Source organism: Prionailurus bengalensis, chromosome C1, assembly GCF_016509475.1.
Source record: "Prionailurus bengalensis isolate Pbe53 chromosome C1, Fcat_Pben_1.1_paternal_pri, whole genome shotgun sequence".
Lineage (NCBI taxonomy): Eukaryota > Metazoa > Chordata > Mammalia > Carnivora > Felidae > Prionailurus > Prionailurus bengalensis.
The window spans coordinates 220,087,628-220,227,604 of NC_057345.1; the positions used below are offsets into that span (position 1 = coordinate 220,087,628).

At 52.1% G+C, this 139,977-nt stretch overlaps 2 protein-coding genes across 8 annotated transcripts; both read left to right on the forward strand.

The window, feature by feature from the left end:
- The first annotated feature begins 20,896 nt into the window (after positions 1 to 20,896).
- On the forward strand, positions 20,897 to 81,782 carry TRAF3IP1 (TRAF3 interacting protein 1). 6 transcript variants are annotated; one of them, XM_043578340.1, is made up of 18 exons: positions 20,997 to 21,161; positions 23,916 to 23,984; positions 24,358 to 24,519; positions 26,258 to 26,401; positions 26,504 to 26,935; positions 29,347 to 29,418; positions 30,319 to 30,394; positions 32,755 to 32,856; positions 34,559 to 34,654; positions 37,177 to 37,278; positions 39,457 to 39,477; positions 40,360 to 40,423; positions 40,831 to 40,914; positions 42,007 to 42,130; positions 42,331 to 42,367; positions 47,034 to 47,110; positions 78,121 to 78,344; positions 80,156 to 81,782. In XM_043578340.1, exons 1-18 carry the CDS (start codon positions 21,039 to 21,041, stop codon positions 80,319 to 80,321), a joined length of 2,175 nt encoding a protein of 724 aa, XP_043434275.1. In that variant the 5' UTR covers positions 20,997 to 21,038; the 3' UTR covers positions 80,322 to 81,782. The 6 variants fall into 6 exon arrangements, with proteins under 6 accessions (XP_043434279.1, XP_043434275.1, XP_043434276.1 ...); XM_043578341.1 differs by having other exon boundaries at positions 40,363 to 40,423; XM_043578342.1 differs by lacking the exon at positions 32,755 to 32,856 and having other exon boundaries at positions 20,998 to 21,161.
- A 20,155-nt stretch (positions 81,783 to 101,937) lies between these two features.
- Positions 101,938 to 124,773, forward strand: ASB1 (ankyrin repeat and SOCS box containing 1). 2 transcript variants are annotated; one of them, XM_043578346.1, is made up of 5 exons: positions 101,938 to 102,749; positions 106,664 to 106,805; positions 109,036 to 109,338; positions 117,350 to 117,735; positions 118,989 to 124,773. In XM_043578346.1, the coding sequence occupies exons 1-5, from the start codon at positions 102,320 to 102,322 to the stop codon at positions 119,114 to 119,116; spliced, it is 1,389 nt and encodes a 462-aa protein (XP_043434281.1). In that variant the 5' UTR covers positions 101,938 to 102,319; the 3' UTR covers positions 119,117 to 124,773. The 2 variants fall into 2 exon arrangements, with proteins under 2 accessions (XP_043434281.1, XP_043434282.1); XM_043578347.1 differs by lacking the exon at positions 101,938 to 102,749 and adding an exon at positions 102,964 to 103,204.
- The last annotated feature ends 15,204 nt before the right edge of the window (positions 124,774 to 139,977 follow it).

Sequence of the window (139,977 nt, forward strand, 5' to 3'; positions counted from 1 at the left end):
CACCTGCGGCTACGGGCCAGAGGCGCGCCCCCGCGAGAAACTCCCTGCGGACATCTTTCATTCCCATTCATTCATTTACTCACTCCCATTCATCCTTCCCTAGGCGCTGAAACTGCGTGGGGGACCGAGCCAGGGCTGCCCAGCAGGAGCGCCGGGTGCACGCCCACCCCGGCCGCCGAGGTCCACACCTGCCAGGACGGTCAGCTTCTTATTTTTGAGCTCATGTGTTGCAAATTTTGGTTCAGCAAATAGGGACATTGTTACTAGGAGGGGGTACCAAATAAATGATGTCCCTGCTCCCAACCACGTCATTAGGGGAAAAAGACCATCTCATTCATAAAAAGGGAACTTAAATACTAAATGGGGCGGTGTGGGTGATAAATTCACCAAGGCCGGAGTTATCCGCAGAGGGTCCATGGAGGAAGCAGCACTTGAAGAGGGGAAAGGAAAAGCATGGAAAAGGGAGGTTTTCAGAAGGCGCAAGCCACAGAGACACGTGGGCCAGAGGTACAGGGTTCTGGGAGAGAGTAGGCCTGGAGCATCCTGGCTGCCACTTTTTCTTTCAGTAAGCGTTTTCTGGGGGCACGTTAAGCCGGAGTTTCTGTTTAAAGTGCCAGGAGAGAGTGGAGCTTACTCTCAGACCAGCTGGAGGGCTGAGGCTTGCTTGAAGGACATGGAAGCGCATGCAGGCTCCCAGGCAGTTCAGCTGCAGCAGGCTCTGTAACTACAGGGTCTCAGCAGGCAGGGGAGGCTGGCTGGGCTCTGAAGGGCTGAGGGGGCCCTAGCATCTCCCTCCACTGGTCCCGTTCTTCCTGCTCAATAGCCTGCAGGCAAACTGAGCTGCTAGTTCCCAAAGCCGAACCCACATCCAGGAATTCCTGTGTTGGAGCCACTTCTTCCCCTCCCCTTGACAAGGTGTGTATACAACTTTGTGAGACACAGATGTAAACTGGGCAATCACCAAGTTCATCAGCACAGCTCTTCCCACATCAGCCCTGGGATGCCTGCTCTGTGGCTCACACTCCAAGGTGAGAGCGGCCCCTCCTCCTGTTTCTCTAACACTGACACCTAGAAACCCTCCGTGCCTCCCTGCCTAACACACACACACACACACACACACACACCCACCAAGTAAATCCAGGCCCAGCTGCACCCTGCACACACCCAAAGGCCTTTTGTTTCTTCATGTACATTGACGTCAACGGGGAGCTCCATTGTTCTGGAAACAAGAATAAACAGCTCATCCACATCACAGAGCTCCTTCTGCTCAGCTTCTCCTTGGTCTCGCTCCATATTCAGCCTGTAGCCTAATGTCACATTTCCTCCCTAAATTTAGCTCTTTCTATTTCTACTGTCAATCTGGTAGAAAGATGTTGGAGTCCATTATTTTAAAAATTATCAAACATCGCGGACCCTTAGAACCCTTCAGAACCTAATCTATTTTCAGTGTCTTCCTGCAAGGTTGTTTTTTTCTTGTTGGAAACTTTCATTCGCTCCACAAATACTGTTGAGACCTAGGTGTTGGGGGTTATGCAAAAATGTATCTCACTGGATCTTTTGTTTGCAACATAGAAGAGGTGACGCCCCCAGGACCTGGCTTAGTCCGTGGATGCCATTCTCACTGGACCAAGAATCATGAGTGAGTGTGTGTGTGTGTGTGTGTGTGTGTGTGTGTGTGTGTTGCGGCATTAGGTGGGAGGGTGGAAAGAATCCTTTCTTGACCTAGAAACGTGTTGGGGTTGCTGTCACCTCTAGCACAGAACTCTTGGCCAAGCATATTGCTGTTAGCACTAGGGGAAGCAGGCTGGCAAGAAGGAAGTCGGGGGAAGGGGATGGTGAGACCTGGGGAATGCTGTCGGTGGAAGGAGCTGGCCTCCGGTGTCAGCCTTCACTCTGCCTCCCAGCCAAAGGCGGCTCTGCTCCAGCCCCCAGTCCATTTCTACCAACGGTTCCTCCGGTGGGCGTGGCTCAAGTCAGCCCCGCCCACCCATGCCCGCGCCCTGTCTGGAGGTCTGCACCTGGCCTTCCTGGCCCTTGCAGAGTCTCGTTCACGTTCATTGGGGTGCTCAGTTAGCCAGCGTTTCCTGGGCAACTACTCTGTGACACGCACCGTGTTGGCCAGACTTACCTGCCTTGGTTAGAGTGGACATTCCCACCCCGTTCCCCGTCTGAGGGAGAAAATGCTCAATGTTTCACCCTGAAGCGTGATGTTGGCCCCAGGTGTTTAGTTTTTTGTAGATGTTCCTTATCAGGTTGAGAAGTTCCCTTCTCTTACAGTTTGCTGAGAGGTTGGTTGTTTTTTAAAATCGTACCTAGGTGTAGGGGGCCTTTCATCCATGGCAGTATTGTTATTTTCCAATACCCCCTCCCAATCAGTCTATTTTTGCAGATCTGCAGATAATTTAAATCACCACAGCTTTGTCTCCACTCTACAACAATCTGTATACACTTGCTTTCTTCCTTATTGTAATTTACAACCAAAAATGTAAGTGAATGAAAATGTTCGTGCCCAAGATTCTGCTTTCCTTATGTTATTATTATCTGCTTTCTAAATAAAAGACGTGGTTTTAACGGAAGCCCAAAACCTGTTTGCTAGCATGTCACTTGAGAAAGGACTAAAACTTCGAATGTCCTGGCCATGAGGGCGTTAAAGCCCAAGGACAAAGTGAGGAGAAAACTGTCCCCTCTGGTGAGGAGGGTTGGGGAGGAAGGGGGCAGGTGGAGTTGCTGGCCAGACCTTTGCCTAGACCTTGAGGGCTGACTTCTGGGCCAGTTGGTCTCTGGCAGCTCAACTCCCTGCCTCCCACCCCCCAAGGTCCTGGGCCACCAGTATCCCTCGGTCTCCTGGAAAGACAGCAGGCCAACAAGCTGATCTGTGTACAAGGTGATGCCCGATGTCTGAGGCGACCCCCATGTCCGAGGTGCCTCTTTCTTCAGAGGGCGGAAGTCTCTCATTGGCTGGCATGCCACTCGGCTGGACAGTGCAGCTCCCTGCAACGGCGTCCCTTGTCCAGTCGCACTCTGCCCGTCGTGTGTCCTCAGCTTGGCTGTTTGTAGTGCTGGGGTGGGCCCAGCAGGCACCCCCCAACCACGACGTCCTGGGGCGGTGTCGGGAACTGGGGCTCTGCGTGTCCTGGGGGACAAATGAGGCCCCTCCCCATCAGGGCGTCCGGTCCTTCAGGAGGCTGGGGTCTGGGCTGCACATTCTTGGGTGGGCACGGACCTCAAGGTGCCCCTTGCCCTTGATGAGCTGTGATTCAGCACGTGCTTACTGTGTCAGGCACAAGCTCGGTGTTCCACACGCGGGCTCTTCCTCAACCCTCACACCTCTGTAGGGCACGTGTCCAGATCCCCACTGTCCCTTTGCAAAAGCACCCTTGATGTCATGATGCACCAAGGAATCGTGTGGGGCTAGGTCTTACGTCACCAAATGGGACAACCTTTGCCTACATAGAATGATCTCGCGGCCACCCTCGCCACCCTGTGCCTGTGGAGTCTGGGAACCAGGTGATGACAGAGTCCAAGCTCCGGTGTCCCTCTCGTCCCCTAAACATCCTCCCCACCCTAAATCTCCCTCTATGACGTGGCTGGCAGGTGCCCCCTGAATCCTCGTAACTCCTTTTCGGATCCATAGAGGCTCAGGGGTGTAGACAGCAGGAACACAGGTCCTCCACATGTCCCAACACATACTGTGTGTCTGTCCATGCAGCCATGCGGGCCCACAGTGCCTGTCCCGGCATGAAAGGGCCCTCTGAATTCTGCCTCGGTCTCTGCCTCCGGTTTTCCTCCGGTGAATTCTGCCCTGGGCCTCACAGCGCATCAGTCTCAGTGTTTGCCCTCCTTCACCGGCTTCTCCTTGCTGCCCAACATGGAAAAAATACACTTGTCCCCAGACCAGAGCTTCTTGGACCACTCTCAGAGTGGGAGCCACCCCCTCTAGGGGCGGTGGTGGGTCACCTGACTGAGCGCAGGTGACTGTGGACTGCAGTAGCCTTGGGGCACACAGCGGTCCCACGTGGAAGGGAGCTGGAGGAGAAAGGCTGCCGTGTGCCCATCTCCCGGCTCCTCCTCAACAGGTCGGGTCCCACGAGGGAGGAGGAGGGAAACAGGACACGCCCACCCCCTGGCACCATGGAAGCTGCTGGGCCCCAGGCTGCAGTGGGGAGACCTTACGGGTGGGAGTACACAGGTGCTCAGAGGAGAGCCGGGAGCTCCCAGAAAGCCCGCGGGGTCTGTCTGCACAATGAGAGGCGACATCAGTGCTGCTGAGCAAAGCAGATGGCAGGCGGTGGGGACCAGCCCAGGGCCCTGCTGCAGAGCCAGCAGTCCAGTCCACGGGGCATCCCTGCCTGAGTCTTGGAATGCGAGCTCGAGGGAATTTGGCAGACCTGTCGTGGGGGGGGGAGCTCCCTCAGACCCGGGGCGTAAACTAGGACACCCCACGGAGGCCAGAAGCCCCTGAGAGAACTGGTGGGAATCCAGAGAGCCCCCCTGACAACACTCTTTGGACTCAGAAGGCAGTGGGCAGTTTCATGTGGGCGGGCCCTCCAGAGAGGGGAGGTGGGGGCTTTGCCCCTTGGGAGGCAGGCTTAGGGATGGGACAGTGCTCCCAGATCCCTGTCTGGGGCAGGGAGGACCTGCCCTTCTCCCAAGCTGTGTAGCTATGGCTTGGGAACAAAGGACACCCAGAGGGAGAAGGATGGCCTGCCAAGCCCTGGACCACAGAGGGCTGGCCGACCGAGGGGGACGAAAGGGGGCCTGTGGCAACAGTAGGTAAGGGGCTGTGGGGCGGTGGTGAAGGAAGACAAAAGTGGAAGGCCGGGGCCCCTAGGAGATCAGAGCCTGTCATTCTCACCTGGCAGGGCCACCTTGCAGAGCTTCTAGCCCCCCTGAAGGAAGACTCAGCGGGTGAAACGGAAGAACGAACACACCACAGTCTGACAGTCTCAGCCCGGATTCCTGTGGGCAGAGCACGTGTGGCTCTAGGGCCCCCCGTGAGGCCATTCCTGGTCCGGCCTCCCTGCACCCTGTGTGAGTCCCTCAAAGCGAAAGAGAATGAGGGATGAGGCCAGGTCCTCTGTGCTCCCTTCTGGGAGATCGCGGACCGTGTGCTCCAGTCTGTACGTGCCAGAGATGGGCGGGGTCCCACATAATCTGGGGCTGGCTAGACCTCAGAGCCCAGGTAGCTGTCTCCGTCACCCAGAAAAGCCACCGTCATACATGCTATTGGGTTCTTCCCGTATATCCTCCATGGGCACCGCAGGGCAGGCCTTACACTTAACTAGTGAGAGGCAGGAAGGCATCAGCCCACCTGTTCCTCACCCGTTGCCCTCACGGGGGCAGAGACCCCAGGCGTGGCTTTTTGCTCAGCCAGTCCAGAGAAGCCCGTAGGCTGAGCACGGGCACCTGCTGAATGTCTGGTTTGTCCTGTGTGGCCATCAGCAAGCAGTGGCCGCGTGACAATGCCTCCTCTTGCCTCTCCCCTGTCCTTCACTCTTGCTTCCCTGGAATTGTACTTCTAGATTAAAGCATTCGTTCTTTCTTTTTAAAATTTTTTTTATTTAATTATTTTGAGAGAGAGAGAGAGAGCGCACACGCATGAATGAGCAGGGGAGGGGCAGAGAAAGGGAGAAAGAGAATCCCAAGCAGGGACTCTCCCGATACGGGGGTCGAACTCACAAACTTTGAGCCATAAACCAGGAGTTGGATGTGTAACCGACTGAGCCACCCAGGCACCCCTAAAGCGTTGGTTCTTATGCCTATCCCGAGGCTCTGTTTTCTAGGGAATCTACACTAAGACATTGGATACTGCAAAAGGTTCTAGAAAGCACACTCTTGGGGGTTCATTTTGGGATTGAACTGCCTACCTGTCTCAAAGCCATAGGGACCCCATTCCTAGTGGTGAGTGGGACAGTGGCCCTTGAGCTAAGAATGGCTTTTACATTATTTAAAGGAAAAGGGGAGAAAAGAAAGCCAAAGAATATGCTGCAGAGATCGGACAAGACCCACAAAACGGACATTATTTACTCTCTAGCCCTTTACAGAAAAAAATTTGCTGACCTGGGTAATAACCCATCATGCAGTGGCATTGCATTTCTGGAAGTTTCCACCAGCGATCCATTACGAAGGGGGACCACAGAGACCAAGGCCCTGAGGGAGCGAGCAGATGCGGGCCTTCATCAGCGAGGCCACCATGGGAATCATGCTGATGATGGAGAAGGGTGGTTCCCTATGTTGGTGTGGGAGACCTGGGCAAGCAAATGATAGGCTTAGGAGAGTTCACGGCCAACCTCAGACCAAGCGTGCAAGCCCAAAGGCCTCCATGGCAGCCCGGCAGATCCCCATCTTCCGCAGTCGCTGGGTAGACTGTCAGAACTCAGCCCTGGACTCTGATTATAAGGTTCACAGAGCTACAGAAGAGACCAAAGCCACAGCCTTGACGGTCCCCTGTACAAGGTCAGGAGTCAGACAGGGAATGATCTTGGGCCATGGATGTGGGCCGCCGGATAGATGAGCTGAGAATTTCAGAGCCCCAGGTTCCCAGGAGCCTCCCCATTGGCAGAGGTAGCGCCTCTGACCTTGCCAGAGAACAGACTGTCCTTGCTAGCTTCTCACCTGGAGCAGGTGCCTTGCATAATGATGCTTGTTCTCAAGGCCTGCCCTCAGCACCCTGCCCCCCTTTGATTCCAGGCCTGGAACGAAGGTCCCGTGTCAGCTGAACTGGAGGAGAAATCACTGACCCAGGGGCACTCATCTGTGATTTAGAACACAGCGTTTTGGCAAGTACCCCAGAACTCGTTCTAATCTTTTCCCGGGATGACTCCGGCAGCCTGCTAGTAAACGTTTAACAGCTGGCTCTCTGAAGGGGAAATTTTTGTAGCGTTTGCCAGTTTTTCTGGTGTAAATAACCACACTGTGGCCAATTTCAAGCGACCAGCGTGAGTCGGTTATGAAAGAGGCAATGCCTCCCAAGGCCAAATGCAGGAAGAGAAGGGGCCCACCTCTCCCCACCTAGGGCTGTCACCACGGCCCACCCAGCATTGCCTTAGAAATAGCCTGGGTTTGGGGTGCCCGGGTGGCTCAGTCAGTTGAGCATCCGACGTCGGCTCAGGTCATGATCTCGCAGTCCGTGAGTTCGAGCCCCGCGTCGGGCTCTGTGCTGACAGCTCGGAGCCTGGAGCCTGCTTTGGATTGTGTGTCTGCCTTTTGCTCTCTGCCCCTCCCCTGCTCATGCTCTGTCTCTCTCTCAAAGATAAATAAAGATTAAAAAAAAATTTTTTTGTGGAAATAGTCTGGGTTTGCTCAGTTACAAGGAGAAGCGGGTCTCCCAAAGTTCAGCACCTACAAGGCTATTTTTCCAAACGATTTAGGTGATTTTAAAAGGGGCTGTTGTCACAAAAGAATCTCATTCAGGTTTCCGTTGTAAAAACAGCTCTCAAAGTCGGTGAGACCCTTGGTTTCTGGCATGAGGAGTCTGCTGTGAGCCAGTTCGTGCTGGATTTATAACAGTGGCCCTCAGGACATTGTTTGTGGCAGGGACAGGCCAGGGCTCAGTCAAGCCACTCCTGCTCTTTGTGGCCATAATATGTACTGTCAGCAGAAAGGAGGCTACTCAGGCTTCTGGCCTCCGGGTGAGGGCCCCCGCTCCCTCAAGTGCTGGTGTTAAGTCATTAGGGTTCCGGGGAAGGAGAGATGACTGCCAGGCATCCCTGTTTCACCCTTCCGGAATGATCTGGCCCTCGAGACCTTTCCTGTCAGCCCACCTCTCACCATCTGAGCCTGGAGAGCCAGACGATTGGGCGGACCTTGGCCCGAACCGTTTCTAGCCCTCAGGGTCAAAGGCCAGGAAGAGGTCACTGAAAGTCTCAGCGCTGGACGGATTGTTCCAAAGTGATAGGGAGGGTGGGCTTGGCCTGTGGCTGTGCCTGAGTCCCCCTGCCCTTGATGTGGAACATTGGCTCGAGAGACCCAGACTTGCAGTTTAGGAAAAGAAAATGGACTTCCCTTGTACATGAGCGTGACAGTCTCTGTTTTTAGTGGAGTATGTTTGTATGCACGTGTACACAAAGAGGAATGTGAAAACTTCAGTGGGTTTTCTCTGGGTTGTGGAACATGAATGACATTAGTTTTATTCTTTGTATTTTTCAGTGCCCTTCATGTATTCCTTAATGGGTACTTCTTATGTTATATGTACTTGTACATGTAAATTGTAAGTTCTATCTACTCTGCATTTATAGATTATAAGCATTTCTTTTTTAATTGTTTTAATGTTTATTTATTTTTGAGAGAGAAAGACGGGGGGTGGGGGGAGGATCGGGGAAGAAGGAAAGGGAGACACAGAATCCGAAGCAGGCTCCAGGCTCTGAGCTGTCAGCACAGACCCTGATGTGGGGCTCGAACCCAGAAACCCTGAGATCATGACCTGAGCCGATGTAGCATGCTTAACCGACTGAGCCACCCAGACGCCCCTCTTATAAACATTTCATAATTACACAACTATGGTTTTAAATGTTATAAACTACTAAATATAAAGTAAAAAATTAATTTTGCACAGGATGTTTAGTATCCGATTAAGTGGCTTGTTCTGTGACCGGGGCTGTATTCACAGAGACAGAGAATAAGGACCAGCACAGAAAAACAGCCAGAGCCCTGGATTTTTTTTCTCATTGCACATTTACTATTTTTGTCTGGCTTCTATTCATTTCCCAGAGTTTGTCTTCAATAATCAGATAAATATTAGCTCCACGCTACTTTGAGCAGCCACGGCCGGAAATTCACCAACCTTACGTTTATCGTGCAAATCTGCCAACATGGTAAATAACGAAAACAGTCTACAGAGGTCAGGGAAACAATGAACAAACCGCAGAAAACAATCTGACGATGGAGACCGGGTGCAGGTGTGAGCCCAGCGAACCGCCAGCGGAGGCGAGCGCCGTGAGCTCTCAGGGATGGAGGACACACTGTGGTATTGGACATACGGAACACGCAGAGGCTTTTAAGCGTCACGGCAAGACACAGATGCCACAGAGAGGTAGAAGGATAAAGCGATGGGCGTGGGCGTACCCGCGAAGCCAAGGAAAGTCGACGCGGCGACATTGCCCAAAGGCGGCGCAGAATTCGTGTTTTTCGGAGGGTCTTGTGCGCGTGACGGAATAAAACATATGCTGATGGGGGGCCCTGGAGGGAATACGGAAGAGTGATCCCGTTCTGTTGGGTGGATGCAGTGAAAGGATCGTCCAAGCTCTGTGCGTGGCCTTCCTGTTTTGCTTGTACAAAGAATCCAGGGTTTGGGTTGCTAATTCCTGTGCTCTCTTTCCCGCGTGGATTTAAACACAAACAAACAGGGGCGCCTGGGTGGCGCAGTCGGTTAAGCGTCCGACTTCAGCCAGGTCACGATCTCGCGGTCCGTGAGTTCGAGCCCTGCGTCGGGCTCTGGGCTGATGGCTCAGAGCCTGGAGCCTGTTTCCGATTCTGTGTCTCCCTCTCTCTCTGCCCCTCCCCCGTTCATGCTCTGTCTCTCTCTGTCCCAAAAATAAATAAATGTTGAAAAAAAAATTTAAAAAACAACAACAAAACACAAACAAACAGCCTTCAAAGGGTGTTTGCTTAGAGGCCCTGCGTGTCTCGTGAGCGGGATTTCAGGCAGCCGAGGCAGAGACTTAGCGTGGGCAGCGGGGAGGAGGCCCTGGGGGGCCAGTGGGTTCACTCTGCCCTGCCTGGGCCTGGTCCCTCTGCAGACGCTTCCTCCTCTGATGCCCCACAGGCCCCGGGGCTGGAACGTGGGACTACCCATGCTCTTCCAACAGTGAGGACCCGGCAGATCCCTGCGTGTCATCTGGGTGAGGACACGGGGCCCCGGAACAGTGCTGCCGGTCAGCACTGGGTGGGAGCTGCTTGGGGTCCTGGCAGTCACCTGATGAAGAAAGTCTCCACCTGTCCCAGGTGCCTGGGATGGGGACACTGTGTACCCTGGCCCCCCACCTTGTCCCCAATTTCCATTCTCGCTCTCCCCTCTGTCCTCCACTCAGGACTCCGGACTTCTTCTAAAACTCAGAACTCATCAGCCAATGGCTCCTTTGAGGCAAATTTCGATGGCACCCATGCCAGGATAATGGAGGCTTTTTAATTCTTAGGGGCTAAACCTTGGGCTGGAGGTTGACGAGCGTTCTCCAAATCTGTCTGAAACGCACTCAAATAAGAATTATCTCCCGGGGCCCCCGGGTGGCTCAGTCGGTTGGGCGTCCGACTTTGGCTCAGGTCATGATCTCGCGGTCCGTGAGTTCAAGCCCTGCGTCGGGCTCTGCGCTGCTGACTCGGAGCATGGAGCCTGCTTTGGATTCTGTGTCTCCCTCTCTCTGCCCCTCCCCCCGTCAATGCTCTGTCTCTCTGTCTCAAAAATAAATAAACATTAAAAAAAAATCATTTCCCCCTTTTCCAAGGATGAGCTTTGCCTCATCCTCTCCAAGGGGTTTGTTGTTGTTGTCGTTGTTTTAACCCTTTTATCCCCACTTTTCCCTCTGCTCAGTATTCAGGTCATCGGGGTTTCAGGCCACATTTAGGTAACTCCAGGGATGAACTGCCCTCACGGACGCCCTTCGCCGGCAATAAAGGAAGTGACGCAGACTTGTGGGCGGAGTGTCTATGATGGAGAGTTGTCCTTCCAGGTCTTCGCAGGGTGCACAGGCCCAGGCTGCATGACCCCTGCCACAGCCCTGTCGTCCCCGGCGGCTCTGGGCCTCCAGCTCCACGGCACAGTGTGAGCGTGGTGTGTGTGTGTGTGCATGTGTGCCGTGGGTGTGTGTATGTGTGAGGGTGCCCGTCGCCGGGGACCTGCATCTTTCATCAGCCTCAAAAGACTGACCCATTTTCCGTCACCGCCTCCCCGTGGCCAGCGGAGCCTTTGTTGGGTTTGTATAGCAGACCCGAACTGGAGCCAGGTCGTGTTTAAGAGCAGGGGTGTGGGCCTCGAAGACGGCCGAGGAGGCGCAGGCCTGGCTCTCCTGTGAAAGTTCAGCTTCTTTCCTCCCGGAAAATTTCGAAGACTCTCGTTTCCTTTTCCTCGGTCGTAGCTGAAACCTGCCTTCAGACACGGAGCCGACGGTGGACAGTGGGAACACCCCGAAAACATAGCCCGCGGTTGGTAACTGGGACACAGAGCCAGCTGTCGGGCCCCCACCCCCGGGGCTCAGGTCTTGCACCCAGCCGACCTCGTGTTTGCAGAGAGAGGTCCGGGCTAAGACAACCCCTAGTGCGCTCAGCGTTTGTCCAGAGCCCTTTGGGTCCCAGCAAATTGAATTGTTTTTGGTTTGTTTGTAAAATGGCATTGCACTTAGAACAAAAACAATGGCTTTCATCTTAAAATACTCCATGCTCCTCTTGCCTGCGGACCCCTGAGTCGCCGGGTGGGGGGGGGGGGTCTGTCTCATCCAGTGGCTCCATTCAATGATGTAGCCCTCCTTTCTTCTAGATGCTGGAGTTGTGCCTAGTATTACCTGTCTGACACTTACAATCATCGTCGGGCACGTATCAAGCTTACCTATTCGGATTGAACAAAGTCACCCTGAGAGAACAAATGTCTAAATTGTTAGCTAGGGGCGCCTGGTGACTCAGTTGGTTAAGCGTTCCAGTCTTGATTTTGGCTCAGGTCATGATCTCATGGTTACTGAGATCAAGGTTCGTGTCCAGCTGTGTCCTGACAGCAGGAACCTGCTTGGAATTCTCTCTGCCCTTCTCCTGCACAGGCACACGTGCGTGCACTCTCTCTCTCTCTCTGTCCCTCAAATTAATAAACTTTAAAAATTAAAAAATTTTAGGGGCGCCTGGGTGGTGCAGTCGGTTAAGCGTCAGACTTCAGCCAGGTCACGATCTCGCGGTCCGGGAGTTCGAGCCCCGAGTCGGGCTCTGGGCTGATGGCTCAGAGCCTGGAGCCTGTTTCCGATTCTGTGTCTCCCTCTCTCTCTGCCCCTCCCCCGTTCATGCTCTGTCTCTCTCTGTCCCAAAAATAAATAAACGTTGAAAACAAAATTAAAAAAAAAATTAAAAAATTTTACTGCTCATTTATTTTTGAAGAGGTGAGAGAGAGAGGGGGGAGGGGGGAGTATGAGTGGGGGAGGGGCACAGAGAGAGCAAGACACAGAATCTGAAACAGGTTCCAGGCTCTGAGCTATCAGCACAGAGCCCGACGCGGGGCTCGAACTCACGGACCGCGAGATCATGACCTGAGCCGAAGTCGGAGGTTTAAGCGACTGAGCCACCCAGGTGCCCCAAAACTGTAGAAAATGTGAATTGTTAGCTAAATATTGCCATTCTGAAGAAGTACATCATGCCTGGGCTTTTGTGTCAGTAAGAAGCCAGCAATGGGACGTTCTCCCCCTTGCGGGGTCATCTAAGGGGAAACCTTCTCATCCATCAGGAGCCCTGTACGGTTGCCGAGAGCAGGCCCTGCAGGGAGTCCCAGTCCCCGTCCTGTCCTGCCGTCGACCCGGTGCACGATGCTGGATATATTCCTGAGCCTCGGGGTCTCTTCTGTAAAGTAGAGTGAACGGCGGGACCTATCCCGATTTTGTTTTAAAAATCGACGTTTAGGGGCGCCTGGGTGGCTCCGTCGGTTAAGCGTCCGACTTCGGCTCGGGTCACGATCTCACGGTCCGTGAGTTCGAGCCCCGCGTCGGGCTCTGGGCTGACGGCTCAGAGCCTGGAACCTGTTTCCGATTCTGTGTCTCGCTCTCTCTCTGCCCCTCCCCTGCTCATGCTCTGTCTCTCTCCCTCTCAAAAATAAATAAAACCTTAAAAAAAAGGTTACATTGTGGTGAAATACACGTAACATAAAGTTGCCATGCTCCTTCTTTTCAAGCGCAGCTCTGGGGTGCCAAGTGCATTCACCTTGCTGTGCAGCCAGTTTCCAGAACCGTTCTCATCCTGCAAAACCAAAACTCTCCTCGCCCTGCCCCACCTCCCCCCAGCTCCCCGGCAGCCGCCAGCCACCGTTGTTCCGTCATTGGGCTTCCACGACTCTAGGAACCTCACGTAAGTGGAATCTTACAGTTTTTGCCTTTTAGTGAGCGGCTCGTTGCGCTGGGCCTCACGTCCTGGAGGCTCATCCACGCTGTAGCACAAGGTGTGGGCTGGGCCTCCTCCCCACCGCAGCCCATAGGCTGCACCCCTGGCCCGCACTACCTGCCCCCTCCTTTTCCCTTCCCTTTGCCCATCGGGTTGGTCTCTGACCCTCTCGAACTCCCCGGACTTGAGAGTTAAACCTCCTTTGGAGCCCCACCACCCTCGTGATTCATGGTGGGCCTGATCCTCAGCCATTTCTGACCTGTGGGCTGCCAGGGAGCGGGCCCAACCCGGCTGCCTCTCCCGGGCCTCCCCTGTCTTCCTGCTCTCTCCAGGCAACCCCCATCCGAGTCCGGGTCCTCTCGCAGCCCTGCGGTGGCGCCCCCTGCCGGACGGCTGTGTGACTGCAGCACCAGGGACTCGGGTCTCCCTCTGACCCCCATCCTGGGGACTTCAGGTCAGGTGCCAGTGGGGGATGCCGCCCCAAATTCTCCCGTTAGGGGCTGCCTCCCCGGACTGCTCCCGAAAGCAGCGATCTCAGCTGGAGGTCCCTGGGAATGTGGGTTTGTGCCCCCAACTCGATCAGCCCTCTAATGGGGGCTGCCTCTGGGGAGCAGGAGGTGAGTAGACCCCTCTGGTGGTGTCCCAGAGAGGAGCTTAGCCGGGAGCTGACAAGGACCGATACTCCTCGTGGAGGGGCACCGGGGGGCACTGCGGTGGTGTAAGCCTTCTCCTTCGGGTTCAGGTGGCCGAGGTTCATGGTGTGCCCCGAGAGACCGTAGAATCGGTTCCCTCTCCTGGAGCCTACGTTCTCCCGGGGCGGGGACACTGTGCAGCCAGCCACACAATTCTTCAGTCGTGGCCCCGAGGCAGGGGCACCATGAGGCACAGGTCAGGTGGCCCCTGAGAAGGGGCCCACGTGTTGGTGGGAGTCCACTGCAGGGTGGCAGCTGGGGAGAGTTCAGGCGGGAGACTCCGTTTTTGGGTGATTCGAAAGGAAGCTGTGCTCTTGAACTCCAGCCTGTCTTGTGTGAGAAGGACGCACACACGGGAAGGGCTGGGCACAGGGAGGTGGAGGGAGTCCCCGGGTGGGGTCCCTCGATTCCCTGCCCTCTTGCTGACACCCACTCTGGCGGAAAGCTCCGGGTCCGCACACGTGCCTCGTCCTCATGTACTTCTGGAAGGAGCAAATAGTGACCGACTCTAGATACTAGTTAACCAGACCTTTGGGGAAGGGGCTTGCTTGGGACTCTGGCGGCAGAAGACTCTTGCCCTTTGTTGGAGAACCAGCCTCCTGTGCAAAGAACATGAGAGCCGTGGTCCCTGCTCCAGGACCCTTAAGCATTCATCTGCGTGTGTTGTCAGGGATCCAAGGGCCATCTGTCAGGCCCCCAGGCTCTAGGAGACCCGGTTTAAGGGAACATATGGGGGGGGGGCACCTGGGTGGCTCAGTCAGTGAAGCATCTGACTTTGGCTCAGGTCATGATCTCGCAGTCCGTGGGTTCGAGCCCCGCGTCGGGCTCTCTGCTGACAGCTCGGAGCCTGGAGCCTGCTTCGGATTCTGTGTCTCGCTCTCTCTCTACCCCTCCCCTGCTCCTGCTCTGTGTCTCTCTGTCTCTCTCTCAGAAACAAATGCACATTAAAACAATTTAAAGGGGCGCCTGGGTGGCGCAGTCGGTTAAGCGTCCAACTTCAGCCAGGTCACGATCTCGCGGTCCGTGAGTTCGAGCCCCGCGTCGGGCTCTGGGCTGATGGCTCAGAGCCTGGAGCCTGATTCCGATTCTGTGTCTCCCTCTCTCTCTGCCCCTCCCCCGTTCATGCTCTGTCTCTCTCTGTCCCAAAAATAAATAAACGTTGAAAAAAAAATTAAAAAAAAAAAACAATTAAAAAAAATAAATAAGGGACCGTGTGGGATGGGGGCTCTGCCCTGATGGTTCCGGGGCCACTGCTCTGAGTGCCTGCTGTCACAGATAGTTATTGGGGGAGATGTTTGAGCTTATGTACTTCACATCCTTCACTTTCCTGGTGAAATAACTGACGACTGACGAGTTTGGAACCCACCCCATTGGGACACCTGGTTACAGGTACAGGCCGCCCCAGGTGACAGCCACCCTCACCGCTAGTTCGGGATGCTTGCCACAGAATCTTCACAGGTCAACTTAAGTCTTGTAAATGACCCCGTTAGAAGCAGTTAGACATAAATGAGGCTACAAATGGGACCTGGGACTCAGTTTACCAACACAGTTTATCAATACCATGATTTCCTCCTCTGACAACTTTTAACTTGTGTTTTTGATCAAAAAGTTCTCACGTATTGAGAAATAAATCTAAATTACAAGGAGGTATAAAGAAGCAGAAGAAATGTCCCATTATTCCAACTCCCAGATAGTCTCTGAAACCTTGAAATCACTGGACGTATTTACACACACACATACTCCCATTCGCACACATAGATGTTCAACGTCACTGAGATCCCATTGTTTACATAACATGGCAGTTTAATTTTTTTATTTAAAATTGTGGTATAAACAAATCATAGTATTAGGAGCCCTTTGAAAGAGCAGTTTTAGTAAGAGCATAGTCTATTCAACATCCAGCAAACAGTTATCGAGCGTCTGACAATGTTAAAGGTATAGGGGGTTCAGGGGTAGGCAAATCAACCGGGCCCCTCTACTAATTGAACTCACTTTCTGGGGGGTGAATGGGGCGGGGGAAGAGATAGATAACAAAAGCGCAGATAGGAATAAAAAAAATACTTTCACAGAGTGATGAGTACTTTGAAGGAAATAAGGTAAAGTAACAGGCTGGAGAATTCAGATGTGATCTATTTTTGGTATCTCTGAGATGTCACATGTGAGCTGAGACCCAAATAATGGCAAGGATCCAGCTGTATGAAGATCTGGGGGAGGAGTGTTATTCAGTTAGCGGGACCAGCAAGTGCAAAGGTCCTGAGGCAGAAATGATCTTAGCCAGTGTAGGAAGAAGGTCTTGCCTTCTTTTTCTCGAGGCTCAGCTGGAGAGGACAGGACAAAGTCTTCTATGCAGGGCCCTCGGGATTCACAAAATGGTGTCCGTCGCCTCCCAGCTTAGATGGGGAGCACACAGCAAGGTGCTTGACTGGCCGCACAAGCTGATGCCTTCCTTTCTGAGCCTGCCAGGGAGTCCAGTCTCAGATCCAGGGCTTGTGAGGCTGTCTCCAGGCTCTGGGTCACTCCTCTTTCACCTGGGCTCACCTCCCCAGTCCTTCCCGCAGGCTGACCCACATCCTGGGCTCCTGGCCTCCCCTGGCCTTTGTCTCGGGGGAGGAGAGGCAGGGTCTGGATGCCCTTTGCTTTGCGGAGCTCTCTCTCCTGGGATGAGTCACGGCCACTGACATCTTCACTCATTCAGAAACTGCTTGTTGCAAAGCATCCTGCTGGCTCTTTATTCCTCGAACACTTCCTGTGCCGTGATTTCCTATGCTTCTTTAATCACTTGCCACTTTCCTGAATGGCTCTTTTTTACGTTCTCTTTTTCTCTAATCCTTACATGACTCTGAGGTGCTGAGGGGTAATTCAGGCTGCAGGGCCCCCATGACGCCGGCCCCCGGAACTGGCGGCCGCCCGCTGGTCTCTGGGCCCCTCTGCCTCCCCACTGTCCTCAGGTGGATCCGTGTCTCTTTCTCGGCGTCTGGGACCCTTCGCTGCATCTTGCCGGCCCCGCTTGCCCAGGGCCCAGCGCTCCTGCCCCGGGTCTCCATGTGGAGGCCTCAGGATGATGCAGCGGATGGCTGGAGCATGTTCCCACACTCTGTGGCCTGCTTCCCCCAGACAGACCCTCAGTGGGATCGGGTGGCTCAGCTTCCTTGTCCCAGATCCTCTCAGAGACCCTCTCTCGTGGCCCTGTGGTCCCAAAGAGAGCAGTGAGGCCTGTACCCACAGGCCTGCATGGGGCCTCCTCGGCCTAGATGGCTCCCCTGCTCTCCACAGGCTGTGGGAGAAACTGGAAGCAGGTTTGCCCCTCGTGTGGCTCTGGCTGGGCTCCTCAGTGGACCCTCAGGGGCCCTCCGTGGCCACGCCCCCTGGCCCCACTGCTCTGTCCGACCACTCACAGACCAGCCATTGTTGGCCATGGTGTCCCATGGCTCCGGGCCCAGATGATTCTGCCCAGCGTGAACTTCCAAGGAAAGGGTCCAGGCAGTGTCTTTGGGGAAGGGAGGGCACTTGGGGTCAGAGGCCAGGCAGTGACCTCCCTGAGTGCCCCCTCTACCCTTACTCAGGCCAACCCCAGCCGATGTTCAGAGTTCAGAGGTGGGCGTTCCTCACAGGAGCCTCTGGGCTCCCAGCTCGGCCACGGTGAGATCAGGGAAGACTCAGGACCTTCCAGCTCTCAGACGTTGTGACATCCTCTGTATCTGGTGCAGCCCCGAAGGGCTCCATGCGGCCATCCCGTGAGAATGACATACCACCCTTCTCTCCCCAGCACCTGGAGGGCAGGAAGCTGGTGCGTCTTTGTCTGAAGGCTTAATCGCTTCAGAGCTTTGGGCCGGCTTTCGGGAACGAAGGGCACAGCCGTGAGGAAGGACACAGTCTCACTATGGCCCACCCCGCCATTTAGAAGACTTTCAGCGCCGTCAGAGGGGGGGTGGCAGGGAAGGGGAAGACAGGGGCTAGCCTTGTTCTCCATTTGAATAAGAAGTGTTTCAACATGGGCGAGGACGTTCAGAAATGGTGAAGTGGTTGGGGAAATCTTTTCTTCTTCTTCTTCTTTATGGAGTTTGATTTAACGCTCGTTCTAGGGAGGCAGGACATGTGTGTGATAAAGACAAATATGTGGACAAACACGAGGACAGTGAAGATCTGGAACCCCGAAGGACCTGATTCACAGCGTCCACCATCACGCTGGACTGTTCCAAGGGACTGAACTGTTAGGCAGCCCTGCCCCTGCCTTGGGCTGAGTCTGGAATGGAGAACCCAGTGCTGAAAGAAAGGGGTGGATGAGAAGATACATATGTAGATGGTGGGGTTTCTAGAAAGTCAGGGCAATTTGACGAGGCAGGGGGCAGAGGACGGAAGTGCTCTGGCCAAGGGGGTAAGACCTGAAAGTTGGGGGGAGGGTTACTAACTGAGGGCCACCCGGGAGGCAACACCTCTGAGGGTGCAATTTGCTGCGTGCTTTTTCCCCACGGGGCACGGAATAGCCCTATATAACGAGGCTTGTCGAATTCCTTCCCTCCTAGGTTGTCATTCTCTTAGGTGGCCCCTGACTTCTCAGTGAAGCCTCAGACAGCCAGTCTGCCTGCCTGGTGGAGTGCAGAAAGAGGCGAGGTTGGCACTCTTGGAGGGAAATGAGCCCTGGTGGCTCACCTGGCCTCTGTGTGGGTGACCAAATGCTTCCCTGGGTGCCATTAGCAGCGGGGTGAGTGATGTGCGGATATCAGAGGATGGCAGGGATATTGCTTACTGGAAGGTACGTGGTTCTCCAAGAAGTCCCCAGCCCCTGTTGACCTTAAAAATAAGGCTGTCGGTTATTTTGCCAGCCAAAATGGGTTTATTCTGGAATAGGGGAGAATTGCAATCAGGGACAAGCAACCTACAGCAAAACCATAGGCAAGTCCCTAGGACAAAGGAGAGAAATTGTCTCCAATAGAGGAAAGGGTGAGTTCAGAGGGCTGTTCCAAACACTGCACGCAGGTGCCCCAGGAATGACTCAAGTTAAAAAGAGTGACCTAGGGGGTGCCTGGGGGGTTCAGTCAGTTGAGCGTCCAACTTCGGCTCAGGTCACGATCTCACGGTTCGTGGGTTTGAGCCCCGCGTCGGACTCTGTGCTGACAGCTCAGAGCCTGGAGCCTGCTTCGGATTCTGTGTCTCCCATCTCTCTGCCCCTCCCCCACTCGTGCTCTCTCAAAAATAAATAAATGTTAAAAAAAAAAAAAAAGAGTGACCTAAAAAAAGAAAAAAAGGACTGACCTGTCAGGTCTTGGCAAGGATATGGAGCAAGTGGAAATCACACACATGGCTGGTGGGAATGAGAAATGATGCCATCAGTTTGAAAACTTGGTGGCATCTTGTAAAGTTAAACATATTCTTACCATACAACCCCAGGAATTCCACTCCTAGGTATTTATTCAAGAGAAAGGAAAACTATGTTTGCCCCGACTTGTATGTAAATGTTCTTAGCAGCATTATTTTTTTTAAAAAGATTTTATAGCTTATTTACTTATTATGAAGAGAAGGGAGTGGGGACAGGAACAGACAGAGAGGGAGAGAAAGAGAGAGAATCCCAAGCAGGCTGCACGCTCAGCTCAGAGCCTGATGCAGGGCTTGATCCCATGACTGTGAGACCACAACCCAAGCTGAAATCAAGAGCCAGATGCTCAACCAACGGAGCCACCCAGGTGCCCCTAGCAGCATTACTTATAAATAATCAAAACCCAAAAGCAACCCAAATGTTGATAAACTGGTGAATGGATAAACAAAATGTACTATGGGATACTACTCAGCCACAAAAAGGAATGACGTATTAATGTATGTAGCAACACGGGTGGATTTCAAAATTGTAAAAGAAAGAATTAAACACAACAGACTATGTACCTTATGATTGCATTTATATGAAACTCTAGAAAAGGCATAATTATCATGACAGAAAGTGGATCAGTTGTTGCCTCCTGCTGGCAGAGAGAGGAGATAGACTGCATGTGAGCGAGAGGAAATGTCTTGATTGTGGTGGTGGTAACATAATTGTATATAGTGACCAAAATGCATTGACCAGTACGTATACTTAAAATAGGTAAAGCTTATTGCATATGAATAATAATCAAATATAAATTTTAAGTTAAAAAACTCCCACACCTAGAAACATCATGGGCAAATTTTTAAAAACCAATGATAAAAGAAAATCTTGAAGGCAGCCAGATACATAGAACAAAGGTCTACGGCAGACTTCTCTTCAGAAACTAAACAAGAGGCCAATGGAGTAAAATGTATAAAGTACTGAAAGAAAAAGAAATTGTTAACCCAGCTTTGCATGCTCTGTGAAACAAGCTTTCAAATGTGAAGGTGCAATAAACACTTTCAAATAAAGGAACCGTGGGAGCACTCTTTGCCTGCTGATATTTGCTAAAAGAAATAGTAAAGGAAGTTCTTTAGACAGGAGAAACATGATACCACATGGAAATTTGAATCTACCCAAAGAATGAAGAGCATTGAACATGGTAACAATAAATGTAAATAAAATTTTAAAAAGTACGATTAGAAGAGAGAAACAGATAAAGGGGGTCAAAGGTACAAATTTCCAGTTATAAAATAACTAAGTTATGGGGATATAATGGACGGCATGGTGACTTTAGTTTAATATTGTGTTACGTATTTGATTTGAAAGTGCTCATTACAATAAACAGCTTTTGAAACTATGGTGGTGGATGTGAACTAGACTTACTGTGGTGATTATTTTGCGACGTACACAAATACCAAATCATTATGTCCTACACTTGAAACTGATGCCATATATGTCAATTATATCTCAATAAAACAAAGGATTTAAAAATGGGGCTACAATCAGCATCTTTTAATAAAAAAGAACCAAAAACAGATCACAAAGCCTCCAAACTGCTGGAAGGACTTCTGCAGTGAACTTGTGCCGGCGGCCCGCAGACGGGTGGGACACAATCACCGACACCTGCTAGAACACCAAGGGCGTGGCTTCGTCCAAGTCGCGAAGCGCGGGCGCCACTTCTGGGGCGGACTTCTCCCAGCAGGCGCTGCGGGCGGGGCGGGGCGCCGCGGCGCGTCCGTTGCTAAGGCCGCGCCGCCCTGGCGACGGGCGCCTGCGGCTCCGCGCACGCGCCGTAGCCGACTCCGGTGCACTGTGGGATGGGAGCCCGGGCGCTGCGTCCAGGCCGGAGCGGACGGCGGCGGCGGCGGGGCCGGCGGCGGCCCGGGAGCGCGGCTTAGGCTCGGCGGGTTGGCGGGGGCGGCGGGGGCGCGGGCTCGGGCGGCGCCGCCATGAACGCGGCCGTGGTGAAGCGGACGCAGGAGGCCCTGGGGAAGGTGATCCGGAGGCCGCCGCTGACGGAGAAGCTGCTGAACAAGCCCCCGTTCCGCTACCTGCACGACATCATCACGGAGGTGCGGGCGGGGCCGGGGGCCGAGGGTCGGGGCCCTGGTGCGGGTCGGGACGCAGGTGGGGGTCAGGACCCAGGTGAGGGCCGGAGTCAGGGTCCCAGGTGGGGGCTGGGGCCCTGGTGCGGGTCGGGACCCGGGTGGGCGCCGGCGCTAGGAGTCAGGCCCCAGGTGCAGCCGGAGTTGGGGTGCCAGGTGCGGGCCGGGGCCCAGGTGCGGACGAGCCAGGGTCGGGACCCGGGTCAGGGTCAGTGCCGGGAGTCAGGGTCCCAGGTGCGGGGCCCGGGGGTGGGGGTGGGGGTGGTCAGGGCCCAGGTGCGGACGGGCCGGGGCGGAGCCGGTTATCGGGACCCAGGTAGGGGTCGAGGCCACAGTCAGGGTTGGCGTTAGAGTCGGCCTCGCCTAGCCGAGCACAGCCGCTGCCCGGGCCCGCTGGGCCCAATCCCGCGGTGCCTGTGCACCGAGTTCCTTGCCTTCACCCCTGCTCTGCCCTCTCATCCACCCCCACTGGGCTGCCTCCCTCCGCCCCTCAGGGAGCCTTATTTCTTTCCTATGTATCTGTTAGAGCTCATCTTCCATTTAGCTTGGCAGGGCCGTTTTTGTGACCCCCCCCCCCCCCCCTTCAGTGCCTGGCTGGTGAAAGGTGACCAGACATTGTGGGATATTGAAGTTATTCTTTTCTATCCTCATGTTTCCCGAGCATTCTCCACACTACTCTGCACCGTGGTCCCCATGTTTTGGATGTTCGATAAATACCTGGGGGTGAATTTGTTGAAGGTGGTTGTAGTGGGACCCCAAAGGGAAAACTCTAGAAGAGCAGGTTGATATTTGCTGCTGAAGGGCACAGCCTGGCCTCCATGGAGATTGTCTGTAACTTTTCCCCAGTGGATGGTGAATTACCGAACGGTGGAGACCGGGTGTGTTTGTTGCCATATCCTGGGTGAACTGAACTGAGTAAGGTACACAGAAGGTGCACAGCCAGCCTTTGTCGTTGAACGGGGCTGTCAGGGCTCCTGGTAACTCAGGCCAAGGCGCGTTCCGTGGTGCAGCTAAGAAGGGTATTGAACCCAGCAACTTGGGCGTGGCCTCTGGGAGTTAGGAATCAGGTTGAACTTGCAGGCTTCTGAGGGCTCCCCGAATTGGTGCTCGTCTTCACTTCTCTTTCCGACCGGTGGGTGCCTTCCTCTCCACAAACTGCTTTACCTATCCGCTCTCTCAACTTAGTTTATAATGTGCACCTCTGTGTTAAACACCCTAACTGTGCTTGAAACTCTGGAATCCCAGCCACATCCCAGGGCTGCCTTGCCTAGCCTCTACCTCCTTCCACCTGTCCCGGCCAGTGTTTGGGAGGGGACAGGGCCGTGTGGAGAGCCTGGTGGGAGCTGGGCTGTGTGCTGTGTTATCCTGCAAAGTAAGCAGGTAGTGACCTCTAAGCCAGGAGGTGAGGCTGCCTGACCGCAGTGCTTGCCACCATGGCCCGACATGACACCTTTATCTTCTGTGTTAGTCCTGTCTGGCCACCGAAGTGGGGAGGCAGGGGGCATATGCCTCATCCTGTGGGTCTTGGTGTGGTGCTGGGCTCCTGGAAGGCCAGAGCACATTGAAGTGGAGGAGGAGGAGGGACATTCTAGCAGGAATTGACTCGATTGACCAGGCAGCCAGGCTGTGTGGAAAGAGTTACACGTTCTCCACTGGGAACCAACGGTCTGCTTTTCTTTCATGGGTTTTCTTTCCTAATCTAATGCTGAAATTAATTTCTCTGCCCTGTGTAAAGGCAAATTCATTAATTGGCACCTACTTGTTAAGGATATTAGGATGATTGACCTATTGGAAAGCATTTTCAGGTAGGGGGTGAAGAGTCTCCTCTGAAAATTCTTCACTGCCTCTGAGTATTGTGTTCAAATCACCGTTGGTATCTTAGCTACGGCTCAACTAACTCAGCCTCTTTCATAAATCAAAGCATTGATCTTGTGAGGTTGATGTTTTGTGTCCCTTAAAATTATTATTCACAATTTTACTGCCTGCAAACTAGGAAAACGTCCAAAGAGACAAAATGAAAAGGTTCCAGGAATATTAAGGATTCTCTCTCTCTTTCTCTCTCTTTTTATGTTTATTTTTGAGAGAGAGAGAGAGAGAGAGAGAGAGAGAAACAGAGTGTGAGTGGGGCAGGGGCAGAGAGGAGACACAGAATCGGAAGCAGGCTCCAGGCTCTGAGCTGTCAGCACAGAGCCCGACGCGGGGCTCGAACCCATGAACTGTGAGATCATGACCTGAGCCGAAGTCGGTCACTAAACCGACTGAACCACCCAGGCACCCCTGTACTGAACCCTTTTGCTCCCTTGAACGGGACCCTCTTGGCCCCGGGACCTTGCAGGGACCGTTCAGCCTGACACGTGTTTCCTAAACACCCCCGCCCCCCCCTCTCGTTTCCTGGTAGCGGTGGCCTCAGTTTAGATCTGATTTCCTCTGGGAAGCTTTCCCTGACACCCTTGCCCCTCCTGCATTTGGGTTGGGGACCGATCTTGTGCTCCCTAGTGCCCCGCAAGTGTTTGTAACATTCACCCGTCCCCACTTCCAGACTGGTCTGCCTGGTAAAAGGCCGTGGCATGCGATAGATACTCAAAAGCTTGTTGAGCAAGTGAAGGAATTAAATCCTGGATGTGGACAGGCTCTGACGGCTCCTGACCGTGGGGCTCAGGGGGTGAGGCTGATGAAGGGGCTGTCCCGTGAGGTGCTGACCGTGGCCTCGATCTTTTGAAGGTGATCAGGGTGACTGGTTTCATGAAGGGCCTCTACACGGATGCCGAGATGAAGTCCGACAACGTTAAGGTAGGCTGGGGGCGTCACACCCTCACCTTAACAAATGGGTGTTTTGTCAGCGGCGTGCCGGGTGTGTGTCGGCTCGAGGGGTCGGTCACTCTGTGGGCTGCGGTTCGCCCTTCCCGTTCCGTTTCCTTTTTTCCACCAACTGCGCATCGTGCTGATTTTATCCGTTAACAAATGGAGTCAGCGTTTCAAGGTTTCTTCCGGCCTCTCCGCTAGAATTAAAAGCGTCAGCGAGTCGTTTTGTTTCGTGACAGAGGGTTCGTATTTCCAGATTTGACATCTACCAACAGTAAGCGTGCCTGTTGAACATACCGAAGAGGGTGCAGAGTTCTTTGGAAGTACTTTTTTGTTTGTGTTTTGAATGGAACTCTTTCAGGATAAAGATGCAAAAATTAGCTTCCTTCAGAAGGCCATAGACGTGGTGGTGATGGTTTCAGGAGAGCCGCTGTCGGCGAAACCGGTGCGGATCGTGGCCGGGCACGAGCCTGAGAGAACTAACGAGCTGCTGCAGAGAATTGGAAAGTGCTGCCTCAGCAAGGTAATGCTGGCGAACTGCAAAGTGCTGTCTCAGCAAGGTAGTGCAGGGGTGCAGAGCCGGCAGGACCAGAAAGCAAGATGGGGACGGCAGGGTCGGAAGCGTGGGGAGAGGGTCTGGTGGCGTCCGTCAAAGGCTATGCTTCGCAGCCTCCGAGTCGCAGGAGAAGCGATTTAAAACTGTACCGTGAGACGAGTAAGGGGATGCCACGCACACCTTCTCCAGGCTTCACTGTGAACCAGGGGACCTCACAGGCGCTTGCTCTCGGGGCGGGTGGCCGGAGGCTGCGTGCCCGTGCACCCAGCCCTACCTGCCTTCTCCTTTTGGGCCTCCTTCCAGCGCAGGGGTGGGGGCGGGGGCAGGGGGTGGGCAGGGCGGAGGACCTGCTTTCCTTCTTCTCTGGGGCTCATGGGATGTTCCTGTCCTCTGCCTACCTTTCTAGCCTCTGTTTTCTGCTTCTCTCCATCCCTCCCTTCCCTCCCCCTGCCCCGCACTGTCCCTCCGCGCCTCCTCTCCTCCTGGCTGTTGGCTGCAGAGCTGTGCTGCCTTCAGAGACACCTTGTGTCACTTGTGCAGGGGCCGCTTGGTTACTTCCTGGGATCCTCGCTGTGGGTTTGAAGCTGGGGTCCCTGCTTAGACCCAGCCCGGGTCATTCTTGCCAAGGACGTTAAGGACATCTCAGCTTGGTGATGGCAGCAGGTGTCTCTAAGGCCTGGGGAGAGGGCATAGCTGATACAGCCCTTCGTGGACCCTGTGGATCGTGGGCGGGGCTAACCTTCCATGTTGCCAAAGTGGGAAAGGGTGGCCTTCAGCCCACACAGCGGTGGTGGGGGTGGGGGTGGGGAGCAGGGCCCCGAGGAGGCCTCCAGAGAGTCTCGCCCTGGTCTGCATCCAACTCTCAGGCTTGGAAACGAGGAGCTCATTCCGCCAGGGCCCCGGCTCTGTCCCCAGTCCCCACCCCTGCATCCTTCATGTTCCTTCTCTTTCAAAACACATTTGACTCCTGCCTTCCCTGCTGAACCCATTGCCAGCTTCCTGTTGCGTCTGGGCACAGCCTCTCCATGGCCCGGCTCACAAAGCTTCTGGAGATCGGGTCTACTTCCTGTCCCCCGGCTCCCTCTCAGCTCTCACGCCCGTGCCTGAACCCTGAGGTCCTCTGCATGGTCATGCTTCCTGTTTCTTTGTCTGGCAGCAGGTGTGGGATCGGCTGTCCCAGAGCCCTGGCCTCTCCTCCCTCCCAGGCGTGTAATTGTTGCATTTGGTCTCTCCCCCAGTACGCACAAGCGTCCTTGACCTGTGGTCTAGCGCCTGGCGTGTGACAGTCGCTCAGGGCATCCTTGTGGAATGAACAGGCGGGATTCCTGAGCGGAGGTGTTCGAAGCCTCTGCGCGGTGGCAGGGACGCTGCAGGAGGGTTTTTGTGTTTCATAGAGCTCGAGTTAGATCATTCCGTGAGGCCCTTTCCATGCGGGGCCCCGTTGATCCTGGGCGGAGTTCAGGCACTTGTGGAACTGTGTGGGTCGCCTTTGTTGTCCGCGCTGACGCGCCGGAGGCGACAGTTACCAGGAGAGGCCGTGCTTTGTGCTAACAGCATTTCCTTCTAGTATTTTCTCCCGGGACCTTCCTGGGGGAGACGCAGGACGCGTTTAACGAGCTGTCCCTGAATGCCGACACTCGCATTTGTCACTTGTGCTGATGTCACTTTCACCTTGCCTTTCGTTTCCTCCCGCTCTGATGACAAGCTCTCCAGTGACGATGCGGTGAAGCGAGTGTTGGCTGGAGAGAGGGGGGACGCGAAGGCAAGGACCCCCCTGACGTCCAAGTCTCAGGGACTGGACAACAGGAACGCGCGAGAGGAAGGGCCCGGAGTTCGTGAAGATAAAGAGGTGAATTGCAAGTTGTGCATATCCGGCAGGGAGATAATGAGTCTTTTTGTAGCCCAGGTAAAGGTGTTTATAAGTGATGCTGTTATTTGACCTTTTCTTCAGGATAAAAGATATTCTGAGATAAACGAGGAAGGTGCAAGGAGAGACCAGAAACAGAGGGAAGAAGTGAAAGAAGAAAGCAAAGCACGAGACAAGGACAAGGACAAGGACAAGGACAAGACGACGGAGAACGACCGTGAGAGACACAAGGAGCCGGAGAGGGACAAGTGCCGAGAAGGAGAGAGAGAGCGAGCCAGGAACCGGGCCAAGCAGGACAGGGACAGAGGCACCCGAGAGCGGGACAAGGACGTGGAGCGCGCGAGAGAGCGCCGGAGTGAGGCCGGGAAGGAGGAGAGACGGCGGGAGCGGGAGCGGGAGCGGGAGCGAGACAAGGGCCGGGACAGGGACCGCGACAGGCGGCGGGGCAAGGACGGGGACCACTCCAGGAACCCCGACAGGGAGGAGAGCAGAGAGCACGACAAACCGGAGAGGAAGGTAAAGTCCTGGTCGCGGCCCTCTGCCTTTAGTCGTCCTGGCACGCACGATTAGGAAACCGCTTCTCTCCAGCACCCCCTACGGCAGGCTCGGGTTCCCAGGGGAACCCCAGACCGACCCCAGGCGTTGCCAGGCGTTTTACGAGGTGGGCGTGCACGTGGGCGTTTCGGAAGACGGAGCTTCACGCCGTCGCTGTGCGCGCAGTTCCTACGTGTGCCTCGGCCGTGTGCAGGCTCTTACGCACCGCCTGGCTTGTGGGCACGGCTGACTTCTGGCAGGATTAGGGCCACGCTCTAAGTCCTGTGCGCATTAGTGGAGGAGCACGAGACCTCTGATTGCTGTAATTCTCGTTTGATTAAGTTTTCAGCTACATTTACGACAGGCCAGAAAATTTGTTTGGTTTCAGATGGTGTTTTCTAAACGTGCAGGAGACTTTTGGGCTCATAGAGGTGGGGAGGCCTCTGCCAGGACTGGCTTTGCAGGTGCCTGTTCTCGCGGGGACACTTCGGCGTCCCAGAGGCGGAATGTGGAGATCTGCTGGTTTCCAGCTACTAGGAAGGAGGGGCCGAGGTCTGGAAAGGTTCAGGGTCTGCCCAGGTGAGGTGGTTGGGTAGTGAGGAGCAGGGCCAGTGCTGGCACTCGGGGTTGTGCCTCCCGGCCCTGTGGCATCTCTGGGATGTACTGTACTGGGCGATGATGGGCCCAGTGGGCATGACCCTGGGGGAGCCTCAGGGTCTCCCAGGAGCCCCCTGGAGTGATGGGCCCTGTGGTATGTGTCCTGAAAACCAGGCTTCCCTTAGAGAAAGGCTTTAGAAATAACAAAGGCATTCCGCACATTTTGCCTCTTTTTAGAGGTCTAAGAAAAAGTATTTTTCACTGACCTCATTTTTCTGAGGCACTAGCACGTTCTCTCGTTTTTTTTGTGCCCGAGTTGGGCAGCCCCCGGAACGGGATGACCTTCTCAGCTGTCCAGGTCTTATGAAGTTTCCCATACTGTACGTTCACTGAAACTGCTGATGCTGTGACCGGTGTTATAAATAGAAAGCTAATTCCAAAGACGAGTTTTTATAGGCGGGTCTGTGGGACACTGGAGCCTGGTGGGAGTGACGGCTTGACTTCGTGGGTGAGACCAGGGTGAGGGGCCTGTGCTGCTGCTGCCTTTTTTTTTTTTTTTTAATTTTTATTTACTTATTTGTTTTCTAATTTTAAGTAGGCTCCTTGCCCAACGTGGGGCTTGAACTCACAACCCTAAGATCAAGAGTCGCCTGCTCTACCGACTGAGCCAGCCGGGCGCCCTGGGCCTGTGCTTCTGCTCAGAGCTGGTCCTCCAGGCCCCCAAAGCCGGCCGTCGGGGTGGTTTTGCGGGGCCAGCTGCTCCCGTGTAGATCTGGGGTTCCTCTGCAGGGTCTGCAGGGCAGTGCTCGCTGGTGGTGAGGACACCCCGTGTGGACACCTCCCAGGGAACCAGGCTCCGGGACTTTGGTACCGGCGGCTCTGGGGAGGCTCCCGTCCTCACCCTCCATCAGCTCCCTTGACTCTCTTCCACTCGATTTCTGTCTGGAAGAGACGATGATTAGACCTTCTCAGTCCCCCCAGGCTTTTTGTGAAGATGAGGCAGGTGGTTGGTGTGTCTAGAGTGTGGGGGTGTGGGGGGGGGGAGGGCCAGGTGTCAGGGCTGGGGGTACGGTGACTCCTCACCCTCAGGGGACAGCGGGGCGGGCGAGGGGCTGCGCACAGAGCCTGATGCCTTCCGCAGGGAATTAGGAGGACAGCCTGGTGCCTTCCGCAGGGAGTTAGGAGGACACGTGGTCGTTGACTTGAACCGTTGTCCTTTGCTTTTCAGTCCTCGAGGAGGACGATCTCTGTGTAGTCTCTCCTGCTTTCTCCTCCTCGCATCAAGATGCGTCTGTTAGAGACCTGACTGTAGGACTAAGTTGGTGTGTGCAGTTTGCACGTAATTTGCTCTGGGAGAACTTTCCCGATGTACAGCCTGAAGCCTTCGCTTACAAAGAAGCGTCCATTTGGACGTTGCCCCACTCTCGGAAGCACGGACTGTGGCTGTGTGTCCGTTTCTGTTCACTCCTTACCCCGTTTCCAGATTCCTGCGTCTCGCTGAGGAGTTTGGCCTGGTGTGGGGATCCTGCATGTCTAGGAGATGCCGTTCCATAGTTTCCCAAGAGGCACCGCCCTGACCCCATGGCCCTGCCCGGTCTGCCCCATGGAGAAAGGTCCCGGAAGGCCCTTTGGAAACATGGGTGGCGTCAGGCCTGGAGTGTGACCGATGCTCTTAAGGGAAAGTGATCTTGCTGCTGGTCAGCAAGAAACGTCTTGCATCTTGATGTGTTTGTAGATGTCACAGATTTGAATACCAACAGAATATGATGAATTATTGCTGTTGTTTTTTTTAACAGTCCTCGAACTCCGGGGAGGTGTCTAAAAAGTTGTCAGATGGATCTGTGAAAGACTCCAAAGCTGAAACAGAGGTAAACTTTAAAAAATAATTTCAAGAGACATAAACGGGTAGCTGTGTTGATGTGGTGACCGCAGCACTGTGGCCTCTTCCAGCCCACGGAGACCCGGGCGCGGGACATGGCCCAGGCTCATGCAGGAGTCCAGATGTCCATGGTGGGCTGTGGGGCTTATTCGTTTATTTGACAAGTATGATGTATGGGGTACAAAGGGATGGGGGCGTCATCCGGGAGAGGGTCCAGTCTCCAGGCAGACAGGGAAAGCAGGGGCACTGGAGGGACCCCTCCAAGCTGTGCCCAGCCTATATGTGGGACCCTGCGGTGCGTATCCTATGGCTGGGGGACAGCCGAGGCTGGGCCATGTCATCTCTGCGCCTCTGGGCCCCAGAGGTTAGACTCATCCCGACTTTCACAGTCCAGTTTGCATTTCAGAAAGTGTATCCAGGCAGCTTCAGGGAAGATGGATGAGGTGTGGAGTGGAGGCTGGGGGCCAGTTAGGAGTCATCCTGGCAGGTGCAGCAAAACCACAGCGGCTGCTTTGTGCTGTCTTTAAACGTGAACGCTCGCACTGTGGATTGTTACGGGCGGACGCGTGTGAGTGAATAGCGTATAGCCACCAAGAGTGAGTCCTCGGGAGCACAGCTGCTAAGATAGTGTTTCTCAGTGTGGCTGGTGGACTGCTGGCCTTTTTAGGCCTTTGCAGAAGATTGGTTTCTGACTGTAGAGTGAAGGGGCCTCCGTGTGTTCGGTTCAGCCGCGGGTCTGGAGCAGCCCCGTTCCGCTCTCGAGCGTCTGGATGGTGGTGTTCTCTTTGCTCTTTGTTCTTCGTTAAGCAGAGCTTGAGTAGGAAGTCTGCTCAACGTGTTGCTGTGACACACGCACTGATTCATTCCTTCTCCTTCTCTTTTCTTTAAGACTGAGGTTTCCACTAGAGCGTCTGGGTCCGTGACAGCAAAGATGTCAAAACGGCGATCCAAAAATTCAATGGAAGGTACTGCAAATTTATCATTATAAGTAACTGAAAATATGGAAATCGGTCACCGTGTCTGGTAGAAAAAAGTCCTGTAGCTAGAAGGCAGATGTACCATTGGGAGAATGAACAAAGGCTATGTGAAAGGGGTGAAGATATGTCTGTCTGTCTGTCTGTCTGTCTCTTTCTCCCTCTCTCCCTCTCTCCCTCTCTCCCTTCCTCTTTTCCTTCCTCTCCCTCTTTCTCTCATGCATGTGTGTGTGTGAGCCCATGACACCACGGGCAGGGGAGCGCCTCTTTGCTGGAGATCTGTTGCAATCTGGGAGATGTGCTCAAATTTTAATCTTCCAGAAATGGTTGCCGGTCGCCCGTGTTTCCTTGACTCTGGTCGTGTGAATCGGTAGGCTCAATTTAATCCTGATGCAGAGTGGCCGACGAAAGCACCCTGCTCTTAGGTGATGTTTACCATTTAAAGATCAGAAATGGTCCCCAGGAATCATGCCAAAAGCTAGGGGCTGGAGCTCAAGTGGGCAGGCCCGGCCGGGGCTTAGCCCATGGGCAGTACCTGGTTCTGACGGAGCAGTAGGTGGGAGGGAGGGTCAGGCCGGTGCCGGCGAGCGCCCCTGCAGGCTTTCCAGGGAAGTGTCACGTTACTTTGAGCAGCGGTCGTGTCCGAGAAGGCATCCTTTTCCTATGTCGTAGAGGTCCAGGTAGCGTGGACCTAGTTGGACGTGAGAAGTGGCACGGAGATGAGGCAGAGTCCTCTCCTCATAATGGTATGCGGTGCCCTTGAGCATCTCTGTGCCGGCACCGGGCCTCTTGTGGGCGATCTCTGTGGGCGAGGCTCCCGGGAGGGGCCCCTGGTGCCCGGGGCAGGCAGGCGTTCGGGTGTCAGCCGAGGTGCACACCAGTTCCCCGCGCCCGATGCCTTTTCCAGTGTCTTTGAGGCTTGCCGACTTGGGGACGTGAAAAATGAACGGTGCTGGCTCTTTTTAATTGCTAGTGAAATTGTGCATTTTTAACGTGTGTTAATCATGTGTATTGACCTCTCGGGCCTGTCCTCTCCTTTGTGGGCTCGTCACCGCCGCGATGGAGTTTCTGTGTTGTCCTTAATTTGTGCAAGCTCGCTGTCTGTGAAGCATGTCTGCTGATTTTTAGATACGTGTTTGTTCTCCCCCCCCCCCCCCCCCAGTTCATCTCTACTCGCTGTGTTTCGTTCCTCACTTGCCTGAGTGCTTGATTTTTCTGCACTGGAAGCGGCCAGTCGTTTTTTTTTGTTTTTTTTTTTGTTTTTTTTTTTTTGGTAGTTTGTCTAGAGATTCGAGAGACGAGGATTTGTGCTTTATCCTGCATTTTTATATTTAATCTTTTTAGTGACGCTGTAAGGTGAGGCTCTCAGTTTATTTTTCTGGAACACCAGGTGTTCCAGAATTGTTGATATTAAGCCATTTTGTGCGCTTCTTCTTCCAGGTTATTTTACAACATTGCATCAAAGAGTCTCACGTCCCTCGAACGGAACTAATTGGTTTGTCAGGATTAGGTTGCCTGTGCCCTCACTGGGGAAGACTGGACACCTGTGGTTTCGAGTCAGGACGCGTGTCTCCGCCTCCCCCAAGAGGACGCGTGTGCCCGTGCTGGGCGGTGTCGGCAGTCAGGATCGCGCTCGTTTGTGGTCACTTTGTTCAGCGATGGTGTCTTCTCTCCCCCACCGTTACTAGCGATGAGTGTCAGAACGTGTGCGTGTCGCTGACTGTTGTCACTGCACCCCAAACCTGGCCTGTGTTCACCTCAGCCCATAGTTCTGTTGGTTTCGGGTTGTTTCAAGCTGACGGTCGTTACTGTCTGCTTTTCTAATAGCTCAGGGCGTGTGCGTCTGAGTTGACTGGGGAGCTTGTGCCTTAGGGCTCCTTTCCCGTGGTCTCACTGAGATCCGATCACCAGAGATTCCAGGCTTTGTGATGATGAGCTTTACCGAGGTGCCAGCAAGCTGGTGGGCTCTCCCCTGCCTGCCAGTCAGGCGCGGACCTCAGCGCCCAGCCTCCCCCACCAGAGCTGCCGTGCTCAAATGGGTACGGCACAGGGCACTTGGGCAGATGTCCAGCATCCGCAAGGTGCATGAGGCACGGGACATCTATGTTCTACTCAAGGAGATGAGCCTACATTTACTGGAGTGTGGGGTCCCAGGTTTGTTAGACACACAGACTCTTAAAGCTCTTCTAGAATCCCCACAGAACCCAAAAAACATTCTTCATAACAACACGATGATTTTTGCCTATGATTAAGTAGTGTCTTATAGCAGAAAAATATACTACGAGTGACTGTACAATGAAGCATTACAAGTTAAGTTTAACACATGCTTTCATTGTGCAATTTCACATCAGGAAGAAGGGACTCTAGAACCAGTGAAAATAGCGCCTCCCCTGAAAAACAACATAACCCTTCCTACAGTAAAGCTAAGAAGGAACATACCGTGAAACAGCTCGGTAAGACTAAGCAAGCCCTCGTGGGGGCTGTGAATGTTGGAGAGTGACACCGTTGCTTCTCTTTGACCAGGGGACAGGTGCAGCTCTGCGGGTGGAGCCCTGCTTGAGCCGGGCCGGGGCTGTGGAGGGGTGGCTCTGGCCAGGGTGGTGCAGGCTCGGGGCGTGAAGCCCTGCCCGCCAGAGCTGCCCCAACCGTGAGTGGGTCTCCTACCATAAGTCAGTGACGGGCTGAAATTGTCCATTTGAGTGTTCTGCAGATATTTCTGGAGTACCTGCCCCCCCCCGGGGAGTGTAACGTAGAGGGACAAGGCAGATAATAAAGAGAACGAGGGTGCTGCCTTCACGTTAATGACGAGACTTTTGATGGAAACTGTAGCCGAGAGGGGTGGGTGCGGTAGGGGCGGGGTGCGTAGGCAGAGAGGCTCCGAGGACGGGCCATCTGGACAGAGAGTTGACAAGGTGACGGGGGACGTGCGGACGTCCGGGAACAGGCAGAGGCCCTGGGCGGGGGGACAGCCTCGCCTGTGTGAGTGATGGGAGGCCCAGCAGCGAGGCGGGCAGGGAGGGGAAGGGGGGAGTGGCCCCTGAGGAGGGAGGCCCGAGGTGTGGGCCACGTTGGTCAAGTGTTTGTAGCGAGTGTGAGCAGAAGCCCTGGGAGGACATGAGGCCGGACAGAGGCCTGATCAGACTCAGGTTTTAGAAGCATCTCCTTTTGAAACTAGAGAGGTGCGGGCGCCTGGGTGGCGCAGTCGGTTGAGCGTCCGACTTCAGCCAGGTCACGATCTCGCGGTCCGTGAGTTCGAGCCCCGCGTCGGGCTCTGGGCTGATGGCTCGGAGCCTGGAGCCTGCTTCCGATTCTGTGTCTCCCTCTCTCTCTGCCCCTCCCCCGTTCATGCTCTGTCTCTCTCTGTCCCAAAAATAAATAAACGTTGAAAAAAAAAATTAAAAAAAAAAAGAAACTAGAGAGGTGCAATTATGGAGGCCGGACGGCAGGTAGGTGTCCGGGTGAGACCTGATGGCAGGGACCCGAGTGTCACTGGTGAGAGCAGACTGGGTGTAGGACACATTTATAGAAGGATGACAGATGTGCGGGGTGACCGCGGGGCACTTGCTAGAAAGGAGAGGGCACGGAGGTAAGGTCAGTGGGGAGGGGGCTGGGCACCTGTGTGGCCCGTTCACTGAAGCGACGGGGCTTTGGGAGGAAACGGTTGGTGGGATGGGCGGCAGCACGAGGAATTCTGCGTCCCGTGCACGAGGTTCAAGTGCCTGCGAACAGCCCGGTGGTGTGTGGAGACAGCAGTCGGAGGCGTAGGCCCGGGGTTCAGGGAGGGGCAGGAGCCACTGAAGGTGACGTCGAAGGAGGTGGGGGTCTTTTGCACGGTGGTCTTTCCCTGACACAGAAACTCGTGTGAAATTCAAGTAGGGGGCCGTGGAGATGGAGAGGGTGGGCTCCGGAGCCTGCCAGGACCTGCGGGGCGGAGGCAGTACTGCTGGGGGTCCCACAGTCCGGAGAGAGGGTGTCCTGAGAGCCGGGGGCCGGAGGGGCGGCGGGAGGACGGGGGGAGGCGTGTGTCCTGTGACTCTGGAGGGGATGAGCGAGCATGAGCCTCGCGTAAAGCCCTGTCCGTCCCAGCGGGAGGACCTGCCCCACACGCAGAGTCCTCTGCAATGTTTTAATCTGTTGTTAACTATTTTGTGTCAGGAAGAAAGGAAGATAGTATCTCAGCTAAAATTTTAGGCTCCATAGTGTCTGGATTAAATAATGAACCAGATCAGGAAACTACCACCTCGGATATAGGTAAGAAAAATATATTCTTTAGTTTAAATTCTTTACCACTTTGACGTAAAGTATTTATCTCGGTGTAGTTATATTTTTTATTATTCTAATCATGATATACTGAAGATCAGAAATGCTGCCAAATATTGATACAATATCAATGACATTGATATTCCACTTGCTTTAATTTGCTAAGTTATGATAAAGAATATTAACTCAGTTTTAGTTAACTTTTACGTGCCTTTTACACGTAACTCGTTTTCGCATCTGGATCAAGATGCTTTCTTCATCTTGCTGGTGGGATTTAGAAAAACGCTGTGGGCGGGTGGATAGAGAAATTATTCAGCTTTCCGGTCCTGCTCCGCTGTGTTGTATTAAGGGAATGCCCCCGATAAAGGTTTCAGGGTGCTTGCCGCGGCACAAGGGGACGTTGTTGCCCACAGCTTGCGCTCTTACCCTGAGGCGGCAGTGGGACAGGTGCGTCGTGTCCCCGCCCTGCTGCTGTGGGGCCATTAGGTGCATGAATTCGGGGTTTCAGATGGGGTGATCCTTGATGAGTGTCAGTATTTGTGACGTTAAATTCTTCAGAAATATTAAGAAGCTTGAGTGACATTTAAGAGAAAATATAGCGTAAGTCTTTTCTTTAATGTTTTTTTTTAATTTATTTTTGAGAGAGAGCGTGAGCACGAGTGGGGGTGGGGCAGAGGGGGTTCTCACCGACGAACTTGACGGCGGGGGGGTGTGCTGCCGTTCGGCCACATCCTCTCAAAGTATACGGATCTCCTTTCTGCGGAGGCTCAGCTGCGGGCAGCTCCGAGGAGGGGAGCCCCGGGCAGCCCCCGTAGCACGGGAGAGGGGTGGGTGGTGCCGGTCGTGTGAGCCGAGACCGCCACCTGGGGCAGCCGGCCGGGCGGTGACCGTCTGCCCGTGTCCCAGACCAGAGGGAAGACCCCATTCCTGCCGTTGCCACCTCTTGGCCTCGAGCAAGCTTCCTGGGTGCGTGGTCCGAGCCGCAGGCCCCTCTGCGCTCAGTGGGTGTAGAAGCACCTGCCTTGAGGCTAAATGAGCTCCGCCCAGAAAGTGGCCAGCTCGTCGCACGTGGGCCACACGGCACCTGCTTTGCAGATGCCCCGTTAGTTACTGTGGGTCTCGTGCTGAGATGGTCTGATGGGATGGAAGTACACCCGAGTGGCTGTTTAGACCTGTGCCCTCACTTGGTGGGTGTTCTCTCCGGAACCCTGTGGCACACGGTTCTCAGTTGAGAGCTTCGCAGAGATTGGAACGGAGCCCGGTGCCCCCTGGCGGCCACGAGTGGAGCCCTGCACCCGGTCCCTGGGCGGTCCCCTCCTCTGTCTGCTCCTCCCCTGCTTGCACTCTGTCTCTCTTTCTCTCTCTCAAAAGTAAACATTAAAAAGAAAGAAAGAATGCCACAAGACCTTGGAAGCGGTGAAACGGTGCAAAGTGTCATTGGTCCCCTTGAGATATAGGCAGAGGCGATGCATTTGGAAATCACTTACCGTGTGGTGGGTTTTGTATGGTGTAGGAAAGTTTTGACACTTTCAAATAAAGTGTAACAACCTATAGTTCTTGTGTTTTCTTTTAAAATTGATAATCTGCAGTTGCCAAGCTGATGTTTAAGTTTAGATTTATTTTTGAGGTTAGTATATCATATTCTTTGGTTGTCTTATAGATCATAAATCATTAACCATTGGAATCAGGCTGTTTAAAGCATTTTTATAGATCCAACAAAATTTCCTTAGAAAATTGCGTGTCTTCTATTGTATGTAGTTCTGTTACATAAAATCAGATCTTTGATAGTTAATGATAGTTTGATTCTGATATAAACTGTTTATTTGAATACTTGAAAGAAATTGTAAGGTTGTGTTTCAGGAAAGGGAACAATTTTTCTAATTTTATTTTTGCCTCCTGATTTCATTTTAGTGAGTGAGGTCCTGTGGTGATGGGTTAGCTTTCTACCCTGGGTCCTGCCACAGTTTAAAATCTGTTCCTCTAGCACCTCCCGCCCCTTATTTTTAGTATAAAAAATGTTTTATTAGGTGTTTGATATTTTTTCTATTTTCATAGACATTGGCACATTAGTCAGCCATCAGTACACAAGTTATTTGGGAACTTTCGATCTCTAGGACTGTGCACTGTGCTGGAAGGATTTTTCTCTTTGCCCTGCTTTCCTGACACGGCCACCTATTTGCGGCTTCTCAGTTGGGCCTGGCCGCAGTGGGGAGGCGGGTGGAGAAGGTTCTGGAAATGGCGGTGGAGGGGCTAGTTGGCTTCGGCCGTGGGGACTCCACGCCTCCCCGCCTGGGCTGAGTGGGCCTGGGGTCTGCTCACAGTCCGGGCACCCCTTCCCTCTCCTGATCCCACAGCCACGCTGAGAGGAACGTTCTGGGTGTGAGTTCTCCAAAGCTGCCTTCGGTGGGTGTTCTGGGAGCTTGTGGGATGGGAGAGCGGGGTAAGTACTGGAGCCGGAGGGGACCCGCCCGTGTGTGCGTCTTCGTGACCCATTTTAAACTGTTTTATGTCAGGCACAAAAGAAGCTAATACTAACTCAGCTAGCGTTTCAGACGATAATTCAGCTAGTCTGAGGCGTGAGCACGTCGAGCCAGGACCAGCAGTGAAGCGGAAAGGTAAGCGGGACACCCGTCTCCTCACTCCTTTCTCGGTGAGGGAGAGGGGTCCCCCCAGATGTAACCCCGGGGGGCTCCTCTCTCCCCAGAGGGCGGCGGCCAGGTCCCCTTGGCTTTCTGACCCACACGGAGTCCAGTCCCTGGTTCTTCGTCGGGACTGGATGTGGTGGGTGGCCCACTGTCGCCTTTTCACATCAGCTGGGCTAGGGCAGGCTGGTCACTGCGTGGTGACCCCAGTGTCCTTTCTGGGGTGGCGGGCGGAGCCCAGGCGGAGTCGGGAACGACCCGAACCGAGCTTCAGAGTCACTGCTGGAGTCCCGTCGGCCCAGCCGTACACCTCCCACGTTTCGCGTTCAGAGAGGACTTTTAAACAGCTCGGGACACTGCCCTGACCCGACGTTTCTGTCATGTCCTCGGGGTGTCCTAAGTCGCACCTTGGTGAGATTCTGCTCTGGGCCTGGTTTTTCTCTGCATCGAGAAAACGTTGTGGTGAAAGATGCGTCCGGCGTTTGTCGGGCACGTGTCGGGCTCGGAGGGGATGTCCCGCGGCCAGCGTCCGCGGGCCGGGTGACACTCGTCGGCTCGTGCACGCCGCAGGCCGGGTGCGTGGCAGGCCCGAGGCGGTGGGCGCGGGGACCCGGCCTGGGGGGCGCCGTGTGGTGAGGGGTGCTGGCCGGGAGCGTGGGGGCCACGGGGCTGCATGGGGCCGGGTGCGTGCTGGCTGAGCGGCTGAATCGCACGTGGGTCGCGTCAGTTTGGTCCAGGCGGGGGCGGCCTGGGCCGTGTGGGCGGTGGGGGGACAGGCAGGTTCCGGGGTGCTCCGGGCAGGGTCTGCCCAGGGAGGGGGTGTGCGTGGGCGGGGAAAGAGGCAGAGCTGATGAAGGGTCCGGACGAGACCTGCGCCCCTGAGGCTGGAGCCCTCGCCCAAGGGCGGGGGACCCCGCCTGCGAAGGGGTGAGGCCGCTGTGAGCTCACCATCCGGGTGTCGGCCTTGAGCTCCAGCAGCCGCGGTGTGTCCCCAACCCGATGGCGTGAGTTTCGACGAGAGCTTAGGAGTCTGGGGTCCAGGGCCAGGCAGCACGGTGTCGAGGAGAGGGTCTGCTGCTACCTGCTCTGGCCCCAGGGCAGGCCCGTCCCGGGGGTGAGCCCAAGCCCCCCGTTGCCATCACCCCGTCCTTCCGGTGGCGCTGTCTGGAAGCGCCATTTCCGGGTGCTTCCTAACCACCAACCCACAGTTGCACTGGGCCTGGCCCCTGCCCTGTCACTCTGTGCAGCGTGACCTCCGGGAGGCTCCTGTGTTCCCTACGTATGGGCCCTGTAGGGCCTCCCGGTTCCTGTCGCCCTGGAGGCGTGGCCTCTCCTGTCCCGAGAGCCACCTTCTTTGGGGCACCATTCACGTGGCTCTATGACCGGTGACCAGAACGTTCTCAAGTGCGCCTCAGCGGGCAGGCTAAGGTGTCCGAGGAGCACTCTATCCCCTGTGGGTGCGTGTGTGCCCTTGGGGCGACCCCGGGTGTCTGGCGCTGACTCGGACCCGTGCAGCTTCCGTGCTTCTGCAAACGTGGTCGTGTCACACAGAGATTGTCCTCCTGTGACTTGGGGTCCACCCCACCCCTGCCGGGCCTTCACTCGTGTGCTTGTGGCCACGTAGGTCACCTCTGTCCCCAAAAAGCAGCCCTTGAAGAAGGATCCTGGGTGAAAAGAGCAAAGGTAGCCCATAGGGAGCTAGGCCGTGGCAGAGCCCTGCTGGTCAGCTCTGTGGGGAGGGCCCCGTCGCTCTTGTCCAGTCGTCAGAGTGCCCGGAGCCTTGTTTGCCAGGTCACCCCCCTCGTCCCTCGTGTCCCTGTCGGTCTGCTGGCGGCTCCCTGGGCGTGTCAGCTGTTGCCGTGTATCTTTCATCTGTGTGTGTGATCCTCTCTCTTCATATCCCTTTCGTCTTTTCATTAATGGCATTTTATGGGTCATAGTTTCCTTTCTTCTTTGTCTTTCCCTCTTTGAAAACGAAGGGATCGCGGTGGGACACTGGAAAAGGCTCCGAGGAAAGGGCCGTGTTTTCCCGACAGGCGTTTGTGTTACTTAGTTTGTGTTTTTCCCTAGTCCTGCTCGTTTCGTATTCCGAGCGTCACTAAAACAAAAGTTGGTTTTCTGATGTGCCTTTTTTTTTTTTTTTTTTTTTAGGTGACTCCCCTAGTGATACAGGTAAGGAATGGCCTGCACTAAGTGTGTTTGCTATAAATTGTGTGTGTGTGTGTGTGTGTGTCAGTATGAATGTGGACTCTCAGATTTGTTAAGGAACCATACGTGTACCACTTTAAGATTTAATCTACACATCTTATGTTCCAGCAGAATGCATCTCAGGACTCTTTCCAGAGTAAAAAGTACATTTCTAAATTCAAATTTTGATTCATTCTATTCTCTAGAATACAAAGGCTTTTTACTTTAAATAGTGGGATGAATTTAATTGCCTTAATAGAGTTTGTTACTTACCGATTAAGTCCTTTCACCAAAATGAAGAAGCTTTATTCAGATTACAAAAACAATTTGGTCCATACCCAAAGTAGAATCTGTTTAAATGCAGAAAAATATGAAGAAGGAGATGAAAAGCACTGTTTCTCATGGAAATGACTGTCCTTCTAGGACCCCTGTCGTGTGTGTGTGTGTGTGTGTGTGTGTGTGTGTGTGGGTGTGGTGACGAGACCCGCTCGTTACTGTTACATGTTGGAGTGATGACGTTTTGTGCAGAGGGTCCGGTGTGCGGCTGGAGTTACCCACCGCCCGTCACTAATACATGGTGGCAGGTGACCCTCTTGACACCGCGGATTACACACGTCCATCCTTCTCAGGTTGTAGCTGACCGGATCCACCCACCTTTTCAAAGAAACAGAATCGGTTTGTACTTCCAGGGTTCGCACGCCGTCTCCCAGATCTTCACCACCTCTAGAAACGACTGTTCTGTCTTCATTAAAATGATAGACGAATAAAGCTCGTTTGCATTGCACTTACCCGATGGCTGTCTTTTCAAGCACTTACCTATTTGTGTTTCTTCCTTTGTGAATTGCTGATGCGATTGTCACGCTTCAGAAGAAGTCGGACCTTCTGTCCAGGAGAAATCCGAGCTGCCGAGCGAGCTTCCGGCCAACATCAGGTCTGCGGCCAACGTGCTCTCTCTTTGCACCTTCTGCCGTTTGTCCGGTGCTCGAGCTTCATTATGAGGAAATGCCTGTACAAAGAACGCAAAAACCGTTTGCTTTATTTTCACATGCTGGGTATAAGTAGCTACACATAGGGCATTTTAAAGATTTAGGGAAATTCATAATTATGGTAATGTTTTGGTTACTTTTTGGATCTTAAATTTAATGAAAATATAGGATTAAGAGACGGATACTTTCAACTTGTCAGGTTACTGGAATGTTCTTAATGCTCTGCAGACTGCGTCCTGACCAGTTGACGGTGGGACATTAGCGATGACATTGACCTGGGTTTTCTGTCGTCCCCTTTGAAATGTGCAAGTGTGTCACATTCCCTCTCTGGTTTTCCAATATCTGGGTTTAGAAAGCCACCTCGGCCTGGGAGTGCGAGACCAGCGCCTCCCCGGGTGAAGCGTCAAGACGGGGCGGAGGCGCTCACGGCGGACAGGTGAGGCCTCTGCTGTGAGGCGGGGTGAGGGTGGAGAGGGCTTCCTGATGGGGGAGTGTGTGTGGGAGGGGTTCGGGGCACGCCGGGGGCGGTGGGGGGGAGCACGGGGCGAAGCGAGGCTGGGCCCCGCCACGGGCAGGATGATGCTTTTGAGGGTTGAAGGGCCTGGTGCCGGAGAAACGTGTACCGTTTCAAGAGCTCACGCCCAAGCACAGGTTCCCTCCTGACCTTGTACAAGGTCCCCGAAGCCAGGAAGAGGGTGTGCACGTGTGCATGCGAGCCTGCATGTGTGTGCGTGCACTTGGCTGTGCTGTGATCGTGGGGGAGGGAGTTACGGGCGCTCGGTGAAGCGTGGTTGTGTTAGGCGGGTCGGGAGGAGGAGAAGGCAGGTGGGAGCCGCGGTGCGTTTGGTCTGGAGGCTTGTGGTCCAGGCACAGGTGCAGCAGAAGTTAGTGTGCGAGCAGAGGGGAGCTGACAGCGGCCTGCAGTGGGGTGGCAGCGGGCGGGGCAGTTCCTGAGAGTGGCCACGGGAGGCCTGAGAGAGCCCTAGGACGGAAGCGGTCACCTGGGGGGACAGGGCCAGGCCTGCGGGCTGGGCAGCTGGGTGTTAGGCTGACTCAGACCGGTGGTAGGACTCGGGGGAGAGGAGGTGCTGGGCAGGGAGCAGGACCCAGAAAAGTGGGACTGGGGGAGGCTGCTGTGTTCTGGGAGAGACCCAGAAGCAGGGGTCTGTGGCCACATTGCCACCCCTGCCCTGGTGTTGCAACTTGGAAGAATAGGGCCCTCCGGGTGAGAGGCTGCAGGCGGAGGACTGGTGTCCAGAGAGTGCGGCCAGGGGAGGGCAAGGCTCTGGGTGGGGGAGGCCCTGGGGGCCCCTGTGAGATAGGGGCACAGGGAGGGGGCTGGGTGAGGACCAGAGGCCAACATTAGTGGGGGCACAGAGGGCAGGACTCACAGGGACCCAGGCCTACATTCTGTGATGTTCTGGAGGTGGTTGGTGGTTGACCTCCTCCCTTGGAGCCCGGGGTGCATGGGATTGATGCAGACGTGTGGCCAGCACATTCCTGTGTGATGTGATTTCTGGTGCTCCAGGACAGGGAGTGGCAAAGCCGTGGCCAGTGTAATTGTAGACGCACAGAACTCCGACGGTGAGGAAGACGACCAGTTTGTGGTGGAGGCCGCCCCCCAGCTCCCTGAGATGTCCGAACTTGAAGTGGTGAGTTAGCGGGAGCGTGTTTCTGTAGTTGCACTTGGACGACGCTGGAATCCATGCTCCCGCATTCAGGTTCCGGAGACGAACGTTCCTCTAACCTTTCGGTTAGATGTCCGCCTTCTTTAATTCTGTCGTTGCTTTGGGGACATCCGCAGAGGCAGGATTTCGAGAATCAGCTTTTTCCTCCTTCCTTTCCTGCCCAGGTGCCAGCGGTAGACATGGAGGAAGAGGAGAAACACGGTGAGTGTGGGGTGCGCACAGCTGTGCGCGGGAGGGGTCCCGTGCCCTTGAGCTCTGAGCGCCCCGTGTCGGCCAGGGTTCAGAGGAGCATCAGTGAGACACCGCAGCACGGATGGGCTCCTCCTCGGTTGGTGGCTCGTACTCCCGGATTCGAGGGGCGCAGCGCCCCGGGACCCCGGGACTCGGTCAGTAGCTTCCAGCGTGGCGTGGGGTTAGGGTAGAGGTTCGACCTCTGGGGTTGTTTCCAAATCGACAATGTTTGTAATATTTGTTCTCTTCCCAAATGTCTTTGATTTCAAACAGTTGCAAAAGCAGGAAGAGTCTCCTAATGAACCCCCTTGTACCCATCACATGGCTTCAGCCGTGATCGGCTCATCTCGTTTTCTCTAAGCCTCTGCCTGTTGCAGACCCCCATTCCCCCACGCTGTTTTCTTTGTTTGGTTTTTAAGTCTTTATTTATATTCCACTTGGTCAACATATATTGTAATATCAGCATCAGGAGTAGCATTCGGTGGGGCACCTGGGTGGCTCAGTCACTTGAGTGTCCGATTTTGGCTCAGGTCATGATCTCGCAGTTCGTGGGTTCGAGCCCCGCATCGGGCTGTGTGCTGACAGCTCAGAGCCCGGAGCCTGCTTCGGATTCTGTGTCTCCCTCTCTCTCTCTCTGCCCCTCCCCTGCTCATGCTCTGTCTCTCTCTCTTTCAAAAATAAACACTAAAAAACAATTCTTCAAAAGGAGTAGTAGCATTCAGTGGTTCATCCCTTGCATAAAGACCCAGTGCTCAATCCTGACAAGCGCCCTCCTCAATGCCCATCCCTTTTGACCCATCCCCCACCCGCCTTCCTCCATCACCCTCAGTTTGTTCTCTTTCGTTAAGAGTCATGGCTTGTTTCCCTCTTTTTTCCCCCTCCCATGTTTGTTTTGTTTCTTAAATTCCATGTATGAGTGAAATCATATATTTGTTTTTCTCTGATTTATTTCACTTAGCATAATATACTCTAGTTCCATCCATGTTGTTACAAATGGCAAGATTACCTTCTTTTTGATGGCTGAGTAGTATTCCAGTGTGTGTGTGTGTGTGTGTGTGTGTGTGTGTGTGTGTGTGTACCACATCTTCTTTATCCATTCGTTAGTCGATGGACATTTGGGTTCTCTCCATAGTTTGGCTATTGTTGATAGTGCTGCTATAAATATTGGGGTGCATGTGCCCCATCAATTCTGTATGTTTCTATCCTTTGGGTGAATACCTATTCATATTTATCCAAATTACCCAATTGCTGGGTCATAGGGTAGTTCTATTTTTAACTTTTTGAGGAATCTCCATATTGTTTTCCAGAGTGGCTACACCAGTTTGCACTCCCACCAACAGTGCAAAAGAGTTCCCCTCTCTCCGCATCCCTGCCAACACCTGTTGTTTCTTATGTTAATTTTAGCCACTCTGATAGGTGTGAGGTGGTATCTCAGTGTGGCTTTGATTTGTGTTTCCCTGATGATGAGTGACGTTGAACATCTTTTCATGTGTCTGTTGGCCATCTGGATGTCTTCTTGGGAAAAGTATCTATTCATGTCTTCTGCCCATTTCTTCACTGGATTATTTGTTTTTTGGGTGTTGAGTTTGATAAGTTCCTATAGATTTTGAATACTAACCTTTTATCCAATATGTTGTTTGCAAAGATCCTCTCCTATTCCTTTGGCTGCTTTTAGTTTTGTTGGTTGTTCCCTTTGGTGTGCAGAAGCTTTTTGTCTTGATGAAGCCCCAGTGGTTCATGCTTGCTTTTGTTTCTTTGGCCTCCGGCCATGTGTCTAGTAAGAAGTTGCTGTGGCTGAGGTCAAAGGGGTTGCTGTCTTTGTTCTCCTCTAGGATTTTGATGGTTTCCTGTCTCCCCCAGATTGTTTTCAAGTCCTGGAGAAGATCATTTCTTCTGTTAACATGTCACGTGTCCCTCTAAAAGAGAAGGGCTCTTTAAAAACATATATATAACTATAATTCTACTGTGGTAACAAAACAATTTCTTAATGTCATCAAATACTGTTTTCCTAGTTGTTTTGTATATTTTTTCTATTTTGAGTCAGAATCCAAATAAGGTCCCTGCATTGCAGCTGATTGATGTTAACTCTTAGGTCTCTCTTAACCTCCCTCCCCTTTTCCCTCATAACGTATTTGTTGAAGAAGCTGGTTGGTTGTCCGTAAGAGTTTCCCACAGTTGGGTGTTGCCTGTGATATGCTTGTGGTTTTTCACATGCTCTTCTGTGCTTGCAACTTGGTTCCAGAGACCCAATCAGGTGCCAGAATACTTAGTAGGTGGTGGTGCTTCTTCCTGACCTCTGCATGTCTCTCTGCTTGTGATGTTAGCCTGGTGGCAGGACGGACCTGCCCTTCCTCAAGGTTAGCCGGAGGACGCCATTGTGCACAGCTTTGCCTCCCCAGCCGTGGCCCCAGGGCTCAGTCTCTATGGGAGAGGTGGGCGCCATGATTCATGCTCTCCCTTTGTTGATGGGTTTTCCTGAGTTTGTTTCCTGTCGCCATCCAAGCTGACTGTTGAGGGTTGGTGTTGATACCTGTATGAAATCACAGGTTTCCTTTTAATACACGTAATGTGCTTCATTTCAAGCCAAGTCAGTCTTTCTCATCAGTGTTCTGACTGTCCAGTGTTGACTCAGTGGAGCCTGTTCGAGTGGCTGTCTGGGACCTTTTGACACATCCCGGGAGACTTTGCAGCTTCCTCGTCTTCTGATATGGGGAAGATGTTTCAGGCTCGCTCTGTGTGTTTCACGCCCCATATCTGGAACCTTCCGTCTCTCCACGGAGCCTGGCTGCATGTTGCCTCTGGATTGGTCATTGTGTCTAGGGGTTTTCTTACCTTTTTTAAGATGAGAAAAATATATCCAAGTTCACATTGGCATTTCTAACGCAGCTTTACTCTTTAGAGTTTTTCCTAAATCTTTGATTTTATACATGCATATCTGTCTCATGCCCCGCATCCTGGCTCCTAGCGCCATCGGCCGTCTGTTTGCTGTCCCCTATGGCACGCACAGCACTTGGAGAACACCACCACCAGTAATGAGCCACGGCAGGTGACTGAAAACACTAGGAGTTTTCTTGGTAGGTCTGTCTGTTCTCAGGGTGCGTCCCACTGGGGACGGACAACCAGTTAACGGAACAGTTCTTTGTTAGGCTATGCTTGCCACTTTGATGTTAAGTTTCTTAGTTTCATTTTGGTTTCAGTTTTTAGGCATTGAAAAATTGGATTTAATTTTGTTTTATGTATGTAAAGTAGTCACTTGTTTCCAAGGTCAAATGTACCAAGCAAGATAGATTCAGAGATTCGGGGCTTCTGCCCTGTCCTCTCCCTCCCCCTGTAGGAAACAGTGAGAAATACGGCTTATACTTTCCTTTAAAAAGTATACGTGAATACGTGTCTCTGTGTGTGTGTGTGTGTGTGTGTGTGTGTGTGTGTGTGTGTCTGTTCACCAGGATCTATGCTTCTCCATCTGGCTTTTGTCACTGGGCAGCGTGTGCTGGCATTTGCTCTGCAGCGGTGCGGGGAAGTGGCTTCACCCCTGCTCCCAGCCCCGGCCTCCCTCACTGACCAGGTGCTTGGGGTTTACTCAGCCAATTTCATGTTGACGTACATTTGGGTGAGATGGTGTTTTAAAGAAAATGGTGGTTTTTTTTATGGTATTTACCCCATGGGTAATTCTTTTTTTCTAAGGAAGCTGAAGATTCTTGACTTAATGTAAAAGGAGTATCTTGTGCTTAGAACCAGCTCAGAATTGTCACACGTGTTTGCAACACTTACCTGTTTAATTTACTCTTCATCGTTTTCCATTTACAAAGTTTTGGTTTATTCACCTTTGAGGAGCTCATTTCTTTGAAACGCTGAAATTTTTTAAAATTTAAATCCAAGTTATTTAACATACCGTGTAATAATGATTTCAGGAATAGAATTTAGTGACTCATCCCTTACATACAACACCCAGTGCTCATCCCAAGAAGTGCCCTCCTCGGTGCCCCTCACCCCTTTACCCATCCCCCCTCCCACAACCCCTCCAGTAACCCTCTGTTTGTTCTCCATATTTAAGAGTCTCTTAGGCTTTGTCCCCCTCCCTGTTTTTATCTTGTTTTTGCTTCCCTTCCCTTATGTTCATCTGTTCTGTGTCTTAAAGTCCTCATGTGAGTGGAGTCATATGATGTTTGTCTTTCTCTGACTAATTTCACTTAGCATAATACCCTCCAGTTCCATCCACGTCATTGCAAGTAGCAAGATTTCATTCTTGTTGATTGCCAAGTAATACTCCATTATATATATAAACCACATCTTCTTTATCCATTCATGCATTGATGGACGTTTGGGCTCTTTCCGTACTTTGGCTACTGTTGATACTGCTGCTGTAAACATTGGGTGCATGTTCCCCTGCGAATCCGCATTTTTGTATCCTTTGGATACCTAGTAGTGAAACACTGAAATTTTATCCTTAATTTCCACCACCAGCTACTTATCAGTGGATTGCAGACTCTCTTGCACCAAATAAAGATTATTTGAAGCCGTTTTCAGTATAGAAAGAGGAAGAACAAGAAATTAGTGTCCTCCCCACCCCCTCCCCATTTAGAATGGAAGGGCTCCTCAGGGCGGACAATAACATAAAACCACTGATTCTCAACAGGAGGGCTTGTGAAAAAGATTCTGGAGACCAAGAAAGACTATGAGAAGCTTCAGCAGCCGCCCAGACCTGGAGAGAAGGTAAGTAGGGCTTTCTGCAGAGGCTGCACACACTTAGAAGGTTCCCCCCACCTCCTCGGCCGGGAGGATAGAAAACTCGGGGCTCCTCCAGTGTGTCCCGGGTGGGGCCGCGGCCTCGCCTGGGGGCTCGGGAGTCAAGGCCAGAGGCCTGTTCCGCTCTGACCCCGTGGCCGTCCCCTTCCTGCCTGGTGCATCCCGTCTCCCTGCTTGCAGCGTCGGGAGGCTGGCCGCCTGGCCCTGGCCGATGGCAGGAGAAGAGCCTGGGCAGCTTCCGGTCTGGCTTTTCAGTCTACCTGCTGTTAGTATGTGCCCTCCAGCGGTCTTGCTTACCGGTGTGGGACGTCCTTTTGTCGGGACCCACGGGCTTCCTGCCAGCTGCCACCCCTGGGTGTGTGACGCTGGGGTGCCTGCTTGCAGGCCAGGTGCCTCCAACGTCACGGCTAGGTTTCTGTTACAGCCACTTTAAAAAATAAGAGTGCATCTTCACTTACTGGTTTTTTAACAGAAAGATGTTTTTTGGATAGTTTTGCTGGCAGCCAATAATTCCAATAAGTTTTACACACACACATGCACACGTGGATAATTCTGCCTAAAACGTCCTAGTTTGTCATGAAGATGTGGCCCGAAGCCGCCAGTGAGAAGACTGGTGAGAGTGACGTTCGAAGGGCGCCTGTAGTGTCACGGGGAGGGGGAGGGGCGGGGGGTAATGCTGCTGAGGCCTCGCTGGACAGCCCCCGCCGCGCTGGCTCCTCTGTGGCCTGTTGTCTGTTGCTGTGGAATTTTAATGTGTCCTGCTCCCGTTCAGGCCTGCGGAGCTGGCCTGGTGTCCCTGGCCGTGGCACTTGAATGTGTCCCTCCAGGCTGTTCCTGGAGGTAACCTTTGAGGCTTCGCTTGGTTTAAATTTTATGGCCTTGCTTTTTATGCAAAGCACGGAGGTCTGTGCTTCAGACTTCCTCGGAAAAGTCCACTTCAGAGTAGGTATTTTGACTTTAGAAGATACAAGGAAAAAAACGTCCTTGTTTGGTGAACAATTTGCTGCTTTAAAAAAAGTACAGTTAGTATGGGGGTGCCTGGGTGACTCAGGCGGTAGAGTATACAACTCTTGATTTCGGCTCAGGTCCTGATCTCATGGTTGTGGGATCGAGCCCCTGTTGGGCTCTGCGCTGGGCGTGAAGCCTGCTTGGGATTCTTGCTCTGCCCTGCCCCTGCTCCTGTGTGCACAGGAGTGCTCGCTCACTCTCTCTCAGAAAATAAAAAGGTACAGTTTATTTTTTTTCTCATTATCTTTAACATTTATTTTTGAAAGAGCACAAGTGGGGGAAGGGCAGAGAGAGAGGGAGACACAAGATCGGAAGCAGGCTGCAGGCTCCGAGCTGTCAGCGCAGAATCTGACGCGGGGCTTGAACCCACGAACTGCAAGATCATGACCTGAGCTGAAGTCGGTCGCTCAACCCACTGAGCCACCCAGGCACCCCAAAAAAGTACGGTTTAGTAAGTGTTTCAAGGTCTGCGTATTACAGGCAGGGGAAACGCATGCTGCTGTGTTTTCTTTAGTGTGTTGGTAAATATCAGGTTTACATTTCACCGACTGGTCTTCTAAAAACCTCTTAGAGTTTTTTAAATAAAAAAAATTAAAACACACCGGAAAAGCTGATGTCTTTTCTGCCTCCGCCCCAGGCCCATTGTCCCCAGGGCAGTCACAGGGAAGAGCTGGTGTGAGCCTTACTTTATAAGCAGTTCCTACTGCTTCGGGGGTTTTCGGTGCTTCCCCCGGTGCTGGTACGTTTGCTGGTCGCTTTCTTCAGGCCGCAGTGTGCTTCTGAGACCTTCCCCGTTTGGATACCTGTGGATCTAGCTTGTTCCTTTTAACTGGTAACTAGTATTCCGTGGTTTATTAATTCCTTTATTGACGGATGTCGTGTTGACTCCGCCTTCCACTGTTGTGAACACACCTCCATGTCTCCAGGCAGATGGGAGCCAGTGTCTCCGGGAACCGTAGTCAGCCAACATTTTCTGCAAAGGGCCACGCGGTAAATATTTTAGGCTTACGGGCCATACAATCTATTGCAGCTTCTCAGCTCTGCTGATAGCCTGAAAGCAGCCCTGGGGAGGACAACAGGAGACTGGGATGCGTGGCCGTGTTCCAATAAAACTTTATTCACAGCAGCGGGACCCAGCCTGGGGCTGGGGTTTGCGACCTTGCTTTAGCGTCTGTGCCCAGACCCAGAGGTCCTGAGCGTGCACAGAGCTTTGATTTCACCCCATACCGCCAAATCATTCCCCGACTGGCTACACTGATTTACTCTCCCAGTGGAGTGAGACTCTATTTCCACACGTCTGTGCCATCCACAATCAGGATGGTGAACGTGTGCGTCGCCCTCCACAGTGGTCTGTGCCCTTCGGAATCCCTTCCGGCCACCTCTCCCCACGCCCCGCTCCCGCCAGGACCCGCCAGCTGCTCCTCTGCTCCTGGTCACTCTTGTTTGTTTCCCAGAATCGCAGATGGTGGAGTCACATGGCGTGTGCTCCTTTTCGGTCTGGCTTCTTTTCAGTCATCGTGTTACTTTGAGATGTATCCATTTTTCAGCATGTGTCCTTTGGCTTGCTGAGTCGTAAGCGCGTTGTAAGATACACCCACTGCAGTTGTATGGATTTATCATCCTCTGTAGTGGGTGTAGCCATTTGTCAGTCGATGAGCCGTCGGGTTGTTTCCAGTTTCGGCCAGTTACACTCCCTTCCGAGCCCTTGTGGGGACAAACACTTTCGTTCCTTCGGGTGAACACCTAAGAGTAAGATTGCTGGCTCACGTGGTAAACGTATATTTATCTTTTCGGGAAACCGCCGGGCTCTTTTCCAAAGTGGTCACACCATTTACATTTCCACCACAGCAGAGGAGAATTCCAGCTTCCCCACGTCGTCGTCAGCACTCGGAACGGTCAGTCTTTCTAATTTTTTGTGTTTTGATGTGCGTTTCCTCAACGGCTGATGATTATTCTCTCTTCACTGCTGGTTCCGCCTCTTGCTCTTTTCTTCCTATCGAAGTCTTAGTGTTGCTAGCTTTTCTGTTCTCTTGAACGAATCCTTTCTTTTTGTTTTGCCAAGTCAATTTCTTGAGTGAGTATATTCCGTTTTCCTATTTCCTTTTTGAGTCTCTTTGGGTAATTCATACTTGAATCAGTTAGGATTAGGTTCACCTATGAGTGAAGGAGAGATCGAAAACATTAGTGGCTTAAATGACGTGGAAAGTGCTTTAGCTCCTGAGTCAGAGTCCGGAGGTGGCGCCTGTGTGACCCCCGTGCCTCAGGGCACCTCATGGGCCAAGGTAGCTGTCCCAGGTCCATCCAGGACTGCCTGCCAGCCAGCAGGAAGGGGAGAAGGAGAAAAGCATGCCCCTTTCCTTCCAGACTCTTTCTTGGAAGCTGTGCCTACCGCTTCCACTTCCGCGATAGCGGCCAGATCTTTGTCACTAAGGGGCCGTGAAGTGAGATCTTCATTCCAGAAGTCAGCGTGCTCAGTTAAAAATCGAGGTTTTCACATAGACGAGAATTTGCCAAAATTCCTCACTGCCTGGAGTGCTCAGAAGATGATATTTGCAAGGCACATGGGTGAGTGGAGGAGGCTGGCTGCCTGGCTAGGGCCCGAGGGTTTCTGGAACCAGCATCTCCCACATGCGGGCTGCACATGGGGCAAAGAAGCTTTGCTGTAGAGGCGAGAGCGGAAATCGGCGTCCCCTGGCTGTGCCTTCTCCAGCCTTTCTCCAGGCAACTGTTGCGTCCACGTTTTCCAGAGTCGTGACATAAACGTGTTTCAGCTGTGCCTTTGTGATTTTAAAAATATGCCTATAGTTACAGTTTTCCTTTTCTTCCCCAAATTTTGTGTCTTTTTACCTTGAGACTTTAAAGAAACAGTTGAAATAGGCACCCTCTAGCAAAGGATCAACTTTTGGTTTTGTAGATAGACACTTTTGTTTTCATTTCATTGATTTCTATTCTTTATTTTTCCTTTTAATTTCCTTGGTTATTTATGTTTTTAGTCCTTGTGTAAAATACTTAGCTCTTTTATTTTTAGCCTTTATATTTTATTTTATTTTATTTTATTTTATTTTATTTTATTTTATTTTATTTATTTATTTATTTTTTTGAGAGAGAGAGAGAGAGAGAGCATGAGTCGGGGAGAGGGGCAGAGGGAGAGGGAGACCGAACTGGAAGCAGGCTCCACGCTCAGTGCAGAGCCTGCCTTGGGGCTCAACCCCACGACCCTGGGATCATGACCTGAGCTGAAATCGAGAGTCGGACGCTCAACCGAGTGAGCCACCCAGGTGCCTGAGTCTTTGCCATTTTTAAAAATTAATTAATTAATCTACCTATTTTAAGTTTATTTATTTATTTTGAGAGAGAGAGAGAGAGAACACAAGAGTACAAGAGCAGGGTTGGGGCAGAGAGAGAGGGAGAGAGAATCCCAAGCAGGCTTCATTCTGTCAGTGTGTAGCCCAGTGTAGGGCTTGAGCTCGTGAATCGCGAGATCATAACCTGAGCCAAAGGCGGGCACTTAAGCAACTGAGCCACCCCGGCGCCCCCTGAGTTCTTGTCATTTTAAACAGATATATTTAAGGCCGTACATTTCTCTTTAAGCATGGTTTATCTTTGAATTTTTAATATGAATATTAAAAGTTCCTTGAACTTTAAGATGAAATACTTTATTTCTTTTTATCATGTGGGTTATTAAGGAGTCTGTTCCATAGCTTTGAAACATACGGGTTTTTAAAAAGTCTTTTTACTGGCGATTTCTAATACAATTTCACGTTCAAAGAATGTGGTCTATATAATATCGATTATTTGGAGTCAAGCTTTCTCTGAGGCCTAGTCTGAGGGCAGTTTTCACAGGTGTTCCGGAAAGCTCGCAAGGTGTGTGTACCTTCTGTACTTCGGATCCAGACTCCAGCGCGCCTGGTTTGCTGAGAGGCGGCTGTAAGAATCTCTTCGAGCTGCGTCGGCCGCGTCTGCCTGTTGCCGTTACTGGTTTATACGTACCCGTCGTAATAGTAATTGCTTGCCTTCTCTCTCTCTCTCACTTAAAAATCAAATGGTAGATGTTTCCTCTGCTTTTCACATAAATTGTAGTTGCCTTTAGTCTCGGTACTTTGTATTTTCTTTGGAGGCAGCGTGTGTTTTCAGCATGCCTGTAGCCCAGCTGTCTCTCCAGCCGGTCTTTGAAGTTGTGTTGGAAGAAAAGCTATTTCTTATTGCACTAATGGACTTGAATAACACATTATAGAATAAATATGTGCATCAGGCCGCTTTGGGCATTTTCTTCATTGTCCTGACCAACTTGCTCTCTTTTCAAGAGGAAATATAAACTCTGCTAATAGGAAGATGCTAAGCCCATGCCAGCATTTTTTTTCCTTCACATTTATGAAGGGGTTTTTGAAAAACAGCCAGAAGAGCAGTTTTATTGGTGTTTCTTATGCTTTAAAAATACTTGCTTTTTGAACGTCATAAATAAGATGCTTGAGAGTGATAGGGGGCAATTCAGAGACGGTTCCCTCACCGGGAAGTGCTGCTCGGGGTTTCTCGGGCCTGCTTCTGTCTCCTACGTTCTCTTTCGGGTTTCTCCGCATCGTGTCCGTTCTAATCGAATGTAAATTTTAGATCCTTTTTCTTTTCATTCAAATTATTTTTTTTAATTTATTTATTTTGAGAGTGATGGTGTGAGTTGGGGTGGGGAGAGAGAGAGAGAGAAAGTGAGAGAGAGAGAGAGAGAGAGGGAGGGAGGGAGGGAGGGAGGGAGAAAGAATCCCAAGCAGGCTCCCTGCCACCAGCCCAGAGCCCAGTGTGGTGCTTGAACTCCTGATCCGTGAGATCATGACCTGAGCTGAAATCAAGAGTCAAGACACTTAACTGACTGAGCCACCCAGGCGCCCCTCATTCAAATTCTTTATTTTGAAATAGAGTATTTCTCTTAGTGGATTTCTTTTTTAGTTTATTTAAAGTTTTTGTGACTTTACTCTCTTCACCTTTTAAAAAAAATTTTTTTTAATGTTTATTTTTGAGAGAGAGAGAGACCAAGAGTGAGTGGGGGAGGGGCAGAGAGAGAGAGGGAGACACAGAATCCAAAGCAGGCTCCGAGCTGTCAGCAGAGAGCCCGATGTGGGGCTCAAACTCACAACCCGTGAAATCATGACCTGAGCCAAAGTTGGACACTTAACTGACTGAGCCACCCTCCCCTACTCTCTTCACCTTCTTTCTTGGTCACATAAAGTGTGTCTTCTGGAGGTTGTACATCTTTTCACATGTGAAGTTGGTGTGTGTGTTTAATTTGACGTGAATGTATGTGTTTTACTGCCCTTCTCGGTGAAAGTTGTAATGAGGGACTAATGTAGCTATCAGCTGTCTATAGAGATTACGGACAGTCATCTGAAAGAAGCATTTCTTTGGGAATGTGTGTCTTGACTCTTGACATGACCTTTTTTTTAATGTTTATTTTTGAGAGAGAGAGAGAGAGAGAGAGAGAGTGGGGGAGGGAGAGAGAGAGAGGGAGACCAAGAATCCCAAGCAGGCTCCACACCGACCGCGCAGAGCCCGATGTGGGGCTTGAACCCATGAACTGGGTGGGGAATCGTGAGATCATGACCCGAGCCAAAGTTGGATGCTCAACCTACTGAGCCACCCAGGCGCCCCTTGAAATGACTCTTGACGGATGAAATGACCTTATCACGCACATGTTGTATTTTAGCTACAGTAAGTCGTATATAGTGAATAATTGTTAGCTAAATTCTTACATGAACATCAGGGATTTCTATTTTATTCCCTTAGCTTGGCGATCTGAATACATCTTTAAGTTATGTCTCATTTTGGTCACTAGGTGGTGCAGTTTCATCACAAATACTTGAACCCTGTCTGAAAAATGCTCTTCAGAATCCCCCCCTTAACTGAAATTCTGCACCTGATAAAAAGTATGTTTAGTTTGGATGTTTGTGGTCCCAGTATTACTGGGAAAATAGAAATACTGTTTCCATTTAAATTGCTATGAAGGAAACAAGGGACACATACTACGATATTCTTCACTGATGAGACTTCGGTGGCCAAACAGGGAACCACTGACCCTGTCTTTAGTCAGAAAGGGTGAGTTTTTGTTTATTTCAGGAAATAAGGCCATCGCTTCATGTTCCCAAGAAGTGCAGTTTCTTCCAGTATGCAGGCTGCGCATTTTAGATTTTGGATATAAAACTAGATTGTCACCAGCAAATTATCAACAATATCACTTAAAAATATTTACAGACACATGCCATGGATATATCCTAGACTGTGAAAATGGTTTGGAAACCATCAAAATGTCACATGTATGTGAACTTTGTGAAGATCATTACGAGTAAATAGGCCTTCTTTGTATAAACAAAGGTCATAATGTGGATAAAGTGTCAGAGTCCTTTTCCCGAAAATACATATGTGTGACTTAAAATTGGATTGCAAAACTGTGACTAGCTGTAGCCTTAAAAACATTTCCAACTCAAATACCCATCGTCTTCTGTTTCGTACGTTCACTCAGGGAATGGTAACACAAATAAAGATTTTATTTTTACTCAAAACGTCAACTTGAAATCCGTATCATTATATTTGTCACTTTTCTAGATTTAGTCAGTTTTGGCCTGACCAGTCATTGTGGCCTCGTGTCCATCAATATCCTATTTGCTTTGTGTAAACAAGTCTTGAGTTTGACTTTCACAGCCTGAGTCTGGGGAGTTGGGGGCTCAGTGCAGGTGCCGGTGTTGACACATGGTCCCTGCAGCACGTTAATGAGGGATCGAGTTCTAGCCTCGGGAAGAAAATCAGTTGGTAAGGATTAGAATGCAGATCGAGGTCAGTCACAGTGACCATAATAGGTGGGCGAAGCTCAGCGGACCCCAGTGCGCTTGTGCGGAGAGCAGTCGGGAAGCAGTTCTAGAAGCTACGGCCGCCCAGTGAGTGTGGGCCTGCCGCGGGGGAGACTGGTGAGGCCCCGGCCCTGCTGGAGAGTTCTCTCCGGTTTGCAGAGCCGTGAAGACTTTCAGAAGTACCCAGTGAGACCTCACGAAGGTGTTAAAGGGAAAAAGACCCTTGGAGAGGAGAGGCTTACCCGCAATCGGGCTGAGCCTGGGCGAGCCGTTGGCGTGGTCTGGCTTCATTCTTGGCTGGGAGCCATGTTGCTGGGCAGGGGCCCTGGGGTCTCTGTTTGCCCGGGTTGAGTGGGGGTTCCTCAAGTGACAGCGGTGAGGAGAGCCACGGCAGCTCTCCCCTCTTGGGTCTCGTCCCCACACGTGACCACCTCCAGTGTCACCCTGGCGTCCAGCACCCAGAGGGTCGGGGTGCCCAGCACCTGGCCCCAGGCCTTGTGCTCCAGGCCTATGTCCCATCTGTCATCTGGCTCCTGGGCACAGGGTCTTAACTCAAGAAGGCACACGGGCTCTTCGGCCACAGCAGGCGGGTCTCAGATTTCCAGGAAGCCCCGCATGTGTTAGGACACAGGCCCTGTCGTGCGTGGAGCTCTCGGCTGTAGGAGGAGCAGTTGTTTCCAGAGTTATTTTCATCCCGAAATTCCATGTTTCTTGGCTTCACTTTAGACAAATTTATTTCTTGGTGACTTTTTTCCTTATTCTTATTTTTGTCCTTTCTAAAACATACACATTTGTGCTCATTGTTTTAAGTGAGAAATGCATTTGTTTTATTTTCCGAGTTCCCATCTGTGTTGTTCCTGTCTGTTTGCTTCTGACTTGAGAAGCAGCTTCCCGTGAAGCACTCTGCTGCCCGAGGGACAGGCTTGGCGGATAAATGACCCGTTAACCCGGGCGACATGGGCTCAGAAGGGGCCGACATGGCCAACCAGTGACATGGCTTTCTCGCTTTTCTCTGGGAGATGGGTTTCAAGGCAATTTTTAGGGTAAAAAACTGAAATGCTTGACATCACAATACATACTTGGATTTCCTACTTGTAGCAGTGATGCACGTATAATTTTTCATATTGGAGCATCATCAAGGTTTTCTGATTGAATTCTCCAAACCTTTCTTTCTGGCCAAAGACCCCTCCCCACCAGCCGGGACCCCTTAAATAACTAACAGAGCCTCTTGGAAAGCCTTCTCACCGAGGCCAGGACTGACAGCCACTTCGTGAAGAGCTTGCATTATGTCAGGGTTTTGCTCTACATAAGCCTTAAACTTCACAGAAAATTCTTGGGGCGCCTGGGGGGCTCAGTCGGTTAAGTGTCTGACTTCGGCTCAGGTCATGATCTCAGGGCTAACGAGTTCGGGCTCTGCGCTGACAGCTCAGAGCCTGGAGCCTGCTTCTGATCCTGTGTCTCCCTCTCTGTCCCTCCCCCACTCACGCTCTCGCGCTCTCTCTCTCTCTCTCTCTCTCTCAAAAATAAGAATGAACATTAAAAATTTCTGATTTCACAGAATATTCTTAAATCCCTTACAAGGAAAAAAATTAAGATAAAACAGAAATATGTTTATTTCAGACATTTGGTTTTCTGTAAATTATGAATAAAATACACCGCATGTTAACGCATGGTCTGAAGTTCACTGTTATAGGTGTGCTTCCTGTTACAAACACGATGCATTCAAAATGTTTTCTTCATTAGGTTTTGAAACTCAGGAGTAATTTCCAAATACGCGTATTTTTGGTACTCACTAGGTTTCCAGGTAGCTTGTGAAAGCTTTATTGTACTACAAATAGAGTTCATTTGCATTGAAAGATGATAGAAAATTATGTTGTAATTGTAACAAATAAACCAAATGGACTTAATCATTTTACACAGCGTTAAAAGCAACTTTTGAAGAAAAGCAGATTTAGAAGCAGGTCAAACATTTTAAGTTGTGAGGGGCACTTTTGGGAACTTTCAGATCCTCCCGAGATCTGATTGATCACGGTGTTGAAGGTCCTGGCAGAGCATGTCGCGTTGTCCTCGCGGGGTCTGCCCTGCTGGGCCCACTTGGGGCCTTGTGGGTTGCGCTCAGCCTCCAGCAGGTGGAGCGGCCCCCGGTCTGGGAAGGAAGGGCTCCTCCGACTGCATGTCCCCGTGCGTGGTAGTGGCCACCATAATGTCCCAACGCTCGGCCAGCTTCGCTTGGGTGTGCTGCGGCTCAGAGAAGGGCCCCTCACCCCCACCCGCAAACTGCTCAAGAACCAATGGCCGACCTCATCCCTGAGTACTTGACTGATTGCTGCAGACTGGGACTTTCTGCATCAGCACCCCAGGAGCCCGGGCCTCCCAGCGCGCCCTGCATAGAAGCGCCCAGCCTGGAAACAGTGCACCCTCTGCACTTCTGTGACCTTGTCGACCTTGAAGAGGGTCAGCTGTTTCGTGGAGGGGCCCTTGGGCTGGGGGTAGGGGTGGCGGGGGTTGCTCACGGTTAGATTCAGGTAGGGCCTCTGGGGCAGGAATCTCCCAGAAGGGAGGTGGCTGATGGCCCAGCATCCGTCCCAGGGCACGTTTCCCGCCACCCCGTGACTGCGGTGCTCGCCCGGGTCTCCCCACGCGGAGGACCCTGTCAGGCTGCCCCACTGTCTGCCTCCTTTTCCCCCTGTGATGACTCGCCTTTTCTGGAAGGTACCGTGAAGTGTGAGTGTCCTGCTCTTACTCTCAGAGTGACCTCTTGTTCATATCATCGCGGGCTCACGTGGGCGGGGTTCCTCGAGGGCGTAGACGCTCTGCCTCCTGTGTTGGTGCTCACGGTGTGTCCGCTTTGTCCAGTGGGGGCCCCTTCAGGTGGGCGTCTGCGTCCTTGCCGGCTGCTCTGGCTGCCTTCTTAGCTCACTGGGGTGTCCAGCGCCTCCTCTACTCTCCCTGCCCCCGGAGCCGCCATTTCTCCTGCTCCCTCTTGGCGGAAGCCAGATCTGCTGTCTGTGTGCCCACTGCCTTTGTGGTGTGTCAGCTCCCAGGCCCGCTCAGTGTCTGAGCCACGGGAACTGTGTGTGTGTGTGTGTGTGTGTGTGTGTGTGTGTGTGCGCGCGCGCACCATGGGCATCGGGCTAGTTTCTTCCCTTTGTTTATAATTCCCTTGTCCGGTCATGAGGAACATGTTGTTGTCCTCAATAGATCGAGTCGGTGAATGAATCCTGTGTCTCCTGTTGCTGCTGTCACCGCTGTCCCGGGTGCATGTCATCTACACCCACCTTGGGCTCCAGCAACCCCTGCCCCGTGGGCAGGCTCCTCATTGCTGCTGGGCTAGCCATTTTCCCCGGATAGGACTCCCTCCACCCTGTGCTGGCTGCTGCACCCCTCCCCCACGTGGATGTCCTGACTCCGGACCTCTGGCTCTCCCCCTCCCCCACGCGGATGTCCTCACTCTGGGCCCTGTGGCTCTCCCCTCCCCCACCCTGGTGCAGGTGCTCCCTCGATTGGCCCATCTAACGGGCTTTGGAACTGAATGGTTCAGGAGGAAAGAACCACCAAGGACTTTCCCTTGGAATAGAATCTCGTCAGGTGGAGACCTATGTCTCTTCTGTGGCTGGCAAGGTCCTAGACGAAAGTTACCCTTAACCTGTTGACTAGATGAATTTCAGCGAATTAATTAAACACAAGTCACAAGAGACGGGTAAGTGGACGGGAACAGATGATCATGTATGAGGCAGCACCTGGCAGAATGAACTAAAACCCTGTGCGGAAAGACAGTGGAAGTTTTCACGATGCTTCTGGAGGAAAAGGGGACCTGGTAAGCAGGTGCCGTAGCCTCGGGGAGCCCCACACTGACCCCTCACCTTGTGTCCTGGTGCAGAGCCCTGCATGGCCTGGCCCCAGGCCTGGGAAGCAGGCACGGCTGTCTTGCGCCGTAGTTTTCTGCCCCAATGTGGACGTTGTAGTTTGGACGGTAATACAGATTTCAAAGTAAAGTGTGATGAGAATGGTAAGTTTCTGACCTAGATGGGATGTTGAACAAAGTATGGTTTTTTAGAGGCACTTGGGTCCTTTCACAGAGAGCGAGCACTCAGCCTGCTGTGGGTCTGCCCTTAAAAGGGCTTTTATGTTCCAGGAAAGAACATATTGTGAGAAACAATAGGTTCTTTTCAAAAAAACCAAAGTCAGAGTTGCTTTTAGATTTGCTCTGCAGCCCTCACTGCTGGAAGAAGAGGCAGCTGGGGCTGCAGGCTTGTAGGGAAACAGGTGGGCTCGGGATTCTTACTATTTAGTCACATTGGCTTTACAGGTGTAGAAGTCAGGCAAGATCTACCCAGATGTTGGACGGGCTCAAGAAACATTGCTCTTGGATTCTCGAAAAAATAAATTGCCTAAGACCTAGTTCACCCAGAGAACTAGGAAAAGCAAACGTGAAAAACCCACACCTCTGCAGAAGCAGGGGGCAGACCTGTGCTGACGGGTGCAGGGGCCACCTGTCCCCTGGGGTGTGTAAGCACCTGAAAAGCTCCAGTCCGACCTGAAACACATAGTATAAAATTCGCAGTAGGGGGGGCGCCCGGCTGGCTCAGTCGGTTAAGCATCTGACCATTGGTCGCGGCTCAGGTCATGATCTCACAGCTCGTGAGTTCAAGCCCCGCGTCAGGCTCTGCGCTGGCAGCATGGAGCCTGCTTGGGATTCTGTCTCCCTCTCTCTCTCTTCCCCTCCTCTGCTAGCGTGTGCTCTCTCAGGAGTAAGTTTTGCAAAGAGAAGAAAGGCAGCCAGCCTGGCCTGAAACACAGTTTTATGGAAGAATAACATAAGAATCGACGGTAGAGGGCCAAGGGAGGTAAAGTCACATGAAAATCATCATTCAGAACTTGCCCCCTTCACTTTCTTTTAGGTGTTTTTTGATGACTGAGTTCTTAGTTTTAATGTAATTAAATTGCTCGGCCTTCACGCTTACATTTCATGTTTTTGGTGTCTTAGTTAAGAAATCCTCCTCTGTCCTAAGGCCAGAAAGATACTTATTCTCTTTAAAAGATGAAAACTTTGTTTTGACACTTCAGTCCTTAATCCACCTGGAATTGATTTTCCTGTGTTGTGTTGAGACAGAGGTGCTGTTGGTTTTTTTCCCAGTAGGAATAACCAGCTTTTCATCCTCCCCACATGGCTCCGTGATGTTACCTCTGCTGTATGCGAAAGTTACGCGTGCCTGCGGCGCTCTCTGGATCCTGGACCCCAGAGCTTAGCAGGCTTTTTCTAGAAAGGGTCGGCACGCACGCATTTGCAGCTGCGAGAACCACGCACGCTCTGTCACCGGTCTTCAGCTTCGCGGCCATAAACAGCATGCAGACGGGCGAGTGTGGCTGGGCTCCGGTAAAACTTTATTTACGGATGCTGAAAGGCAAATCGTCTAGAATTTTCATGTGTCCCAAAATACTACCTTTTCGATATTACTTTCAACTATTTGTTTTGTGAAAGCCGCTCTTCGCTTGTGGGCTGAACCAAAAGAAGAGGCCGTGGGCCCGGCTGCAGGCTGCGGTCTGCTCTCCCTGGCCCTGCCCGATTCCACACAGCTTCGATCAGCTTTACGAACAGGTCTTGTGACTGGTGATGTGCCTCTTCCCGGTCCTTACCTCCCATAGAGGTACTGTAAGCAACTTCTTTTTTTTTTTTTTTTTAATTTTTTTTTTTTAAACGTTTATTTATTTTTGAGACAGAGAGAGACAGAGCATGAACGGGGGGAGGGTCAGAGAGAGAGGGAGACACAGAATCGGAAGCAGGCTCCAGGCTCCAGGCTCCGAGCCGTCAGCACAGAGCCGGATGCGGGGCTCGGACTCACAGACCGCGAGATCACGACCTGAGCCGAAGTCGGACGCTCAACCGACTGAGCCACCCAGGCGCCCCATGTAAGCAGCTTCGTGAATGCCACAAAAAAACCCTCTTGGGAACTCAGCAGGAGTGTTGGTGAACACAATCTCTCCGTGTATTTGGCCTCCTCTGATGCCTCTCAGTGAACATCTGTGACTTCTTTCTGTGGCGCTTGTGCCCATCATTTGGTAGGTTTGTATCTGGGCACTCTAGAGGTTGTTCTGCTCTTGGAAAGACTCTGCTTTAGATTTTTTTCCTGGTCATTGGTGGGTACAGGCTGTTGAGTGCTTACGATCACTTCCTTGATAAAACTGTTGTTTGAAAAAGACGTCTGTTGATCCTTCTGTATTTCCTGTGCCATGGGAGCAGCTGGATACTAACCCAGAGAGGAGTGAGGTGCAGACAGGTACTGTTGTCACCCCTGGTTTGAGGCGGGGGCATCAAGGGGGACTTGTCTGGGGCCATGGGACTGCTGAGAACCAGAGCCCGGGTGCAGGTGCAGGCGTGTGGCCCGCGTCTGAGCTCCTCCCCTGCGCTGTGCCTGTGTCGCCGTTGCCCCGAGACCCAGTGGCCTTGTTCCTCCTCTCCGGTCCTCACGCTGTCCTCACCGCTGTCCAGTTACTCCCACTGGACCTCCAGTTCGAGAGGAGCGATAACAGCGATAGTAACACCTTCTTCCTTTCTGATTTTTAGTAACAGTTCTGGAATTTACCCGTTTCCGACTGACTTAATGTAGCATCGAGCAACCTAACAGACTGACAAAGTCTGATTTTTTCCTCCTATGGGGCTTTCTCATGAATGGGCGTTGAATTTTATTGAATGCTTTTTCTGCATTGAGGTAATTCCGTTTATTTCTTTAGTTCGCTAAATGGCATTTATAGCTTTCTGATATTAAGTGATCGTTCCATTTCTGAGATGAAACCAACATTGCTACACTGTCTTCTCTTTTTCATCCATTGGTAGATTCTGGTTGCTAATTAGTATTTTTCTGTTTATATTCGCGGATGGGATGGGCCCATGATTTTCTTTTCCTCATATGATCCTTATCTTGTGTTAGTCCCAAGGTGAAGAGTGAACCAGGGAGAGTTCTTTTCTGTGTTCTAGAAGATACAGTAGATGATGGAAAGAAAGGTATGTTTCTTGACATTTTGGTAGGACTTGTCCATAGAACCATCTGAGTGTGATGTTTCCTTTATAGGAAAATTTTAGGCTACTGCTGTTATTTTTATATTAATTATGGGAGCATTCAGGCTTTCTGTTTCTTCTTGAGTCAGTTTTGGTTATTAATTTCTTTTTAAGTCCTCAAGTATATTGGAAAGAAGCTCTTGATAGAATTCTTTTAACATCTGCTTTATTTGAAATTCAGTTTTGTTCTGTTTTTAATAATGCTACTAATCTGTATTTTTTCTGCTTTTTTTGAGGCAGTGCTTCCAGAAGTTTGTCTGTTAGTCTTTTTAAACCAATAGTTTTTGGTTCCATTGACCTTCTGTTTCGTATCTTTGTTCTTTTCACTGATTTCTCCCGTTTTCTTAATTTCCTTCCTTGTCTCTCTTTGTGTTTATTCTGTTGTCCTTCTGATTTCTAAGTTGGACACTTACATTACTAATATTTGTTTAGCCTTTTTTTAAACCTTAATATGAACTTGATTTACGATTACAAGTTACGGTGTTTTGTGAGTCCGTATTCCCTCACCAGCCATTTATTTATCACCTGCTGATTGTTGGGCGATCTCCCAGGCTTGTAATCAGAAGTGGATGTGTAGCGTTACCAAATGTCTTTTTGGCAGCTGTTGAGATTATCATCTATTAATAGATTCCTAAAGCTGAGCAGTTCTTACGTTCCTAAAATAACCTTTGCCTGGTCATAGTCTATTAATTATCCAATGCAAAACCATATTCAATTCGCTAATATTTAATTTATTTTTTGTTTGTTTACATTTTATTTATTTACTGAAGTAATCTCTACACCCAGTGGGTCTCAAACTCACAATTCCAAGATCAGGAGTCACATGCTTTTCTCACAGAGCCAGCTAGGCCCCTCAGTTTACTAATATTTTTAAATGGAAGTCTATATTCAAGTGACATTGGCCTGAAGTTTTCACACATGTGTGTGCTGTTGTTGCCAGTTGTTAGGAACATGATTATGTTCATTTTATGTAATTTTGTTAAGTTTATTTGTTTTGAGAGAGAGTGAGTGAGCAGAGGAGGGGCAGAAAGAGAGAGAGGGAGAGAGAGAATCCCAGGCAGTGCAGAGCCTGATGTGGGGCTTGAACTCATGAACCGTGAGATCGTGACCTGATCCGAAACCAAGAGTCGGACACTTCACTGACTGGGCCCCCCCGGTGCCCCTATGCAATTAATTTTTATAAAAGTTTTTCCCATGCCCTAGAATAGTGTAAGTCAGAGGAGTGATCTGGTTCACGGAGGTCGTGGAACTGTGGGGCTGCGTGCCCTTCCGTCCTCTCTGGGGGTGCGTCTCCCCAGGGCTGCTGCTTAGAAGCAGGAGTTCACTTCCTATTCGATGACGACTTGAGGTCCAGCAGCTCGGAGCCTGCGTGGTTCTGTGGGCAGCCGTTGCCGACACGGCCCGGGTTCCTTTGCTCTTGCCTGCGGGGCACGTGGGTGTGAGGCCTGGGGGCCTGGGAGAGTCCTTCTCCGGTGTGCTCCCAGTGACTCCTCGTGTTGTCCCCCTTCCGTCCTGGCCCCAGGAGCCCTGGGATGAACAGAGTCCAGCTGCCCTGTGGCAGGGGCTCAGCAGGATCCCAGAGTTACGCGGTTTGTTCCTCGCGGGTACTCCAGCTGTCCTTGGAAAGTAGGGAGGAGCAGGTGTCTCTACATAATCAGGGGCCTGTTTTCCTGAGGCCCAGGTCTCTCCCTGCTCTCGTCTGTGCTGCCGGCCCAGAGTTTTCTGGAGGCAGGCTGCTGGTATCTCGGGCCTGCTGGACTGTAGGAGGACCTGTCGGAGAAAACTCCTATTTCGCTTAGAGACCCTTCCCGTCACCACGCAAGTCCCTGCACACAGGCCGCCCTTCAGAGGGGCCTTCCCTGTCCAGCGGCTCCATTAGTCCTCCCCCCATCCCATCGCCCACCAGTCTCTGACCCTGCTCGACCTCCTTCCCCGGCGTCCACCGCTCACTGAGACTGTGGCTGTGGTTTTGGATTGACTTTTGGTGGCTGGAGGAGTCGGGCGTGGCGAGCACAAGCCAGAGCTCACCGCCTCGTCTGCGCCAGTGGGTCAGGGCACCTGCCGCACGTGGTTGCCAGCGTGGCCTTGCCACTTGCAGGGGTACTTGGGACCTGACTTCCTGTGTTTGAATTTGCCTTTGCTCTTCTAGTGTTTCGACTCACTCCGTACAGTCTCCACTAACCCCATGACATCTATTTTCCGCCGAAGACCTCGGATAGCCTGACTTCTCGTTACAGGCCTGCGCGTTTCTTTGCCAATTCACGTGCCGACCGTTAACACGCGTGGCCTTCACGTTGCCAGAGACTGCCGGGTATGATTGATGGTGAATTCGATCTGGTACTTCGGGGCTATGAAATACAGTCAGAATTTAGGAGGTTAAATATGTAAAAGCAGAACTGGAACCAGAACTGTAAGAAAGATTGTAGCAGTAAGCTTGGCAAAGAATGATGAAATCTAAAATAGCAAATCCAATTAGTTAATAAAGGGATGGAAATAAAAAGCAAAATAATTTAATAATCTTGGTGGTCATTTCCAGAGATGATAGGGAAAAGGGAAAAATACTTAAAAAAATTTTTTTTTAATGTTTATTTGTTTTTGAGAGACAGAGAGAGCGTGAGTGGGGGAGGGACAGAGAGAGAGAGGGAGACACGGAATCCGAGGCAGGTTCCAGGCTCTGAGCTGTCAGCACAGAGCCCAACGTGGGGCTTGAACTCACGGACCCATGAGATCATGACCTGAGCTGAAGTCAGATGTTTGACTGAGCCACACAGGCACTCTGGGAAAAATACTTTTAAAGTATATTTTTAGGGACACCTGGGTGGCTCAGTCGGTTAAGCATCCGACTCTTGATTTTGGCTCAGGTCATGGTCTCACAGTTTGTGAGTTCAAGCCCCATATCGGTCTCTAAGCCTGGTTGGGTCTCTCTCTCTCTCTCTCTCTCTCTCTCTCTCTCTTTCTCTGCTCCTCCTTCCCCCAGTCCCTGACTCACGTGAGCTCTCTCACAAAAATAAATAAACATTAAAGTGTATTTTTTTTAAGTTTATTTATTTTTGAGAGAGAGAGAGTGCGAGCCAGGGAGTGGCAGAGAGAGAGGGGTGGGACAGATGATTCAGAGCAGACTCTGTGCTGACAGCAGAGAACCCAATGCAAGGCTTGAACTCACGAACTGGGAGGTCGTGACCTGAGCTGAAGTTGGACACTTAACCGACTGAGCCCCCCAGACGCCCCTAAAGTGTATTTTTAAACTCGGATTGTTTGTGGCCCCTGCCTGTAGCATGGAAAGTGATCGTAAAATGTAAAGCAAGTGAACTTGGAATCTTACGTCCTTTGAAAGGTACTTACAGGTACGTCTGCTTAGAGCCACTGGTGCATTAGGACCATATTATTAAATACTGGTGCCAGGGCCCCTCCTCAGACCCATTAGATCAATCTTTGGGCACGGTCCTGGCATCGGTAGCTTACAAAGTTCCCCAGGTGATTCTAATGCACAGCCAGGGACCAGAAGCTGCCGTAGAACTTCTGGTCCAGATGGTGCTGGGCCCCGGAGGAACAAGGTGGGAAGCTGCCTATGCCGGCCTCTGGTTCCTGTGCACAAGGCTGATCACGTCAACCCCTCCAAAGACCCCCCGGAAGTCTTAATGCTAGGAGAGGACAGAGCCTGTCCCTGCCTGGGTCCCTGGGTGGTGGCGCTAACTGGATCTGGCTCATTTGAGCGGGAAGCTATGGAGGTGAGGCCGATATTGAAGCTTCTTCCTAACCGATAGAAAGCGTGCCCTGCTGCCCTTGCCCGGTGGCCTGGGTGTGGGCCAGTTATACATCTTCCCTTTGCTCCCACGAGTGGATGGGGACCTGGACGGATCCCTGGATGACCCATGTGCCCAGGTTGCTGTGTGAGCACCAGGGATGAGCCCATCCCTCCCTGAGCACATTCGCTGATCTCATGGCGCTCTGCCCTCCGGGTAGCACTGCTGTGAGAGGCCCGCACACACCTGGTGATCTCTGAGCCCCGAAACCTATGTAACACACAGGCGTAAAGAGACCAGGGGAGTGTGTGGTGGGATGAACGTGGGAGAGACGCGTGTCCGTGACTTCGATTGCATGCACATGTGTGGGGCGTGCGTAAACGCTAGTGCGGCGGCAGGAAAGGTCTGCAAGGACCTTCCTGGGAGCGACTTCTGCGATGATCTCAGTTCTTCCCAGTCTGTTAAGTCTGCTCCTCTGGTTTGGTTTGGTTTTCCGAGGGTTCTCCTGGAGTCCGCTGTCCTGTTCACAAAATGCCACCGGTTTTCTCGCCACAGACAGCATGCAACATGGTGCCTGGTGTCTTTCGGGGCTGTGTGCATGGAGCTTCTGGGGCTAAGCAGCTGGGGTCCAGAAGCGATCTTCCTCCCCTGGTCGGCATTTGTGTGGCACGTGGGTGCTCTGACCTGGGGTGCATGTGTGTTTACAGTGTTCATGTCCTCTGGATGAGCTGGCCCTCCTCAGCAAATAGTGACATGACCTTCTTTGTCTCTCGTCACAGGTTTTGGCTAAAAGTCTGTTTTGTCCGCTGTAATACATGTGGCCTCTCCTGTCTTTTGGTTTCCATTTGTAGAGGATCTTTTTCCATCCTTTTGAGCCAATTTGTGTGTCCCTAAAGCTACAGTGAGTCTTGTCGGAAGCATATGGCTGGGTCTCGTTTTTTTAATCCGTCCGGCAACTCTATGCCTTTTGATTGGAGAATCTAATCCACTTATATTTAGAGTAATTGCTGATAGGTAAGGATGTACTAATACCATCTTACTGTTTCCCGACTGTTTTGTAATTCTCTTGTTCTGTTCTTCTCTTGCGATGTCTGTTGTGAATTAATGGTTTCCCACATGGTATGCTCTGATTCCATTCTCTCTGTGTTTTGGGAATCCACTGCCCGTTTTTACTTCGTGGTTACCACAAAGCTTACATAAAACATCTTATAGGTAAGGTTGTACTTTGCACTGGTCATAAGCTAACTTCAAAAGCACACAAAAACTCTTTTTAAAACCCTTTGACTTCCCCCTTTTTAGGTTTTCAGTGTCACAGCTCAGCTCTTTATATTGTGTGTTCATTAACAAATGGTTATGACTGTATTTTTAGTACTCTGTTCTTTCACCTTTATACAGAGCTAAGTGGCTGACACGCCTCCTCCCGGCAGCGTGAGGGGCCTGAGTCTGGCTGCTCATCTCCGCCAGTGTTTCCTCGGCCGCGCCCACGTTCTCATCTGCGCCTTTCACTGCGGCTTGGTGACTCTTCTCGGGATTTCCTGTGAGGCGGGCCTGCTGCTGGCAACCTCCTCCTCTCTGTCTGGGAACGTGTTTGTCTCCTCGCCTTCATTTCTGAAGGACAGCTCTGTGGGGTCGTGTTCTCATGGGCACTTGGTGTCTCTCGGCCTCTAAACGTATCCTCTTGCTCCCTCCTGGCCGGAAATCTGTGGCCTTATGGGGTTCCTTGTGAGGTGCAAGCTCTTCTCATGCTGCCTTGAAGATTCCTTCTTTGTGGGTGGTCCTGTTCTGTTATAAGGTGTCTGGAGAGGATCTCCTGAAGGTGAGTTTGTTTGGTGAACCTCGTGAGCTTCATGAACTTGGAATACCCAGACCTCTCTCCAGACTTGGGACGTTTCAGCCGTTGTTTCCTTGAAGAAGCCTTCTGCCCCTCCTTCCCCCTCCTCCTTCTGGGCTCCGGTAATGCTCAGATTGCTTCATTTGATGGTATCCCATGATCACGTGGCCTTTCTTTACCCCCTTCACTCTTTTTGTCCCGTTCTGTTGTCCTCAGAGGTCTGTCCTGTAATTCACACATTCTTTCCTCCTGATGCATCATGACGTTGGTGCGCTCTCCGTCGTGTTGTTTTCATTTTGTTCGTAGGATCTTCCGCTCCAGAATTTCTGTGTGGTTGTTTTTTATGATTTCTCTCTCTCTGTTAAACCACTCATTCTTTTCATGTATAATCTTCCTGATTTATTGAACTGTCTTTCTGTGTTTTCTCGTAGCTCACTGAGCTCTCTTAAAAGACCCGTTCTGAATTCCTCACCAGGTAGATCGCAGATCTCCCCGTTTTGGGGTCAGTTACCGAACAGTTACGGAGATACTTGGTGGTGTCGATGTTTCCCTGACTGTCAAGTTCCTTGGAGTCCTGTGTTGCTGCGTTCCCCTTGAAGTAGCAGTGATCGCTTTCATCTTGCCTCACCGACTTCAGGAGACCCGTGACCTCTGTCAGCCCTGCTGGGGATTCAGATGCTTTTTCAGACCTTGTGTGGACCCACCTGCCCTGTGTTTCTTGCTCCCTCTTGGGGCAGAATTCTTGAGTTTCTGTTGCCTTCTCTCCACGCTGCAGTGCCCCAGGGCAGGCGGGCAGGCGCTGACAGCTCCCTTTTGCTTCCCCAGGGGCCGACTACAGCTGTTGTTTGTGGCCACTCCCTGGCCCGCAGATTCGCACTGGCTTTGCAGTTCTCTCTGGCTGGCTGTCAAAGCTTGCTTGTGTTGCCATCAGGAGTGCACACAGGGAGCCAGCAGCAGGGCGGGGGTGTGTGGGTGTGGGCCCATGGGGGTGGGGATCCACGGGCAGGGTGGATTTTCTGGCGGGGTCCGCAGTGCAGTAGGACCTGGGTCCCTCTGATGCCCTCCGAGAGTCCTGTCTGCCTTCTCCCAGCTGCTCCCTGCCCCCAGTCATACGGCTCAAGACGCAGTGGTCTGGCGAGGGTGAGAGAGATGTTGGGCCTCTTTGGCAGCGTCCTGCATGGCTGGGGAGGCCAGGTGCTCCCTCACCCCCTGTCACCCTGTCACTTTCCCCCATGGGAGAGATCACGAGCTGAGGTCTCTCCTGGCCCTCCACCCTGCCCCCTTGGAGAGGTGATGGGGGTAGAGTCAGACCGTTCCTCTTACCCTTCTCAATGCTTTCAAACTCGTGTGTGTGTGTGTGTGTGTGTGTGTGTGTGTGTGTATTTTGTTTTTTGTTTTTTTTTTCCTCCATCGGTGTGCTGGAACTTCTCTGGAAACCGGGGTTTCCACACAGGCTCTCTTCGTCCATGGGTAATTGTCTAAGACGGTTCCCGGCCCCTCCTGGAGGCTGGCCCTCCCCGTCTGCTGCCTCACGGAGGGCTCTCTGCCTCCTCGGCTCACCGACACCCTCACGCTCTGAGCCAGAGCCGGGAGATTGTCCCCACACAGCGAGCGAGGGTGAGGGCGGGCTGGCCCCCGTCCCTTCTCGGGCTCTCAGTCAGATGTGGGCTGGAAACAGCTGCATCTGATGTTTTGTTGTTTTCTAGTTGTTTCCTACTTCAGCTCCAGCCTTTCCATTCTGGCCAGAGTCTCCTTGGGATATTTTAACAGAATTATAGAACCCTAGAAATCATGGTTAGGAACTAATATTTTGTTCCTAAATCATGTATTTTATATAATTAAGAGTGAACTAGAATATGTTCTAGGACTGAAGATCCACCTCTATCAGATAAATATAGTTCTGTTTCCGTGAATAGCATTTCCTTTTCATCTCTGCCGCCACATCCAGGGAAGAGGCAGCCTTTCAGCTAAAACCAGGTGGAGGTCAGTGGTTGCAGCACCCTTTGACCATGGCTTACCTCCCAAGAGACTATTCTTGAACCAAAAAAAGTCACTAGTAAGTGTGTTATTTCTCTCTCTCTCTTTTTTTTTTTTTATCTTCTTTTAATGTTTATTTTTGAGAGAGAGAGAGAGAGAGAGAGAGAGAGAGAGAGAGACACTGTGAGCAGGGGAGAGGCAGAGAGAGAGGGAGACACAGAATCCGAAGCAGGCTCCAGACTCTGAGCTGTCAGCACAGAGCCTAACGTAGGGCTCCAACCCATAGACCGTGAGATCATGACCTGAGCTGAAGTCGGACACTCAACCGACTGAGCCATCCAGGTGCCCCGTGAGTGTGTTGCCTCTTAAGAAGACATGGCGTTTATAAACTTCAGCATCCTTTGCAACTAGAGCGTGCAGTGACCTGGGAATGGGAAGGTGCCTCCGTAAGAGAGCGCGTGTCCCATCAGCACCCTACGTGGCAGCGAGCAACTGTGTGTGTTCCCACCAGACTCGGGAACAGGGCTGCGAAACACAACCCTGTCCGACTATTCTGGGGGCTCTAGCCAGCACAGAAAGAGGCGAGGCGTGGAGTTCTTTACGGGGGGAGACGGGCTCATCATTAATTGAAATGACAGCAGTCTGCCAAGGAAATTGATCCCCAAAAGGTTAACTGTTAGAGAAAAAATGCATAGGGTGGCCAGTGACAAAATAAATATCCCAAGTCCGTGTTTTTCCTGCAAGTCAGCAATAACCCATTGAAAATAATGTGCCTGAAGTTCCTCTTCAGAACTGGGAACAAAAATGTAACTTACCAAGCCACGCATTTAACAAGAAGTTTATAGTAACTATTTTGAGAAGCCGCAGAATTTTACCAAGAGAGGCAAAGGGCCTGGAAAAAGTCAAGAGAGTGTTTCTGGGTGGGAAAATCGATACGGTCGGGATGTTATTTCCCTCGACTTACTGTATAAATTTAATGGAATAACAGTAAGCATTTAGTGGATGTTCTGGAGCTTGGCAAAGAATATTCTCAGGTTCGTCTGGGAATAAATATGTGGAATAGCTTTTCATCAAAATGTTTGAAAGGACCGGTTTTAGGCCAGTATGACTCTGGTTACTTTAAGTAGAGGAGAGATTGTCGGGGCTGAGAACTGGAGCTCTGCATTTCCCCGTTGCCTGCTGCCTTTGTCAGTCAGATCGGCTCCCTGTGGGACGAAAGATGGCTTGAAAACTATTTCCAATTTTCGAGGAAGTCAGAAAGACCAGTCTGAAGAGCCGTCGCTCCTGTGCTGTGCCCTAACCTGCAGCCGCTGTGGTGACCCCGCTGGGCCTCAGGCCGAGCCTCCTCACTCGTACTTGCCACAGACTTCCACGCGGTTCCTCCCCCGCCCCCCCGCCGTCCACGGCCGCCAGTGTCTGTGGAAGGAGCTAACGTGTAGCGAGCTCTGGTTCTGTGCCGGGTGCTACGAGGTCTGCTGTGGCGTGCGTTTTCCTCCCGTGGAGGTGTACCAACCAGTTCTCAGTCAGAGACCACTAGAACAACAGCTGCCGTTTCTAGAGCACTTGTTACGACTAAGGAGCTACAGACATCGCGTCATTTAACTTGACCGTAATTTATTAGATAAGCGCCATCCTCCTTTCCTAGGCCTGGAAACAGAGTCACAGAGTTATTGTGTCTGAGGTTGTTAGGCCGTAAGCGGCAGAGGCGGGTCGTCGCCCGCGTGGCTGTGTGGCCCCGTCCAGGCACGCGGCTTCTCCTGGAAGGTTTCTCTTAACAGCGTCTTCCTGACTGCCCGTGAAATAATTGAGAAGATTTTACCCGCAGCTGTCAGATTGTGGAAATGCCATAGGAGTTGATGTTCCTTTATATGCACAGAAACAAAATGCCGGTTCATGAAAAATATTTGCTGTCAGTTGGTACAACCATTAAATGGAAAACTCTTTGACGTTATGTCACAAAGGTGAAGACCTACACACCCTTTGGCCCAGCAATGCCCTTGGTCATTGCACATCCCAGAGAGTCCTGTGCACATGTGCATTGGGACATATATAAGATCGTCCACAGTGGTCTGTTTAACAGTTGTAGTAGCGACTCATTACTTAGCTGTTCAGAATAATCACTTTTCCTAAATAGTTATCGTCGGAGCCCCAGACCAAAAACAACCCAAATGTCCATCAGCAGTAGAGCGGGTGGATAAAATCATGGTATATTTGTGTGATGAAATACCTACCGTTCAGCAATGCAAATGAACAGTATACAGGTGCTTGTAGGTACACGGTTGATTCTTAAATAGAACGTTGAGCAGAAGAGGCAGACACGTGCGGAAATGTACTGTGTGGTTCCGTCTGCACCCTACGAGGGAGACGGGCACACAGGGAAACTCGCAGGTGCACACAGACCCAGTAGTGGACCACGTGGAGGGCCGCGTGGTCGTAGCCTGGGGCGTTGGGGACCCTGGGAAGGTTGGTTTTCTTGACCCAGGCGAAGGCTGCTGGAGTCACTTTAGCATTTTGTTGTACCATTTATGTTTGATGCGCTTTTTTGTATGTGTGCAAAAAGGTTAAAGCATTTGATGGCAGACTGTTTTATTTTACTGTGCGTTCAAGGGATCGGGTTTGACCCACGCTAGGGACACATGTTTGGTTGAGAGAGAAGCTTGGCGGTAGAATATCTCTGGATGAACAGGACACTCTGAATAGTTACTCTGTCGATCTCTGCCTTTCTCTTGTAACTCGGATGCAGGCACTCTCGGCCTACGAAGAAAATGAGCTTTTGGCAGGTTGTACATAAATCAGTTCCCGAGGTCATGGGAGAGTATATTATTTAAAGCAAATACTCACACTCTTTGATTTATGATTCCCTCTCCCCACCCGACATTACTCAGGCCTTTGTTTATTGGGTTTGCTTAATGTAGGGTAGAGCTCTGCCCGGCAGCGTTCGTGACCCCTCGGATCCAGAGACAGAGTGGAAGGCAGTGTGCACATGCCACAGCCCTCGTGTTGCACCCTAAATCCTGCTCCCGAGACACTTCTGGCGTGCCTAAGGGTCAGGCTCCTAAGGCATTCTTTTAAAAACAGCGTTTTCTTCTGGTGAAGCATCGCGATCGAAATTGAAAGGAACAAACCTTTCACGTCAGTGGTTCTTATTTATTTGACTTAGAATAAATCACCATAAACTTAAAAAGTCGCCATAAACACAAACGCTTACATTTCTGGGGACAAGTGTGCGTGCGGTAAATGCAAATCGTATGAAGTCCCAGAAGCAAGCAGCCGTTCACCTGGAAAGTCTTGGAAACTCACGCTTTCTGAAGCACATGTGCGAAGTGGGCAGCCAGACGCCGAAACGCTTTGTCAGAGGCCCTTCCTGCCGGAGAAGCAGCTGAGTAAACAGCGTGCGGCCCGCACGAGGAGCCGGAGGCCACAGCCCGGTGGGTTTGTGTCCCCGCGAGACCCGCCGCTGCCACCTCCGTGCGCGTCGCCCGTGGAGAGCGAGGCCGTGGCCGGAGTGCCGCAGAAAAGTGTGGCCCGGAGATGTGCTCTCCCGGCAGAGAGTTTCGAGATCTGATTTCGTGGCAGCGGGGCATTTACATGTTTACAAAGTAGAGCTGGGGACGGGACCGTGTCGGGGAGGAGGGTGTATTCTCGATGAACGATCCTGTCTCTCTGAAGCTGGTCAGTTGGTGCCGCCGCTCCACCCGCACGTGTTTTCCGGTACGTGCCGGAGTGCTCGGAGCAGAGTGCTCAGAGCAGGCCCGACTTCGAGTCCTCTGTAGCTGACGAGTCCGCCCGAGAGAGAGAAGGGCCACGTCGCCGCACTGGAGGCAGAGCACGCGGGCCTCGTCCCGCAGGGGCTCGTGCTTCCGTTCTTTCTGTCCGAGAAATTTATGGCAACGGTTAACGCCCATTGAAGGTTTACTACGTGCGAGGCTCCGGGCTGCCTATTTTATATGATCCCATTTAATCTTACCTACAGGGTAAATATTATTATTTCCATTTTATGGTGAGGACATTGAGCTACAGGCAGGTCAAGTGAGGCTCCCGGGGCCATACAGTGAGGAGGTGGCGAGGCTTCGTACGTGCAGAGCACGTGTTCCGACCGCTGGCCCGCGCGTTTCCCCAAAGGCTCCCTGTGTTCCCCGTCGTTTTGGTAGTGGACGTATAATGGTGGAGTTTCACTGTATCTTCCTCTTGTGCTCCCAGAAATTGAGCGTGGCTCGTGTGACTGATTCCTGGGTGGTGGATACGGTGCTAGATTCTCATATTTCACTATACGTATTAAAAGTCTATAAAACAAGGGTTTATAATGTTACGTTTGTCTGGAAATTCGCTGACACAGCTATACGGGCTGTGTATAAATCAGTCTGTCGTCAGAGGGGTGTGCTTTTAAAGCAAATAATCACTGGCTTATCCACCCCACCCTGCCATGTTCGTTTAGATGGAAGTAGTTGGCTGGTTTTTTTTTTTTTTAATGCCAGAATTTTGATGTTTTGCCGCAGCGTGTTTGCAGCAATGATAAAAGTTTCTCCCGACTCATAATCCCAGCCCAAATGCATTTTGTTTTGAATTCTTAACCCCTTAAAAGTAAACTTATAAACGTAAGATTAGTGTTCCCAATTCTGCTTGGCGCTGTGATTCAGAGCTATGAGGGAGTTTGACACGGTGACCCAAAACAGGGAGCTTGGCCAGATAACCCCTTGATGTCTTTGTCTCCCTTGCAACTCACCTGTTTTATCGCACATTTACACATATTAGCCATGCTACGCTCTGCACCCTGAACAGTTTTGTATCAGACTCGACACAATGCTAAGTACGTGGGAATTCTTTACTAAGCATTATGAATGGGTTTTAGTAGAATTTTAAATTGCTCAACTAAGTCAGAGTTTTACTAATCTGGATAAAATATTTTTTTTTAATTAATTTATTTTTTTTTCAACGTTTTTTATTTATTTTTGGGACAGAGAGAGACAGAGCATGAACGGGGGAGGGGCAGAGAGAGAGGGAGACACAGAATTGGAAACAGGCTCCAGGCTCCGAGCCATCAGCCCAGAGCCCGTCGCGGGGCTCGAGCTCACGGACCGCGAGATCGTGACCTGCCTGAAGTTGGACGCTTAACCGACTGCGCCATCCAGGCGCCCCATAATCTGGATATAATAAAGACAACATTTTTTTTTCCCCTTGAGAAGTAGTTTTTTATTGTCTTGAGTTCATTTTGGTCATTTAGCATTTTACTTGAAAGGCATTTGTGTGGCCACTAACTTTTTTCGTCAGTGAAGTTTATTTTTACATAACTGTAGACTCAACGTGCAGTTGCAAGAAATAATGTACATTTTACATTCCTACCAGCCATGTCCAAGTAATTGAGTTTTGCTGCATCCTCACCGGCCTTTGGAGATTTCCCATATACTCCGTTTTCCCCACCGATACGTCGTGTAAAGCCACGTTCAGTATCATACCAGGATATTGACCTTGATGCAGTCAAGATACGGAACAGTTCCATCACCACAAGGATCCTTCCTGTTGCCCTTTACAACCACGCCTATTCCCTCCCCTCCCACCTCACCCCCTCCTCAGCCTGTGGCAACCACTAACTGTTCCCCACTTTTACAGTGTTGTCATTTCAAGAACGTTCTGTGAATGCAGTCATAGAGCATGTAGTCTTTGGAGATTGGCCGCTTTCGTGCAGCATAACTGTCTGGAGAACCATCCAGGTGGCTGCGTGAATCAGCAGTTCGTGCCTTTTTATTGCTGAGTGTTGTCCCACATGTGAGTGTAGCGCTGCTTCTTTAACTGCTCACTTGTTGAAGGGCATCTGGGTTGTTTCTAATTTTTGGCTACTCTGAATAAAGCTGCTGTAAACATTCACGTACAGACTTTGTGTGAACATAACTTTTCATTCCTCTGGAATAAGTGTCCAGGAGTACAGTTGGTAGGTCGTCTGCTGGTTGCATGTTAGTTTTTCAAGAAACTGCCCAACTGTTTTCCAAAACCTGTTTGCAAAACCTGTACAGTTTACATTCCTACCAGCCATGTCCAAGTAATCAAGTTTCTCTGCATCCTCACCGGCCTTTGGTATTGTCACTCCTTTTTCTTAAAGCTACCCTGGTAGGTGTAGGGTGATACCACATTGTAGCTTCAGTTTGAATTTCCCTGATAAGTAATGATTTTGAACATCTTTTCATGAGCTTATTGGCCATCCGTGTATCCTCTTTGGTGAAATGTCTATCTGTGTCTTTTCTCATATTCTAATTGGATTTCCTGTTTGCTTTTTTACTATTGAGTTTTGAGAGTTTATATTTTTTTAGATACTAGTCCTTTGTCAGATACACGGTTTGGAAGTATGTTCTCTCTCCAACTTGTCTTTCAGCCTCTCAACAGGGTCTTCAAAAGTTTTTGACTGTGACAGAGTCAGCTTTGTCACCTCGTCCCTTAATGAGTCATGCTTTTGGGGTCAAGTGGGAGAACTCTTTGCTTGGCCGTAAATTCCAAAGGTTTTCTCCTAGGTTTTTTCCTAAAAGTTTTGTACTTGTACGTTCTACATGTAAGTCCATCACCCACTTTGAGTTAATTTTTGTACAAGAAATGAGACTTAGGTCAAGGTTCCTTTTCCCCCTCTGGATATCCAGTTACTCCAGTGCCACACGTTGAAAGGCTCTGTTTCTTTCATTGAATTGCTTTTGCACTCTTGTCAAAAACCAGATGGGCATACTTGGTTGAGGGTCTATTTCTAGATTCTTCATTCTGTTCCATTGGTCTGTGTGTCTATCCTGCCAATACCACACAGTCTTGATTGCTGTAGCTACATAATAAGTCCTGAAATGAGATAGACTGATTGCTCCCTCTTTATTTCTTTCTTAAAAAATATTTTAGCTATTCTAGATCCTTTGTCTTTCTGGATAAGTTTCAGGACAATCTTTTCTGTGTCTCCAAGAAATTTAGTTTGGATTTTGATAGGAATTTTATTAAACTTGTAGATCAATTTGGGGAGAATTGACATCTTCACGATGTTTGAATCTTGCAGTTGAGGAACATGGTATGTCTCCCCATTTATTTAGATCTGTTTTGATTTCTTTCATCCACATTATGTAATTTTCGTATGCAAGTCCCACACATATTTTGTTAGATTTACACCTAGATACTTTTCTCTTTTGTTTACGTATACAATTGTAAATGACACTGTATTTTTAATTTCAGTGTCCACGTGATGACAATATATAGACATATAATTGATTTTTGTATATTTATCTTATATCCTGCAACCTTGCCTAACTCTTACTAGTTCTATGAGTTTTACCTTTTGTTTCTACTCATGTTTATTTAACATTTTCTGTGTGCCAGGCATTATGTTAAGACTTTCCACGTGCTTGTCCAGGTTCAGTAGGTAGTGGAGCCAGAATCTTGAGAGGCAGACTATTCGGTCACTTCATTTGTTAGTTTGGCAGATATTTAAGGAGAACCTATATGGGCCACAGTGGATGCAGACACAGGGCTCCTGCCCTCCTGGATCCTACAGTCTGAAACTGGCATTAGAAGTAACACAAATGGTTATATCATAAAAACAAGTTAATTAGTTATAATTTAATTAACAGCATTTGACTCATACTCTAAGTCAGTAAAGCAGTGACACCTTAGACAGCCTTGTGGAGCGGGAACATCCAGGGAGGGCTTCCTAAACAGTATCCAGTATCTTGGGAACGGTTTTCCAAGAAGCCAAACTATTCATTGGTTCTTGTCACTTACATCAATTTCTGAAATTCAGAGATGTCTGTGATAAAAGCTCATATGAAGAGAATTGTAAACGTTGGTTGCCAAAGAGCCCAGCAACTCCTGACCAAAACTGAATGAAGTTTTCCAGTTGCCTCTGTCTCCTTCCCTCCTTTGCCTGCTACTGTGTGAGACCCCCCCCCCCCCCCACCCTCTGCACCAGTGATTCCCACCGAGGCCCCAGGCTCCTTGACCTCTGTACCAGCCAGCTCAGTCCAGCCCTCTCCAGCTGACCCTCCGCTTGGCTTGGTGCTGCTGGCCATGCCCTGCTTGCAGACTTCCTCTCCTTCCTTTCCACGTTGCCAGGTTTCCTCCTCTCTGGAGGGTTCCCTTCCTCCTTTCGCCTGGCGAGCTGGGTTGCGGTGTCATTTGAGATGGAAAAGAGGTCCGTTCAAGGAGTGAGGTGCAGGGTCAGATCCCTTTTCTGCCAGTCTGTCTGGGAAAATCATCAGTGTCCCTCAGCCTTGGTAACAGTAACTATAAGTTTCTGGTCAGTTGGGGAATAAATCTTACTTTATAGAAATTTGCCCTTTAGACAGCCTTCCAGGTCAAGACCCCTCTACCCTTGAGAAGGGAAGGCACGGACCCCCGGTGGGCACAGTGTACCTGCTCCCATGGCTCGGGGCTGCGGCTGGCCCAAGTGTCACGTTCACAGGAAGGACAGTGGGTCCCGAGCCAGTGCTGTCCCCACTCCTGTGTCTTTCCACCCTCGGCAGTCCCGCGGAAATGAGGCTGTTTCCTTCTCTTCCTGTTTTCCCCACTGACCACAGGAGAAATTGCTGGTCTCTGAGTCAGCGTGGAAGAAGGAGAAGGACATCGTGTCCAAGGAGATAGAGAAGCTGCGTGTGTCCATCCAGACCCTGTGCAAGAGCGCACTCCCCCTGGGGAAGATCATGGACTACATCCAGGAGGACGTGGACGCCATGCAGAACGAGCTGCAGCTGTGGCACAGTGAGAACAAGCAGCACGCCGAGGCCCTGCAGGAGGAACAGAGGTCGGCAGGGGCGAGGGGGGCGAGGGGCCCCCACATCTGTCCCGGGCCCCGGGGGACATCTCCGCTGAAGGAGGAATAGAGGTCGGCAGGGGCGAGGGGGCGGGGGCGAGGGGTCTCACATCTGCCCAAGGCCCCGGGGGATGGGGAGCCCCCACATCTGCCCAGGGCCCCGGGGGGGATGGGGAGCCTTCACCTCTGCCCGGGGCCTGGGGGACATCTCCCCTGCAGGAGGAACAGAGGTCAGTGGGGGCATGGGCCCGGGGAGGGGGGCCCCACATCTGCCCAGGGCCGGGGGGACATCTCCCAGGAAACCACCACCCTCCCCAAAAGCGGTGTCTTCTGCATTCATACCGCAACATGCACTTCTTTGTAACAAGTAGGAAAGATTTGGAGTTACCTTTCGCACGTAAATAGACATAGGCAGTAAAAACTATGGGGAACTGTGCAGTATGGGTATTATTTTTTTATGTGTCTTGCCACAATCCCCCCAGTTTTGTATTATTTTTTTTATGTGTCTTGCCACAATCCCCCCAGTTTTGTAACTGTTTGTAGTTTGGCAGTGTTTTCACTTTTTACTCCAGAAGAAATAAATGCAGGTGAACCCATTTCGAAATTGCTACCGTGAAGGAAATAGAACCGCTAAAGAGAGACTTATCTTAGGGAAATGTTTGACAGTCTGTATTTTTTTTTTTTTTCAACGTTTATTTATTTTTGGGACAGAGAGAGACAGAGCATGAACAGGGGAGGGGCAGAGAGAGAGGGAGACACAGAATTGGAAACAGGCTCCAGGCTCTGAGCCATCAGCCCAGAGCCCGACGCGGGGCTCGAACTCACGGACCGCAAGATCGTGACCTGGCTGAAGTCGGACGCGCAACCGACTGCGCCACCCAGGCGCCCCATGACAGTCTGTATTTAAAATCGTCCCAGCATGAAACTATATCAGTTGTTAATGTTTTTTTTTTTTTTTCCAGAAAAGTATCTGATTGGACTCAGTGATACATCTCTAAGCCCGTATAATAAGCTGTGTTATAACGAAGCTATACTCTTTTATTAGTCTGCTTATTCTTAAAAATTTCCTTAAGATTTTAAATTCCGGCACGACAGGAGTTAGGAAATCACCGAGAACTTTTTGGTGCCGAGTCCAGCGTGGTCATTTGTTAGCACTTCGTACGTTTCGTTTAACGTACTAAAAAGTAGCACCCAGATGGTTCTTCCTTCGCAAAACTGATGTTGCTTTATGGCAGGATGGTTGGACACCATCACTCTTTTTGTATTTATTCTGTATCGATATGCTTAAAAAAAACTAAAGGGAAAGGCTGATTTGACCTCTGCCTTCCCAGGTATGTTCTAGATTTTTCCGGGCACGTAACCCAGCACTGAAAGGCCTCATGCCTTGGGCAAGGGAGTCCGGGGGGAGGGTCTCTGGGGGGAAGCCCTTGCAGCCAGGTGAGCCTCCCCCTGGAGGAAGGTGAGGGAGGCGGAGGGCTGCCCGGGGCGGCGGTCTTGGTGGCTGCGCCGTCCCCAGGGCTCTCTGCAGCGTACGTCATGTAAAGACTTCAGACACATTAGGCTCCTGTGTATAATTTCACGTTTGACTCCACTTCGGGTCGCGGTGAGGCTGTGACCCCCGTCGTTCCCAGGCGTGAGGCTTTCGTCCCTCCGTGTCATCACCCGAGCGTGTTTGTACTCCTAGCCCTTTTCTGTGGATGCCGTGAATAACCACCGTTTGTCTTCTTGCGTCGTTTCGGTCAAGAAGCGCGCGTCCGCGGAGCCGCGTGGTCCTCACGAGCCCCTGTGTTGTTTCCCGCCAGCATCACGGACTGTGCCGTGGAGCCCCTGAAGGCCGAGCTGGCGGAGCTGGAGCAGCTGATCAGAGACCAGCAGGACAAGATCTGCGCCGTGAAGGCCAACATCCTGAGGAACGATGAGAAGATCCAGAAAATGGTGTGCAGCATCACTCTGAGTTCCAGAAGGTGAACGCTCGGATGTCTCGGAAGCTGCCAGCCCTCCTCGGGCCGAGAATAAAAAGGCAGAGAGAGCCTCGCTCCTCTCTAAGCTCAGTTTCCCGAAAAAAATGAAGTTTTCGGTGTCCTCCGACCGACGCGCAGGCACGCTCCCGCCCGGAAGGGCCGTGTTCTCGTACCTTCCTCCCGCGGGCGTGTGGCCCGTGGAGGGGACTCCCGCACGCGTGTTCTCCGTGTCTCGGCCGCGGCCTGTGTGCTCAGCTCTGTGCCAGAATCCTCCAGCAGGCGAGCGGTGCTGGTGCGCCGAGGGAGACCCGCGTCCCTCGTCTTCAGGTCTCAGACCTGGAGTCAGGCACTGGCACTTACACGCAGAGCGAGGTCGACTTTGATGAGCAAGGTCGACTTTGAGTTCATCCCCCCTTGCAGAGGGGTCATCTGAGCCTGTATCTCTAGGAGGCACGCGGGAGGTTTTTAAACCTCTTACCCACGGCCCATGCTGCTCGAGGTCATTTTTCTCATGGGTCCCTGTTGCCTCTGGCTTGTGTTTACAGCCTTAAAGTTCAGAGATTTGAGGAGGTTTCAGTATGTCCTTGGCGGGAGTCTGGCCCCCGGGTTCTCCCCACGGAGGCAGCAGTGAGTCCGGGTGGGGGGCCTCGCTGTCCTGCGCCCGCGGCTTCGGCCTCTTCCCTCTTCCGCGCTCAGTCGTGCGTCCCTGGGAGGCAGGAAGACTTCGAAGGATGCACCAGTTGACCCCGTTTTTTTGATGTTACCATTTTTTTGGGAAATTGTTTTTTAAAGCAAGGGTTTTTAAAAACATGGTTTATATTTAGTTTTTCACATACGATATCGTCAACACTTACGAAAGTCTTAACTTTGTATGTAAAGGCTTTCCGCTGGTCAGAGACATACTCACAGCTCTTGGGTTCTGGGTCCCGATACCGTTATTTCTAGATATTTGTTGTGTGAACCACGCGGTGCCATTGAAACGCTAGAATTGCCTGAGGAGTTTTGCTTCTTTAAGGATTAGCACGAATGGCATGGGTAGGTTTTCTTCCTGGCATTTCCAAAATACGTCCTTTTCTAAGTTACGTGATCTTCCAAGCTGACATCCGATTAAGTTCCGCCGTTTCCACACACGGGCCATCTCCTCGTTTCTATAGCGCACCGTTAAATTGTGTGATCAGGTTGTGCTGAGTACGTTGTTGGAGGCGGGCGGCCGGCCAGTTAACTGTCCTTCGTACACTTCTCTCTCTCCTACTGAGTTGAACGACTTAGCCCTACAGGGACTGTTTTGCTTCAAGATGTCTGCCTTTTATGAATTTGTATATCTGAATAGAGTTTTTGTGTTGCAAAAGAATTGCATACATTTTATGTGAGTCAGATTTTGTATGAAGTAGTTTATCAAATTGTATCATAAAATTTATTTTTATTTTATACATAAATCATTAAAAACGATCACATATTTTTGCTAGAAGCGTATGGGTTGTGCAATTCCGTTCACACCTGGAAAAGACATTTATAAGCATTTGGGAGTTTTTTTATTTTCAAATGTGCGTATTTTGCTTTTTCTGGTGAAGAAAGTTCAGGGAAATTTACCTTTTCATTCATACCATGACACTTACACCTCTTCTGTGTAAATTGAGGTTTTATAAGCCAGGTAAGCATTTATCAGAAATTTCAGGATCATTCATGAAGTTGTAGAAAGTCTCTGCATGTGATTATGACCGTATCTTATCATAGGCACAGTCAGTCCTCAGGTTATTCATTACTTTGAGAAAATACACAGAGGAGATCATTAAGTGTTTTCCTCTACTTTGGCTGAGACATTTCCAGGAAGTACTGAAGTCACACTGCAGGAGTTCTAATTTAAAAGTTGAGCCGACGCTAATTTACATTCGAAGAGAATGCGTAAAGCTTTGGAAAAAATAATTCAGGACTAAAATTTGAGCTTTCTGCCCCCGTATTCACGCTTATTTTTCTTTTCAGTAAGCAACTTAAAAAAATAGTAACGACTGGAATCTGTGAAGATGATGTCATTTAGTGGCACGAAGTGCGGGTTAGGATCTGGGGTGGCCTGGAATTGCGTTCGGCGCTGACAGGTCCCCTGAAGTGTACTTGGACTTGATAGCTAAGCTGCGCCCGGCTCACTGAGACGCATCTTCCGTCCGTGCGCAGTGTCAGGGCATAGAGCGAAAGCAGGGCCAGCAGGGCGGGGACCCGCAGCCGAATGAACAGGTAGATGTCAAAGGCCACAGGCCGAGGGTGACCCGTTTGCTCGAGCTTCCGCAAGAATCCGGCTCAAACGAGGCCGCGCACAGCAAGACCATGTGCTCAGCCGTTCCCGCCGATGGGGAAGACATTCCGCTCAGAGCTGGACTCCGAGCCCAGCTCCGGAATCTTCCACCCACGCCGGCGATGCAGAGAGCCGCTCGCCTCCTCGCCTCCGTGGCCACGCCTCCGAGGAGCCAAGCACCGCCTCCTTCGAGCAGGCTTCCACGGGGTGGTCCGCAGCAGAGGGTGGAAGTGAGAACGGGAGTCGCGGAGGCCCCCTAGCGGCAGAGGCCGGAACTCCTGTCACGCTCCGGAGCCCAGCTGGGGCCTGCCCTTGGGCCCTGAGGTTAGCTGTCCTGCGATGCGCTTTATAAATAAAAAGCTTTTATATTTTTCTAAGAGGTGTTTTGATAAGTATAGTTTATACAAGCCTTACAGTAAGGCAGAAGTGAGGCCCTGCAAGACTCCCTTTTTTGTTCGTTAACGAGCGTCTTCATAAAGGGAGATTGGGAAGGACATTTTTTTTAACTTTTTTTTTTTTAATTTATTTTTGCAAGACAGTGAGAGACAGAGTGCTAGCGGGAGAGGAGCGGAGAGAGAGGGAGACACAATCCAAACCAGGCTCCAGGCTCCGAGCTGTCTGCACAGAGCCGGATGCGGGGCTTGAACTCACAAACCGTGAACTCATGACCTGAGCTGAAGTCGGTGCTTAACTGACTGAGCCACCCAGGCGCCCCAGGGAAGGACTTTTTTAAAATTCAGCTAGAGAAAAGACATTTAAATGGCTTTGAAACTATAAAAGATTTTAAATCCATATTTAGAGCTGAGTTCCAAATTGATAGCTTCTTAAACCAAGCAAGGAGATCTTTCTGGTAAGAAAACGGGGTTCAAAACGTGAAGTCCATAAATGACACAGAGGCTGTGCCCGGTTAGCCGGGGAGGGGTCCAGGCTTTGTAGACCAGTGTGATCAAAACCCACGCTGCCCTCCCCGGGCCAGAGCTGCCAGCAGGGCGCCCTCGGGCCCCCGCCCCCTTGTCACCTGCCAGGCAGTCGCAAGGGCACGCAGGACGGAGGGCCTCCGGGCTCATCAGTCACCCTCACGTCGTCTGTTTTGTCCTTCAGTGTGCTCTCACGTCTCCCACTTGGGTCTCAGAAAAAGCCTTTTAGCGCCACCATCGCCACGACCGTAACGATCAGAAAGCACTTAAGTTTGCCCTTCAGAACCTTCCTCGAAGCCGGTACCCGGCTGGACGCTACCAGCTGGTGTGCGGGGGGCTCCCTTCCCGGGGGACACTGGTGCGAACACGGGCGCTGCTGCTTCCCCGCAGGGGGGTGGTCCCGCCCCGACGGGCTCTGGCTTTTCTCTAGCGTCCCTCCCGGTAGGGACGGCACAGGACGTGCGTGGTGGCACGTGGCCGTCGGGGCGTCGTCGAGGGCCGTCAGGCGCTCGTGGGCTCTGCAGCCGGCGGGGTTGTTGAGCCAGATCACGGCTGTGCTGTCTAGACCTCAGGCATCTGGCGAGGTGTCCGCTCCCCTGGGGACAGATGTGGGAATGTCCGGATTCGTCATCGGTTGGAAGGACCTCGCCAAAGAGGCCGCGTCTGTGAATGGTGTTGCCCTGGAGGGAATTGCCGGTGGGCCTGCCTCCTGGACATCTTTCCCAACCACTGTCTGGGGGGAGCTGTGGCAGGCGGGTCTGTGTGACTCACACCGGCCTGAGTGCGTGGGCCGGACCCACACACTGGAGAACCGACTCAGCACGTGGGAACGTGAATCGGGACCAGCCCTGCCGCAGTGAAAGATGGCAGGAAGCATCAGGACGTGACGGGGGGCTGCGTGGCCTTGGAAGCGCCGTGGAAACCCCCGGGTTGTCTCATGAAGCCGGACTCTGCGACCTTGGGAGGCGTTGGGAGACGAGGCCCGGCTGGCCCTGGGCCACGGCCTGATCGTGGCTCCCACCAGAGCCCAGCAGGGCACCCTGTGACTATGCTGTGTGAAAATGAGTTTTTAATATTTTTAAATGTACTTTATTTTATTTTTTAAATATTTATTTTGAGGGGCACCTGGGTGGCTCAGTCAGTTGAGCATGGGACTTTGGATCAGGTCAGGTCACGATTTCACTCTTTGTGGGTTCGAGCCCCGCGTCGGGCTCTGTGCTGACGGCTTGGAGCCTGGAGCCTGCTTCGATTCTGGATCTCCCTCTCTCTCTGCTCCTCCCCTGCTCACGCTCTGTCTCTCTCTCAAAAATGAATAAACGTTCAAATTTTTTTTAATATTTATTTTGAGAGAGAGAGAGAGAGAGAGAGAACGCAAGCAGAGGGAGAAAGGGAGAGCGAGTCCCATGTAGGCTCCACAGTGTCAGCACAGAGCCCTGTGTAGGGCTCGATCTCGTGACCACGAGATCATGACATGAGCCAAAATCCAGAGTCAGACACTTAACCGACTGAGCCTCCCGGGTGCCTGAAGATGATTTTTTTTAAAAAGAAACTTACCCTTTCTTTTATGTATCATTATCCTTAATCATTCCAGTTTTTTGTGTATTTGTGTGTGGCATCATTATAATTTTTAAAACACGGCTCTACAGTTTCATTTAAGGTGGTCTTTTTATTTTTGAAGAGGTGATCTATTGACACGGATCAGTAACGTAAGTGGCAGGAAGGAGACCACACGGAGCCCTCCCTCCCTCCCGTCCCTGCCCCTGCAGGCAGCCATCCCATTGGCCGCGCTGTTTCTTTAGGGAAAAGCAAGCAGACTGAGTACTCAGTCTTCTACTCCCCACAACACACAGAGTCACGAAGGGGAGCATGCCGTGTACACTGTTGCACACCTTGCTTTTCAAGTGTGCTCTGGGGCGCCTGGGGGGCTCAGTCGGTTAAGCGTCCGACTTCGGCTCAGGTCGTGATCTCGCGGTCCATGAGTTTGAGCCCTGCATCGGGCTCTGGGCTGATGGCTCAGAGCCTGGAGCCTGCTTCGGATTCTGTGTCTCCCTCTCTCTGCCCCTCGCCCTCTCATGCTCTGTCTGTCTCTCTCTCTCTCTCTTTCTCTCTGCCCCACCCCTGCTTGCGCTCTCTCTCTCTCAAAAATAAACAAACATTGAAAAAATTTAATAAACTCCTCTTACACTCATAGATTCAACCCCCCATGATCAGGATGGGTTATTCTGACTCATCGATTAGTTCTGTTACGTATTCATCATCCCTGTTTCTTGTCGCCCAGTGCTTGCCGTCTGGTTGTGAGGGATGGGCCCCCCCCCCCGCCGTGTTGTCAGTTACCCCAGTCTTCTGTGGGTGCCCTGTCCTTGGGGTGTGGTCCCCCAGTGCTCCTGGAGTGCCGCAGGCTGACGGTGCGGGGAGCCGTGCGTCCCCTGCCAGAGGCTGCCGCTCCCTTCCTCACCTCTGCACCACGAGGTGAAAGCTTTCTCTGGTGCCTTCCGAGACGGTGTGGAGGACACCTGTGAGGAGGGTGCAGACCCCCGCCGCCCACGGCCCCCGGGACTCACGTTCTTGCCCGCCAGCAGCCGCCCAGGGAGCCCGCGTTCCCTGCCGGGCTGTGTTCCCCACTGTCACTTCGGATGGATGGTCCCCTCCTGGGTCATAATCCAACCCTACCTGGAAAGGCCCTTGGCAGACTTGAAAATCAAAACCGGGACCCGGACGCTCGGGTGACTTTTCATCGCCGGCTTCTGTGCCGTGTTCCTGGGTCACCGCATTTTGCTGAAGCACAGACGGTTTGGTATCAGCGATAGTCGGTGGACGGGTGTGGGTTTCAAGCGTAACAAGGGAGGAGCCCAGGCCAGAAGCTCGGCCTGCTGGCCCGCGGGGCACGACAGGCCTGCTTTCCCTACGACGGGCCTTGGGGTCATCCATGGGACTGTGCCCCTCGCCCACGGGGAGGAGACGGGGGGAGGGGGGCAGGAGCCGGTGACACGCACGGCCTGGGCCCTGTGTCGGTCCTCGCCTCACCTCGCCTCCGCTGGCAGAGAAGGACAGTCTGGTGAGGCCTGGGGGGCGGGCGCCCCACCAGGTGCCTTTTGCCCTGATGAACTGTTCTCATCTGGTGACAGAGGCTTCCTCTTCCCTTAAGAAACCCCCGAGGCAAAGACAAGATCTCCGTGGGAAGAAGGCCACGGTGGCCTGGGAGTGGAGCTTGGGGTTTGGGGTCCGTGTGGCCCGGACACCCCCTCCTGTACCTCTGAGCCTGTGGTCATGGCCTCCTCAGGCTCGGGGGGCCTGGCAGGAGCCATGGGGTGTTCCCAGCTGGTCGGCCCATGTCCCCTCGTGGGCGGAGGTTCTCACACCTGAGTTTCTACTAGCGGAGGGAAGCGCCTACTGAAATGTGCCACAGACACGCAGTTAAGTCCAGATACAAGTCCAGTCTTGCGCGGTTAGAGAGCCCACGACTAGCATTTTCTTGGGAGGGAACAGGACGGCGGTCTGAGCTGAAGTCTCGCAGGAAAGCCTTGCCTGGTTCTTGAGCCTGAGGATAAACAGGCCAGGGAAGGGCACAGGTCTGCCATGGCCGGCTGGCCCCCACGTGGGGGCTCCCGCCTGCCGGGTGGTGGCACTGAAAACAGAGACGCCTGCCAGAGGTTCGTGGCTTCGAAGCCGGGCACGGGGCCCGTTAGAGCTAAGGGGGCCCGGCACTTCTGGGAAGATTTGTTTTGTCTTCCTAAAGTGAGTGAGGCCCTTCTGGCTTGGCAGTGAGAAGCCAGTGAGACTCTGGGCTTCCCCAGGCAGAGGAGCCGCTTGCCCGCCCCACCCGATGGCCGGTCAGGTGCGGGTCCCCCGGGCCCTGGGCGTTGTCATGGTCCCGAGAGCCAGCAACCCTGGAGGACTGAGATGTAGACGCCCTCCACCGCCCCAAACCAATCTGTAAATTGAATGCAACGAAAAAAAAAAGTCCACATGGGGATATGGAAGAAATTTAAGCCGATGCTATACTACAGAGCTCTCGTAATTAAAACGAAGTATGGGAAAACATAAATTAATCAATAAAACAGCACAGGAACTTCCGACCACAGAGGTAAACCTGGGGATTTTGTTTCTGATAAATGTGGTATTTCAAAACAGGCGGTTCAGATTGTTGTGAGAGTAAATGGTATTGAAGCCTACGGTTATCCACGTGGCAAAAATAAAGTTATAACCTTGCCTCGGACCACATGCAAAAATAAATTCCAAAAAAATTAACTTAAAAATATGAGACTACTGGGAGAAAATAATTGAAGAACACTTTGCATTGATCATATTTATAGATGTTTTTGTTATTTCTTAGCACATTTATTATCATACTATTTATATATTTATGTCATTTAAAATAGTTCTATTTTGGGGCGCCTGGGTGGCTCAGTCAGTTAAGCGTCCGACTTCAGCTCAGCTCATGATCTCACGGTGTGTGGGTTCGAGCCCCACGTCGGGCTCTGTGCTGACAGCTCGGAGCCTGGAGCCTGCTTTGGATTCTGTGTCTCTCTCTCTCCTTACCCCTCCCCTGCTCACTCTCTCTCTCTCAAAAATAAATAAACATTAAAAAATTTAAATAGTTCTATTTTGGGGCACCTGGGTAGCTCAGTCGGTTAAGTGTCTGAGCCTTGAGTTTGGCTCAGGTCATGATCCCGGGGTCGTGGGGGAAATATCTCAGGGTCTAGCCAAGCAAAAGTAAAAATCAGATGGCCCCCTTGGAAGAATATTTACAACATCTGTAACAGAGTTAATATTCATAATAGATGAAGACTTTTAATTAATAAGAAAAATACTTACGGCCCAATTGAATGATGGATGAAAGATACAGTCAATTCATAAAAGATGCCAATGGAGAAGAAGTGCGTGAGACCGACGTTTAACCTTCCTGTCAAGAAATAACGTGGCCGAGAGTCTAGAATCCAGACAGGACAGAGTTAACCTGGGTTGGAATCCCAGCAGGTCAGGCGCCCTGCCTTCGGCCTGTGCTGGGCTCCCTTACTGGCTTGTGACTTTGGGCAAGTGGCCGACACTTCCTGCCTCACTTTCCCCTGTATTTGGGTTAATCCACATGGCACCTACTTTGTGGGTTATTGTCAGAAATTGCACACCCCAGCCCCTTACTGCCCCGTCTGTCTCTTAACACGCACACCCCCTGGTGCACAAAGGCTAGAGCTTCAGGCCTCAGCAGAGATGATCTTCAGGACCCCGGCAGGCTGAGCCTGGCTGTGGTTGCTGGTCCCCTCAAGGCCCCTGTCACGGCTCAAGTTTGCCTGGAGAGGCCTGTCTGGGCCCCAAGTGCCCTCCTCCAGCCAGGGAGCTTCTGTCGTTCTCTCCTGCACGGAAACCGCCTCCGCCGTGGCCCCGGGGACACCAGGGGAACATGGCAGGCAGCTCCTGATGAGATGTGCCTCTCGGAACAGATACTGATTGGGACAAGGACATTCGCCAGTTCTTCTGCTTCACTTTCAAGCAGCCTGTGTGAGATCCTTCCGGGATTTTCCAAAATTGTCATTTACACTCCGGGGCAAGGCTGTCTTCTGCGATCACAGGCCCGGCGCTGGCTGGCTGCCTGGCTGCCTGGATCGGCTGCAGTCGCCCTGGGCTTTGAACCTCAGTCAGGGCTCCCCGTCCGGGAAGTCTCCTCTCCCGTTCTGCTGGGGCCTCGGGGAAAAAGAACCCTCTTGGTGGGAAATCGTTTGCGAGGATCCTTCGCTTCCAGTTTCCCATGTGAGCCTCTCCGGGGCTGGGAGTCAGGCCTCCTACCCATTTTACAGATGAGAAAGCCAAGGCCGGAGGGGCAAGTCACAGGCCTCCGCCAGCTCTAAATCCCAGGCACCTTTGGGGTAAACGGGGCCGGGGCTGAGTTGCAGAGCGTGTGTGGCCCAGGGGAGCAGCCCTGGAGGCTGCTGCTGGTCGTGGGGCTGCTTTGTCCTGTCATCTGAGCACAGCGCTAAGGAGACCCTTGCTCTAAGGGAGCCCAGCACGCTGTGGGGGACCCCGGGCCTGCTCCAAACCCCGCACCCGGGCTGGACCCACAGCCACCTGCGGGCCGCAGCCGCTAAATCTGAGTGGGTCTGTGGGGCCCCCGGTACCTTAGGGACCCGTGAAGGTGTTTTGATTTCTTTTATAATCAGATAAAAAGGAACTTTTAGGTCAGACTAGAAGTTTTCATATATACTATTAACATAGTCGTCTTTCTATCAACACAGTTGTAAAAGATCATTTTTAATGCTTTTGGCGGAGGAAGGGCCCACGAAGAAAGTGCCCGCAAGCTGAGTGGGTGCCGGGTCCACCCCGTCCCCCGCACGGCTGGGCCCACCTCGGAGCTGCCCTCTCTCTGCTCTCCACCCAGCGCCTCGTCCAGGGGGCCCACAGAGCTGGCGCTCTTCCGGTGGGTTTTCCGCTTCAGGGGTTATGCGTCTGAAGGAAACTGTCTTTGGGGCACGTTCAACACAAACACTGGGATGCATTTAAAAATAGAAGGTTCCAAAAAAACCCCTCTTAAGCGTTCAGCTTATGGGGATGCTTGTGAAATCAGAACCTTGGCCGTGGACTTGGTTCTCTCAGCCCGTGTGCTCCTCCCCGATGCCCCCCCCCCCCCGCCACAGTGGCCCCCGTGCCCTAGCCGAGGGCGGTCCCCACCCCTCCCCCCCGACCCCACGGGGCTCCTGTCCTGCAAGGCTGCACACACCCGTTTCTGTATCTCCCTCATCTGTACACCTGCCCAAACAACCGTGCGTGCTGTTTAGATTCTCGGAGCCCTCAGCAGTGGAATGAGGAAGGTCACAGCTTGTAAAGGGCAAGGTGGTCTCCCGGGGGGTGAGGCGGACCACGTGTCATGCGGCTTCCCCTCCCCGTGCCCTGCAGAGGGGCCTGGCGGGGCCCAGCCTGTGGGGCGCCTCCAGTCCACACCCGGCCGCCTGGCTGCCTGCCTGGCCGACCCCCAGGTGCTGGCACTCGAGGCCCTGAGCTCTGGGCGCCGGGCGCTGGGCAGGCCGGAGCCGCCTGTGCCCCACGAATGTCACGCTTCCGGGAATTGTGCGTGATTTTACAGTAAAGAATTGCTTTTAATTTTATTTATTTCAAAAGTTTTTAGTATTTATTTGTTTTTGAGAGAAAGAGAGAGAGACCCAGAGGAGGCAAGGGGGAGGGGCAGAGAGAGAGGGAGACACGGAATCCGAAGCGGGCTCCAGGCTCCGAGCTGTCGGCACAGAGCCCGACGTGGGGCTCGAACTCATGGACCGTGAGATCATGACCTGAGCCGAAGTCGGACGCTCAACCGATTGAGCCCCCCAGGCGCCCCACACACTTTATAGTAAAAACAGCAGTAGTCAGCAGGGAGAATTCATCACTTAATTGTCTTCCTGTGCCCCTGAGGTTATTTTTTATCTGGACTGTTCATCTCTTCCCAGCTGCTGTTTCGTTTCATTCCCTTCAGCCAGGCTGGGAGTAGTGACACTATGGAAACGGGCAAAGTGACAGAGTGACCCCAATAATGACGCACGTGTCAGAGCCACACTTGTGAGTCGCGGCCACAACGCACACAGGAGTTCAGCCAAAATCAGCAACATCTTCTATGAGAATAGATGTATTATATCCCTGTTAATATTTATAATTCACCTCCCCCCGCCCCACCCCGACCAGGGGAGGAGACAGTCTCGGGTTTGGTCCTCTGGCTGGGACTGGGGGCAGGAGGGTCTCCTTGTGGCTCAGGGCCTCCCCCCTGCCGGCTCCGCCCACCGGAGGGCAGCCCCTGCAAACCCCCCTAGGTGCCTGGGGTGATCCTCCCTTCCAAGACCATCTCCTTCCAGAAGTGGTTCATCAGGTGGCATTCCTCCCGAGTCCCCAGGCCCCTGTAAAGGCGGGTCCGCTGGATCTGGGGGGGCTGCCGCGGGAGGAACGCGAGGAAGGTGAGCTGATCGCTTTACAAACAACCGTACCTGCCCTGCAGCAGACAAAACGGCCTCCTGAGGTTCTAGCTCCTTCAGCCTCTGTTTTCTGGAACAGGTGCGTTTGGGGGCTTTGGGTGTGGCCTCCTCCCCGTCAATTTAGTGGCTCCAGGCTGCTGAGGCGCTCCTAGGGGTCTGGCATGTGGCAGGGGGGTTCCAGAACCAGAGAAGAGCTGGAACACGGGGTGGGGGTGGGGGGCATTGCAGATGGGGCAGAACTTGCCTCCTCCACCCCAGGGAAGATGGGCTGCCCCAGCCAGGGTCCTGACCTGGGAAGCAGGGGGGGGGGCGGGGTCCCCCGTGTCCTTCCCTGATCACCGATGCCTCTGTGGATCCTGTGTGGGGCAGGCGTCAGGCCAGCAGCAGCAGCACTGAGTGGCTCAAGAGGTAGGTGGGTGGCAGTTCCCGCTCCTTTGCCCCCACAGCTGCTGCTTCTGGCTCAAAGACCTTTGTTGTTTGAGCTTTCTGCTCGCCGAGTATTTGTTCGGCCAGAAACCAGCGCCAAGAGGGAAACAGACACGGCTCATGGCCCCGCCTTCCTAAGTGAACCCCCGTTCACATGCTGGCCGCTGGCGTGGGTCCGTTTTCCCATCTTCACAAACCGTTTTTACAGGGGAGCTCGGTCATCACCACCATCTGTCTCCGGAACTTTCTCGCCTTCCCTACTCTGTCCCCAGGACACCCTGCCCACCCCCCACCCCCAGCCTCTGGCGCCCAGCCTTCTGCTCCGACCCTGTGGGTGTGACGGCTCTGGGGACCTCACGGAAGTGGAACCACACAGTGCTGTCTTTCTGCGACTGGCTCGTCTCACCAGGCACGACGGCCGCGTTTCATCCAGGTTGTAGCCTCGGCAGCCTTTCACTTCAAGGCTGACATCTCACTCCATGGAGAGACCACATGTTGTTTATCTGTCCGCTGATGGACACACAGGTTGCTCTCAGTGCTTGGCTGTCGTGAGTAATGTCCAGATCGTGAACGTGGCTGTCCAGATCCCTGTTTGCGTCCTCGTTTCCCGTTCTTTTGGATGGATACGCGGAACTGGGGTTGCGGGGATCACATGAGGATTCTCTGATTGTTTGAGGAATCCCCGGTCTGTTTCCCATAGCAGGCGCACCGTTGTATATCCCCACCAGCAGCGCCCAGGGTTCCCATCCCCCCACATCCCTGCCCACACTTATTTTTGTGTTCCGCGTAATTTTGAAAAGGATCTTGGGCACCGTGTTATACCATCCAGGCCCATTCTGTCAAGCCCGTTGATGGTCTCACCCAAATGTGCATCCTGGAAGATGTTTCTCCTTGTTTCATCACTTACTGAGAGAGGTATTGAAAAGTGTCCTGCCCACTAGGAACGTTATTTCCCTTGATGTATATTTTCATCCTTTGCCTTTACATCTCTCTGAATTTTCACATTTTGTGTCTCTTGAAACATTCTGTCAGGCAGTCTTGGTTTTCACCTGGAGAATCTGGAGAATCTATTCCATTTGGACGTATTATACTCTCTCATTACGTGGGCTCAGTTTTTCCTACTTTTTTGCTCTTGCTCACTTCCCCCGTGTTTTTTTTTTTTTTTGCCTTGTTTTGGAAAAAGAAAAGTTTTTGTCCTATTTTTTATTTTTATTACTCCATTTTCCTAGACCTGTCTAGTTTGAAAGTTATGCTTTCAAACTATGGTCGTTATTTTAATAGTTACTTTAGCTACTTTAAACTCCTTCGAGTTTACAAAGTCTAAGATTAATCTGTATCTTTAGCTTCCTTCCAACAATACGAGGATACCCCTGGCTAATATGATGTAGTACCTTGTGTTTTAAGTTTCTTTTAATTAAATTTTTTTCATTTCATTCATTCATTTATTTATTTATTTAAATGTTTATTCATTTTTTTTAAATTTTTTTTTTAACTTTTTTAAAATTTATTTTTGGGACAGACAGAGACAGAGCATGAACGGGGGAGGGGCAGAGAGAGAGGGAGACACAGAATCGGAAACAGGCTCCAGGCTCTGAGCCATCAGCCCAGAGCCTGATGCGGGGCTCGAACTCACGGACCGTGAGATCATGACCTGGCTTAACCGACTGCGCCACCCAGGCGCCCCAATGTTTATTCATTTTTGAAAGACAGAGAGAGACAGAGCACAAGCAAGGGTGGGGCAGAGAGAAAGGGGGACACAGAATCCGAAGCGGGCTCCAGGCTCTGAGCTGTCAGCACCAGAGCGCGACATGGGGCTCGAACTCACGAACTGCGAGATCATGACCTGAGCGGAAGTCTGATGCTCAACCGACTGAACCACCCAGGCGCCCCTAAAAAAATTTTTTTAACGTTTATTAATTTTTGAGAGAGAGAGAGAGACAGAGCATGAGCAGGGGAGGGGCGGAGAGAGAGAAGGAGACACAGAATCCCAATCAGGCTCCAGGCTCTGAGCTGTCGGCACAGAGCCCAACTCGGGGCCTGATCCCACCACCCTGGGATCATGACCTGAGCCCAAACCAAGAGTTGGATGCTTGATGGTCTGAGCCGCCCAGGCGCCGCCCCAGCCCTGTGTTTCGATTTTGCCTGCTTTTTTTTTTTTAGTTTGCGAATTGTTTTATTGTTGCTTATCTGGGCAGCCGACTCTCTCAGAATGTATTCACCTATTTACCAATATCTGCTCATCATTCTGTCGTGCATCTCAGACTTCCATCCGGGACCCTTCTCCTTCTTTCTAAAACTGATCGATCGCTCAGAAGTCTCCTGAAGGAACACGTGAAGCAGCCAGCAGACCTGTGTGCACAAAGCTGTGCGAGCAGCCTTGAGGCTTGCCTGGACAGCGAGTCTATGGAAACCGTCCGCCCTCGGCCAACCTGCCTTCCTCCGGTGGCAGGGGCCACGCGCCCAGCTCAGCCTGAGGCCCCAGGTCATGGCATCCCCACCTCTGGGGCTGCGGGCGGCCTTCGCCAGCCCCCTGCCTCTGCAAGGAGTTGTGCTCAAGCTGGTACTTAAACTAAACAGACTTCCTATAGGAAACACACACACACAATCACACGTCTGCTGACGTTGCTTTTATGGACATTTCCCCAAGAAATATTTCTCTCTGGAAAAATAAATTCACAGGATGTAATTAAAACCACTATATGTGTATGTTGGCCTGGGCGCTTCCTAAGTGCTTCACCAAATGGGCCACCAAATAAAGAAATAAAGGCTGGCTTTGTTCACGTCTAGGAACAATGATCTTTATTAATTGTAGCCCAGGGCATTCTTGGGTTACTTTATGCATTCAGAAGCAGCCAGCACGTGCCCTCGGTGCTGACCGCAGTGTGTCCACAGCTGCAGGGGACAGGGCGCGGGTGGCGCTGGGTCAGCCGGATAGAGGCAACTGAAGGTTGAATGGCAGGTACTTTCTGGCTGTGACCTTTGAGAAAAGACTATCGCCGTCTCGTCTTCAAACGTCAGAAAAGTTTCTGAAAATCAAAATCAAAAAATTTCTGAAAGAAAGTTACCCAAGCAACGTGCTTTTGCGTGACGTGGCAGAAAGGGGCTATGTGGCTGCGTTGTCTTCCGTGGCCCTCTTGCTCTGCCCCTTTATCTACTTCTTTTGGGGGACCTCCCGGGCCCTGGGGGGGGGACCCAGCTCTGGGCCTGGCACCGGCCCCTGTGGTGGGCACGGGGCCACAGGACGGCACTCAGAGTATTCCCTGGGATGGAGGGAGCATGAGGGCTGAGAGGCTGTTTTCTCGCAGTTGCTGAACCGAGGTGTTTGAAGGTCGATGGTGACGCCACGCAGAGGAAACTGTCACAGTGGAGGCTGCACACAGAGCAAAACAACTCTAAAGATGGATGACACTTGGGGCCAGACTTTGGGTTCCAGGATCCAGCTGTGCCTGAAGACCATCCCACCTTGGACACCCCTGTTCTACAGACGTCTTAGTGGGTGTTCAGTTTTGTCAGCTTGTTTAGGTCATGGTGCCCAGCTGTTTGGTCAAACAGCAGTCCAGATGTGCGGTGAAGGTATTTTGCAAATGGAATTAACTTCCACAATCAGCTGTCTTTAAATTAACATTACCCTTAATAATCCGGGTGGGCCTCATCTAATCAGTTGAAGGCCTTAATGGCAAAAATAGGTTTCTCTGAAAAAAAAGCAGTTCTGCCTCAAGACTGCAGCATACAGACTCTGGGTTTCCAGGCTGCCAGGCTGCCCTATGGATTTTGGACTCAAGACTACAACATCAGCTCTTGTCTGAGTTTCCAGCCTGCTGGCCTGGATTTCAGACTTGCCAGCCTTCACAATCACATGAGCCAGTTCCTTAAAATAAACCTCTTTGTGTGTGTGTGTGTGTGTGTGTGTGTGCGTGTGTGTAATAATAGACACATATAAATGCACATACACACATACACACACACACACACACACACACACACATCCTATTGGTTCTGTGTCTTTGGAGAACCCTGACTGATACAGAGGGCTTCCCAGGACAGACCCTAAAGTGTGTGCAGGAGATTAAGCATGGGCTCCCAGGGGACTGGAGCAGGCAGTGGCAGGGGACAGGGAAGGGGGGACGCAGGTGGAATGCGATTTCAGGCATCGGCAGGAACCAAGCCGTGGGAGGCTCGGAGTGGGAATCCTGCCTCCGGCAAGGGGTGTAACTTCCACGTACTTCTTTGTCTCTTGCCTCTTTGCAGAATGGTGGCTGCGGGCATGAACAGTGCCTGCTACAATGGGATAGATGCTTCTGTCCCTACTGGTTTGAGTTGAGACCCTCATTAGCAATGGCGAGTCCTGACAAGTCACCCACGGGCTGTGTGAATGAGGGGAACCGAACCGCCTTCCCAAAGACCATGGCAGAAACTCGTAATCATCCAAGTGGCCAGACTCTGCTGGTCGATACAGGCTTGGAGCAGGGGCTCTGGGGCCAGAGGAGCCTGACCCTGGCCCACTGGCTGTCCAGGGCTGTGTCTGCAGAATGTGAACCGAGAGACCCATGGTGGAGGTGAATGCCTGAGCTGATGGTCGCGAAGGGTCAGGCTGGAGTTTCTGTCTCTGAGACCCAACGACCAGTCACAGGGGGAGGGGCTGAAGCTCAGAGAGGACCAAGGAAACCCATCTGCGGAGAGGGGTAGAGGAGAGGCTGGCAAGCTGAGAGAGGGAGGGTGAGACACACAGGGTGCTAGAAGAAGAGAGTCAGGGAGAGTGAGACATCGGGGCAGAGCAAGACCAAGGTTCAGGGAAACAGAGGCAGAGATGGAGAGACAGAGTGATGGGGAGGGATCGACAGAAAGGCAGAGAGAGCGACTGAATTATCTAAAATAGCGGCAGCGATATACACCCCTCCCCCACTGCCGTCCTTGCTTTGGAAACGACATTGACATTCCTTATCGAGAGGTGGGCAAGGTCTCTCCCTCTCTCTGGACACTCCCCTGGGAATCCAGCCCTCATATTGTGAGGAGCCCAAGTCCACAGGGAGGCCACATGTCGTGCTCTGATGGCACCAGCCCGGGAGCCGGAGCCCCTCAGACGCCCCCAGCCCCAGCCTTTGAACTCCCAGCTGAGGCCTCAGACATCGTGAGGCAGAGGCAAGCCTTTCCTGCTGTGCCCCATCCAAGTGCTTGGCCCACGGACACCCTGGGAGATGACCCAGGATCGCTGTCCTTGGAAGCCGCTCAGTTCTCGCTTACCTGGCAACGGATGAGGAGAGAGAGAAGGGGCACGAAGGGAAAGAGACAGGCAGAGATAAATACAGAGACCCGTACCCGAGCAGGCTGCAAGAGAGAAACACAGCAAGAGTCAGAGAAGCTTCTGAGTCCAGTGCAGCCAGCCTTTCTAGGCCACCTTGTGTCCCCAAGCCAAACTGAAGACTCCTTTGGACCCAAAGCAGCTTCAGTGGGCCTGGTCTGTGTCTGTTGGCCACCGGGCCTCTCGCAGGAATGAACACAACCTTCCCGTGCCCCACGCTGCCCAGCCCACGGGACACAGGTGTTTTCTGTCCTCTGGGCTCCGGCTGGGCTGGTGTGGGTGGCGTGGGGTCACCCCGGGTCTCCTTGGAGTCCTGCATGCGTTTCCTCCTCGTCCCTCTGCACACGGCAGCCAGTGTGCCCCTTGTCAAACCTGATCCGGTCCCTGTACCCCGAAGCCTTCCCTGTGACACCAGGGGAGGCCCGGTCAGTAAGCCGGCCCCTCCCTGGCCTTCACCCGACTGCCCAACTGCCCGTTCCCCGGACTTCTCTTCGTGGTTGACTTTCCGCCCTTCTCTGCCTCCTGCGGAAGCCTCCCCGCGCCCCAGCCCTGCTCTGTCCCTCACAGCCCTCGTTCAGCCGGTGATTTGTGATTCTGGCTCCATTTACTGGGGGTATTCATTGCTTGCAGCCGCCCCCATAAGTCACCACACACTCAGTGGCTTAAAAACGCAGAAATGTATTCTCGCACAGTTTGGAGGCCAGGGGTCTGCAATCGAGGTGTCTGCAGGGCCGCATTCCTCCTGGGGCTTCCAGGGGCAGGTCCTCCCGGTCTCTTCCGGCTCCCGATGGCCCCCGGCTTCCTTAGCTTGTGGCCACATCCTCCAACCTCTGCCTCCTTCTCATGTGGCTTCTCCCTGTGTGTCTGAGTCTCCAATCTCCCTCTGCCCTTCTCCTATCAAGACACTTGTCATTGGGCTTAGGGCCTAGCCTGAGTCCAGGGCCCTGACATCATTGCCCGGATTTCATCTGCAAAACCCCTTTTCCGAACAAAGTCGCGCTGTCCGGTTTCAGAGGTTGGGAGGTGGGCTTCTGCTTCTGGGGGGGGGGGGGGCACTGCACACCCCGCCACATTGGGCCACAGGTTCCATGGGCCGGGGCCGGGTCTGCTCACCCCTGCACGCGGGACCACGCACAGCGCCTGGACGAGGACGCTTGTTAGCTCTGGTCGATGAATGACTCTATCCGTTTGTTCAATAACCAGTGCTGGGCAGCTCCCGTGAGAGAATCAAAATATTTGCCCGACCGGAGGCAGCTTTCGAGGAAGCTCCGTGGCCGCCAGCAGAGATAACACGGCTCTGAGTCCAGGTGGGAAGAGATAAACGAGGCGGATGTGTGCGTGGGGGCTGGCGGGGAGCCCAGGCCCCCCCCCCCCCCCCGAGAGGCTCGGGTGGGGGCAGGGAGGCATCTGGGGAGCCGGAGAAACACGCCGCCCTGGGCTGCTTTGTGGGGGGCCGGCAGGGTCCGGGTGGTGCAGACACTGGCTTCTGGATGTGTCCTGGGAGCTGCCCGAGGGAGGAGGCTGGGGTGAAGGGCCCCCCGTGTCCAGCGAAGGAACACGTGGGAGTTCCCAGGATGTCATAGGAATTGTCAGCCCACATGACAGAGCCGGAATCTCAGCTACTTTCTCTGCAGGGCAAGTTGACCTGGTGGCGAGGGGGGGAGGCAGTTCAGGGCAGGGCGACGGACAGCAATTCCAGGGCTGGGGGAGGGGCCCGACTCGCTCTGGTTTTAAAACCGGGAGTCCTGCGTTCGGGAACCCCCTCGGTCGGGGGCGCAGCGGGAGGTTGGTCCCCTAGGACCGGGCGAGTCGTCCCTGAGTCTGTGGGCTCTGCCGTGAGTCACTACCCCCTGCGGACTCAGGCACAGGCCCTTCCTGCGTCTGGAGGCCTGGGGCGGAGATTTCCTCGCCAAGCCCCAGAATCTCCCTCCCCCTCCCTGTGACGGGAGCACGGCAGGTGCTTAGGCAGGTGGTGAAAGGAGAAGATGGAGGACACGTGGTCTCGCTGCCACCTGTGGGGACACACACCTCAGCAGGTCAGCCCGGGGCTCCACGCTGTCCTCGGCCATCTCCGGCCCGGGGGAGTGGGTGTGTGAAGAGGCATCGTCGGCCACACTGACCGCTCCCCACCCTTCTCCACTGCCTTTCCCTGCCCCAGCCTGGCTGGAGGCCTGCTGGGACACTGCCTCTGACTTGCTTTGACCCTTGCTTCCCTCCCAGCCTGGGCAGAGGAGGGTGGGTCCCCAACCCGGGATGCAGTGTGGGAGAAGGGGGGCCTGGCCTGAGGCTCCTGGGAGGAGACGCCCCAAACGCAGGCCCAAAGGGTCCCCAGAACCAGGAAAGCTGCCCTCTCCCACCCTGTCGTTTGGTGATTTACTGCCCGTTCCCGGAGCTGGGCGGTGGGGATCGAGCGGCCAGCACCCCCGAGCCCGGGGCCAGGGTCCTCACCACATGCAGCTGTGGGGCTCAGGCTTCTAGCCACTGGGAGCACTAGCAGTGTTTTGGGAGGAGGGGAAGGGACAGGAGCGGGAACGAGGGGCCCCAGCCCAGACCTCCGGAGCCAGAAAGCTATCGTTGGACATTTTTGCTATAAAGATGATGCCTGATGAGTAGCACCATAGCTAAATCTCTCACGCATCTGGTTACTTCCCTAGAATAAATGCCTAGAAGAGGAATTTCTGATCAAGGATTATGCCAAGCTGTCCTCCAGGAAGACTGGGCTAGACTTCAAGGAGGGCTCATCCTGGGGACAGTGGGCATTTTGTTCTGGGGACATAGATGGGTGGGCTGCTGTGGGGGTGGCCTGAGCTGTCAGATGGCAACAGGAGGCTGTGGGTGATCTTACGGTGGGAGGAAGCAGTGGGTGTGGGAGAATGTGAGGGTGCTGCTGGGACTCGGAGGGGGGCAGACACAGCCCCCACTGTGCCTGGGGTGGCACCGGCCCCGTGTCCATGGGCTGGCATGCCCCGCGAGCCCACGCCTGGGCTGGCACTGGCAAACTCTGTTGGTTATAGATTACGCGAGCTGAATTACTCCCATCTGCAGAATTCACTGATCATCCTCTTGTTGGTGGGTTTTCGGGGCTTAAAAGACCTGGAGGAAGTGGGCCCTGGAGAGAGGTGAGGCCTGAGGAGAGCGGCCCCGGGGGTGCTGAGAGCCGTCTCAGCCACTGTGTGCTTTGGGAATGGCACCAGGCCCCTTAACCTCAGGCTCCTGAAAAACGGGAGGGTTAATGCCTCTTCCAGCGCCTGCTGGCATTGACCGTACCGTCCTCGCCTGGTGGGCGCTTAGGAGGAGGGGTGGGAGGCCATGAATGGAGTGGGGCCTCAGATCTTTCTCAAGAAGAGACAGGATTCCGAGGGCAACATCAAAGCCAGGCCTAGGCACAGAGTGACGCTCTGCTCTGGCCACCTAACCCCTAGATACAAAGGCACTGATGCCTGGGGACCGGGAAGACAGCACTGCTGAAGGTGATTGGGACAGGGCTGCACATTAGAATCACCTGAACCTCAAAAATCGTGAAGGCCCAGACCACACTTCAGACCATCTGCATCAGGACCTCTGGGGTGGGGTAAGTGGGGCCAGCCTTCCTTTTTTTTTTTTTAAATGATGGTAACATTTAGGGGTGCCTGGGGGGCTCAGTTGGTTGAGCTTCTGACTTCGGCTCAGGTCATGATCTCACGGCTCATGGGTTTGAGCCCCGTGTCGGGCTCTGTGCTGACAGCTCGGAGCCTGGAGCCTGCTTCCAATTCTGCGTCTCCCTCTCTCTCTGCCCCTAACACACTTCAATTCTGTTTCTGTCTCTCTCAAAAATAAATAAACATTAAAAAAAAATTGTGGTAACTTATACATCATAGACTTTATGATTTTAAATGTTCCCCCCCCCCAAGTTTATCCTGTGAGGGAAAGAGAGAGCAAGCATGCACATGTGATCGGGGGAGGGGCAGAGAGCTAGGGAGGAAGAGAGAATCCCAAGCAGTCTCCACATTGTCAGCATGGAGCCCCCTATCTGGGGCTTGAACTTATGAACCGTGAGATCATGATCTGAGCCCAATCAAGAGTCAGATGCTTAACCAACTGAGCCACCCAGGCACACATATTTAACTCTTTTAAAGCGTACAGTTCAACAGTGTTATGTGCATTCACACTGTTGTGTGATTGATCTGTGGTCAATCTCCAGAACTTTATCATCTTCACAGACTCAAACTGTGCCCTTTAAACAAATCCCCATTCTCCCCGCCCCCAGCCGCTGGCTCCACTGTGCTGTTTTCCTTCTCTAAAGAATTTGACTCCTCCAGGGACCTCACACAAGTGGAATCATACAGCATTTGTCCTTTTGTGAATGGCTTATTTCACTTAGCATGAGGTCCTCAAGGTTCATCCATGTCGTAGAATGTCCTTCCTAACATGCATATCATTCCATTGTATGACCCGACCACACTCTATCTATTCCAGCGCTGATGGACACTTGGGTTGTTTCTGTGATTCCGGACCCAGTGGGCTGGGCACACCCCTGGTTCCCGGCGGTGCAGCACCAAGGGCGTCACCCCCAACCCTCTGCCAGGGGTGCTGTCTGCTGTTATCAAGTCCAAACAGCATTGCAGGAAGCCCTCTTCCCCCACCAAACACCCCCGCGGGCCTGCCAGGTCTGCGGCCAAGGGAATCCGAGCTCCAGAACCCACGCTCAATACACACATTGACTGTACTGACAACGTTGCAAGAAGCGAGAGCGCAGAAGTTATTCCTTTGTTCACTAATTTATTCAACAAATGCTTTGTGTCAGGCAGTCAATAAATGCTACAATTTAATAGACGAGAGCCCTGCCCTCGTAGAAAGCATTCTGGGGGTGCATTCTGCTAGTAGCACATTGATACATGCACCCCGTAGTGGCGCCCGGCCATCAGAACCGGCCGCGGGGAACCGAGCTGGAAGTCCGGCACCTTCGCATCCTCGCTTTCCCGGGGCTGCTCCGGAGCGGGCCGCTGCTGCCCACGCAGGCCTTCTTTAACCCGCACTCCCGGGAGCGCGCCGTCAGCCCCGCACAAACCCGATTCCCACCAGCCTCCCGACCCGCCCGTGGTCTCGCAGACACCCGCGAGCACAAGGCCACGCCCCCTACCGGGGGCGGGGATGGGGCCGCCCAACCAGCGCTCGCGGAGGAGCGCTAGGCTCCGCCCCCAGGTGAGCTTGTTTTTCCAGACCGCTCCACTTTCGTGCAGAAACCGCCGCACCGCCGGGCCCAGCGGCGCGCACCCCCGACAGGCCGCGCCCCCGGAAAGCCAGCGCCCCGCTGCCGGCGCTCGTTGGGCCTCGCGTCGGGACGGGAGGCGTCGGGACCAGAGGCCGGAGCCCCACTCGGAAGCCCGCGAGGGAGGTGCGCGCTCGCCGGAAGCCGCGCCCCCGACGCGGCCCACCTGCCCGCGGCGCCGGAAGTGGCTGTGGCCGCTCTGCTTCCGGTCGGCGGGGCGCTCTCGGGCCGGGGCTGCTGACCGGGGGAAGTCGGGAGCGCCCATGGCGGAGGGCGGCGGCCCCCACGGGCGGGCCGGGCCGGGGCCCGCAGGTAACGTGCGCGCCGCCGCCGGGCCGCGGGGGCGGTGGGGCAGCGGAGGGCAGGGTCCGGCGTCCCCGCGGGGGGGACGCGGCGGCCGCGCCCGGGCCGTGCTTCCTCGTCCCCCGCCGGCCGGGCCCACGCAGCCGCGCCCTGCCGCCGGGGGCGGGTCAGCGCGGCTCTCCGTGCGGGGCGGCCCGGCCGCTGCGTGTGCCCGCTCCTCGGCCTCGCGTGGACGTCCTCGCGCCGGAGTTACTGTCCTGTGGAACTTGCTTTTCTAACTGCCGGCTCCTGAGCCGGTGGGGATTTGATAGGACCCCAACTGTAACAGTAGGACATGGATCATCTCCCAGCTCCGAACGCACGGGTCAGGAAAGCCCCCAGAGGCCAGCCCCTCCGGAGGGCAGGTGTTTTTTTCTCCGCCCCGCCACCCACGGCTTGCCTGGGGAGGTACATCACACGCACAGGCAAGGGACAGCGATAACACCGTCCCCGGCGAGCTCTTCGTGACACAGCATGTCCAGGGGCCCACCGGCAGAGGAGGCAGCTAGGAAGGCTCACGGCGACCTCCCACAACAGCCCTCAGACTTAGGGTTTCCACCTTGAGACCCTCGTCCTAAGCACAGGAGAGGAGAGGTTCGCCCTAACCTGTGGCGGGATTTCCTCCGTGTTAGTTGTCTGGGTTTGCCCTGCCTACCGAGTGCTTCTGTGTGCTCTGCACTTTACGGGTTCGTCTCCCAAGAGTTTCTTACACCTGGAGACTGGCTCAAGTGGGCCTTTTCATCCCTCCATTCGTCCACCAGACGTTTATCGAGGAACTCCTGCAGGCCAGACCTTGCCTGGGCGGGGGACAGCCCAGCGAACCCGGGCAGGTCAGACAGAGCGCCTTCCATCCTGAGATTCGGCTGATACTGACTTTGACCGCAGGTATCAGGCCTTTGGTGCCTGGGCTGTCATTTCAGCCCGAGGGAGAGGAATGGGCTGAGAGGAGGCCTGAGGGCCCCTTCCCAGTAGGGACGGGAGCCGTGTGGAAGAAAGGCTGCTCTGCCCCTGTATACAGGGCTCTTTTGTATCTGTGCAGTGCTGTTTTGTTATTTAGAGTGTTGCGGGCCCGGGAGTGGAGGGGCCGCGGACATTTCCAGTGAAGGTCTAAGTGCTCTGCGGAGTAATTGCGTTGACAGTGGAGAAGCTGATCAGAAAAGCACAAACTTGAAGTTATCCTGGGATCTGGAGCTGGGGAAGAGGAGGCTGCACTGAGCTGGGCCAGGGAGCGGGTTGAAAAGCGGCCAGCGAGGGGAGGCCCGGAGAAGAACCTAGCAAAAGTCCATGGCCCCCCACTTAACCTGTCAGGCTTTGTTCTATGTTTTCTGCATCTTACCCCTCCTGCTTTGAACTCTTTCACTCTGTGGGGGTGAGACTGTGGGTAACTGCAGTGGAGGAGAGTTTGGGGCGGCCCTAAGGGTTCCTTGGGGCGGCCCTAAGGGTTCCTTGGGGCCTGCCTGTTGATCTGCCACAGGTGTTGTGGGATCAGCTTGAGGGACCCATGTGTTTGTGAACCCTTGCTGCCCTGCCCATCTGCCAGTGATCCGTTGAGTCCTGAAGGGCAAGGAAACATTCGTCACCCCCACTGTGCCAGGGCCAAGCCTTGTATACAGTAGGTATTCAAAAGAGATACGGTTTGAGTATAAAAACCAACTTCATCATTGGAAGGAGTACACCTGCGGAGGGGCGTCCTTCTGTGCCTGGTCGCATGCTGGAACAGGGTGGCAAGGCAGGAACTTGAATGCAGGGAGCTGAGTTCGTGCGCTTTCCTTACGCCCCTCCCTGTCTGTGATGTTGTATGCAGAACTCTTGATTATCTGGAGATTATTTCTGAGCTCTAGTGTCAGGTGAAAAACTCGAGAATTTGCAAGTAGGTATCTGATTTTACAAATTTGTTGACTACTTATAGTCCGTTCAGGCTATAACAATACCATATACTACTGGGTGGCTTAAAAGCAATAGAGATTTATTTTTCTTAGCTCTGATAGTTGGGAAGCCCAAGACCAAGGCCCCAGCAGATTCTTTGGGGGAGGCCTGCTTGTTGGTTCATAGACAGCAGCAGTGCCTTGTCCTCACGTGCTGGGGGGCGAGCAGGAGCTCTCTGGGGTCTCTCTTAATAATGGCATTCATCTCATTCATGAAGGTTCTGCTCTCATGAGCCAGTCACCTACAAAGTCACTACCTCTTCAAACCATCACCTTGGGGGTTAAGATTCCAACATTATTTTTGGGGGAGACACAAGCATTCAGTCCATAGCAACTACTCTTTCTATCCCTTACAGATTTTGATACCCATTTATCTTTATATTAAGGTCTTTCCTGAGCAGTGGATTCTGTTTATGTTTTTATTCTGATGACAAATAATCAGTTCTGTTAACTAACTGGTAGGGTAGATTTCGTGTCATATGTGCTGAAAAAAAATGATTCCCATTCCTATTTCCAGATAAACTTTTATGATATTTGTGTTGCATATAAGAACCCCGAAGATGGGGCACCTGGGTGGCTCAGCCAGTTAAGCGTCTGACTCTTGTTTCGGCTCAGGTCATGATGTCACGGGTTTGTGAGCCTGCTTGGGATTCTCTACCCCTCTCCCGCTGGCATGCTCTCTTTCTCAAAATAAGTAAATAAACATAAAAGAATAAATACCCCCCCCCCAAGAGATTTGTTAAACCTCTTCATTTATGTGGTACCATTTAAAAGTTTCCTAGCATCGGGGCGCCTGGGTGGCTCGGTCGGTTAAGCATCCGACTTCGGCTCAGGTCATGATCTCACGGTCCGTGAGTTCGAGCTCTGCGTCGGGCTCTGTGCTGACCGCTCAGAGCCTGGAGCCTGTTTCGGATTCTGTGTCTCCCTCTCTCTCTGCCCCTCCCCTGTTCATGCTCTGTCTCTCTCTGTCTCAAAAATAAATAAACGTTAAAAAAATATTAAAAAAAAAAAATAAAAAAAATAAAAGTTTCCTAGCATCGACTCTTAACCCGGGTGCATGGTATGTGCTCACCGCTTCTAGTCTTTGTTGTTTTCCAGGTTTATAGTCTGTTATGCGAGGCTGGCCTTCTATTTATATGCACATGTTTTTAAATTTTCCTTCTTATCAAGGTGTAACTTATATTTAGTGAAGTGTCCCCATCTTAGGTTACCGGCTGATGAGTTACTCACGTCGACTCCTCTGAGGTCATTACCCAGGTCACCTTGTTACAAACAGCCGCATTTGTTTGGCTGTTGAATTTTGCCAAGGGCAAGTGTCTTTCTGTAATTCAGAAGGTGATCCTATGGTTTTTTCCAATATTAAGACACTCCTACATTCCTGGGATAGGTAGAGTGATATTATGGTGGATTAAAAAAAAATTTTTTTTTAATGTTTATTTATTTCTGAGACAGAGACAGAGCATGAGTGGGGGAGGGGCAGAGAGAGAGGGACACAGAATCCGAAGCAGGCTCCAGGCTCTGAGCTGTCAGCACAGAGCCTGACGTGGGGGTCGAACTCACAGACTGCGAGATCATGACCTGAGCTGAAGTCGGAAGCTCAACTGACTGAGCCATCCAGGCGCCCCTATGGTGGATTTTTTGATACGTATTTTAAATTGAACCTTGCTAATATTTTATGTAGGATCTTCTGTATCCTTCAGTACGGTTGACTCCTTACCTCCCACCCCACCAGCGTTTTTAAAATTCTTGCCCTTGCCAGGTTTGGTGTCGGGAATGTTCTTTCATTACGGGAAACTTTCTGTATTTCTCTGTTTTTCTGGAGCACGGGAATGATTTGTTCTTGAGCATTTGAGGGGTCCCGTAGCCAGAGGACAAAGGGCTCGCTGCAGATGGCGCCCCCTCCTGGCTGGTGTTGGCAGGGTTTCCCCGGGCTGACAGGAACCCCTCTCTTCAGTGCAGGTCCTAATCTGAAGGAGTGGCTGAGGGAGCAGTTTTGTGACCATCCGCTGGAGCACTGTGAGGACACAAGGCTCCATGATGCAGCCTACGTGGGGGACCTCCAGACCCTCAGGAGCCTGTTGCAAGAGGACAGCTACCGGAGGTGAGCGTCACTGTCCTGGGGCTGGCCCGGTACTTGGGCCCCGTGGGTCTGCGCGGAGCTGAAGTGCATGATCCATGAGGGTCCATGTGACTTCCTGGTCTGCAGGTGAAGGCCCTGGTGCTTTCCAGGCCAGGGGGAGAAAGGAGACCGGGGAAGCATGGTCAGACTTGTAGGGAGACCTGAGTTCAAGTCTCGCTCTGTCATTGACCTTTATATTTCCTGGAAACTTCTGGCCCTCTCTGGTGTCAGTTTTCTTGATGGTAATCCTGATGGCAGCACTGTTACTCTCGTCAACAGTGGTCCTGTCCGCTTCCAAGTCTCTTGTGGCTCTTTTTTTTTTTTTTAAATAGTTTTTATTTTTCTTAATTTTCTTAAAGTAGGCTTCACACCCAGCACGGAGCCCAAGGAGGGGCTTGAACTCACGACCCTGAGATCAAGACCTGAGCTGAGATCAGGAGTTAGATGCTTAACCAGCTGAGCCACCCAGGCACCCCCAAGTCTTTCGTGGCCTTTTACCCTAAGCTGTATACATAAGTTCCCCTTTGTTATTTTCATTTGGTTACCTCTTGGTGGGCGTGGACTTCCTGATGTACCCCATTTATACATCACCCCTGATGTGCTCTCCTCTAGCTTCTCTGGTCCCCAGTTGTCTGCCTCCTGGGCCTGGGGCTCTGTTTCAGGTCAGGTGTCTCACCCTCCTGGGATCTGCTCTGTGCTCACCTTCTTATTCCCTCTGTCCATAGAGCTCTGCGTGTTGCCCGTCAGATCCTCCAACCCCGTCAGGCTCTTCCTTCGTAGCAGCGCGAGCGTTGATGTTACCTTTTTCCCACTGGGGACACCTGGGAGAGCGTAGAATCTTCCTTGCCTCCGGGGGTTCTCTGTTTTGTGTGTCCAGGACTGGAGTCCCAGCTAGATTTGAAACTGACCCGCCACCGGAAACTCCTCATGCTCTGTGTTTCTGTTTCCCCTTCAGGGAAGTTGATAGAAGAAAAGCCTGCGTATGAGTGGTGAAATTAATGCCACATTTTATGAATAGCTCCCAAGAGAAGGATTTCTAACAATACAAGAGTAGGTTTCTTTTTCTACTTCTAATGTCTTAGCATTATTGTTCAGAATAGATATCAGTATTAAAAAAAAAAAGCTGTAAATTTCTAGGAAGGATTATCATACAAAGACATCAGATGGATTCCACATGAATATTTAATATGAATGACTCAAGCCCAAAGAAACGCTTGAATTTGCAGAGGTAACAATAAAAACAATAGAATGAGATGGAGTTCAGCTGGGTCTTAGACAAGTGTTTTCATACTGCTTTTCCAAGTACTTTTTTTTCTTGTTTTATATTGGGGTTTAGTAAATCTGTCTCGACGATATTTTCCTGTTGATGTGTACTTCTCTGATGAGGAGTCCTTGGAGCGTTCCTCGGTCTCCTTGGCTAGTGGAAGCCAGTGCGCCGAAGGAGGAGCCCCTGGCCCACTACGTATTTGCACGTCACTGCTTCCGTGATCCGGATCACCAGGCTCTGGTCACAGCTGCCTCGGGAGCGTGAAGTGAACCGCGTCTTGATGGAGGACGTGGTGGGTCAGTGGACTGCATGGCCGTGGCACTCCTTGACAGGGAACCGTGGCCTGATTTTCCCTTTTGATGAGAGCTGAGTCTGGCCAGTTTCCCTCTGCTGATGTTGGCCAGGAGGGTAGCCCCGTGTGGCCTTAGTGATTCCTGCAGGCTGTGACTTGTGCTGTGTCACAGGTAGAGGGACCACAGCGGTCACCTGGCTCCAGTGAGGTTGCCGAGGCCCGACCTCAGGCCTTCACAGCTGGTAGCAGGTGAAAAGGGGCCTCGGGACTCTGACCCAGATTCCCGGTGAGTGTCCTGCTCTCCACCCCGCACTGACTCCCTGGGCAGACCCGTCTACCCTTTGTGGAGCAGAGAGCTCTGGACCGAGAATCAGGAAATCTGAGATCTCAGCCCTAGTGCCCATCTGTCTGCCTGTGCCTCAGTTTCCTCTGCCGTGGAATGGGCCCTTCAGATCTCCTCTGCCACGTGCAGGGATCCAGCATTTCATAAAACAACGCACGTGGGGGCATTCTTAAAGCACAGGAGTGTCCGTCTGAAGAGGTTGCCCTCCTGCTGTCTGTTTCATGTAGGTACCAGTATGAGAGGAAGCCGAGCGGCTCGTCAGTTTTCCAGGCTGCCCCTCACAGCCTGGCTCCCCTATGTTCTTTCTTAGCCGCATCAACGAGAAGTCTGTCTGGTGCTGCGGCTGGCTGCCCTGCACACCGCTGAGGATCGCGGCCACTGCCGGCCATGGCAACTGTGTGGACTTCCTTATCCGGAAAGGGGCCGAGGTGGACCTCGTGGATGTAAAGGGACAGACCGCCCTGTACGTGGCTGTGGTGAACGGGCACCTGGAGAGCGCCCAGATCCTCCTGGAAGCCGGCGCCGACCCCAACGGAAGCCGGCACCACCGCAGCACCCCAGTCTACCACGCTTCGCGTGTGGGCAGGGCTGACATTCTGAAGGCCCTCATCAGGTCAGTACTGTGGAGGCCCGGCCACCCTTGTGCCGCGTGGGTCCCTGTGGGGGGCGTGGCCCCATGGCTGCTAGTTCCTGTGGCCGTGTTCTCATTCCTTGTTGTCTGTGTTTGCCTCTCTCTGTCTCACGTTAGGCTTGTTAAAAGATTTGTCTATTGTAGGTCTTTCTAAACAGCTCCTTCTTAGCTCTATCAGTTGTCTTATTTTTGTGGTTACTGGTTAATTTGTTTTAATTTTTTCCCATTTGCCTTACTTTATTTTTCCCCAAACTTTTGCCGTCAAATGATTATTTTTTTTTCTTGAAGTGTCAGCTTTCAAGATTATTAATTTGTCTTTGCCTATAGCTTCGGTCATATCTGCTAAGTTTTTTCCTCATTTTGAAATTGGTATTATTGAAGTCGCTCTCCTCTTTGTTCTTATGGCTATGGAGGAGAAGGGTTGAATACAACTTTGTATGAACCAATTGCATAGTATTGTGCACAGGTAATGTAGAGTGTGTAATTTGCATTTGGGGGATTCTTTTGAACTACATTGTTGTGGTTGCTTGAACAAAGTACATGACCGTGGGTGTTTTAGTTGCGTAGTACAGTATGGTAGCCTCAATTGTGTTTCATGGCCCCTCTTTTTTTCTTTTTTTCTTGTTTCTTTTTTTCTCTTTCTCTTTCTCTCTCTCTCTCTTTCTCTTTTTTTTTTTTTTTTACATTTTTAGCCATTGGATCTGCCACAAGTTTAGAGAAGTCTGTTGGTCTTTAATCACTGTTGTGATTTGTCAGTGTCCCCTTTTATTTCTAGTATTTTTTGCTTCCTATGTTTTGATGCTAATTGAGCCCCTAGAAGTTCTTGCCTGTGGGTTGTATGCACATTATCGAAACCAAAGGTAACTATAGGTTTCACCGAAGGCTCATTTACATAGCATTCTGCCATTTAGTTTTACTCTGGGTTTAAGTGGTTCTTTGGGTGCTCACCTTTCTTCTTTGCATGTATGGGCTTCTTTGTTTTTTTAATAGAGTCAACATTATTGCCATAGTTGATGTTAGGTCTGTGTCTGTCTTTTCGTTTTTTAGCTGTTTCTTAGTTTGTATCATGTTCCATGATCTGTATTTTCTTTGCTTTCTCTGTATTTTATTTTACTTAAAATTTTTAAAATTTTATTTTAAATTTTATTTTTGAGAGGGAGAACGACGGAGAAAGTGAGCAGGGGAGGGGCAGAGAGAGAGGGAGGGAGGGAGACACAGAATCTGAAGCAGGTTCTAGGCTCTGAGCTGTCAGCACAGAGCCCGATGCGGGGCTTGAACCCACAAACCACAAGATCATGACCTGAGCTGAAGTCGGACACTTAACCGACTGAGCCACCCGGGCGCCCCGCTTTCTGTTACTTTACATGGTTTATGGTCTTATTTACTTACTTACTTGTACTTACTTACTTGGTTAATTAACTTACTTATTTTTGGTCTTATTTTAATTGTACTAATAGTTAACTTTTAAAAAATCTGGGGGCGCCTGGGTGGCGCAGTCGGTTAAGCGTCCGACTTCAACCAGGTCACGATCTCGCGGTCCGTGAGTTCGAGCCCCGCATTGGGCTCTGGACTGATGGCTCGGAGCCTGGAGCCTGTTTCCGATTCTGTGTCTCCCTCTCTCTCTGCCCCTCCCCCGTTCATGCTCTGTCTCTCTCTGTCCCAAAAATAAACGTTGAAAAAAAAAAAAATCTGAACAAGATTACGTTTTCATATTCTGCCTCCAGTGACTTCTTTCTACCAAGGTGCCTTTTTCCGTGCCTTGCTCTGGAGGCATTTTGTTCTGCGGTTGGACAGAGTGTAGTTGAGGTAGGCAGTTTGCAGTGTGGAAAGGATTATAAGGGTCCCATTGTGCTAGGCCCCAGTGGGTGTGGTTCTGAGGAGCAGGAGGTCTGCTGTCCCCCATGCCCAGCACATAATGTGGGTTTTGAACCAGGTACCGACAATATATCTACTCCATCAAAAAAAATTTTTTTTTTTTTAATTTTTTTTTTCAACGTTTATTTATTTTTGGGACAGAGAGAGACAGAGCATGAACGGGGGAGGGGCAGAGAGAGAGGGAGACACAGAATTGGAAACAGGCTCCAGGCTCTGAGCCATCAGCCCAGAGCCCGACGCGGGGCTCGAACTCACGGACCGCAAGATCGTGACCTGGCTGAAGTCGGATGCTTAACCGACTGCGCCACCCAGGCGCCCCCCAAAAAATTTTTTTTAAGTGACCACGGAATTGGCTTTTGGAGAGACAAATGAGGGTAATATGGTTGTTTTGCTAGAAGGTGATAAAGCTGTGATGGTTTTTGCCTTCTTTTTAAGTATTTTTAGCTTGATGATCTAAGCCACCTCAGTCCCCTGTCTTTGCATCTTGGAGAATGTTAGTCATTAATTTGGAAATATTCGTGAGTAGGATCGGTCAGTGAAATTTCATCTTGGTTCCAGAAATCCTTGAAGGCATCTCAGTCAGTTCATGATGCATACCTGCTTTGGGTTAGCTGCAGGCTCGTCCTTCAGAAGTCCACACACAGATGTGCTGTTTGAGAAAGCGTTACTGTTAGTAGACATCTCCTTCCCTCACTGGAGCCTAGGACGTGACTTTTACAATGAGGTACCAAGAGCATATACTAAAAAGTTTTCTCTGAATTACCAGGTAATTGACTTACTGACTTGGAAAATAGGAACGGGGTGGTTCAGTTACTGAACAAGTAATACAATCTACATACGGTGTCAGCTCCTGCCTTGAGTCATTGTCCCTTATATGCAGGGCCCTTTGCTGTCACGTTGTAATTTGCTGTTTCTCTGCAAGTAAATTCCATTTTGTTGCTTTTAAATTCCCTTGATATATGTTGCTGATGGTTTTTTTTTTTTTTTTTTTTTAAAAAGGTAAGGAGTGGTGTTTCTGTATGTGCAAAAGTTATACTGATTCACTGAGTTGTCCCGGTGGAGCCTTGCCAGAATATTAAAAGCAGGAGGGGAATTTTGGAAAATATTCAGGATTAAAATGAACTGGATCTTATCCAGTATGTTTTTATGAGGAGCTGTCTCTCCCGTAGCTCAGCTAATACCAGATTGTCCTGTTGCCCAAAATTACAAACAGTTTGGAACACCTATCCCTAAGAAAAGGAGGGGAAAAAAAAATCACCCTGTAAAATCGAGCTCTCTTTTTCTTAATTGATCGAGTGTGTGAAACGAAACACCAGTCTCTGCTTGGTTTGGTACGTGTTTTAGGATGTTTCCGTGGTCCAAGAGGATAGGCGATGTCTGCGTTTGTGGTGTCTGACGATGCTGCGTGGCATCCGTGGGGCAGCGGATGGTCTTGTGAGCACATCGGCCTGTGTGCCCCTCCTTCCTCTTCCTTAGGCCTGTGCTGCCCCAGAGCAGAAGTGTCGGTTTCAGGGAGGAGTCCCTTCGGACACTCAGAACAGTGCTTAAGGGACGGGTGATAGAACATAACTGCTGGCCAACCGTGGAGAACGAACGAGGCTGTTTCCCGTGCCCTGGACCCTGCTCGTTGGCCCGTCGTCACTGCTTTCCACGATTCCCTATTTTCAGTGACACGTGCTGACAGAGCCCGTGTGGCGTTGCAGGGCTGTGTGGGGGAAGCTCAGGGAGGCAGGTGCTGACCCAGCTGGGAGCCGGGGAGCGCGTGCTGGGCGGGAATCTCACAGGGGTGAGGCTGGGCTCTTCTCGTCGCGCCCTGTCAGGTTGCACCCGATTACACTTGTCCCGTTGCCGCTGGAGCGCGCTTGGATCTTTTGATTAAGGCGGCGTCTGTCACGTTTCTCCGCTGTAAAGCTATTCTTTTTCCCCCTCTGTAATTATTTAGTTAGTAAGTATTTTGTGGGGGGGTACCGTGAAACACGTGTTTATCCTATTTCTTATCAAATTTTTAGTGTATTCATTTATTTGTCTTAGACCTGTGGTTTCCCAGTGAGTCATAATCCCTTACTTTATTATTTTGATGCTCAGATTGTCTTAAATTTGGCTACAGGGAGCCCTGTCAAACTGGAACCCAGCTTTGTCCTTATGACCTGTCCCCCAACATCCTTTGAACAATTCCTTACTTTCTCCTATAACAATATATTCTAAGCTCATCTAGTACTGTGCCTATCTTAGCTCTGGGATTAGAGATTTCTCCAAGGAGTCCTGGCTTCTTTTTAGTGGAGAATGGTGTTTAGAAGCCAAGATCTGGTTACTGGGAGTGTTTATTGCTTATGGGCTGTTCTTTTCGGGCTCTTGGACTGGACAGAGCTAAGGTTACATATACACGTTTCTTTTCTATTTTATTTTATTTTATTTTATTTTTTATATTTTATTTTATTTTATTTTTTATATTTTATTTTACTTTAATTTTATTTTTATTTTTAACATTTATTCAATTTTGAGAGACAGAGAGAGACTGAGCAGAGCAGAGGAGGGGTAGAGAGAGAGGGAGACACAGAATCCAAAGCAGGCTCTAGGCTCTGAGCTGTCAGCATAGAGCCCGATGCGGGGCTCACACTCACCGTGAGATCATGACCTGAGCTGAAGTCGGAAGCTTAACCGACTGAGCCACCCAGGTGCCCCATACATATACACATTTCTATCTGTATTTCTGTCTCTAAATACAGTGACAGTTGAGTTCACCCCAATACTTCTAATCCAATCTGGTACCACAGGGGTCATCTTACTTTTCTCCCTTTCCAGATTTATTATTGGCTTTTCTGACAGAGGCCTGGTTCCACTTATCCTTAACATATTTATTTATTTTGCCAGTCCCTCCATCTATAACCGATGTCTTAATGTTGCTGCCCCCTCCCACACATGCCTCCTCACCCCATGTGGGCTCTAACACCCTGTGCTAGGCAGTGTTTTTTAGCAGACGTCCTCTAAACTTTGCCAGGACACTGATAACCTGCGCCAGGCCACCCTTTGTGCTTTAATCAGTGGCCCCTGCTTAAAGTGACCTGGGTTGGTAGTTTGCACTTGGGCTGGGGGAACTCCAAATCCTGACAGTAAGTTGTGTATTTGGACTTCCCTGAGCCCAGTGACCAGGGCAGGTCCCTTGTGGGGACCCTGAAGACTCTGCCTTTGTGGAATGGTTTAGAGATGGGCCCTGCTGAAGATTGAGGCTTCTAGGTCTGGCCGCCCACGCACCCGTCCCGTGAGAGATGCATTTCCTCACGTCTGGGCTGTCACCGGGCCTCAGAAGAGAAGAGCTCGTGGACAGCCATAGGGTTAGCTCAGGGACTGCCGTGAGCATGCCCATCTGGGAGCGGGGGGTGTTGCATGAAGCTGTCCTACTGGCAAGCTGTGCTTCCTGTCTTGGGTTCTTCTAGGTGAATCTGATGCTGGGAGTGGTCTGGATCGTCTGGTTGTTTTGCAAAGAGGAGCCACCCTGCAGGCAGGACGTGATGGCACCAGGTGGCTACACAGTTGGGTTAAAGTGGTTTCTTTTGCTTTTAATTTTTGGGGATTGCTTTTTATTTAATTTGTTTCACGACATAGATTTAGCTGGTTCCAAAGTCAAATCTATAAAACAAAGTACACTTAAAAAGTCTAGCAACTTCTATGCTGGTCTCCTTCGACTCCCCTGTAGATGACCATTTAAAAACTTTTATGGTTTATTCCCCCTTGTTAAGTTGTAAGCCTAGTGTGGATATGTCTAGGAGTGTTGTGTTGCAACCGCTTTCCCCCAGATAAACAGTAGCATACTACGCACTTTGACTGTCCTGCCTTTCTCGCTTGTGAAACGTATTCTGGAGGTCATCCAGAGCAGTCTTTAGCGACACTCCTCACGCCTTTTCATTGTGGTACAGCGCGGCTTTATGCGGGTGGAGCACAGTGTATTCAGCCGGTCTCCTGTTGAGGGACCTGTGGGTTGTGTCCTGTCTTCAGCCGTTATGGATGATGTTTCAATGAATTGTGTGCATGCTTCTTTTCAGAATTGTGCAGATGTATCTTGGGAATAGATTCCAAGAGTGTGATGGATGGGTCAGAGGGTAAATGCATACGTAACTTTGCCAGCTGTTGCCAAATTTCCTGCTGTAGGGACGGTTCCATTTTGTATTGCGGCCAGAACTGAACGAGACTTCTTGTTTCTTTAGAGCCTGGTCAATAAAATTTTGGATTTATCCCCGTCTGATAGGTGAGAAGTGGTATCTCAGGGTAGTTTCTCTTGTTTTCTTTTTTTAAAAAAATTTTAAAGTTTCTTTTATTTACTTTGAGAGAGAGTGGGCACAAGCTGGGGAGGGGCAGAGAGAAGGAGAGACAATCTCAAGCAGGTTCCACACCATCAGCACAGAGTCCGACGTGGGGCTTGAACTCACAAACTGTGAGATCATGACCTGAGCCAAGATCAGGAGTCGGATACTTAACCGACTGTGCCACCCGGGCATCCCTAGTTTTTCTTTTTTTAAACTATAGTTGACATAGTGTTGTATTAATTTCAGGTGTAAAGGTAGTTTTAATTTGCATTTGTGTTATGAGCAAGGCTGAGCCTCCTTTTTTACATGGCTAAGCCTCTCTAGCTCATTTCCAATAGAGCAGTTGATCTTTTCCGTTTATTAGCTCTTTATATAGTAAGGATATTAATCCTTTGCAACATTCCCCTAATTTTGTACATACTGCTTTACTTTGCTTATGCTGGGTTTTTTTTTTTTTCTATGTAAAAGTTTTTCTTCAATTTTCATGTTAAAAACCTTTGCTTTTACAGCTTTCCTTATTTGCTCTTCCAAATGACCTTTCTAATCAACTTCTATAACTCCAGGGATGTTACTATTATTTGTTTATATTTATAATGAACTTATTTAGTTCTTGAATGGGATTTTCATTTATGTAATAAACTTAGGGAAAATTGACCTCTTAATGTAGACCCTTCCTCGCCAAGGCAACGGTGGTGGGTCTTTCCTTTTCCGAGAGCTACTTGAGTGATGCCTTCAGTAGTATTTTATAACTTCCTTCATGCACATTTTAGACACGTACCGTTAGGTTTATGCTTAGACAGCTCACTTTAATTTTGCTGTCATAAACGAGGTCTTTTCCGTTTTGTTTTTGAACTTGTTTTTGTTTGTATATATGAAGGCTGTTGGTTTTATAGCTTTATTAACGTACTTAATAAATTCTCTCATTGCTTATTGTATTTTTATTAATTATTCAGGACTTTCCAGACATAATCATACCTTCTGAAAATAGGGAAGGTTTTTCCTTTTCTTTCTCATCTTAATTGACTGATTGCTTTCTCTTGTCTGGTTGTGCTAACACTTTTGTTTGAAATGCCTACCTGAGAGTAGGCAGGAGAGTGGGCTCCAGGAGGAGAGCCGCCCCTGTTTGCCCCCCGTTAGGTGAGACTCCGACATCTGGGTCTTGTCTTGAGAAGGAAATGTCCACCACTTCTTATTTTATTGAGTATTTACGAACCTGCATTAGTGTTGAGTTTTGTCACATGCCTTCAAGTTTTTTTTCCACCTGTAGAGATAATCGTGGTTTCCCCCTTAGTTCTGTGAATATGATGGACTGTGTTAATGGAATTTCTAATACTGGAACTGCCCTTGCATTCTTGGAATAATCCTCATGAGGTCATGGTACGTTGCTTTTTTAATATACTTTTGGATTCTCTTTGCTAACATTTTATTGAAGGTTGTTAAATTGATACTCACAATTGCAATCGGTTGGTAGTTTGTCTTTGTGGTGGGGCCTTTGTCGGGTTTTGGGATCGTTTGGCCAATTTCGTAAGATGACTTTGGAGTTTTTCCTTTTTTTTTTCCTTTGCTTTGAAGTAGCTGAAATAGCTGTGGGATTGTTGGCTCTTCAGAGGGTTTAGAGAGTTCCCTTGTAAATTTCTTGCGTGAGTGGATTCCAAGTTCTTAACCGCTGTCTTACCTTTGCTGGAAGTCACGAGACCCTTGTGATCTGTGGAGGCTCCTGTGCGGCCCCCCGGTGCTCACGGAGGTCAGGCTGTCTCCCGAGGGTGCCGTGGGAAGCTGCCGACTTGGGTCTGACTGTCCCTGTGCCTCCCCTGCAGGTACGGGGCTGACGTTGATGTCAACCACCACCTGACTCCTGACATCCGGCCCCCTTTCTCGCGGCGCCTCACCTCCCTGGTGGTCTGCCCCTTGTACATCAGCGCAGCCTACCACAACCTCCAGTGCTTCAAGCTGCTTCTCCAGGCGGGGGCGAACCCCGACTTCAACTGCAATGGCCCCGTCAACACGCAGGGCTTCTACAGGGGCTCCCCCGGCTGCGTCATGGATGCCGTCCTGCGCCACGGCTGCGAGGCCGCCTTCGTGAGCCTGCTCGTGGAGTTTGGAGCCAACCTGAGCCTGGTGACGTGGGACTCCTTGGGCCCAGAGTCGAGAGGCAGAAGGAAGGTGGACCCCGAGGCACTGCAGGTCTTTAAAGAGGCCAGAAGTAAGTGGCCTGACTTCCGTTCTGACTCGCAGGCTGTTTGGGTCGGTTGAAGGAGTCGAGTGGCAGGGATGAAAAAAGCCTCCAACTGAGCACTTAGTCAGAATCTTCAGTTACGGCTAGGAATTTTCGAGAGTACTTCCAGATGGGTCTTTTCTTTTCAAATTCCTAGACACAAAGACATCCGTGGAAGCGCGTGTTCTCAGAGTGCCTGAAATTATGTGCTCTTTACCCCTTTGCTCTGCTCTGTGGCCCCCCAGTTCTCTCTCTGACACACGGTTTTTAAATGTTGGCCTGACACCAGACTGCCGGCCCTGCCCCCTCCAGGGGTCCTCACCCCCTTCTTCGGTTCCACACCAATATGTTGTTTTTATTGTGTGGTACCTCTGATTTTTGTTAGGATAAAGCCCATAGTGCGCTAATTTCGGAAGAACGGTTTTGCTAACGAATTAACAAATCGATAGGCTGTTTGCAGTTGATCTGGGGCTTGGTCTTGTTGCCAGAGTCCGTCTCTGGGACTCAGAAATTGACCTTGTGCGCCTCTGCAGGCTGCTGCGTGCCCTCTGCGACCTGCCCGCGCCCGGCCTCATTCTCGCCTGGGTCTCGAGGGCATCTGGGTTGAATACCTTTGCCCCCACCCTTACCTCTCATAGAACTTTAGGTTGTTGTGTTTTTGTGGTTGGGGTTTCCGAAGGCTGTCATTAGAACCCGCTCCTGCCGGGGCTTCCCCGGAAGAGTTGGTCGGTAGTCAGCGGGAGGCACCCCGGGGGAGTGGAGCCTCCTGCGTCCTGCCTGCTCCACGGGGCACAGCCGTGGCTGGGCTCTCCTGCCCCAGAGCAACATTGTGGGCCCGCACGCCTCACATACTGCTTGGCCTGTGTGTCCTGGCCCCCCTTGGAGTTTCTGGACTTGACCGAGAGCGGAGGCTGACTGCGCGCGTGTGGGTCAGTTGCTGACATCTGGCGGGGCCTTCTGTCGTCGGCCCTTGTTTCTCTCTAGGAAACGAAACACGGCCAAGGAGGGGCCGTCACGGTGAGCAGGTGCCCCGGGGAACGAAGCTCTCACCCCTTGGGCAGGCGGGGGAGGAGCAGGTGACAAGACCTTCCTCGCCAGGGACTGCCCTGTCCCCTGTGAAGCTGGGCAGTTGGCAGTGAGTGTCAGTGCGTTCTGTCAGTCGCAGCCAGCCTTCCGTCTTCAGGCTTCGGAGACGAATTAACCTCCCTCCCTCTCTGTCCCTCCCTTCCATGGCGTTCCAGGTGTCCCCAGGACCTTGCTGAACCTGTGCCGGGTGGCTGTGAGAAGAGCTCTTGGCAAATACCGACTCCATCTGATTCCCTCGCTGCCTCTGCCGGACCCCATAAAAAAGTTTCTGCTCTACGAGTAGAGCTCAGATGCAGCGGTCGACTGCGCGAAGAGGAAGGGGACTGCGGTGAAAGCGAACACCGGGTCCTGCCCCTGTGAACCAACCACCCCCTGTCCTCTGACCGAGTCCCATTTGGCTGTTGGTAAAGCAGAAACGGCCTTGTTCCCACGGCTTGTATCTCCATCTCGGGTGCTGGGGGCACTGGACAGTCCTTGGGTCATTGTCGGCTGAAAAGTTCATACAAAACCTCATTTCGCTCTTCCTCAGTATCTCTGTTTTGGATTCTCACAGTCGCATATTAACGAAATGGGCCGTGCGGCGTGTGCAAGGACGGGCTGAGGTTGGAGGCCTGCGGACAGCTAGCTCCGGCAGGGAGGACTGCTAGCACTTTCCAGAGCTGTACTTCCGTTGATGTTTGTACTTCTCCATTCAGTTGTTTGATTCAAGCCTTCTAATGCCTAAAGGCAAGGAGAGTTTGGTGGAAAAGTAGAGCTCTGGAACACAGTTCATGGACGTGCTGGGTTGTTTTCCCTGCCCCCGGGGTGGCCTGTGGCACCTGTCTACACACGGCCCTTCCTTGCCACTGGAGCGTTGTCTTGTCGTGGTGGCGGTGTCCTCCGTTAATTGTCCTCACTGCGCGAGGGTCCCCTGGCCTCACGGATCGGCTGTGTTGTCTCAGTGCTGCGTTTGCTCACCATCTAAAGAGGTACCTTCCGCAGCGCTGCCCCTGTCCTGATACCGACCGTGCCTGGCACTGCGCCACCGGGTCTCGCGGCTTCTCTTTGAGGAGTTTCCCGACGGGGATTGATCTTGGGAGGCGCACACCGAAGAAGTAGCCAGTAAACTGACTGCCTACACTCGGACCAAGGACCGCTCCAACAGCATTCACTGCCAGTTCCGACAGAAGGGAGGCCCCGCGGCGCTGCCTCCTAGTCCTTGCGCACACCGGGGCGGGGAGACTCGGTCGTCCTCCGGGTGGTTCCACAGTCTCAGTTGCTTGGTGTCCAGAGGACAAAACATGCGGCGTTTGGTTGATTGGTCTTCACCGTTGGGGACCGAACGTCTTGGTCATTGCTCCTAGAACCCGAGGACGGGGATAGCGGTGAGGTCAGAGGGCCTCCGCCGGCCTGCTGGGGTGCCGGGAGGTGACGTGAGCCGGGTCACCATCCCCAAGGCTGCGGTTGTGGGCAGGGCTCACTCACACCTGGGCTGTGCGGCTCGGCTCTGTCCACAGGGGTGGGGCGGGGCGGGGCAGGCCGCCGGCTGCCCTTGCAGAGCCCTCCAGGAGATGCTGCTTCTGGAGAAACCACATGTGGCACTTTGAAGCCTCTGAGGACCATTGTGTGGAATCATGGCGACTCTAACCCTTGGAAGGCTTTAGAAATGGGCAGATTGCAAATCTGCGTGTAGATATTCTGTAAGAAGAGATACCTTGTTTGTAACAATGCACTGATGAATGATACAGGTTTATTTAATGACTAACAGCGTTGCATGTCGTAGCCCAGCAGACAGGCGGTGTCGGTCATTGTCGTATGCGGCTCGGGGAGAGAATTCTCAGCCCCGCCTTGTGTGCGGTGGACGGCTCCACCGGAAAGCCGTGCTGTGACCCGCGGGTGCCTGTGTGAGGTCTGAGGGCAGAGGAGTCGCTGGATGGTTCAGAGGGGAGACGCAGTCACTGGAGGCTTTATGCGGCTGAAGTGATCCTGTCACAAGCTCTGGCTGTGCGTGGTGTCGGTGTGGGATGGCTGTCCGAGCCCGAGATTGGGCTTGTGTGCCGCCACCAAAGACCCGGGACCCTGGATGGCTGGCGCGTGCCGAGCCGGGGTCGGTCATGGCGCAGTCGGGAGCTGCGGGTGCGGGTAGCTGGGGACCAGCGCCATTAGAGCCACGGCCGAGCGCTGCCGGGGTTTCCGCTGAGAAGGGCTGGGGGTGCTCCTTGTGCACTCGGGGTGGGAGCAGGCCCACGGGCTGTGCCAGGACCTCGGGGAGGTAGGGCTCTGCCTGGGCACAGGGGAGCTTGAGCGCCCCGTGGGTGCACTGGATGCTGGTAGGGGCAGCGTGTCACTGGAGGTGTGAAGGCCGTGGCTGGTCACCTTGGTGGGCCTGAGAGAGGAGTCCGGAGTAGGTGGTTGTTCACCTTGCTTCTCAGCTCTTCCGGCTCTGGGTCCCCTTGCGGCCCAGGTTCTCTGGGTGAGTTGCGTCCGGACTCGGGGCCCGCACGGAGTCTGCCCCGCTGGGTGCTTTCTGCGGAGGCCTGTGAGGGGCAGGGCCTCTCCAGCCCTGCCCAGGGTAGGAGGGTAGCTCCGTTCTCGGACCTTCTGGAAAGCAGCACCTGGGCACGCGGCCAGTGCAGAGGTCTCGCACCTGTAGGCGCAACCTTCAGGCTGCACGGAGCCAGGGGCCCAGCACAGAGTGGTGTCAGCGTCCATTGCCCAGTGGAGCAGGTGCAGGGCCGGTTTCTGGGGGGTGGAACCCTTTTCCCAGGGTCTTTCTAAAAGGAATGGACTGAGTTGATCCTCATAGTTGGGCCTCACCCGGACCTGGCCAGGGAGGTAGCATGAGTCGGGGGGGGGGGGGAGGGGGGGCGGGTGGCGGGGGTGTCTCCCACTCTGCCCCTAGACTGTCACTGTGCCCCAGGGCAGTCTGCAGGGGACTGGGGCCTCAGCTTTTCCTTTGAGGAGGACAGGTCTGATCAGCCAGACTCTGCTGAGTGTTTCGGAATCCTAGCAACTTTGAGGTTCAGCCTCTAGTTTGAAACTTCTGCTGCCAAACACAAATCTGAAAACAGGGATAGTTGCTTAAGGTCATTCCTACCTGTTTTGAGTGACACTGTACTAAAGCCTCCTTTCCTTTTGTTGGCAAGGATAGGATCCTGGAGAAGAGAGAGTAACTGTCAGAACACTTCATAAAATCGCGTTTCTGAGGCATGGGGCACCCGAGTCCGGGGTAGCAAGGAAATGTGGTGATGAGGCTGCTGCCTGGCTGGGCCCAGAGTCGTCCCCAGGGAGGGGCACAGCGAACCAATGGGAAGTTGCTGGTGTCCCGCCAGCCTGGTCCCAGGAGTGTCCTTACTGTCCCCACACAAGGGGCCTTGGCTGCTGTGGACAGATGGGCAGGGATTAGGGTCCGGGGCAGCGTCGATATCTGAGAATTCAGCTCTGGCATCCTGGGTGGGGATTTTGAGTACATTTCCCAAAGCCATCGATGTCACGCCCAGCCGTGCCTTTTCATGTTAGTTATGTTATTTATGTATTTATTTATTTATGCCCTGCCTTGCTCAAGGAAAGGGATCAAGGCAGCGATGCTTGGCTTTTGATGTTCTGTTTTGATCTTTGCTAAGGTCCCGTCAACACGCACCTGTCAGGTGATTTTGAAAAGAGAGGACAGTTAGCAGTTTCCTCACGTTGACCGTGTTTCCGTTTTCAGGCCTAAGTGCCGTCCTGTTTTCTTTTTTCCCTCTCCCACGAATTGGTTGGGGCAGAAGGAGGGGGGGAACGTGCCGTGCCGCGAGCGTGGGCCTGAGCAAAGGGAGATCGGCCTGAGAGAGACGCGCTTTGTGCTTTTCCGCTCCCTGCCGTGTGGCCCGGGCAGGTCCCAGGTGACGTGGAGGCTGTGCTCTCACACTGGCAGCCGGTTGACTGTGCCTTCCCACGGGACTTCGCGAGGACGCGTGGGAGAGCGTGTGACGGCACTTTGTGCATGAGCGGTCCCTGTGACTGTAAACTGCTCTCCCTGTGACTGTTGCCCTTCTTCTCAGCGGATATGCGTTAGAGGCGATGATGGTGCTGAAGAGTCTGTGACCTTGGGGATCGGGCTGTCCTTTGTGTCCCAGGGGGCAACGAAGGTCATGGGAGCCCAGAGCGTAGGCCTTGGCACAGGGGGCTCTGGGCAGGTCACAAAGATAAGGACATGTGTTAAATAACGTACAAAGTCAAGTTTATTCGACCTGAAGGACCATATTGTATTCTGAGATAATGACCTTCCTAATTTGGGTGATAAAATGTACTTTTATGTAATCAAGGAGATAATAGAGGGCAATATTTTTATTTTTTAAAATGCTCTTGGCTATAATATATTGGCTGCTCTTTGTCAAGCCCCAGAATTTCTTTCTAAGTTTGCCAGTCTCTTAGGTCGCAAAGTCAGGGAACCGCGGTCTAGCTGTGGTGTGTGTTTGCATGGTGATGACAAGTCCTCTCGGACTCTTCAAACAGCCTATACATTGTTGACGGGAGGGCATCACAGCATTTCTGCTGCCCGCTGATCTCAGGATCACCACGTGCGGCGTTAGGAAGGGCGTGCTTACGTCCTGGCAGTGACGGAAGCTCCCTGTGGTGATAGGCCTCTGGCCTTTTCCTGGGTCTGTGAGAAGCCCCCCCCCCCCCGGGAAGTTTCGCGTGGCCTTCTCAGGCCTTCTCAGCGACGACTGCCCTTACCTCAGGCCCTGGGGGCCTGTGGCACCGCTGAATGTTGGTGACGACGCCAGCGGTGGGTCTTGTGCCTGCCGGGCACTCAGCGACCAGTCCTGAGGGGTCTGGATTCCCTTCCAGCTTGTGTCTGCTCGCTGGAAGTGCCTCATTTGGCCGTGTGACCTCTTTGTCTCTGGCTTACTCATTCATCCTCCCCTCCACCCCCAGCCTGACCCCCTTGGCGTGGAGTAGAGTAACTGATGCGCACTCATTAATGGTTTGTGGGATTGTGTCCACGGAGGGACGTGCGGATTTTGAAGTGGAGGGTAGTGACGTACACGACATGTACTGGAAGTTCTGGGCAGACAGTCAGCTGGAGGAGTGAGGCAGGGAGAAGGGGTGACTTCTGTTGCCTTAACACGTAATTGCTCAGTGTCTGGAATACGTGGGGATCTTTTTTTTAAGTTGTTTTGCTTCCAGATGTGCACAAATGCATTTGGAGTATGGTGGGTGTGCACACAGCTTTCCCGTACGTACGACACCACAGCAGCGTCCCTGCTCGGCTCCGTTTGCACGGCTCCCGGTGCTTGTGGGTGTTGGGCACAAGAGTGTGACACGCAGGGGGCCAGTGTGCCCGGAGGCGTGCTGCAGGGTGTGTTCACCGTGGCCTGCTTCTCCCTTCCGCTTTGGTGATGAATGAGTGTCCCCCGCAGCAGCGGGGACCGTGACTGTGCCTGCCCTTGTGCCTGGTGACGAGTTTCTCTAAGTGTGATGAACGTCTTCGATACGTTGTTGTAACTTTAATAAATGCTTTATTACCCTTTAATTCACCCTGCCCATGCCTTAATTTGGGGGACTGTTTATCTCAATGGGTAGAAATGGGTCTTGTGAAATCTTTGAATACACATTTCGGGAAAGTTTCTCTCTGGGAAGTTTCTAACAATATGGAAGGAGGGACTTTTGGGAGCTGCCCTGAAGGATCTTGCTGTGTTGTAGGGAGGCTCCCAGAGTGTGGCACAGGCTTATACTGCTGGATGGAACCTGTTTTACTTAGTGGGGTTTCCAGTTTGAAGAGACCGTGCCCCTAAAGTGTTTGAAACCCATGGCTTTCAAGTAAGGTGACATCCCTACAGTGCTCTGCAGGGGGGAGGTGCTGGAGAACTGTGGGAAAAACCATGGTCTCTGGGCCCATGTTATACGTGACTTATTTTGACAGCGGGAGGGATGAACCCAGGAATGGATGAACTAAATAAAGACATATCTCATATCTCAGTGATGCTCTAGCACGTTCTCTGTGTGTGTGATTTCAGATATTGTCTTCATTCTTCACCCCGACCCCCCCTCACCCCCAGCCACACCCACACCCACACCCACACCCACACACACACACACACACACACCCCTCCTGCTCTACTGAAAAGGTGGCTTGTCTCTGTCTCAAAACCAGCTCAATTTGTGTGGCAGAATTGCTAGTTTTCCTTCACTGTCCATTTTTTATCTGTGATAATAGAACCCACAGTTTTAGCTGGACACTTAAATTCCCAGAATAGTCTTCATTTTCCAGTCTCCTGTATGGTAGGTGTGGCTGTTTGCCAGAACTCCTTTCCGAAATTGTGTTAAAATGATAGGGAATTTCACTTTTTTAAAAAAAGTATAAATCCCTTAAGATGACTGAATGGCAACAAAATTTTGGAACCTCAAGAAAATAGATGAATGGTAACTACTACAGACACATCTGAGAAAACGACCTTGTAAGAAGTGAGCGTATCTGAGAATCTGACTTTACTGCCAAGCTCCCAAAGGCTCTGGGGTCGGCAGTTCCAGGGACCTTAGAAGTGGCCGTGAAAGAGGGTGAGAGTGTGAGGACCGGCGGAGAGCCAGGTCACGGGACCGCCAGGACTCCCCGCTACACACGGTGGGATGCTTGTGCCTGCCCCGGCCCAGTGGGCCCTGAAGGGAGGTGTGCCGCATCCAGCCTTCCGTGTGTGAAGTCTGCAGCTGGGTAATCGGGCTCCTATCCTGTAGGCAGCAGCAGAGCAGAAAGAGACTTCTTGGGGAATCTCACCAGCCTGATGGTGTAGAACCAGACTAAAATGGAGTCACTTATGTCAGGGACAAAATGTAGACCATCAGCGCAGGTGCGTAAAGGAAACAACCTTACAGGAATTGAAAGCTCTTCTTAGAAGTCAGCAGAGGACACCAGCCAGCCCCCAAACGCCGGGTCTGTTCACTCTCTGGACTTCTCCCCTCCCCCCCTTCCCCCCCCAACTCCCCGACTCCACTACCCTGATCCAAATAAGAAAGAAGACCACTAGGTAACCAATCAGCTGAAAAAGCAAAACAACTTTTGTATGTGTCCTTTAGTCTGTGAGCAACTTGGAACTGATTGCTTTTGGAGCCTTGAGTTACCTGGTTTGCAGGCCGAAAACCCTGCAATAAATTCATCTTTGTTTTTTTTTAATGTTTATTTGTTTTTGAGAGAGAGTGCAAGTGGGGGAAGGGCAGAGAGAGAGGGGAACAGAGGATCTGAAGCAGGCTCTGCGCTGACAGCAGAGAGCCTGATGCAGGGCTTGAACCCTTGAACCGTGAGATCGTGACCTGAGCCGAAATCAAACATTTAACCGACTGAGCCACCCAGGTGCCCCTCGTCTTTATGTTTTAATTCATATGCAGGTATGTTTTTGACAAAGACCTCACATACCAGTACTGAATGTGAGCAAAGAAATGGTCACATGTCTTGCAGTGGATTCCAACAGATCAAGAGCACTCTGAGAACAAAGGCCAAATTTTCCAGATTACAAGAGCCAATGTAGTGCTAACACAACGGAAGACTCTTGGCAGGACATCACTGAAATGTCCATACCGGAGAGAAAAGATCCTACAGCTTTTGGAGAGAATCAACAGGACACGTACAAAGTATCAGGTATCAAAATCACTCCATGGTCCTCAGTTGCCACATGGGACCGTAGAGGAATGTGGACCTTGACTTTCATAATTCTGGAGGGAATATTTTGAGCTAGCTTAAAAGTCAAGCTAAAGATTTAGTTTCTTTAAAAATTTATGTCTCACATACACGCAGAAACCACTAGTTAATGTACTGCTCCTCCAAAATGAAGTAAACCAAGAAAGGAGAAAACATGGTATACAGGAAACGGACCCAACGCCAAGGCGCAAGGTGGAAGCTGGCACAGTGAAAGCTTCCAGATGGCGGCTGTACATCAGAAGAGAAGGCATCCAGTCTCGATTAGATGTGAGCGAGCGAGATGTCTTAGTTATTAGACTGTTTCTCGCCTCTGAACGTACTTGTACAGGAGTTGGGATTCAGTTATTGACAAGTTCCTAGGAAACCAAGGGACATACTCCAAGGAAAAGAAAAGGGTGGGTGGGAAAGAAAAAGTGACCCCGGTAATACTAGCTGACTCAGCAGGGGTTAGTATTGACATGGTCCTAATAGGATCAACACTGAGTTTGAACCATACAGCCATAAAGCTCTGTAGAGGGTCAGAGGGGGGGGAAGTGTGTGTGAGTGAAAGCTGTACATACGATCCTCATTTTCTGTGGGGAGAGATGGAGGGGTGAAGCCTAAAAGAAAGGCTGATAGTAGGAGGTAAGAAAGTAACAGCCAAATGAACCCAGAGAGAGAAGGGGGAAAGTAAGAAAGAGCAGAAATTCATTAAAAAACAAAAGCGAGAGGGCAGCAACCAAGCCAAAATATGCTTCTTTCTAAGTAAAATATACCCACCTTCGGAAAGGCTAGTCAAGACAAAAAGGCATACAAATCCCTATTAAAAAGGGCAGTGTTACAGATAATGTTGCTATCCATTAATACGGATATCATCAACGACTTTGTGATAAGAAATGTGAAAATTTAGAGAACATGGACAAATTTCTGGAAAAATAGAACTTTCTATGGAGGTGCTCGGACAGTAACCACAGCCTCCATCGCTCTGCAGGAAGTGTCATTGGAGCACCTGCCTCGTAAGTCTTGGCGCGTTTCCTTTAAGAGGAAGCGAAGCCCCGCCCCGTGTGGAAATGTCATTTCCCGGCGCCCGTTTTGGTGACGTCACGCAGCGTCGGGCCAGTGAAAAGCCGGGAGGGTGTTCCCGTGCTCGCGGACTAGGAGGGGGCGGGGCCTCTGGTGCCGAACTCTCGGCGGTCGGGCGGGGTCTCGCGGTTCCCGTGAGCCGTCGCGGAGAGGGCGGGCGGCCGGGAGCCTTCAGGACCCGCTGCCCGCGGACGTGGCCCGGTGCCGGCCCCGGGAGGAGTGGGACCACCTCCCACCCCCACCCCCCCGCCCCTCCGGACAAGGCTGGGAGCCCGCCGCGCAGCGATGCGACGGGGCTGGCTCCCTCGGGCGGGGTGTTTTGTCAGTGTCTCGGGGGCGGGGCGGCCGGGCGGGTCCGGGCGAGGCGTGGCCGCGGGCAGAACCTTGCGTGTGCGGAGGCGTGCGAGCGAGGCTTCGGCCTCCGCGTGAACCAGCTCCGAAGCAGCCGCGGGGGGAGAGCCTGCGGAGGGGCCGCCGAGTCCGGGGGCCGGGGAGGACCGTCCCCGCCCGCGCCGGCTTCCACGCAGGAGCGGGGCGGCTGGGGCCGCCTTTCCCACGGGAAGGCACAGCAGACGCGAGCGGGCCGCCCGCAGCCAGCAGCACGGTTCCCACTGCAGAACAGCCTCGTGGGCGCAGCCAGTGTGGGAAGGCCGCATCCGGGGAAGGTGCGCGAGAGAATGGTCCCCGAAGCGCCGTAGTGCTGGCGTCTTAGCCACAGCTGAGCTCACTCAACCAGCATCAGGATGTTCACACCGGAGAGATTGCCTCTGAAGGCGCAGAATGAATTGCTATAATGCAGCGCTGGGCAGTTCCCAGCCTAGAAAGCTGTTAGGAGTGCAGCGGATGTGGGAAAACCTTCTGCCAAGGCCACATTTGTGCTGCACAAGAGCTTTGGAAGGATGACTAGTGTGAGAAAGCGTTAAGCTGCAGATCCGGCCGCCTTCACCTCTAGCAGATTCACACTCGAGGAAGACCTTATGAATGCAGAGGGGGACGAAGGCCTTGCACCAGAGTCTTCCTCATTCAGCACCAGAAAAGGCTCCACAAAGGCCTTCTGAGCGCAGCCAGCCAGTGTGAGACAACCTTCAGCCAAGGGCCTTACCTCGTTCACCATCACACTGGAGAAAGGCTTTAAGTATGCAGGGAATGCGTTCTCCTTGTCGAGCATGACCCAATGCGCAGGAGAGAACCTCTGAGAATAGCCTCCGAGAGGATGCAATCGGCCGGAAGTTGAACGTCGTAGGGTTACACACCCACGCTGGCTATATTCCTAATGAGTGCCAGGTGTGTGGGAGGCTCTTCCGAGCTTCGATCACTTTCTGACCTGCGGGGACCCCAGCCAAAGTTCTTTCTCAGTGCCTGCGACAGAAGCCCCGTCACCAGCTCTGCCAGCTGGGAGGGACTCATCTCACTGCTCTTCCCAGTCCCTGGGGACACTCAGAAGCAGCCTGAGGCCACCGGTGGACTTTATTCTCTGCTTGACTAGTTAGGATCTATGTGTGTCTCAGCTCTGGCGAGGAGGACCTCAGCTGGGCTCGTTTTGTGGCTTATAGGGATCGTTTACCTTTTTTTCAGAGATATTATTGGCCTCATAGGGCTCTTTGTTGGCTTCGTCCAGCTTCCAGGTCAAACTTCCCAAGGAACTGCCTTCCTCCCATTAATCTGCTGGGTGTGGAAATAAAAGCCTTATTGTTTAAGCCACCTTTTTTTGGTCTGGGGGTTTCTGTTGACTGTGGGGTTGGTTGAGCGCAGAATTGGGGTCTGCAGCATTGAGGGGATGCGTGGTGGGGGAGAGTTGATGACAGGGAAGAACTCTCAGTCTGCTTTTGGCTTGATTTGCATTGCCCCCCAAGACCTCCAGGGAATGACTGAAGGGCTTTGTGGGCTCAGTGCTGTGGCCTGGATGTCAGGGTTATTTTGGGGTCTGGAGGTCACCCTGAAGAGGAGGTTGGTGTGGCTGCCCATCCCCCGGTCCCCAGCAGTGCATCTCAGGCGGCCTGAGTTTGGTCTGTTGTACCCAGGGCATGCCCCACATTTCCCAGCACTGCTGAGCTGGGAAGAAAGCTTCCCACGATCTACCTAGGAGCCATGACCCCTGAAGTCCAGAACCTAGGAGGCAGGTGTCCTTGACTGTGGGGCGTGCAGGGGCGATGTAGGAGCCATAATTAGTGCAGAAACACCAGGTGTAATAGGGAGTGGGGAAGACTGGCCCAGTTAGGAGGGATGTGCCCTTGTAAATGGGCATTTCTAGATGCTCTGGTAACTGTAGCTTCGCCAGGGGAGAGTGGGCAGAAATTCTCAGCATCTTCAGACCCGTATCTCCTATACCTATGCTCACCGTCCACATCTACAGGTATCCTCCACGTTTTGAAAGTTTGCATCAGTACCTCTTCACTTTTACCACAGACCTCTATTAGTGCCTATTCTTGCTGACTGAAAGAAATCTGAAGGGCATTTTCACTTCTGTGAAAAAGGTGAAAAGCAAAAGTAGTGTTGAGCATTCGTCGTGCAGTGAGCCATTACGGAGGCAGCGCGTACCCCGAGCGGTGAGAGCGGCCCCGCTCAGCTCCTTCCCCAGGAACCGCACGCTCGGCATCTCAGCACCAGGAGACCGTAGCTTTGAACTGTGTGAGCATCTGTGTTCTGTCTCGATTTATTTTGTGCATCTGTCTTATCATCAGTATTCTTTTCTAGAGGCGCCGCATTCAGTTAACCACTGTCAGAGAGCCCTGTGGACTGTGGCATTCTGCTGACTGCTACATACCTGCCGTCCTCCGTGGCAGATGCAGCCCCCTGCCTTTGGCGGTCAAGTCCTGCCGTGTGGCCTCTGCTCCTCCAGATCCCATCACCCCTGCTGAAGTGAGCCATCAGCCCATCTCAGTGGCAGTATCCCCTCCATCACACCTACCTGCCAAGGAGAGTAATCCCAGAGCTTTTCAAGGATGCGGGTGCTCCTCTCACGAATGTATTTCTTAGTGCCCTCGTGAAGGGAGTATCTCCTGGACCTTCTTGAAGTGTGTAGTTAGGAGGTAAAGGTGCAGGTCTCACACGATAAATCCAGTCCGACATTCCTATCACCTTGTTAAATGGAGGCCGTTTTTGAGTTTAGGTTTCAGTTTAAGCAACCAAATACGCTCTTAGAGCCACCTCCCGCTGCCCAAGTGAGAACCTTAAATCTGGACTCTAGTAACTTTACCATCATCAATAAATTTGGTCTGACCTGGTGTTATATTCCATCCGCTTTGTTCTGACACCCTTAGAATCCACACATGTTCCCCATATTTCTGCTGATATATACTAGCAAAGTCTTACTTGTTTCCTCGGTGTGCAAACCGTTCTTCCTGGGGCATAGTGTGGACCCGTGTGTCCCTCTGAAGCACTCTGCACTTTGGGCCTAGTTATGGGTCTGGTGGCAACAGAGGGTATTGTGGTAAATGAGTATCCCCTTTCCAGGCATCCCTTTTCCTTGGCAAGGTCGCCACAGGATTTTCAAGCAAAGGAAGATTAATCTTCTAAGACACCGTGGGGCAAACTTACTACTGATAAGAGAGGCACAGAGTGACTCAGGGTTTATGATGGTCAGTTGCATCTGGGTCTGACCAGATGTCCCCTCTCCGAGTTTCAGGATCCTCTCCTAGTCAGTGTCCTGGCTTTCCCTTGAGAAAGGGAAATATCAGCCCTGTGACTACAAGGAGAAAGCTTCCTTTACAGCTGTCCTTGAAATTCTCTGGGTCTCACCATGACTTGTCACCTTCTCTGTGGGAGCACTCATGCACTCAAGAGGCGGTCCCACATCAAGTTTCCGTAGTCGTCATTACTTCCATAAAATAACAAATTCAGCAACCACTGGGGCTCCAAGGCACTTGCTTTGGTCAGAATTCCAATCAGCCGAAGGCCAGAACTTGATTAACTCTTAAAAAAAACACAAGCTACTCTTGGGCGCCTGGGTGGCTCAGTCGGTTGAACGTCGGACTTCGGCTCAGGTCATGGTCTCTCAGTCTGTGAGTTTGAGCCCCGCGTCGGGCTCTGTGCTGACAGCTCGGAGCCTGGAGCCTGCTTCGGGTTCTGTGTCTCCCTCTCCCTCTGCCCCTCCCCTGCTCATCCTCTGTCTCTCTCTCTCAAAAATAAACTTAAACAGATTAAAAACAAATACAAACTACTCTTAATGAAAAGACTGATTTTATTTTTTTGCCATCAAATAATCATACATTTTATAAATTACATTTTATGTCTACACTTTTGTCTTACACCAGTGCATGCCATGGGTTACTAGCATCGCATTTCCCACAGGTAGTGAGTTCAACCACGTATATCTAAGATTAAGAGTACAAATTAATCCCCAGGTCCCGCCCATGCACGTCTATCCCTTGGGAAACTCCCGGTACCAGTGTTGTGTCCGTCAGGGTCCAGTCCAGTCCAGAGTAACCACACCACAATCTGAACAAAGCAGGTGTGATGTGAAGAATATTGACTATTTCCGGGGATCTAACTACTATGTGGAGATGCCTGAGGGTTCCAAGGAATACCCTGAGGGAGAGTAACAAGGAAGGAAGAATGTGGAGGGAAGGACTCCCTCCCTAAGGCGTGGGGATTGAGACCTTGTTGGAGATGGTACCGGTTCAGCTCAGCAGACTGCAGAGGAATGTGTTGGTTTGATCTGGACTGGAGTTGGTCCATGTTTGTTGGGGAAGACTGGTGGGCAAGAACTCCAGCAAGCAGAAGCTAGACCCCGCCTTCCCGGTCCCGCTCCCCTCGCCCCCACCTTTGGTAGGTCTACACCGATCACCTGGAAACTGCCCCTGGGGAAGGGAGGTACCACCAGACTTGCCGAGGAGCCTGCTGGGGCGCGGCTGGCAAGCCCTCCATGGGGGTGTCGTTGAACTCTCCAGAAGGTGGCTGGGCCACCTGCAGAAGCTGCAGGAAGCTGCCTGCGGTGGGTGCCGCTGACCTGTCCTCGGGGAAGCCGTCTCGGGTGTCCCGACACTCCCGGGCGGCGGGCTTCCCTGGGTGCGCCGACTCCAGCCGGGGCCCGGGGAGCAGGGAGGAAGGCCAGCCCTCCTCCAGCGTCCCTCCAGCCCCCTCTACCGGCAGAGCCTGGCTCGGCGGCCGCCGGCGCCGGAGACACGCCGCGGTCTCGGAGGCCGGCTGCGAAAGGGAGTTCGAGCTGATGGGAGGGAGGCAGTGCGTTTGCACAACCCTGGCACGACTGAACTCGTTTTGCGAAGTTCGCATAGCCTTGATGACAGAGCCCAGCAGATGCGGGAGGGAAAAGGCACCCTGGCCTAGCTCAGGCACAGAGGCGAGATCCGAAAGGAAATCCGGCGAACTGGCTTAGCGACATAGAAAGTAGGATGCGTTAAGCCCCCCTTGGGTTTGTATCCGCAGCCGCTGGCTCTGCGCCAGGGTCCGTGCTCCTGTTTCGTAGGACCGAGTTAGTACCGACTCGTTTCAGGGCGGCGCGCAGCCGAGGCCAGTGGAACGCAGTCCCCGGGCTGGGGCTCCTGGAGGCTCCCTCCCCAGGCGCCTGCTCCCTGGACGCAGACGGAGGCAGGCTCCGCGGGGATAGCAGAGGGCTGGGGGCGGGAAGGGGCGGGGAGGGGAGAGTATAGCCAAGCGCGGGGTGGGGGAGGGGGTGGGGGTGGGGGTGGGGGTGGGGGGGGAGAGCTTCCTGCCAATCAGGAACCTCCACCTGGGGTTGTTACACAAGTGACACTTCTAATTGCTGTTAATGTTTATATACTTGAGAGAGAGAGAGAGAGAGAGAGAGAGAGAGAGAGAGAGAGAGAGAACAAGTGGGGTAGGGGCAGAGAGAGGAGACACAAAATACAAAGCAGGCCGAGCTGTCAGCACAGAGCCTGTCACGGGGCTCGAACTCTGGAACCGCGAGATCATGACCTGAACTGAAGTTGGATGCCTAAGCGACTGAGGCCCCCAGACGCCCCTAAACTTCTCATTTTTGAGGCAGTACACATTTTGGGGGGTGTGTTTGTGTTTTGGCCTTCCTTAATAATGTTTACATTATACAATAAATTATATATCTGATATTTACAGATTAAGGGGTGAAATCAATGATTGTATTAGTAGATGTAGAAAAAGTGTTTTAAAAAAAAACCTTGGCAACTGGGAATGGAAGCAGGTGTCCCTGCTGTGGCACAGGGTACTTGGAGGAAACCTATGACGAGCATTCTGGCAATGGTGACAAATGTAGGGCTTCGAGTTGGGGGCACTGAGGCAACTCACGACAAAAACAAATAAATAAATAGCATAAGAATCAGCACGTTGAAAGCAAAACCTGTTCTTTGACAACATGAATACAGAAAATCCTCAACAGGTCAACGTGTATGCTTGTGCCCGATTTCTGGTAAAATGGGCCTCACTTGGGAGGCTCAGTGGGTGGCAGGGGTAGTGAGGCCGGGCTGGCTCTGACCTTGCCGGTTTCACAGAAGGAACTGAGCGGCCAGCAGAGTCCGGCTCAGCCTGGTTCTTTTCTCTCAGCACTTGGCAAATACTGTGCCTCGTCATTCCGGTCTCCGTGGTTTTTGATGACAAATCATGTCATTTAAATTGCTTTTCTTATATAGGTACGATGTGTCTGGGGGTGCTTGGCCGGCTCAGGCGGAAGAGCCTGCGACTCTTGATCTTGGGGTCGTGAGTTCGAGCCCCACGTCGGGGTGTAGAGATTACTTCAATAATAAATACATAAATAAGTAAGTAAGTAAGTAAGTAAATAAATAAAAAGATGTTTTTCTCTTGTTCCTTTCAAGGTGTTTTCTTTGTCCTTAGCTTTGAGGAGTCTTATGACGTGTCTCGGTGCAGATGTCTTTAGGTTTACTCTTCCTGGCGTTTGCTTCGCTTCTTGTCTCTGTGTGTGTATGTGTGTGTGTGTCTCCCTCTTCCCAGGATTCTGATGACATGAGTGTCAGATCTTACGTCATCATCCCCACAGGTCCCTGAGACTCTGTGAATTTTTGTTGCCTACCTGCTTTTCCTGTGATGTTCAGACTGGAAATTTCTGCTGTTCCAGTTTACAAGTCTCTCCTCTGCCTTCTCTGCTCTGCTGGGGAGCCTTCCAGTGAGTTTTAAAAAAAAGCATTGGTTACGGTATTTTTTCAGTTATAAAATGTGCATTAGCTTCTCCACATCTTCTGTTTCTTTGCTGAGGCTTCTGTTTTTTCATTGATTTCCAGTGTGTTTGTAATTGCTTGTTGAAGCATTATTATGATGGCTGCTTCAGAATCCTTGCCGGGTACTTCCTGTGCGCGTCAGCTTGGTGTTGGCATCTGCTGACCGTCTTTTCTCATTTAAGTTGAGAGTTTTCTGTTTCTTGGAATGATGAGTGATTTTTGGTTGTATCCTGAACATTTTGGGTATTTGGGGTTTTATTTCAAATCAAACCTGCCTTAGCAGGTAACCCCTGATACCTCGTCGCTGGGAGGAGTTACTGTCAGGTGGGGTTGAAGTCCAGGTTCCCCTCGTGGCCTCTGTTGACACCCTGGGGGGTGGAGAGGATGCCTCCCCAGAAGCTGTAGGGGTGTGGGTGGCAGGGTGGTCTCCTCATTACCACTGGGCAGTGTTGAAAGTCCTGACTCTCCCCCAGGCTTCCTCTGACACCACTGTGGTGTGGTGTGTGTGTGTGTGTGTGTGTGTGTGTGTGTGTGTGTGCGTGTGTGTACGCGTGTGTGCATGTGTGTGTGTCCGTCTGTCTATGCTGATTTCCTTTGGACTAGGTTTATGTCATGACACATCAGCCATCTCAGGGGAAGCCCCAAACCCAGTGCTCCCTTGTCACTGATACTTAGAAGGACCTTAGATTTCGAACATTTTCTTAATCTCTACAGAAAATGGGACGAAAACCAAAAGCACTAGGTTTACGGAGCCAGGAGGGACAAGCAGAAGGCCCCTGGGCGGTGGGGACAGTGTTAGAGTCCTGTAGGGTCTTCCTGCTGAAGGAGACAAGTGCACCTGCCCTAACGTGAGTCTTCCTATGGACACAGAACCTACCTGAAGGCCTTGGAGGGCTCTGGGTCTGCTGCCAGCTGGGCCTCTCGCCTTGGGCGGGGTATCTGTGCTCTGGCTCCGATTTTCCTTACCTACAAAATCACAGGGAGGAACAGTCTCTGGTGAATAACCAAGTATCTTTGGCGTTTCCCATTCTTGTCCGTGATGGCAGCATCGAAACGAAGGATGCCTCAGAGGAGCGCGGAGATTGGATTTGCCCGTGACTGCGCACGGGGAGTTTGTGTGGGGGTTCCAATCCAGGGTAATGAACAGTGGAACAGAACGAAGCCTTGGGGATCAGTACATCATCGGGGCATCACCCATGTCTGGTTTGCCTCTAGAAACAAGCAGCGTTTCCCCCCAAAGGCTCTTCAAATCTAAATCGGCTTTACAAGTGTGGCACTGCCCGTTGTGGGGCATCTTGGTGATGAGGACCCTCCGGAGGGCCCACACCTGGGCCTTTAGTCTGGGCCCTGACCTTATCTTGGGCAGGCCCAGAGAAGAGGCAGTGGTCCTGAGGCATGTCACAGACCCAGAGCCGGTGCCATGGGTCCAGAGTCAATGGGAAGCATGAATAGGCTGCCTGGTGAAAGACAGTGACGACAAAGGTCCCGGTCACTTACTGTCCTGGGTGTGAGATGCCTGCACGGACAGTCTCCACAGTCTCCATTGGTGCAGGGATCAGCCTAGCCCCGCCCCCCGCCCTCCCCCCCAACCCGGGCTTCCACTTCGGATGTGCTGTCGGCGTGGCAGAACTGGTCCGTTTGGGACACGCGTGATCACCATCCTGGGTTCAGTTTAGCAGGTGCATTGTACCCAGGGCAGAGCCACGAAAGGGACGGCTTCCAGAGCCCTGGGGACGTGGGGCCCTCAGGGCTTCTGGTGGAGGAACTCTGAGCGGGCACAATGCAAGCTTTTACTTCTGGCGAGAAAGGACAGTGTGGCAGCAATCAGCCCTGTGAGAGTGGATCGGAGTTCCTCCAGGGTTTGTACCTGCCACGGCAGGGGAGGGGGCAGGGGAGGGGGGCTGAGCAGACTGCAGCCATGGACCAGAACGCTGGAGAGTGACAGCTTCAGCTGCCCCACCCGCTGCATTGAATACGGACCTCAGCCAGGGCTCCAGCAAGTTAAAGGTGGCCCTCACCCCGAGTTTTATTGTTCAGTTTTTGGTCCTTTACTGTGTAACTTGGCCTGAGGTGGGACTGAGAAAATGCATTGCCTTATTTCACCCTTGACATTTTTATTGCAGGGAATTTTCAAATCTGTGGGAAAGACTGTTCAGGCTGCTTCCTTGGGAATTATTTAAAGAGAGACAGGTTAGCTACTGAATGCAGGGAGAGAGGAAAAGAGTGAGGGAGAAAGAGAACACGCAGGAGGGAAGGAATTTCAAAGTAAGGAACGCCTCATCACGGCATTTTACTTGTCTGCTTGTTCTTAGTGTCATAATTTTCTAAGTGAGCTCTACTTGCCGGCTAGTTTTTTTTCTCTCCATTAATCGGATGTGTACTGAGCCTTCAGTGAGAGGGACCTGTCCCCAGCTCTGTGACCTTGGCCATTTCTCTTCTCTGGGGGAAGAGAAGTCTCTTCATGTGCGGGGGGGGTGGGGGGGTGGGGGGTGGGGAGACCAAGAACATCTTCCACTGCTTAGGCTTATTTCAAGGGTTAAATGAACCTGAGCAGGGGATAGCTAGGGAAGGAGCACTGTTTAAAGTAGTGGGGGAAAGGGCTCCCCAGGAGAAGCCACACCTAGCCCAATCTGGGAGTTTACTAGGAGAGGGGGCAGGTCTGAGGGTGGAGGGAGAGGGGGATCTTGTGCGGAGGCCCGTGGAGGAGGAGTGCCGTGCCACCCCAGGGGCTGAGAGGAGGCAGGCCAGTGAGGCTGGAGGGAGAGGGGAGTGAGGGGGCTGGAGAGGCCAGCAGGTGGAGATCGTGGGTGTGCACCGGGCCAGGTGAGCACTCTGGTCCTCATCCCAACAGCCTCAGGAAGCCACCTCACGGTTTTAAGTAGGGAAAGTCACAATGGGACGTGCGTCTTGAAAAGCTCTACTGGCCACAAGAGCCAGTCTTGGTGTCTAGGGGAAGCCAACGATTTGGCTCTTTCCTGAGGCCAGCTGGGACGCTGCAGCTTGGACGGTGTGGTGGTCGGTGGGGTAGGAGAGCGGAATGGAGAAAAGCGCGCTGATGTTAGGATTGTTTAGGGAGTCGGACCTTCCGGTCTTGGTGGCTGATCAGGTCATGAGTGCAGAGGAGGGGGAAGGTATCAAGGTGTCAAAACCGTGCCTAGATTTCTACCTCGTGCAACTGGATAGAGTCTTGCCATTCACTGATGTGGATGCTATTAGATGAGACTTGGTCTTGGGAATGTTCCGGTTGAGGTATCTTTGAGGCCTCCTAGTGAAAAATGTGGAATGGGTATAGTTGGATGTACAATTTGAGAGTTTAGGGTTGAGATGCGGCCCCTGACTGAGTCACCAGGCACCCTGTATACTTTGCTTTTAAAGTCATGTATTGAGTTCTATTTTTTTTAATGTTATTTCCCTCTTTTCTTTTTTCAATAAGGTCTCATTTATATATGATAAAATGTATCAATCCCATGTTTAGCCTGATGATTTGCTACACACACACACACACACACACACACACACACCCACGCGCACACACCCACCTCTATCTCTACCTCAATCTCTATCTCTATCTCATCTTTATCTATATTCATATTGAAATAATAATCACCTGTATCAGGATATTTTAACTTCCTAGCACCCCAAAGTCTCCATCATATCCCTTGCATATGATATTTCCCTCAAAGATAACCATTTTTTGACCTCTATCACCATGGATTACTTTTGTCTATCTTTGAATCTCCCATAAATGGGTCCCGTATTATGTAATTTTATGCCCGAGTTGTTTACTAACATTATGGCTGAATTTATCTATATTGTTTTGTATAGCAGTTTTTTAATTGGTATGTAGAAATCCAATATATGAATATGCTATGTTTTAATTTGTTTATTCTACCGTTGATGGATATTTGAACCGTTTCTATGTTATTATTCTCTTGTGACTTTTCCTCCTGATCCTGTGTCCAGTGTGTCTGGTAATTTTTGATTGCATGTTGGGCATTGTTCCAGAAATTGATGCAGTTCTGAATGACATTATCTTCCTTTAGAGAGGGTTTACTTTGGTTTATGACAGGCAGTTAGATCAGGGGTAGACTGATTTAATGTAATGAGGTGGTGAAGTGATTTGAGGTGGTTTTAGTCTTCGCAAGGCCAAGTCTATTTCTGGATTGTCTTTGTTCACAGCTGTGCTCCTTGATGCGCCCTGAACTCCAACGACTCCACAGCATAGTGGGGGTTGCCTGAAGCTCTGCTTGGCTTTTTGGACTCTTGACTTGCTTTCTCCAGGACCTGTCAGCCTGTGGGCTGCTGGTCACAAATCAGGAATCACTTTGAGGAGATCACACTCTTTGGTGAAGAGTGTTGGGCTCACTTCTGTGCATTCTCCTTGTTTCCTAAAGTCCTCACGTTTTGGCTGACTTGCTTCCTTGAACTCCAGCTTTTTGTTTCTCTCTCTCAGACCTGTGAGACTGACGAAAATCTGCTTCTCTCACAGCCGCTTTCTGCTCGGCTTCCAGTCCTCTCCAATCCATGCTGCTGATGAACTGTCAAACACCTGGAGGATGGGAGCGGCACTCGGTGTCAGACTCACATCGGTCAGTTTTCTTCTCCCTGGGATCTTTGTGTTTCATCCAGCGTTTCTTGTTATTGTTGGCGGGGAGTTTGGTCTGATACGAGCTATTCTGTCACGATCGGGCAGATTGATGTAATAATTCCAGACCGCTTGTTTCAGCAGCAGCTTGCCTTTTATCAGATGAGTTTTAAATTTGATTTTCATAATTGTCCCATGAAGTAGTCAGCAGAGTTATTGTTGCTGCCTTACAGATGGGGGACACTGAGGCCCAGAGGGCTAATGCGGTTGAGGGGGTCTCTATAGTTAATGTGTGGTGGGCCATCTTTAACCCTTACTCAACACTTGAGGCCCTCTGGCGCCATACCTGACACCATTTAACAGAACCCAAACTGTGCTCAGGGAACAGGAAACGACGGTAACCGAAGAAGGGGAACCTGGTGGGTGGTGGTTCAGTCACTGAGTTAAAAGGAAGGTACTCAGTGAAACACGAGTGAAATCCTCTATAAACAAATGCCATGTGGATGCAATTATTTTCACCCTAAGCGACTGGAAAGTCCCGGCAGCAAATAAACCCACTCCATGTGCGGTGAATGGGGCCATCACCACCTCCCGTGAGCAGAGGTGCTGAGGAGCGGAGCCGGAGACACCAGCCCAAGTCGAATGGAGGTTCGGGGACTGCGGGGTGCCCTCTGCTGGCTGGCTGCTTTGGGGTGGCCTCTTCAGAAGCCAAGGGCCGCCTT

Coding starts and splice junctions, on each gene's coding strand:
- TRAF3IP1 (XM_043578340.1), top strand. CDS start 21,039: ATGAACGCGGCCGTGGTGAAGCGGACGCAGGAGGCCCTGGGGAAGGTG. Junction 29,419..30,318: donor ACTCCAAAGCTGAAACAGAG/GTAAACTTTAAA, acceptor CTTTTCTTTAAG/ACTGAGGTTTCCACTAGAGC. Junction 37,279..39,456: donor ACCAGCAGTGAAGCGGAAAG/GTAAGCGGGACA, acceptor TTTTTTTTTTAG/GTGACTCCCCTAGTGATACA.
- ASB1 (XM_043578346.1), top strand. CDS start 102,320: ATGGGGCCGCCCAACCAGCGCTCGCGGAGGAGCGCTAGGCTCCGCCCC. Junction 102,750..106,663: donor GGCCGGGCCGGGGCCCGCAG/GTAACGTGCGCG, acceptor TCTTCAGTGCAG/GTCCTAATCTGAAGGAGTGG. Junction 117,736..118,988: donor GGTCTTTAAAGAGGCCAGAA/GTAAGTGGCCTG, acceptor ATGGCGTTCCAG/GTGTCCCCAGGACCTTGCTG.